This window comes from Aquila chrysaetos, chromosome W (assembly GCF_900496995.4).
Source record: "Aquila chrysaetos chrysaetos chromosome W, bAquChr1.4, whole genome shotgun sequence".
Taxonomy (NCBI): domain Eukaryota; kingdom Metazoa; phylum Chordata; class Aves; order Accipitriformes; family Accipitridae; genus Aquila; species Aquila chrysaetos.
Genome location: NC_054457.1, coordinates 1153857 through 1298035, shown reverse-complemented (window position 1 = coordinate 1298035; position 144179 = coordinate 1153857). Strand labels below are relative to the sequence as shown.

Here is a 144179-nt window from a genome sequence, read left to right as displayed (position 1 = left end):
TCAACACGACTCCATGGTCTGTCCAGTCCGGGTTGTGACAAATGGTAACAGTGTCCACTGGTTTAGATATCTATGTAAAAAAAGATAAAATCTGCAAAAGAGAGATTAAATACCCTTTGACTGTCTCTTGTCCTTTAATATGCATTCGATCCTCTTGTGTTGTGATTAAGTTAACAGGATATGGTTTTCCATATAGTATTTCAAAGGGACTCACTTTTTCTCTAATTCTTGGAGTTATCCTAATCCTTAATAAAGCTAGATGTAGGGCCTCTACCCATTTAAGGTGAGCTTCCTGACATAATTTTGAAATCTGTCTTTTAAGAGTCTGATTGTCATGGTTTAAACCCCAGCCAGCAACTAAGCACCACACAGCCACGCACTCACTGCCCCCCACACCCAGTGGGACGGGGGAGAAAATTGGGAAAAAAAGTAAAACTCGTGGGTTGAGATAAGAACGGTTTAATAAAACAGAAAAGAAAAAACTAATAATGGTAATGATAACACTAATAAAATGACAATAGTAATAATAAAAGGATTGGAATGTACAAATGATGCACAGTGCAATTGCTCACCACCCGCCGATCGACACCCAGTTAGTCCCCAAGCGGTGATCCCCTGCCCCCCAGTTTCTATACTAGACATGACGTCACATGGTATGGAATACCCCTTTGGCCACTTTGGGTCAGCTGCCCTGGCTGTGTCCCCTCCCAACTTCTTGTGCCCCTCCAGCCTTCTCGCTGGCTGGGCATGAGAAGCTGAAAAATCCTTGACTTCAGACTAAACATTACTTAGCAACAACTGAAAACATCAGTGTGTTATCAACATTCTTCCCATACTGAATCCAAAACATAGCACTATGCCAGCTACTAGGAAGACAATTAACTCTATCCCAGCTGAAACCAGGACACTGATTCATTGGTTCTACTTTACCACTGGACCGAGTTCTCCATGGAGTATGGAGATCCCATTTTATCTTTAAAAAATTTAGATATTCCTTGTCCTACTTCTGCTATGAAATGAGATCCATTATCTGAAGGTATTCCCTCTGGAATACCAAATCTTGGAATAATTTCTTTTAGCACTACCTTAACCCCTTCTCTAGCTTTATTGGTGCGACAGGGGAAAGCTTCAGGCTGTTACGGATGCACGACTAACCAAATCCAACAGATGTTAAAGCTCAGATTTATTCTTCAGCAAAGTTAGTTAGAAGTCCGGTAACATTTTATAAAAACCACAGGCTCAATGATGTAAAGAGAATTAATACTACACGGCCGACTTAAGAATCCCCAAGATTTAAAGTGATGGCTCAAAACGCGCGTATCCCTCACCTAAAAGCTGAGGGCTCTCTCCCTCGAGGAGTTACCTCGGGCGGTGCCCCGACCCGAGCGGGAGTCCCGAACTGCAAACCCGCTGCTCCGAGGAGGACTGCCAACGTGTCCTCCGGCGGGACCCCGTTTATACGCCTGTCGAATCTGACCTGTGGTCATTTAATTCTATTGGCTAAGAGGGTCACCTTGGTGTACCTGGCGCATCTCGATTGGCCAGTTCAAATTTCAACCTGCAGCCTCCAGGGTTTCCTTCCCCTTCTCCCTTCCTGGAGAAGTTTCGTTTCCTGCTGGCAGGATCGGGGGGCGTGTCCTGGTTTCAGCTGGGATAGAGTTAATTGTCTTCCTAGTAGCTGGTACGGTGCTATGTTTTGAGTTCAGTATGAGAAGAATGTTGATAACACTGATGTTTTCAGTTGCTGCTAGTAGTGTTTAGACTAATGTCAAGGATTTTTTCAGCTTCTCATGCCTAGCCAGCGAGAAAGCTGGAGGGGCACAAGAAGTTGGCACAGGACACAGCCAAGGCACCTGACCCAAACTGACCAACAGGGTATTCCATACCATATGACGTCCCATCTAGTATAGGAACTGGGAAGTGGGGGCGGGGAATCGCGGCTCGGGGACTAGCTGGGTGTCGGTCGGCGGGTGGTGAGCAATTGCACTGTGCATCATTTGTACATTCCAATCCTTTCATTATTGCTGTTGTCATTTTATTAGTGTTATCATTATCATCCGTTTCTTCTTTTCTGTTCTATTAAACTGTTCTTATCTCAACCCGTGGGTTTTGCTTCTTTTTCCCGCTTTTCTCCCCCATCCCACTGGGTGGGGGGGGAGTGAGTGAGCGGCTGCGTGGTGCTTAGTTGCTGGCTGGGGTTAAACCACGACAGGGCGGGATGTACTGCCACAATCCACCCTGTGACCACAGTCATGATTCAACTGGTTTCTTTGGAGTGGTGGTACAGTCACCTCTTGCCTCCAAAGTTAAAAGGGGGTGCAGTTTGGCGAGTTTGACGCTCATTGTGGGTCATCGTTCCCTTCTGGTCTAGAACCAAAGCGGAATATCGAACACAGGAATATTCAGTGTATGGACAGTTTAAAGGAGTATACTTAACCGTTAGTACAGGCTTTACTACCAAGCGTTTGATAGAACTTATTGCAATATAGATTACAGTAATCATAACTACAAGCATTATTAAAGATTAGAGAATGTTGGTCTCCCACCCCGTGGCAGAAACAATTGCCTCCATGTGAGATTTCAGAGTGTAGCGTAGTATCATTCCAACCCCACCCCGTGATCCCATGGGTTAGCTGGAGGATATAGTCACATCTGGTGATCCACTATAATTGTTATATTGCTCTCATGTGAGGTCAAGGACTCGCGATATTAATGTCCATCATTTTGCCACGACATTATTATCCAGATCTTCATCATCCACGTCTGTCGCAGTCATCACTGTCAGCAAACCGACTGGAATGACTCGTTCCTTCATGGTCCTGTAAAAAAGCACAACTAGGCCTCGGTTTTAAAACCGGGTCACAGGGTTAGAAGTCCGGTATTATCCAGCAGGCACTGATACGGTGAGTCTTTCCACTTCCATCCAAAGCTTCCCAGGCATGCAGGCCTCTGGGTTTTGCTAAGGTCATAGGAACAATACCAATGGAGGGCAGTTTCACCATGACAGGTTGGCCCACGTATGTCTCCCGTGGGAGCTGATGTTTCTGGTCGCCTGGAATAAAATCCTTGCCCTTTAATGGTTCCATAGGACCGAATGCTCGAATTTTTGGACTACCATAATTTCCCCATCGGTTGTTAACGGTAAAAACTGCCTGTGGTAATCGCGTGTCCCAGTTGTGGCGTGAGACATCAGCATGTTTTTTAATCAAGCCATTGGTTCGCTCAACTATACCATTGGCTTGGGGGTAATATGGGGTGTGAAACACCCATTTGATGCCCTCCCCTCGAGCCCAGTCTTGTACCACTGTGGCTGTGAAATGTGATCCGTTGTCACTTTGAATGCATTCAGGAGTAGGTAGAATACCAAACCACTCTCGCAAGACCTGAACTGTCTGGTTTCCAGTGGCTGTACCAACAGCCGTTGCCATAGACAATCCTGATACCACTTCCACTCCTGCCAAAATATACTTCTTCCCATGAGATGGTTTTAAAGGACCAATGTAATCAACCTGCCACGTGCTCCAAAAGAGCCTTGCCTTGTCTGATATGCTGGGCCGGAGCTTGGTTTGGGTGATTAGCTTTAAGCCTTATTCGGCATTGCGGGCAAGCTGTAAGAATTGCTTCACAGGCTTTCATAGACACTGGCCAACCCCGAGATCGGCATTCATAATAGAGATCTGCTTTCCCTGAGTGGCCTCGTTTGACATGCAACCATTCTGCTAGTCTATCCCAATCCTCCTTCTCACTGGTGACCATCCTGATTTGGGCCAGGTGGTCCACCTGCTGATTCCATTTCGCAGCTGGGGTTCCATCCCGAGCATGTCCCTTCACCCATCCCACCTTTAAAGGTCGGGATCTCCCTACTGCCAGGAGATGTTGCCAGTCCTCTGTCCTCCACACTTTCACGTGACCTACTTCCCACTTACTAGATTCCCACTGACATAGCCACTCTGTAGCACCCTTAAAGGTTGCGTAAGAGTCAGTATAGATGATGGTAGCACCATTCTCTACGGCTAGTAATAAAGCCCGTAGTTCTCCTACTTGTGCACTACCGTCACCCTCTTCCTTGACTGTCTTCCCAGTACCAATCTCCAATGCCACTGCTTTATATTGCCGTTTTGATCCCACTCGATGGGCAGATGCATCTGTGAACCACACTCCTTGCATATCTGAGCCTGCCACAAATTTGGGTGCCTCCTCAATCGGAGAAGGTTTATACGGTTGACCCAGCAAGGCTGGGTCAGGGTTTACAGGTTGCTGTAGTTTGAAAACCTTAGTCGGACCATCCTTTAGTGGGAGCAATTGGCTTATCCCTTCTAGGTATGCATACCATTTCCTTACTGTGGCCTTTTGGGCTACTCCCTCCGGAGGAGGTGACCCACTGAGGATTGAATTTAGGAGAGGGAAAGGACCCTGTACTATAACATCCTGTGAGGTACGCAGCTTTTCAGCCTCTTTAACTGCTCTAGTGAGGGAGAGGACCCCCTTTTCCCAATCTGAATATCGTTGCTCTGTTTCTTTGAATGCAGTGGAAGAAAATAATAAAGGCCTGGCTGGTCCCTGTGGCCCCTTTTGAAACACACCACAGTATGAGGCATGTTCGGCAAATCCCCATTCCACTCTCAATGGATCTTGTGGGTGCAATGGACCTAGTCTCTGATAAGCCTTAAGCTCATCTTTCAGAGTGGTGAGGGCTTCTGTATGTTGCAAAGTCAAATCCCATTTTCTGTTTTTTCAGAGCAAGTCATAAAGAGGGCGGCCAATCACCAAAAATCCTGGTATATGTTTTCTCCAATAGCCCAAGGTACCTAGCAGCTGTTGTAATTCTGTTTTATTACTTGGAGTCTGTCCCTTTTCAATAGCTGACAGAGTGTCATCAGGTACTGCAACTGCCCCAGCTATCCACCATGCCCCTAGGAATTTGACTTCTTGTCCTGGACCTTGGCATTTAGAAGATGGAATGTCTAGCCCGTTCTTGACCAACAGATTCCAGATGGCCTCAGCCACTTGCCCTACCTGTTCCTTGTTGTCCCCACCAACTAGGATATCATCTATATATTAACAGATGTGGACACCTGGTGGTACCTCCACAGCATCAAGGAGCTTGGCTAAAGCATTGTGAGCAATAGTAGGGGAGTGCTTATATCCCTGGGGAAGTCGATTAAAGGTGTATTGGGTCCCTTCCCAAGTGAAGGCAAACTGGGGTTTGTCCTCTTCCCTTAGGGGAATCATAAAAAACATATCTTTGACATCTAAAGCAGCCATCCATGGCTGGGCTGCAGCCTGTATTGCTGTTATCACTGAGGTGATACTTGGGACGGCAGAAGTTAATGGTGGGGTATTACTATTCAATCTTCTATAATCAATTGTTAGTCGCCACCTTCCATCTGATTTACGGACTGGCCAAACAGGGGAATTGTAAGGAGAATGTGTGCGACTGACGATCTCCCTTTTCTCCAGATCATTAATTACTTCCAAAATGCCCCGCTTGGCCGCGGCTGGAAGCGGGTATTGAGGGACACGGGTTACCTTAGATTGCGGTAGTGCAGGAGCAACCTGCAATGCTCTCACATGGGTAGCCTCTGCCTCCCTGCCCCCGAAGCTCCACACCCTGCCATTGGGTAGGTCCCATTGTCTGCCTGCCAGCACATCAAATCCCAGTATATTTCCCTCATAGGGGCTTAAAGCCACCTCCACAGCTGTCGTTCTTTTTTCCCCTGGTAGCCAAAGTTGGGTTCGGGCTATGGGGCATTTTTCTGTCACCCCTATTGCTCCCCTAATGTTTATAGCCTTTCTTGATGGCCTAATTCCCAGCTCGCTAGCTTGTTGCTCATTTAAAACACTAATCTGGGCTCCTGTATCGATTAAGAATTCTAAACTTACCCGTTTTGGGCCCACAGGAATGTGTATATAAGGCTCTTTATCGGCAGACCATTGGCAAGTATTTACCACGCGGATTGGGCGGCCTGAACCCCAAACCGCAGCTCCTAGTTTTTTTGCCTGTCCAGTTCCTCTCGCAGTGCCGCGAAAGGGCTCCGTTTCTCCTCCCGAGGGGGCGGGGTTGCTGGCGCTTCCCTCTGGTCTCTAGCTTTCCCCTCCAGCAATTCCACCAACTTCCGGATGTCGTCAGTGGACTGCCCGTCCAGCATGGCTCGGGGTGCCCCCAGCGCCGGTGCCTTCCGCCAGAGATCGTTCCTTTCGGGATCGTAATTCCGGTCCGCCCGCCCGCGAGATCGAGACCGCTCGAAGGGGCGGGGCTTACAACCGGCTGGGCGGACCTTCCTGCCGCCCTCCGCGCCACCGCTCGGCTCCGCCCATCCCATCTCGCGCCCGTAAACTACTATGCTGTGCTGTACTTCCGCCCAAGTCATCACATGCGCGGGCGGCCCCTGGGGGTTCTGTCGGTTACGATCAGTGGCCCCCTGGATTCTTTCTCTGAGGGACTGGACGTGTATTTTTAAAGCGTCCGGCAGACCTCTAATAAGGGGTCTGAGGTGGCGGGGATCCACCGGTGCAGTCATCGGTATCCCTTGCTGCCCTCTATCATACATAGCCTGAACGCAGGCGGCTTTTTGCACCCCCTCTGTTAACTCCGACAGTCCCTTTATCCGGATAGTAATAGGTTCTCCTCTCTCCTTGGGGTCCACACCCCCAGCCCAGTAAGCTACTCGGGACGTTATTGACCGATCCCCCGGTGGTCCATCATTCAGAAATACTCTTGCTTCATCATCACTCAACAGTATCCGGTCCCCCCCCCCCCCGTTAGAGAAACTCTCCACAAATACTCAGGTTCGGTTTCGCCCGGCTTGCGCAAAAACTTAGCTTGTAACTCACTGAGTTCGGGTCCTGACCAAGGGGTAGTGCGAACAGTGGTTCGGGGGTTCCCACCGTGTGGACCCGTGTGCCTTTCTGTTTTAATAAGTGGTCGCACTTCTCTTTCTTGAAATTCCTCTACCTCTTCAGAGCTGTTTCCATCAGAGTCTCCCCAAATATTCCCATCCCAATCCTCAGGGTCCATATCCGTGATTAACTTTCGAATTTGGGTAATGCTGGGGGGTTTTTTTGCTTGTGCCAGCATCTTTTCAATCTTTTTTTCCAAGAAACGCGTCCGCTCCTTCCCTTTTCTCAATTCCACCCTCAAACAATCTATTTCTCCTTGCTTTTTAACATTATCCCTTTTCAATTTATCCATTTCCCCCTGCTATTGAACAAAATCACTCTTTTGGTTTTGCGCTTGAATCAAGCAGGCGCCCAGGACGGCACACATAACACCTTTGCCTTTACCGTCCCGACAAAGTCCGCAGCAGAGTTCTACTCTCTCCACGACCGCGGCAGGGTCTGACCACTTCTCCTTTGCCCACTCTAGCTCGGGGGGGAAAGGGCTGCAGCCGTGCCTCCGTAATAATTCCTCTATTAACACCATCCTGCCGACTACGCCAATTTAAAATGTTACGGATGCACGACTAACCAAATCCAACAGATGTTAAAGCTCAGATTTATTCTTCAGCAAAGTTAGTTAGAAGTCCAGTAGCATTTTATAAAAACCACAGGCTCAATGATGTAAAGAGAATTAATACTACACGGCCGACTTAAGAATCCCCAAGATTTAAAGTGATGGCTCAAAATGCGCGTATCACTCACCTAAAAGCTGAGGGCTCTCTCCCTCGAGGAGTTACCTCGGGCAGTGCCCCGACCCAAGGGGGAGTCCCCGACTGCAGAGCCGCTGCTCCGAGGAGGACTGCCAACGTGTCCTCTGGCGGGACCCCGTTTATACCCCTGTTGAATCTGACCTGTGGTCATTTAATTCTATTGGCTAGGAGGGTCACCTTGGTGTACCTGGCGCATCTCGATTGGCCAGTTCAAATTTCAACCTGCAGCCTCCAGGGTTTCCTTCCCCTTCTCCCTTCCTGGAGAAGTTTCGTTTCCTGCTGGCAGGATGGGGGGGGCGGGATGTACTGCCACACAGGCCAACCAGAAAAGGTATCTACTAAAACTTGTCGATATTTATATTGATTACACCTAGGCAACACTGAGAAATCCATTTGCCAATACTCTCCAGATGTTATTCCTTGTTTTATATTTCCTCCTGGTGTCGTCTTTTCAATTTTTGGATTATTCGCACAACATACTGGACATTTCTTTACCACTATATCTGCAAGGCTTTGCATTTTTGGTCCTATGACATATTTTTTTTGCAGCAAGAACCAACGCATCAGAGCCCATATGTGTTTCCTGGTGTAATTTCTTCAATACAAATCCCATTGTCCTTTCAGGAATTAGGAGTTATTTTAAAGGTGTCATCCACCATCCTTGTTCAATTTTGGTACAGTCTAATTGTTCAGCCAGTTGATCTTCTTTTTCTGTGTACTGTGGAGGAGTTAAATCTAGGCGTCGGTCTGGAATTAGAGCTCCTTCTATCTTTGTTTTTTTTTAAAGCTGCCTCTTTGGCAGCTGCATCTGCTCTCCAATTTCCTCTGATTACTTCATTGTTTCCCTTCTGGTGTGCTTTACAATGAATTATTGCAACTTTTTCTGGCTTTAAAACAACTTGTAACAATTTTACAGTTTCAGCGCCATATTTAACAGGAGTTCCTTGTGAGTTTAGATGGCCCCTTTCCTTCCAAATTGCCCCATGAGCATTGTTACAGATGCATGCACACTCAAATCGAACAGGTGTTAAAGCTCAGATTTATTCTTCAGTAGAAAAGTTAGTTAGAACTCCGGTAACAGTAGTGAACTACAGGCTCAATGGTGTAAGGGGAATTAGTACTACACAGCCGAGTGAAGAATCCTTGAGATTCAAAAGTGATGACTCAAAATGCGCATATCACTCACCTAAAAGCTGAGGGCTCTCTCCCTTGAGGAGTTACCTCGGGCAGTGCCCCGACCCAAGGGGGAGTCCCCGACTGCAGACCCGCTGCTCCGAGGAGGACTGATTCCAACATGTCCTCCGGCGGGACCCCGTTTATACCCTTGTCGAATCTGATCTGTGGTCATTTTAATCCCTATTGGCCAGGAGGGTCACCTCAGTGTACGTGGCATGTCTCGATTGGCCAGTTCAAATTTCAACCTGCGGCCTCTAGGGTTTAGGTTTTTTTTCCTCTTCTCCCTGCCTGGCGAAGTTTCTTTTCTGGCTGGGGGGGGAGTGTACTGCCACAAGCGTGGACAACTCCAAAGGCATATTTTGAGTCGGGGTATATATATTAACTTTCTTTCCTTACTCATTTCTAAAACTTGAATCAGAGCTATCAATTCAGCTTTCTGGGCTGAAGTATTATGAGGTAAAGGCTCAGCTTCCAGAATACGGTCTCTAGTCATTATTGCATATCCAGCACATTGCTTTCCTTCAGACATAAAACTACTCCCATCTGTATATAATTCTAAATCAAAATCTGAAAGAGGAGTATCTTGTAAATCCGGTCTGCTAGAATAAACTTGTTCAATTGTTGTCAAGCAATCATGCTGTACTATAACAAAGTTATATGTTCATTGTCACTTTGCCATTGTTCCAGTTCTTTTGCCAATACGTTACCAAATAACATGGGGCTATTCTTAAAACCCTGTGGCAGTAGAGTCCAACATAATTGGGTTTTCTGTCCGGTAGTCGGGTTTTCCCATTCAAAAGCAAAAATGAGTTGACTCTGTTTATCCACTGGGATGCAAAAGCAAGCATCTTTCAAATCTAGAACTGTAAAATACACATTATTTTCAGGGATAGAAGCAAGCAATGTATATGGGTTTGGTACCACAGGATGGACATTGACTGTCCGAACGTTAGTTTCTCGCAACTCTTGCACTAATCTATATTCTTGAGAATTAGGGTTTCTTACCGGTAAGATGGGGGTAGTAAATTCTGATTGGCATTCTCGTAACAATCCATTTTCTAAGAAGGAGTTAATAAGTGGTTCCAGTTTTCTCCTCACCTCCAATTTTATAGGGTATTGTTTTTTTCTTGCCGGTTGAGCTCCAAGTTTCAATTCAATTTTAATTGGAGTTTTATTCTTTGCTCATCCTGATTTTCCCAATGCCCATGCCAATGGTATTACTGCATTCAATATTTTCTTCAGGAATATCTGCATCTTCATCATTCTCACATTGAGTCAGCAAACATATCTGTGCCTTCCAAGCATTTTCTGGGGGAATATGTAACTATACAGAATTTTCAGAGAAAGTAATTTGCGCATTCAATTTACATAATAAATCTTGCCCCAACAGTGGCAGGGGAACCTCTGGCATATGGAGAACGGAATGAGTTACTGTAGTAGTTCCAATTGTGCACTCCATTGGTTGCAAAAATGATTTTAGAGTCCTTTTCCCGGTGGCACCAATTATACTAGTTTTGATTTTACTTAATGGTCCCTTACAGTCTGTAAGTACGGAATGTGTTGCCCCACTATCTATTAAAAAAAATCTATTGTTTCATTCCCCAGCTTCACTGGAATGAGAGGACTGGCTAGGGAAACTTTGATAGATTCCACCAGTCCCCTTCAGTCCAACCCAATCTCGGTCATGACCCCAACGACTTCCCCTGTCCCTCTTTCCTGGCTATTTGAAAGGCGTGGACATTCCTTTCTCCAATGGCCTTCTTGCTTACAATATACACACTGATTAGGTCCTAAAGGGGTATCCCACCAATTCCCCCTCAAATTTCCATGGCCACCTCCTCAGCCCCTAAATCCACTTGGTGAATTTCTTCTGCCTCTTCCTCTACCTCTCTCTTGTGTGAGAGACTGAATTGTTATCTCGAGCCATTTGTCTCAAAGATAGTTAGGTGTGAGGGACTGGACTTTCATCTCAAGGCCCTTTGTCTCTGAGATGGTGTCCTGGTTTCAGCTGGGATAGAGTTAACTGTCTTCCTAGTAGCTGGTACAGTGCTATGTTTTGAGTTCAGTATGAGAAGAATGTTGATAACACACTGATGTTTTCAGTTGTTGCTAAGTAGTGTTTAGACTAATGTCAAGGATTTTTCAGCTTCTCATGCCCAGCCAGCGAGAAAGCTGGAGGGGCACAAGAAGTTGGCACAGGACACAGCCAAGGCACCTGACCCAAACTGGCCAACAGGGTATTCCATACCATATGACGTCCCATCTAGTATAGGAACTGGGAAGTGGGGGCGGGGAATCGCCGCTCGGGGACTAGCTGGGTGCCGGTCGGTGGGTGGTGAGCAATTGCACTGCGCATCATTTGTACATTCCAATCCTTTCATTATTGCTGTTGTCATTTTATTAGTGTTATCATTATCATTATTCGTTTCTTCTTTTCTGTTCTATTAAACTGTTCTTATCTCAACCCGTGGGTTTTGCTTCTTTTTCCCGATTTTCTCCCCCATCCCACTGGGTGGGGGGGGAGTGAGTGAGTGGCTGCGTGGTGCTTAGTTGCTGTCTTGGGTTAAACCATGACAGCTTTTTGCAGTTTTATTGTCAAAGTATTATCCTAGTATAAGCATACAAGAAACCTTAAGTTTTCACAAAAAGTAGTATTGGAAACATGGATTAAATTCTCTCTCATGTTATAACACTTGTAAGAAATTGTGAGCTTCTCTGAGCTTGAAATACAGTTTTGTTTGTTTATGTGAAGCTAGCAATACTTTGCTTTCTTACCCAAAGTTTTAGGAATGGCTTAGTAGACAATGTGGTTTCTGTTCTCTTCTGTAGAAGAAAGTGCTACTGATTTGTGCTGTGTAATCTCCAGTCTTGTTCAAGTGATGATGGCTTTGTACAGCAATACAATGTCAGGGTTTCAGAGCTTTATTCAGGAGTGGGTAATTGGAGGACATGGCTTTTTGGATTGTTGTAACCACTTACATAAAAGTGACAAGGAAGAAGTTTTTTTTTTTTTTGCTTTCCTTACATACTATTTAAAAGCTTACTCAGCATAAGGAGGAATTTAGATGTCAGTCCAGAAGTTCTAATTACTCTGAGGATCTTTAATTTTGTTTTCTTTTATGGGTTGATGTTTTGTAGTGTCCCTATTTTTGCTGTTTAGAGTTCAGCAATGTCTTTATAACTAAAAAGAATAAATGTAAAATTTCCCACTCAATCTTCGAGTCTTTTGAAAGACACGTATCTTTTATCCTTTTAAACTGTGTTAAATGGTAGTGTCCGTAGAAATAACTCAAGTGAATTGCATATTCTTGTCACATCTAGAGTTTAACTTTATACTGTCTTGCTAAATGTTGCAGTCTCACTTCTCCATTTTTGTTTGTATTTTGGGAATAGATCACATTGCTATACAGAATGGAAATCATAAGTGTAAACTGATTAGTTCTGATCAAGAATTGCTATAAACTAGTTTTGCTTTGCCAACTTTAAAAGGCTGCATAGCAGCAACTTTCATAGAAAGTTAATGTGTGCAAATTCAGGTTAGAAAGTGTCCATCTCTTCTGTCAACAATTGGCCAAGGGTAGCTCAGATGATACTTCAGAGTTCAGCCAAAGTTATATGCAGCAGTCCTGTAGTTCAGCAGATTTGCTGTCCTTAAGATTTGTATTTGGAGATGCTAATTACTATAAAATAAATAGTCAGCATTGCGGAACATATTTTTTCTGAAACTGATGCAATATTTTCTTTATTTAGGCTCCTGTTTTTCTGCTCTTGCTAAATTGTGTTTGGCAGTTGGTACAACAGTATCCTCCAGCATTTGAGTTCACAGAAACTTACTTAACTGTCTTGTCAGACAGCCTCTATGTGCCTATTTTTAGCACTTTCTTCTTCAACTCGCAACATCAAAAAGACACTAATATGGTAAGGGTTTGTTAATTTGTAGATGCAATGTGTTGGAGAACAGGTTTGACCAACAAGCAAGGAACACTCAAAAAAGCCCTAGAAGCATGTTTTTTCCATGCTTATTTGAAGGGCGATACCTTGAAGGGTGAATGAGTGCAACTTTGGGTATAAGGAGTCAAGTTCAGGTCTTTGGAGTTTATGATGACAAAAGGAAAATAATTCAGGAATATATTACTTCTAATGTGTGGCTATAGGTTCATGTTTATTGCTCTTCAATGAAAATGGAGCTCCTTAATTTAAGAATATCCTGCTGTCCTGCATAATAAGTTATCTACAAAATTCTTGTATAGTATATTCCGTTTATTCCAAAATCAACATTTCCTGAACGTTGATTTACATTTGGTTCATGCTTTTCTCTAGCCTAAGAAGCTGGAAGCAATGGGAGTATCCTCTGCAAGGCTGTGCAGTCTAAAAAAAATAGTGAAGATCAGTCTTGCATATAAAGTGCTGATCATAAAATTTAAACTGGTAGCACTGCATAACTGCATTAACTTTTGAAGTTTGGAGAGGTTTATTCTACAATCCTGCCCCCTGCGTTTGAAGAATTCAAGTGTCAATCTACTGCCTGATTTTCAAAACTTTGGGTTTTTTCCTCAGATTATTTAATCTCATTTTCAACTGTGAAAGGCATTTTTGGTGCTAATTGCACTGTTGAAATGAAATACTGTCTGAAGTTACAGAGAATACTATATAGATAGCCTTCATGTCTGTACTCACATCTAATAATGTTGTTCGACTATTGAATAAATAGAAATCATGAGTATCATTGCAACTCTGTGGCCTCTTCTATGAAAAACCAGTTTTTTAATTTTACCTTGACTGGGTCAGAATTCCTTTCTAGCAGTCTTAACTGTGACCTGTTTGTTTTGGCAGACTGGTGAAAGCCTCAAGACACAAAGCGGTCCTTTCAGATTTCTTACTGTGTGGGACTGGTCTGTGCAGTTTGACCCCAAGGCCCAGGATTTCCTGAACAGCCCTCTTTATGCAGAGAAGCCAAAACCAGATAAAAGTCAATGGAAAACTGCACGATTCAGAGTAAGATATATGCTGCTTAACTTGTATTTTTGAAATGATAAATATATTTTGCACAACTCAGTCATACTTCAAATGTACTTACAGTGGAATCATTGGTGCAAAGTTTTAACTGACAAAATACATGTACACCTCAGACTCACCTGGGTGTTAAGAATGCAATTTGCACCCACCTCAGTTATAAATCACTGTTTTACAGCTACTGTGCATAGCTGTGAACTTTTTTGAAGTTTTTTTTGTTTGCGTGGGGTTGTTTTTTTTTTCTTCGTACTTTTGTGCAAATGTAGTAACTTCCTCATGGGACTTACCATCCAGGTGAGTTCCACTGATGTGGGAACATATTTAGCTAACGGTCACAAGAGCATTCCAGATGCCTTTAGAAGACCTTGAACAGAATAAACAAGAAGACAAAAAAAGAAAGATACCAATTAGAAGAACACAGGTGCGCATTCCACGATAAAGGGAACTTGGCACAAAGAACCTCAATTCGGCAGTTTATCTTGACCAATTAGACTGAGACAAGTTTCGCGTGTTTTAATTGGTATAACCAATTATGTCCTATGTTTATGCGCGTGTACAGAGTTAGTCTAGCCAATTATATCTTATGTTTATGCGCGTGTACAGTGTTGATATAACCAATCATATTTTATGCTTGTGCACGTGTACAGTGACTTTGCAGAATATGTGACTATAAGTATGTGTGTGTTTTAGCAATAAAGGGTCGTCTGTTGTCTGCTCTCAAGATTACAGGCGTCCGTCTACTTCAATCTCCTCACACTGACATGTTTGAAGTGAGTTTATTTTGTTGTTCTATGGAGTACCTAACTGAAATACGTAGCAAGCTTATAATTGCTTCCCTAATTTTGTCTTGAGTGTAATTGGGGTGTGTGCATGCATTTTTAGAATCATAGAATGGTTTGGGTTGGAAGGGACCTTTAGAGGTCATCTAGTCCAACCCCCTTGCAATCAGCAGGGACATCTTCAACTAGGTCAGGTTGCTCAGAGCCCCGTCCAGCCTGACCTTGAATGTTTCCAGGGATGGGGCATCTACCACCTCTCTGGGCAACCTGTTCCAGTGTTTCACCACCCTCATCATAAAAAATTTCTTCCTTTATATCTAGTCTAAATCTACCCTCTTCTAGTTTATAACCATTACCCCTTGTCCTATCACTACAGGCCCTACTAAAAAGTTTGTCCCCATCTTTCTCATAAGCCCCCTTTAAGTACTGGAAGGCTGCAATAAGGTCTCCTCGGAGCCTTCTCTTCTCCAGGCTGAACAACCCCAACTCTCTCAGCCTTTCATCACAGGAGAGGTGTTCCATCCCTCTGATCATCTTCATGGCCCTCCTCTGGACCTGCTCCAACAGGTCCATGTCTTTCCTGTACTGAGGGGTGGGTGGAGGGGGAACCAACAACAAGAAAACCCCAACCTGTCCAGGGTATGGAGGATTATGAGTGGACCACCTCATTACTGGAAAGTAGCACAAATTCAGTAAGAAAAGTTTTGTTTGGGGTAGCCTTTTTTGATTATAATCTCCCTGTTTTGTTGGTTAAATTCTGTTCTGTACAAAGCATTCTCAGGTGAGACACTGTCAGTATGATCTACAGCATTAATCAGGGAACTCTTATGTGGTAGAAAGTAATGAGGAACCATTGGATAAAAACTTCTAAATCAAGTGCTCCTTCACTTGTGTGGCTAGCTTAAACTAAACATGGAAATCTGTAATACTTGAATGCGTGCAAAGAATTCTTCTTTTTCAAAGAAAAATACTTTATTCATCGTTACTTCATTGCTATAGTTACAGTGCAGGGAAGGTATCTTGGAATACTAATTATGCTGTGTGAAGTATTTGGTGTATTAGCTATTGAAGAGTAACAGTTTTAGACTATATAACAAAGCAGTGGCTGTGTTTAAGTGACTTTGTTGCTTGTAAGTATTTTCTGAATACAAGTTATGTTTTTCTTCTTTTAAGATGTTTTCTAAAGTCCCATCAATATTTATCTCAGTATATTTTTCTTTTCTTTCCTCTTAAAGCATCTATGGCAACTTTCTTTACCATTGACACAAACAAAATCTTCCCTGAAGAGAGGATTTTTCAGGTAGGAAACAGATCATTTAATTAAAAACATTCTGCGTAAAAGAATTGGCAAGTTCATAAATTCTTCAGATGAACCCCCTAATAGCTTCAGGGAATTTTATCATAGCTGGCATAGTAAACCTGTTGACTATCATGGTCTTTTGTTACCTTGCATCGATGGCCCTGAAATCAAAGTCTGGGCACAACGGTATTTACGATGGATTCCTGAGGCCCAGCTTCATGGTGGTGGTACAATAGCCACAGCTGCCAAGATTTTGGACTTGATGGAGAAAGTGCAAAGCTTGCAGGTGAAAATGAATGAAGAACATAGTCAAGCTATTTCCGGAGACATACATGCTGTTCCAATGCTGAGAAATTCTGCCTGTTTGTCATCCTTGTTTCCATTTGCTTTACTTCAGAGACAGTCTATCAAACCAGCTTTACACACTAGCACCTGGAAAGACTTGGAAGATGAAGATGACTTGGTCAAGAGGGATGATGAATTTGTTGATCTAAGTGGTGATATGTCATAAAGTGTATATAAATTAAAGTATGAATTGTATGTGGCTAAGCTGAGTTTTAAATGTTGTGCTGTATCCTAATATAAGGAACTCGATCAAGCATCTGCAGCCTGTTTAATGGGTTTGTTAGGTTAAAGAAAGAAACTTGGTTGGAAAGAACTATTTGCCATGATTAACTGAGCATATTTTGAACTTCCATTTCACTCTTAACAGTATTTATTGCAGAAACACATTTTTAGCATAGGTGTAATAAAAACAGAAGTCTAGGCTGGAGTAGCCATATGGAAACTTTGTTAAAAAAAAAACAAACACCACATTCTTTTCTAATGTAAAGGTGGAATACTAAATACATACAGCAACAATCACTATTTTAACATAAACTCTCTTCCCCTTATGTTAAGAATACTAAGATTGGAAGTACTGTGACTAGGAACTGTTAATGCATCTGCATTCTCCCCCCATGTAAAATAAACAGGGGAAGGTGCAACTAAATGTGCATTTAAAAATAAGCTTTTTACAGCTGAGGAATAAACTTGTGGTCACCAAGGGTTTTCTGTCTACTGTGGCATCAACTGAAGTCATGTGTTTGTCAACCTCATCTTTTCTGACAGTGTTAATCTTTTGGCTTGCAGAACTTCACCCTGCATGGTATCATAATAGCAGCTTGGCTGCTCTAAGCCTGTGCATGTGCTTATCTTAAGGATCAGATGCAAGAGCCTAACCACATATTTCAAGTCTTATTGTGTGGCTGCTGTGCTATATGCCCTTGCTGCCTTGGAATATTAAGTCCTAAATGTTTGCTGTTAATTGTAAGAAATGGCCTGACTGTGAGACTCTAATTTGCCATGAGTATTTTTTCTCCTTTTAATAGAGTGAGATTTTCATTCTGACTTCCCCATTTATGCCAGTTGCCTTTGAAGCTTTCTGTAGCTTGCACTGAAACCCTCCACATAGAAGGGAAGACTTTTTTCTGTAATCCTACAGTGAAGCTGGATTTGCAGTCTGTTGCCACTTGTCATGAGTTGGTGGTACAGCTTATGAATGTGGCATTCATACCATATGAACACTTGCATCCTGTTGCTGGATGTTATAACAGTACCTCAGTGAAAAAAGCCATCAAAAAATGCCTGTTGACTTCGATCTACTGTATGTATAAACATACACAAAGTATTTTTACTGCAAATAATCATCCTTTTTAAAGTTGAATATTATTTGACTGTCAAATCTATTTTGAACCCTTAAATTCTAGAATACCCCAAGAGTGGATGCAAGTCATAAGATCGGTTACAGTGAGAGGGTGGACACTGAATATTTTCTCTATTTTCATACCAATTTAGAAATCCATGCTGGAAAATTCAGATGGTGGAGAAACTGGTGCTTAAATTAGATCAGCTCAATGTAGTCAGGTATATTAAAATGGGTCACTTCACACTGAATTGTAGTTAATATGTATAGCAAAAATTTATCAGCAGACCTCAAAATAAATTAATATGTTAAAATAAATGTATTAATGGGGCAAAGGGGAGAGCTTAATGCAACTCTGCCAAACTGAAGCTTCTTGACTCTTGATTGCCTTAAGTCTTAGTAGTGTGAGGACAATACTTGAGTTTGTAGCATTTTATTTAAAAATGCACTGGTACTTACGCTTTCTTCTGTGATACATATGATCTTACAGCTAGCACTTGCTAGAATGGGCTGTCCATACATGTCCTTCAGAGTTTATTATTGTAATTCAAGTGACTCATGTATGCAATAATACTTTGCATGTTGAATGAGTGATGCATTTTTATGGGGAAGAGATGCCTATCATTCTATCATTCAAGGGTTTTTTAAACACTTCCATTAGAAAAAATATTAAAATATTAAATTGATTTCTCTATATTTTTGATCAAACTGTTGTGTTGTTTCAGTCATGAAGATTACATATTTATATTAAAGAACAGATGTTGGACATCTTATTTGTACCTAAGTTATCAGAAGTTTATATAGAGGAGAAACATATATATGGAATTGAACATGGGAACACTTCTAATGTAGAGTAAATACCATTGTTATTGGTTTTCTGCTCTGTGGGATTGGAAATGTACTTAAACAGAAGCTTGGAGTAAAAATATTATATCTCCGAGTTTTTACACTGAATGCAAGCTAGAAGCTTTACAGGTTGTTGGTTTGTTGGGTTTTTGTTGTTTTTTTTGTTAATACTGTTATTTCTCTCTAGTGGGCTGTTTGGAGAGTGTCAATAAAATATACTTTGACATATTTGTACTGAAATGAGAATGTATGTTTAAGCTCATATTTTGCAAATGATGCTTTAAATCATAGCAAACTTGATAATCTGTGGTGACAAGGCTTTTCTAGTTATACACTGGGTATTTACAGACTGTAATGGGGAGGAAACTGTGCAGTTTTGACCTGGCTATGCTTATTGGAGAGGTGCTATCAGTTCAGGAAAGAGGAAAGTTCAGTGTGATGTAGTAGGATGACTATGGGAAGTTACTAAGGTGGTCTAGAAAGTGTCTGCTGAATGTCAGTGTTTGGGGGTTTATTAAACACTGTTTATTTCAGTCTTAGCAATGTACTTGTCTTTCCCCCATTTCAAGGGGGAGCATTGTTCTTAAACTAATCAACTTCTTGAAATTACTGCAGCAGAGTATTTCTCAAACCAAATGTGTATTGAGCATGGATTGGGAGATTGTCACAGTAAACCGTAGAGTACAAATGAAAAACATAATTTTTTTTCCAGAGATTACAAGTTACTAGCATCTTCATGAAAACAGCACTAGCACAAATCACACCTTCAAAAATTATGCCACTTTGGATATTTCCGAAAGAGAATGTTACAAGACTGTGACAGACTTGGTCTTGAAGTCTCATATAGTAATAGCTTATGCAGCAGCTGTGAAGTGCCGGGTCATGTTGTAACACAAGGTGTGTCTCTGCCTCACCCACATCTTCTAAAGATCAGTGAGTGTACTTTGACCACTTAGCTTTGATTTAAGACTGCATTCACTGTAGTGAAAATGTTCAGCCATTGATGTATACCATATTGGAATGCAAACGTGTACTTTATAAAGGTACTTACAGCCAACTTGGCCTCCTGATCTCTCGCTCCAGCTAAAGCTTTTTCTATTCATGCTCAAAGCATGGAAGCATAACTTCTTCAGCAGGTAGTAGTATACTTTCTGTAGTGGATGTCTTATGATAGGTTACTTTTGTCACACCAGAGATTACCTTTATTCTAGTCTTTAGCTAGAAACTTCATATGCATTATTTACTGTGCAGTATGCACTTGAAAAGTTGAGCTGGAGAAACAATTTTCTGGGGAGGGCACCTCCACATTGAATACAAAGGGAGTAGAAATGAGGCTGTTCAGGCTGTGTTAGAAGAATGTGGTAGAGTCTGCAAACAGTTCTGAGTCCCAGAGAGGCTTGCTTGGGAGGTAAGTTTGACTTTAAAGAGTGTCAGTTTTAAACTTGTTACAGAAACTGAGAAGAGGTTAATAGAGGACTGCAAGTGTTTGTATGGGCAAGGGATGCTTGATGCTGCCATTTTTTTAACTACTGTGAAGCCTTGTCCTCATGTGGAAACCCTGTGGAACAGTAAAATGCTGTTGCTCGCTTGCGGCCTGTTACTCCACTTCCAGTGGGCATTTGGTTTCTCAGTTTTTTTTCATTCCAGTAAAATGAACTAGGTATTTCCCTTAATGTTTTGCCTGGATGCTTAAAGCAGGCAGATAACATTTACCTAGGAAGTGCATTTGTTAATTTATTTTGTGAACAGTAGAACTATGACAACTGATTTCCCATGATGATGTCTTGTCCAGCCATACCACAGTTCCCTCAACTTCGTCCTTTCTTCTGGCATTTCCTACCCTTGCTCATACCATAGCATCTTCGGTCTTCCCACCCTCCATCTCCTTTCTGTTCTTAAGTCATGTGCTGTATAATAGATTTGTCATTGCTACTAACTTGCTGGACAAGCCAAATTTAGTATCTTGGTTCCTGGGGGACCAAGTAAATGGACATGACTATGCTCAGCCAGGCCATATAGTCTCCAGACTGCCTGTTGGAATCTAATAACTTTTGAAATCTATTTCTGGCAAATATGATCAAAATCATCTACTGGTTACCAAAGCTTTAGTGCAGGTGGGTGGAGAGGAAACTGATTAGCTGTCCCATGTGGTTACTAAGGAAATAAGGGTGAGAGAATGAAACTAAAACCCCTGTACCTGCAGCTCAGGCATGATTCAAATCTGCAGTTTTCAGGCTAAAAGCAATGCATCTCCCAAATAGGAAAATCTGCTCATTTACAGTCAGATCAGGTATCCCAGTTTTCTCTTAATGCAAAAAAAAAAATTATTTTTCTTTATCTTGATTAATGTCTATTTTTGTGTTCTGAAATATACTTTTAATTATACTATAGGAGCCAAAATTCAGGCTTAGGAACTGTTGAGTTTCCTGGAAATCAGCTGGCATTTGTATGACTTCTGAAAGGTCACTTATAATCCTTATTGCTAATTTTATTTCCATTTTGAAGAAAAATTCCAATTAAGAACAGCTAACAGCTAGTATTAGTGTACAGTTTTGCTGATTAAGAATGTAAAGCTTCAAGTATTTCATAAATACTATTAAGCTTTTAAATGCCAGAGGGCTTTGTGGGCTAGTGAGCTAGCTCACTTTGCAGTCAGTGGGATTCACTTCCTTTTTGTGTTTCTACAGGCACTGATTTTAAAGTATGTTTACGCATGAATGCGATGATAGAGAAGCAAATTTTATGCAGAGAGTGTGAGTGCTCATTGCTTCATGTTTTGGTGATGATGCAAGAAGATATTTCAATTTTCACTATGACCCCACTTCACAAATCAAAACAGGATGCTTCTTACCAAGCTCCTTAAGTTCTTGATATAGATGAACCCAGTTTGTTTCCTATAAGCCAATTCCTGCGTTTTCCAGTTTCCTGGACTTTCCACTGCGGGCTCACTCTTAAAAAGTCTTTCTTGACGTGCTTTTCTGATGCCTGTTCGTTTAAGTTTGAAAAAGATTGGTTTTATACCTGCCATCTATACTTAGTTTTTCCTGTTGCATTCTCCTGAGGTGATGGGAATATCTGAAAGCCGGACAAGAAGTACTACAGATGACTTAACTGGTAACAATTAACATCCAGTTGTTTCAAAGTACAAGGTCCCTCACTTCCCTGTCAATATGGAGCATTGCAGCTCTGGTAGTTGTCATGTAATAATAAAATAAGTTATTTAGAATAAATAAAATCTTATTGTGCAGCATTTTTCATGAATGACACCTGCATCAAAGAAAAAGCAGGGTGATAATCCCAAACTGTGTTTTCTAATGCAACATATCTCCTGTAGCTTTCAGTACTCTGCTGTACTGATGCCTGCACTGAAGAGTCATGAGCAACTGAAGAATGATGGTCTGTTCTCCCAGCAGGGTTTGGGTTACACCCCATGTGGGGCAACTGCAGACAGCTGCCAAAGGGGGTCCTGCTGTACACTGCCCAGCAGTACACTCCCACCACCTTTGCTGTTAGTCTCATGTAGCTGCCAGCTGATTTTACGGAAATACATAATTTTGCTTTTGTGGATTAGTTTTCTATCAAATCAGCTTGTTGATCCAAATCACCCCATGGGGTGCAAGGGAAACAACAGGAGCAGATTGTTTGAGGATGCCCTTTTCAATAGGCAACCCCCAGTTACAGCAGACAAGGTGAAAGGTGGAACCATAACTCAGTAAATCTAGCTCTGGAGTTGCCGTGTTGTTGAAAAAAAGATAAATCCTGGGAACCACATCTAATGTGCGGCTAACTGAAATGTTGTAAATAACATGCACAGCTAATTCTAGCTATTTAACACTTTTAAGGAAAAAAAAACAAAAAACCCAGACAAAGAAAAAACCACAAACCAAAACAGCTTTAGTTTGAGGTTGCCTATAGAAGCCTTACAGGGTGATTAAAGAATAGTTGCATTGGAACTGACCTGTTTGCTACAGTAAGAAGGTAAGGTAAACAAAAAATAGCTAATCCAATCTATAGGCATCAAACACACTTTGATGCTCTTCAAGCCTGCTGTTTTTTAAGCTGTGCTTTAGTTTGGACTGGCAGAATTTTTAAATACCATCATGCTGCCTGGGCTGTGATTAAGCAGTGATTGAGTGTGGCTGTTGAAAAACAAAAATCATGTTCTGACTTGTAATCTGAAAACAACCATTGCTTGGAAAGTGATTTTTGGATTCCTGATGCATTCCTGCTTTTCTCTTCTATGCTTCAGCCACACATTGCAAAGCTGTTTGGTTACTTTTTTTTTTTCCTTTTTAACACATTCTACTTATTTACTACTCACTTTTATTTAGTTTTAATGTGGGTGATGTACTTTGTCCATATGCAGCCCATTATCTCTCAGGTGTAGGATGGAGCTCTCTCCATTCTGATTGAGACACCCTAATTTTCCTGGGATATTTATCTACCTAGTGCTGTTCCGAAGGCAGTGGCCCTTTTTATGATATAAATTGCAGCTGAATAGCTACCTGGCAGAGAGGATGAAAAAAAGGGCTAGTTACTGAAATGAAATACAGTAATGGTAAAACCATTACTTAATGTCTTGGTATTAAGTAGAGACTGCATGAATATGCAAAGCCTCTGGAGTTTTGCAGGTAATAATGGATGCTGGAAACAGCTGAAATACAATTACCAAGGACCCAGAATCACTTAGGCAGCAGGAAATGACCAAACATAAATGTTCCTTCATAATCTTTGGATTGTATTAAAGTAATAATAGCCCTACTGGTGGTTGGCTGTTGACATTAATATTCTGTCTAGGCTGGTAGACATCCTTCCCTTTTTGAATGTTTTCCCTCTCAGTTGTTAATACACAACCAGCTGCCTACCAGCTCTACCCTCACAAGGCAAATTTCTCTCCAGCTGAAATGTGCACTCAGAGGGAAAAGTTGACTTACGTCTTTGCATTTGTCGGAAGAGTGTTGTATATGGCTGTTCCCCCTGCCAAGAAATTTCTTTTGAGAAGTTATATTAAGCTAGTTAAATAACTTCTGAGCATACCAAACTGGAGTTGAAAAGATAAATTTAATCACAGAACTGAAAAGGAATTATTTTAATACACCTGAACTCTTTTAAGTGAAGAAAGGAGGATTAGCTCTTCTTTCCATGGACATGTGGGGGAAAAGAAACACTTAAATAGTTGCACCCTTTAACAGCATCTGTTCAGCTGTGTGAGTTTATGGAAAGCTTTTATGGTGGGATTTTCAATCCTTAGTGAAGGACTACAAACTGGTAGGAGAAGCCTCGCAAAAGGGCTTGTGGGTCAGGTGCTGGCAGAAAGAACTGTATTTAAAGAAACTGTCTCCAGCTGTTTGATTTATACCGTGCTCAAAGAAGCAGGACTGTATAATTTTGTAAATAAACCAAACTGCATCGAAGATGCTTTATTCCTAACTGGAGTAACCTATCAATCAGGCTCTGAGCCGGCCAACTGCCCAAATCAAGAACAATCCTGTGGAAGGGAAACTGGAAGATGGAGCAGAATTATGAATTTTGATTTTTTAAAAAATTTTTGTCAGCTGTGCTAAAGAGACATAGTAAAAAAAGTCTACTTTGAAGTAGTTTTATCTATCTATGCATTTTCAAATTTGAAAATTACCTCTGTGCTACAGTATTTTTCCAATATGGTCTTGCTAATGGAAGGTGGTAAAAATGGCATCTTTTTTCTTAGACTGTTTTGGTCCTCCTGTATATTCCATGCCATATTTCCTGATGTTAATGGAAAAATTAAGTCCCTGCTACTGTCAGCTGTGAGTACACCATCATAAAAATTATTTGCTGAAGTTTTTAGTTCAGTTGCAGTGGTATAGCTGAGAGCAATGTGGCCTTGTGAAGCATCAGAAATAGCTTCTGTCAGAAAACAGGATGTTAGAAACACTTTAGCACCTTGTATTAACCTTATATTAACAATGATTAGTGAACACATATTCAAACATGACATTTATAGTTGAGGCCAATTTATGAACCTGGGGTTGTGCAGATGTAAGTAACGCTTTGGTTTTGGCTGTAGGATGTTTATGACTGATGGTGAAGTGCCAAGTTGGTTCTCCAGTTCCAGGCTGAGTTTGCAGCTAGGAAAACAGAGCCCATTTGATTTAAAGAAGAGGGAAAGTCCTAAATTTGTTTTTTACAGAGCTGTGTTTCAGAATGGGACTATGCTTCCAGGATAGGGAGTGCTTTCTTTGCTTTGGCTTAGTGCCTGGTCCTGCTCTCCTACTGTAAGCAGTAAGAGATCACCTTGCTGGATTTCAGCTACACGTACATTTTGACGCTTAAGGCTAGTAAAAGCTTAAGCGTCATCTGCTCATGTTTGTTCTGCAAAAGCACAAGAGTTGTATTTGCTGCTCCACAATGTAGGATATGAACAATGAGACTAGTTTTAGTTTTGGGGGATTTATTTAAGGATTATTATTTTTTTTTTAATTTCTCTGTGAAGGAGTTACTATGTAGTAAATAGCTATTAAGTAAAATCATTGTTTTATCCTTTGGCAAAGAGAATTAAGCTGGTGCCTAAGTAAACATTAGGGAAAACATTTAGTGAGAAAAGATCATGCCTACCAAAGTAGGACACCCTGATACAGATGGCCAATTCATCAGTGTGACATATTCCGTGTTAAATACGGAAAGCTCAGATGTCATTTGTTGCATCTCAGCAAGAGCAGAAAGATATTTATTTTATCTTCCATAGATGACATAAACCAGACAGTTCTTGACTTACTGTCTATGCATGTGAAAATATTGATATGGTGTGCAGCTTCTCTCATTCCTTGCTGCAGCCAATGGCCTCCCTTGCAGATGCATCAGCGTTGTTTGGAGATTCCTGGACCACGCCAGGGCCACCCTCTTACACTGCTGGATGTATTTCTACTACCAGTCATCAGCTGGGTTTCTACACTAAGTTTTTATTTCTAACTTCCATTTTAATTTGCGAATGGCAATACTTTAGCTGCTAATCCCTTTTTCTCTCTCCTCCCTGGGGAAGTCATTGGAGTCCTGAAGGTCTAATCCTGGTTTCAGTGACATAGCTTATCACTGTGAGCATCAGACCACCTCTGGCAGCTGCAGGAGGCAGATTTTGGGGAGGCCCAAAAGGTAGGCTGTGTTTTGTAGCTAGTCCTGCAACTACCTGCATCAGCATGGGAAAGCAATCTGATGGTCATTTGCCACACGTTACTGTTAGTATACTAGCATGAGGCTTTGAGGTGGACAGGTATCAATGTCCTGGCTTGAAGTTATAGTTTAACTAACGGTAGATGGATTCAAGAGGAAAGGAAAGCTTCTTCTGCCCTATTCAAAGCTAACTTGCAACAATTTAGTACATTTAAAAAGAAAGATAATTATGCAAAAGTAAGTGGCCATCAGCAAGACAGCAGTTCATATAATTGAACAAGCAATACAAGCACTCTTTTACACTTTCTTTCCTTTTCCTCCCAGGTATAAAAAAGTATTTTGGGGAACTTTTCTCAAGCCAAGTTTTTCGATGCTATATTTATCAGGCTCACTGGCTCTCTCCTAGTGCTGCTGAGGTAATCCTGGTTACACATACAAATTGGGGGATGAGAGGCTGGAGAGCAGCCCTGTGGAAAGAGAGCTGGGGGTTTGGGTTGATGGCAAGTTGAACATGAGTCACCAGTGTGCCCTGGCAGCCACAAGGGCCAACTGTGTCCTGGGGTGCATCAAGCACAGCATAGCTAGCCAGTTGAGGGAGGTCATTGTCCCACTCCACACTGCACTGGTGTGGTCCCACCTCGAGTACTGTGTGCCGTTTTGGGCGGCTCAATATAAGGAGGACATCAAACTATTTAGAGTGTGTCCAGAGGAGGGCGACCAAGATGGTGAAAGGTCTCAAGGGCAAGACTTATGAAGACCGGCTGAGGTCACTTGATTTGTTCAGCTTGGAGAAGAGAAGGCTGAGGGGTGACCTCATCGCAGTCTATAACTTCCTCAAGGGGGGCAGTGGAGGAGGAGGTGCTGATCTCCTCTCTCTGGTGACCAGCGATAGGACACGAGGAAATGGAATGAAGCTGCATCAGGGGAAGTTCAGATTGGACCTTAGGAAAAGGTTCTTCACTGAGAGGGTGGTCAGTCACTGGAACAGGCTCCCCAGGAAAGTGGTCGTGGCACCAAGCCTGTCAGAGTTCAAGGAGTGTCTGGATGATGCTCTTAGTCATATGGTTTAGTGTTAGGTAGTCCTGTGAGGAGCAGGGAGTTGGGCTCGATGATCCTTATGGGTCCCTTCCAACTTGAGATATTCTATGATTCTATGTCTGAGCATGCAGAGAAATGTACTCAGCTGCCGGTTCACTCTGGAGTCAGTGAGGCTTTTGTCTAGTGAGTCCCCTATCCCCGTTCTAGGATCCCTAGGAAAAAAGCCATATAACCTTTCCAGCTATACTGTGTATTTATTTCTGGTGCTGTTTTTTAGCTTTTTTTGGCTTCATGAATGAAGCCCCAAATCCTCTTTCTTCTTCCTCAATCTAGTTTTCAGGGGAAAAAAAAAAGCCACTAAAAGGCAAAAACATGAGCACGCTGTAGATGTACAAGGCTGATTGTACAATTATTGCTTTACTGTGTTTTCAGATAGTTCCTGATTACTAGTCAGGTTTCTGCTCTGTTTGAATCCACTGTGACTGCTACAAATACTAGTATTAAAAAAACTGGAGACACTCTATAGTCATACATCTTTGTGTCTCATGGTTAGATATTGTACATCTTTACTTAGTCGTGTGCAGGTAGTCTTGTGCTTGGTGCTAAACAAGTACATAGCAGGAGTTCTTACATATTTATAGCTCATTAATGAACTCCTAACAATGCAATTGGTACTTATGAAAATATACTTATTCAACTGGACAGCAACATGTTTTTAAATAACTGGCTAGCCTCAGAGACTATGTTGTGTTTGATGCTCAAATGCTCGTCAATCTATACTATGCAGGTAACGTCCTAAGTGTCCTTTGTCCCAACAATTCAAATTATTACTTTAATTTGAACTAAGAATGTCACATGCAGTGTAGATTTCATTCAAAACTTCCTTGCAAATCCCCTGTGAAGAGATTTCTGTTTGAATAGCAGCTCTTTAGCATCAAATGTATTAATAAATGTTTGCATGGATGGTAAAGTGATAGCCAGTGAGATCTCTTTAAAAGCCCTCACATAGAAATGATTTAGTGATTATCATTTTACAATACTGAAGATAAATGGTGTTGCACAGACATAATCCAGTGCAGAATTAACCCAAAGAAAATCAGTCCACATTTGGCTTGTTTTAACCCTATGGGAAAATGTTCACAGGACAATATTCTCAAGCTTTCTGCTTTGCAGTCAACAGAGGCACCTGGAATACAGGTCAAAACAGAAAAATAGCAGTGCCTGGAGGAGTGCTCTGTTGCTGAGTAAGCATTCTGTGCTGGTTTTGGCTGGGATAGAGTTAATTTTCTTCATAGTAGCTAGTATGGGGCTATGTGTTGGATTTGTGCTGAAAACAGTGTTGATAATGCAGAGATGTTTTAGTTACTGCTGAGCAGTGCTTACACAGAGTCAAGGCCTTTTCTGCCTCTCACACCACCCCACCAGCGAGGAGGCTGGGGGTGCACAAGAAGTTGGGAGGGGACACAGCTGGGACAGCTGACCCCAACTGACCAAAGGGATATTTCAGACCATATGACGTCGTGCTCAGCATATAAAGCTGGGGGAAGAAGGAAGGGGGAGTGTCGTGGTTTCAGCCCAGCCGGTAACAAAGGACCACGCAGCTGCTCGCTCACTCCTCCCCGCCCCCCCTCCAGTGGGATGGGGAGGAGAATCAGAAAGGAGAAAAGAAAAAAAACCGGAACCTCGTGGGTTGAGATAAGGACAATTTACTGAGACAACACAAAAAGAGAATTTACAACAACAACAATGGTACTAATAAAAGAATATACAAAACGAGTGATGCACAGTGCAACTGCTCACCACCCGGAACCCGACGCTCCGCCACTTCCCCCACCAAAAGCTGAGCTATTCCCACCAGCCCGCTCCCCATTTATATACTGAACATGATGTCACATGGTATGGAATAGCTCCTTGGCTAGTTCACGTCAGCTGTCCTGGCTGTGCCCCCTCCCAGGCTCCTGTGAAAATTAACTCTATCCCAGCTGAACCCAGGACATTTTCCACCCCTTATTCTATACCATTTACATCATGCCCAGATCTTACATTTTCCAATTAATCACCACCACCTTCCTTGTCTTTGAGATATGTATATGTATATGGACACACCCCGCCACAAATAGCATTCCCTTAGTCTATGGGCCATCCCTCTAATGTGTCCATCAATTTTATTTAGTCCATGACTTTGGGGCTCCATCTGTTGTAACACTTCTTCAGGATAAGAGAGATGGTGTGAGGTGTTGGGTTGTTGTATGCTGTCTCTGGAGCTTGCGGCTGGTACATTTGGTGCAACCCACACCCTTGGTCTGCAGGCTGAAGATGTTGATCTTGAGGAAATTGCTGGGCGCCAGTTCAAGTTCCATCACTGTTGCACTTGGCTCGGTTTCAAAGTCCATCCTTCAGTCATTTGGGTAATTCTTACAGTAATACCCTTGATATGGCATATAGACACTATAGATACAATGACATACATTGGTAGGTTATTTAGCAGTTAACATTATACAGCCTAGTTCACTGGCTATTCTCTCCCAAAATCAAATCTCCCTGAGGTACACATCGAACTTCCCCATCCTTCTGCATCACCCACCAGGTGTATCCAGGTCCTTGAGCAAAAGCAATCCCTTGGATGGGTTTGTCTCTGCTTGAGGGAGGACTAACCCAGACTGTCTTTCCTAACATACTCTTCATGCACACTACAGGGACTTTATCTCCTTCTACAGTATGTGGAAGTCTTGGTTGGGCGGGGCCAGCCCGATTGGCAGATCCTCTAGTGTTAACCAACCAGGTGGCTTTTGCTAAATGTGTATCCCAATGTTTGAAGGTTCCACCCCCCATTGCTCTCAATGTAGTCTTTAACAGTCCATTGTATCGTTTGATTTTCCCGGAGGCTGGTGCGTGATAAGGGATGTGATACACCCACTCAATGCCATGCTCTTTGGCCCAGGTGTCTATGAGGTTGTTTCGGAAATGAGTCCCATTGTCCGACTCAATTATTTCTGGGGTGCCATGTCGCCATAAGACTTGCTTTTCAAGGCCCAGGAGAGTGTTCCAGGTGGTGGCATGGGACAGAGAATATGTTTCCAGACACCCAGTGGTTGCTTCCACCATTGTAAGCACATGGCACTTGCCTTGGTGGGTTCATGGGAGTGTGATATAGTCAGTCTGCCAGGCCTCCCCATATTTATATTTCAGCCATCGCCCTCCATACGACAGGGGCTTTAACCACTTGGCTTGCTTGATTGCAACACGTTTCACATTCATGGATAACCTGTGCAATAGTGTCCATGGTCAAGTCCACCCCTCGATCACGAGCCCATCTATATGTTGCATCTCTTCCCTGATGGCCTGAGGTGTCATGGGCCCACTGAGCCATAAATAGCTCACCCCTATGTTGCCAGTCCAGGTCCACCTGAGACACTTCAACCTTGGCAGCCTGATCCACCTGCTGGTTGTTTTGTTGTTCTTCTGTGGCCCGACCCTTGGGTACATGAGCATCTACGTGACATACTTTTACAACCAGATTCTCTAGCTGGGACGCAATATCTTGCCACAGTGCGGCAGCCCAGATGGGTTTACCTCTGCGCTGCCAGTTGCTCTGCTTCCATTGCTGTAGCCACCCCCACAGGGCATCTGCCATCATCCATTAGTCAGTATAGAGATAGAGCACTGGCATTTTTGTCAATCAGCAATATCTAAAGCTAGCTGGATGGCTTTCACCTCTGCTAACTGACTCGATACACCTTCTCCTTCAGCAGTTTCTGTGACTTGTCATGTAGGACTCCATACAGCAGCCTTCCACCTCCGATGCTTTCCCACAATGCGACAGGACCCATCAGTGAACAGGGCATATTGCCTCTCATTTTCTGACAGTTCATTATACAGTGGGGCCTCTTCAGCCCGTGTCACCTCCTCCTCTGGCGACATTCCAAAATCTTTGCCTTCTGGCCAGTCCGTGATCACTTCCAAAATTCCTGGGCGAATGGGGCGTCCTATGTGAGTCTGTTGTGTGATCAGTGCGACCCACCTACTCCACGTGGCATCAGTTGCATGATGTGTAGAAGGGACCTTCCCTTTGAACATCCAGCCCAGCACCGGCAGTTAGGGTGCTAAGAGGAGCTGTGTTTTAGTACCAACCACTTCCAAGGCAGCCCGAACTCACTGCCAATATCTCTTTTTCAGTTGGAGTATAGCGAGCCTCAGATCCTCAATATCCCCAACTCCAAAACCCCAGGGATCAGTCTCGGGTCTCCCCAGGTGGTTTTGGCCAGAGGCTCCAGGTAGGGCTATTCTCCACGGCTGTGTTGTAGAGCACATTTTTAACATCTTGTCCTTCCCCGGACTGGCCCAAGATCTACTGCATGAACCATCTCCTGTTTAATTTGTTCAAAGGCTTGTTGTTGCTCAGGGCCCCAAGTAAAATCATTCTTCTTCCAAGTCACTTGATAGAGAGGGCTTACAATCTGTGAGCTAATCCCTCTAACTCTGTGCCTCTGTCTAATCCGTGACGATTCACTTAATGATTTGGGAAAAAATACACATAGCTTGATGCAACGCTGTCGAGGAAAAGCTCTACAGCAAGGAGATACCATGTTTACTTTTCCTGTTGTATGCACACCTGCCTCAAGAAATGCAAGAACCTCAAGAGTTAGAGTTGTTAGGATCAGTCATCATGAATCCCTGTGTGATGTTTAATTACATCTATAACACCACTCGAAAGGGTCAGAATGTAAATGCTATTTTGCCTGTATATAGAAATGCTACAGCTTGGTGTAACTATATCTATTCCAGAATATCACACTCTTTTTTCTATTCCAGCTGCTTTACCTGTGGTGATGTTTTTTTTATTTGAGAGAATAGAGCGTGGGAGAGGAATTCCATCAAAACTTAACGGGAGGCCATGTAGCCTCGGACGACTTATGTTACTAACACCCGATATCAATATGATTCACAGTAAAAGGCTCACGATAACTGACACAGGGTTAAGTGGATGGCTAACAAGTTTGAGAATTACGGGATGGTTGAAAGATTTGCTTATGCATGGCTTAGTTATTTTAATTGTAATATTAGCAGTTGTAATGATTGTACCACATATCATAAAATAGTTGAACGTATGATTGCAAAAGCATTTTGTGTAACTTGGCTTGCTCATAAACAAAAAGGGGGAATTCTGGGAGATTTCATGGAAAATGGGGAACATTTCTTTGAGCCTGATTTTTTAGAGTTAGCATAAGTAGGCTGCAGTTAGCATGAGTGGGCCGGAGTACGTGACAGCTGCAGTGTGAAAGGACTTTTGAACCACCAGAAAAACAATGGACATGAGGAACTTGGACAGTGGAGCAATTAATAAACAAGATAACAGAACTGCAGAGGCAAGAAGGAGCTGCAAGAGTTTTATCGCAATTAAGAAAGCTGTCATTTCGGCTTAGATCATTTAGCTGCGGGATGGGGACTTAGGAGTTGGTTTGTATCTTTGTTAAAAATCGGGGTTTCTTTTATTCTTGTGTATTTTATTAGGTATAATGTTGCTTTTACTGTGTTTTAATTAATTGTATTCATAGATCTTTGCAAAGGGCTGAGTTCACGGGCCCACGATGGACTCCCGCTCGATTTGTACGACCGTCATCATCTGGAACACCCTAGATGGTGCGACAATGTGAATACCACCTCAGCCAAAAACTAACGTGTAGGTCACCTTGGCCAACATAACAGGCCAAGATTCTCTGTGCCTTGCAACCGCATCACAAAGCCCATGAACCAATAGACAGGATGGCTATGACTCGTGCAGCGCGCCTGGCCAGCGAGTGCATGCGTCATAGGCTCCCCATGTTTCAACCAAGGTGAATTTCGGCACCCGCTGGCCACGTGTGCTGAAATCTGTTCCTCTGCAAATGTACAAATACCGGGATTTTTCTGAAGAGCATCAGGCTGGTGTACGGCAAGGCCATCGTTGCCTCTGTGGGGACGCCCACGTAAAGCTGGCACCTACCGATTGCTGGGCTGAGTTGGCGGATGGTGGTGACTAGATCTGTTAATGCTCTTTTAATAGAAAAAGGGAGGGGGAATTGTTGTGGGAACATATTTAGCTAACGGTCACAAGAGCATTCCAGATGCCTTTAGAAGGCCTTGAACAGAATAAACAAGAAGACAAAAATAAGAAAGATACCAATTAGAAAAACACAGGTGCGCATTCCACGATAAAGAGAACTTGGCACAAACAACCTCAATTCAGCAGTTTATCTTGACCAATTAGACTGAGACAAGTCTCGCATGTTTTAGTTAGTATAACCAATTATGTCTTATGTTTATGCGCGTGTACAGCGTTGATATAACCAATCATTAAGTGTAACTGGACGCGTGGACAGTGCGTGAATAATGTGTGTAACCAATAGTAAAATAGCTAAACGCATGTACGGATGTAATCAATGTATAAAATGATGTCTGATGCTCCAGTAAAGTGGGCTTCACCTGATCACATTGATCTGTGTGTGATGTCCTGTGCCTCCGCAGACTTCCTATCTGTTGGGGCACCACAGAGGAAGTGGGAAAAACCGTGGACAGGTTGTTGACGAACGGTCCATCAGATCATCCTCTGGGAGTAGGTAATTCAACATATTTCCAATCACCACGGACACCTACTGGTTTGTTCGAAAATGGTGCATGAGCCTTAAAGGGTCACTATTGGGTGTGTGGCCAATGTGCCTACAAACTGCTACCAGCAAATTGGACTGGAGTGTGTTATGTGGGGGTAATTCACCCCTTGTTTTTTCTGCTCCTGGAGGATGAAGGGGATGGACTGGGTGTTAAGTTATATGATGATCTCAATCGATATCGACGATCCATTGATACCTCTATAGCAGGTGGGAGTGGTCAAACCTGGGGCAAAGACAAGTGGACCCCTCAACGTATCATACAACATTATGGACCTGCCACCTGGAATCCCAATGAGTGGGTTAGCGGTGCTCGAGAACCTATCTATAACCTAAATCGCATCATCTGGTTACAAGCTGTCCTAGAGATCATTACTAATGAGACAGCCCGTGCCCTTGATCTATTGGCAGATCAAGCCACACAAATGCGAACAGCAATATTACAACATCGCATGGTTCTCGATTACCTGCTAGCCGAGGAAGGAGGTGTTTCTGGTAAACTAAATGATTCTAAGTGTTGTTTAAAAATTGATGACAGCAGGAAAATTGTTAAGCAAATTACCACAGGAATATGAAAGCTGGCCCATGTTCCTGTCCAGACATGGAAAGGCTGGGACATTGATATGTTTTCCTGGCTCCCTGGTGGTCCATGGGTTAAGCGAATCCTATTTTGCTTGTTGTGTGGTTTTGCCATGTTGTTGTTCTTACCATGTATCATTCCATGTTTTATACAATTGATTCAGCGTGTTGTAACTAATATGCAATTTGCAACTACTGTTTCACCTGACAGTGTTAAACAAATCCCCGCTGTGCGTCGAACCACGCCATCAGTAGTACAGATTCTATGAAATGCTCTTTTCTGGCTTTTCTATATAGCTATCTTTTCTCAAAACCACCATGGGTCCCCGAGCAATCTTTGAGCCACGGGGTGGTGTGAGAGACTGAATTGTTATCTTGAGCTCTTTGTCTCAAAGATTGTTAGGTGTGAGAGATTGGGCTGTCATCACAAGCCATTCATCTCAAGAATTGTGAACTGTTTATCTCAAGCCCTTTGTCTCTGAGATGGCCTGTTTAAGCAGGACACTCCTCTGTCCATAAGGACGATTACCAGGCCACTGAGGCATCCAGGGGAGGAGACAGGCCGGAGCCAGCGAAGAATGTGGAGGCTACCATTCTCATGGAAACTGTAGTCTTTGAGATAAGGTACTGGTTTCTGGTGTTGATCACGCAAAGGTCGTGTGATAGACGAAACCTGCAGCGTGTGAACAGTGCATGAACAGTACGTATGTGCATACATCATCGAACTATGCCCTATAAAAAAACCGTGGAGACAAGCCGTGGTGTGCACCCACCACCGAAGAATTGAAGACTGAGGACCAACGGGATGCCGCTGGATCCATGGTGGTGACTATTCTTGCAACTCTATCCCGACTGCTTGCTTGATTTCTGCCTTTTCTTCCATTCTATCCTATCACTACTATTTTCTACTTTTGATACTTTTGATAATAAAAGCTCTTCTGGGTATACGGCATTTGACCTCGTTTGTGCCTTAATCTCGCTCTTGGGATCATATCGAAACCTTCCCCGACATTGGATCAGGACAACTGGACGCCCCTGCAAGTAAAAGCAAACTGTGGCCGGCACTCTGCTGCCAGATGGATTGAAAAAAATGCATTAGCGATGTCCATTGTGGCATACCACTTGGCTGCCTTTGACTCCAGTTCGTATTGAAGTTCTAGCATATCCGGCACAGCAGCACTCAGCGGCGGCGTGACTTCATTCAGGCCACGATAGTCAACTGTTAGTCTCCACTCTCCATTAGACTTTCGCACTGGCCATATGGGACTATTAAAGGGTGAGCGAGTCTTGCTGATCACTCCTTGGCTCTCCAGTTGACAAATCAGCTTATGGATGGGAATCAGGGAGTCTCGGTTGGTGCGATATTGCCGCCAGTGCACCGTTGTGGTAGCAATTGGCACTTGTTGTTCAACCCTCAGCAACCCCACAATCGAAGGGTCTTGAGAGAGACCAGGCAGGGTAGACAGCTGTTCAGTGCCCTCCGTCTCCAAGGCAGCTATACCAAAAGCCCACTGATACCCTTTTGGGTCCTTGAAATACCCCCTCCTGAGGTAGTCTATGCCAAGGATGCACGGAGCCTCTGGGCCAGTCACAATGGGGTGTTTCTGCCATTCCTTCCCAGTTAGGCTTACTTCAGCTTCCAATACAGTTAGCTCTTGGGATCCCCCTGTCACACCAGAAATACAGATGAGTTCTGCCCCTTTATAACTTGATGGCATTAGGGTACATTGTGCGCCGGTGTCTACTAGAGCCTTGTACTCCTGTGGGTCTAACGTGCCAGGCCATCGAATCCACACAGTCCAATAGACCCGGTTATCCCTTTTCCTCCACCTGGCTGGAGGCAGGGCCCCTCTAATTCTGGTCAGAGTATCCATTACTCACTTCTCGTAAAATTGACTTAGAAGTCCCTTCAAGAGGATCAGAAATGAGATCAGCCCTTCTACTCTGTTTGGAAACTGGAGTGGCATTTTTCCTGGTAGAATCCCCTTTTGTGGTTGTGGTGGGTTGACCCTGGCTGGGCGCCAGGTGCCCACCAAAGCCGCTCTGTCACTCCCCCTCCTCAGCTGGACGGGGGGGGAGAAAATATAACAAAAGGCTCGTGGGTCAAGATAAGGACAGTTTAATAAAGTGAAAGCAAAGGTCACGCGCGAAAGCAAAGAAAAACAAATGATGTTATTCTCTACTTCCCATCAGCAGGCGATGTCTAGCCACTTCCTGGGAAGCAGGGCTTCTGTACGCGTAGTGGTTGCTCCGGAAGACAAAAAATGCCCCCCTTCTGTCTCCCTTTACTTGGCTTTTATAGCTGAGCTGACGTCATATGGTATGGAATATCTGTTTGGTTAGTTTAGGTCAGCTGTCCTGGCTATGTCCCCTCCCAAGAGCTTGCCCAGCCCCAGCCTGCCGTTGAGGGGGGCAAAAATGTTGGAGAGACAGCCTTGATGCTGCGCCAGCACTGCTCAGCAGTAGCCAAAACACTGGTGTGTTATCAACACCTTTCTAGCTACCGATGCAGAGCACAGCACTACGAGGGCTGCTATGGGGAGAATTAACTCCATCTCAGCCAGACGCAATACAATCTCCACCCCTTATTCCATACCATTTGCGTCATGCTCATCTCCCACGTAATTTAATACAGATATCTTCTAACCACGCCATTGTATTTAATTCTCATTACTGAAATCCCTTCTTACCAACACTTACAACTGAAACTACATACTTAAACCACCTTTATACCCAACATACAGATTTATACATTCTTATTAATTACTATCCCCTGTCCTTTAAGAGAGAGATATTCCATGGGCTTCTTCCACTCCTCCAGATGTTCACACACAGGTTATGACTTGGGCCCCATCTGTCAAGATGAGTGGTCAGGACAGGAGAAGCAGTATGTTCGATCGTTGGGCACCAACACCGGCTTGCTTTGGGTCACCGATGCACTTGTCTGGTTCCTTGCGAAGTTCACTCCTCTGCAGTTCAGGTCATTCCTGCTACATTACTTCCTACAACATACAACTCACATGGCCTCCCGTTAAGTTTTGATGGAATTCCTCTCCCACGCTCTATTCTCTCAAATAAAAAAAACATCACCACAGGTAAAGCAGCTGGAATAGAAAAAAGAGTGTGATATTCTGGAATAGATATAGTTACACCAAGCTGTAGCATTTCTATATACAGGCAAAATAGCATTTACATTCTGACCCTTTCGAGTGGTGTTATAGATGTAATTAAACATCACACAGGGATTCATGATGACTGATCCTAACAACTCTAACTCTTGAGGTTCTTGCATTTCTTGAGGCAGGTGTGCATACAACAGGAAAAGTAAACATGGTATCTCCTTGCTGTAGAGCTTTTCCTCGACAGCGTTGCATCAAGCTATGTGTATTTTTTCCCAAATCATTAAGTGAATCGTCACGGATTAGACAGAGGCACAGAGTTAGAGGGATTAGCAGGAGAAGGAGATACAGGTAGTGTAGTAAAGTTAGGTTCTGTTTTAAGTTCTGCAAACCCTGGAGAGGGAGTACCAGGCGTTTGGGGGGGGGGGGGGGGGGGGCGGGCAGCGGCGGCACAGCAGCGGTCCCGGCCGCGCAGAGGCCTTGGGAGGCAGCGGCAGGACGGCCGTGGCAGGCAGCGGTGGAGGTAATGAGGGATATAAATGCGGCTCTTTTTCAGAGACCACCCTGCCTGATGCAAAAGAATTATTATCGGAATCAGAATCCTGCTCCTTAGCAGCCTCCTTACAAACTGCCTCCTCAGAAGCAGTATCAGGTTGTATTGATATGATTTTCTCTGCTGGCTGTAAATGCACCAGCACAGTATAAATAAATTTCCATGTCGACAACAAGGTTTTAGCAAGCATTTGCAAGTCATGTGGAGTTAAGATTGCCCCAGAAAATGTATGGGACAAAACTGCCTGTGTAAAAGGCGATTTTAAACCATACTGAGCAATTGCAATCTTTGCTTCTTTTATGATTTTCCAATCAAATGGAACCCATTGATTAGGTCTACCCCCAGCCCCAGCAATAACCAGAAACACTGTGGGAGCTGCTATGATTTCTCCCTCAATTAAGGCATCGCGAATAATTCCTCGCCATCTATTCCGGGGGTCTGTTGTTTCTGGAAAGGTGAGGATCGGTTCCCTGGGACAAGGAAGGGGCAGAGGTAGGAGGAAGAGGGTGGGGGGCGGGGAAAGGGGTGCATCAAATGATACGGCTGGAGGTTTTTCTCGCTTCACAGCAGCCTCCAGCTGTGCCAGCTTTTCTATTACTGACCGCAACTGCTGCGAAGTGAGCTCCGGCCCCTCTTCATGCTCTTGAGGCGACCCGGGCGTAGACGAAGGCAACGGAGGGTATATGCTGGCTGTAATTTGTTCATGTTGAGCGGCGACATCTGGGGGCTGTTTTTTCCTAGGCAGATTTTTACTCGCTTCCTGATTCTGTAGGGTTTCCTTTAAGCGTATGGTTAGGGAGGCTTGGGAACTGTCAGATGGCTGATTAATATCGGCAGTCCCAGGGAGTGGAGCAGAAGTCAAGGGCACAGGAGCAGGCGGACAAGCTCCGGGAAAGCCAAAAGTTTCTCTCGCTGCATTATGTTTTTCTCCCCGCGTTTCCCCTTCGCTTGCGGTTGGAGAGAGAGCAGCAAAAGCAGACACAGACGCTTTACGATCTGCTTTCATTTCTTGCAGAGTTGTCTTAATTAATTTCCATAAAGTTGCAAGACCTTTAACTTCTTTAGACACATCACTAATTTCATCCCATAGGGAGGTTCCGATAGCTTCCCAGGTACTAAGCTCAAAAGCTGTACCCACACTAATTAAAAAGGTTTCTGTCCTTGCTCCATTGTAAAAGCCGCTTTAAACAAGCTTCATCATATTTTATGCCTCTCTTAGAGAGAACATGTTGAAGGAGATTTAGGACCACTTCTTGCTCTTTGTCCAACCCCATCTCCTTCTCCGACCGCTCACCTGATTAGGGCGAGATTCCGCTTTTCTATTCACCTGCGTGCGCGCTTCCTTGTCTTCCCCAGCTCAGCTGGTCACCCTGCTGGGGCAGCAGGGATAATTTCGGCCGGCCTCTCCGCTCCCTCTCTCCGTCGGCTCCCATCGAAAAATTCAACACCGATCCGAGGGTCCCTGTTCGGGCGCCAATTGCAGAGGCACAGGACAACACACACAGACCAATGTGATCAGGTGAAGTCCACTTTACTAGAGCATCAGACATCATTTTATACATTAGTTACATCTGTACATGCGTTTAGCTATTTTACTATTGGCTACACACATTATTCATGCACTGTCCACGCGTCCAGTTACACTTAATGATTGGTTATATCAACGCTGTACACGCGCATAAACATAAGACATAATTGGTTATACTAACTAAAACATGCGAGACTTGTCTCAGTCTAATTGGTCAAGATAAACTGCTGAATTGAGGTTGTTTGTGCCAAGTTCTCTTTATCGTGGAATGCGCACCTGTGTTTTTCTAATTGGTATCTTTCTTATTTTTGTCTTCTTGTTTATTCTGTTCAAGGCCTTCTAAAGGCGTCTGGAATGCTCTTGTGACCGTTAGCTAAATATGTTCCCACAACAGAAGTCCATCCGGACCTATGCTCAAATGTCCCTGACAGCAGTCTTTATTATCACTTGACCACCAAATTTGAGTCTCATCAGGGAGACAAGAATATGTTTTATCAGTGAGTCTGCATTTCCTGGCACCAGAACTGCGGTGCCAAAAGCAGGTAACATTAAGACGGTTATTAGACTGATTAGTGGAAGACCAAAAATGGGAAAACTGTTTCCTGTGCCCTGTTTGATTCACCCAAGCCCATCTGTGCCAGCAAGGCACAAAATTTGGAGATCTGGAACTCAAGAGGCAACAATATGCCTGGTCGTCCCTTTCTGGCAGTGACATAGCTGCCCTATGGTTTGAACAATCAATTGGTCTACAACCATCAGTGAGGCAATGGTTGTCATAAGTATAGGTCCAGTTGCACTTGCTATTTCCCACGGGAATACCATCTTTCTGTGTTCGGTTCAGACAATATTCGCCTTGGACTGGGTATCATATTGTCCAGGGCTGTGTGTCTTCACCCCAGTAAGAATCATTTTTGACCTCACTGTAATTACTCACTAACCATTTCGGGGAAATAGGGACAGCAGCCCATGGCCAGCTTTCCAAACCTAAGGGCCCACCACATACCCAACAATTAGTCAGATTAAAAGTGTTGGCCACTTGCTGGCCTAGAGCCATAAATTCATTTAGCCACCCCGAGCCGAAGAGGGGGGTACAGGAGTTTCCCCAGATATTAAAGGCGGTGACAATGGTCAACCAAAACAACATCTGTATGCCAAACATCCTATAAATATTAACAAAGCAATCACTGATAAAACTACACAAACAATCAACAGCTTCATGTATTCCTTCAGGCAGGCTCCAGAGTCTTCACCTGAAAGAGAAAAGAAAAACAGACTTGGTTCGTTCTAAGGAACCAGAAGTAAATTGTTATTAGAAGGATGGAATAATCCACCTGGTATTGATTTTATGTTCTTTTCCATGAGCATCTTTTGCTTTCCAAGCATATTTATTCATTGGTGTTTCCAGTACCAGAGGTACGGTTCCTACCGTGGGGAGTTCAACTAAGACTGGTTGGCCTGGAAAATATGATGGATTTCTGGGATGATCTGGGCCATCTGGGGCTGGCATAATGGTTGGGGCCTTCGGGCAAAATGCTGTAATTTTTGGGCACCCATTCACTCCCCAACGACTGTTAACACTAGTCACTGCATCCCGTAGCCGTTCAGCCCATCCAGGCTTATGCGGTTTGAGGAAGCGTTTCAGTAGGCCATTTGTTCTTTCCACAATTCCGTTTGCCTGTGGATAATACGGAGTATGGTGTACCCACGAGATTCCTTCTTGGGTCGCCCAATCTTGGACTATGTTAGCAGTAAAGTGGGAACCATTATCCGACTGAATCGACTGAGGTTTGGGGAAAGTGCTAAACCACTCTTTCAAAGCTTTCACTGTGTTTTCCCCAGTAGCTCTGGCAAAGGCTTTGGCCTGGACTAACCCTGACACTATCTCTACTCCAACTAACACATAATGCTTTCCTTCTGATTTCCAGAAGGGGCCAATGTAGTCCACTTGCCAAGCCTCCCACAACCCTTTCCCCTCCCTTAGGTGTAGGGGGTCACCTTCCAGGGGGTGTCTTTCCAAGCGGGTACGACATTGTTCACAGGCAGACACACAAGTTTTACATTCTTCCCTGGTAACTGGCCAACCTCGAGCTTGGGCCTCACAATAGAGATCTTTGATCCCCGAATGTTTCCTCTTTACATGTAGCCATTCTAACAATCGCTCCCAGTCTTCTGCTATTGGGGTGTTCTGGAGGGGAGCTAATTGGGCCAATTCATCAGCTTTGCCATTCCACTGGCTAACAGGGGTGCTATTCTGTTGATGGGAAGCCACCCAGGCTACTGCAAATTTTCCTTGTCTAGCAATGGTTAGAATATCTTGCCACTTTTCTTTCTGCCATACAGGTATCCTATTGACCTCCCACCCATTTTGTTCCCAGAATGGAAGCCATTCAGTACAGCCTTTAAATACAGCATAGGAATCAGTATAGATATAGACAGGAGAGGTAGATTGAGCTTCATGCTGGAAAACACTCCATACTGCAACTAATTCCCCTACTTGAGCTCTACCTTCCCCTTCGGTGATTATTTGTTTGTCCGCATCTATGCGGAGCGCTACAGCTCGATATTTCCAAGTTTTTCCTTCTCGTTTAGAGGAAGCATCAGTAAACCAAACATTCTGCAATTGTTCAGAAAATGGGGGGGCCACTTGTATTACAGGAGGAAGTTCAGGTGCTTCTCTATCTGGCTTGTTTCCTCTTGAATGGTTAACATCTTTGCTGCCCCCTCAGACACTGTAAAAATGTCACAATAATGCTCTATCTGGGCATACCATTTCCGTACAGAGGCTCTCTGAGCCACCCCGTTAGGGGGCGGAGTTCCTGCTAAAACTGTTTTGGTTACTTTAAACGGGCCTCTAAGCACTATAGGCTGTTGTCGAATAGTCCGTTCAGCCTCTCTCAAGGCTAAACTGACTACAAACCAACCTTTCTCCCAAGCAGTATATCTTTTTTCCGCATCCTTAAAACTGCAAGAATAGAACCCAATAGGTCGAGTGGGTCCTTTGGGGCCCTTTTGCCATAAATGTATTGATAGCCCGCTCTTGGCAAATCCCCATTCAATATGGACAGGGTCTGTGGGATGAATAGGACCAAGAGCTTGATGGGCAGTCGCTTCAAAAACTAGCAACTGCAATGCCTCTTCATGGGGCTTAGTCCATTCCCACTGAGCCCCTTTTCGCAACAAGTCATACAGGGGTCTTGCAATAATTGAAAAATCAGGGATATGTTTCCTCCAAAACACAAGTAATCCTAGTACATGCTGCAAATCCTTTTTTGACTCTGGCATTTTAATCTGATCCAATGAGGAAAGGGTGTCGGGGGGGATACATGTCATCCCTCCCTTCCACCAAATTCCTAAAAACTTTACTTCGCTTGAGGGTGTTTGTATCTTCTCTGGTGGAATTTTCAGCCCCAAGCTTTCCAAGTGAGAAATTATATTATCCTGAGTTTTCTGAACCTTTTCTGTTTCATCCCCACCCACAAGAATGTCATCAATGTACTGATAAACACTGACCCCCTCCTCTGTCTGAATTAGTTCTAGCTCCTGCACTAGCGCATGATGAGCTAGAGTGGGGGAATGCTTATACGCTTGTGGGAGTGGGGCAAAAGTAAATTGCTGACCCTCCCAAGTAAATGCAAAGCGGTCTTGATCCTCTGTTTGTAGGGGGACCATAAAAAACATATCTTTAACATCCACTGTTGCCATAATCAGGTGGGCTCGTTCCTGGATTGTAGCTATAAACTCAGCAATATTTGGTACCGCAGCTGTCAATGGACCGGTATTTGCATTAAGTCTGCGATAATCTACAGTCAATCTCCACTTGCCATTAGGTTTTCGCACTGGCCACACCGGGGAGTTAAAAGGAGAATGGGTTGGAATCAGGATACCCTGTCCCTTTAAGTCCTCTAACACAGGCGCTATTCCCTCTCTGGCCCCCAGGGGTATCGGGTAGGGCTTAACATTTGTAAGCTTTGAAGGGGGAAGCAGTGCGCAGCTTGTAACAGCCAAATATCTATTGTGAGAGCGCCAAATGACCACCGTCTCCCTTTATTATCAATCCAGGTCTTTCCCCTTAAAACATCGAGTCCTAAAAGGTTAAGTGGAAACTCCCCCACAACCATTGTCACTGTGTTACTGATTTGCCATTGATTTGTTATTAGTTAGAATTAATCATATTTAGTTTTAACATTTTAGCAAAATCATATGTATGTTGTATTTTATACATTCAACCACCAACCAGTGTCTGCTATGAAATCCCCTGTATAGCCCCGTACCAAGGCCGGAGAAATTGGCTAAAATCATCTAGTAGAAACATTTAGAACTTAGATAACAAGATAAAGAAATTAAAATCTGATTATAAAAGAGTTTGGTTTGACTAAAAAGTAGAAAATTGTGAAGCATAAGTATGGGAGTGTTAAGTTTGAAATGTAGCCTTAGGAACTTAGGAGCTTAGAAGATGTATAATGTGTAACCATAAGAATTTAAGTATTGTTCAAAATCATTTAACCACAGAAGTTTTGACAAAGATTGGTAGTCTTGTAGTGTTTGTTTTAAACACTAAGGAAACCGTTATGGACACCAGTTTGTTGCTTGGAGACACCTGAGAGGTCAAGAAGCGGACGAGTGAGGAAGACTATGAAAGACCGCCAGAGGACTCCTGAGGACCACCAGAGACCTTCACTGCGCCTGCGTAAAGGACATTTACATATGCTAATGATTTCCCAGAAGTCTAATGAATATGTATAACTTTTCTTGGAAATTTAATGAATATGTATCAATAAGTCTTAATATAAGGTGTATTGTTTTGGTGACAGGTGTGCGTGGTTCGTGAGAGGACTCGCCCACGCACCCGGCCGTCAATAAAGAAGTGTCTGCTTATCTACACTAAATTGGTGTTGATAAGTTCTTCATTCCGAACTTTTCGGTAACAGTTTTGGCGACCCAGATGGGACCTCGCTGAGAGAGACCGGAGGAGTCGGGGACCCGATCGGTTCCTGCCGGCACCGAGGATTTCTTGGGGATACCCATCGATCCCCGATCCATAAGGCTCTTTGCGACGTCCCCTGGATTTTGGTAAGACACTTCTTTTAAATATTAAGGATAGTGGGTTAGAGTCCCACCGGTATTGTTTGGGGTTAGAGTCCCCCCGAGTGGGTTAGAGTCCCACCGGTATTGTTTGGGGTTAGAGTCTGCCTGTCAGACGCGGCGAAAGCTGCGCAAGGTTGGACTAAAGGATCCTGAAGGAAGTGGAAGCCTAGGCGTCTGCCTGTAAGACATACGCGAAAGCTATTGCTGGGTTGGACAATTTGGGAGTGGGTTAGAGTCCCACAACTTTTGAGGATTCTGGGTTAGAGTCCCAGCTTCAAAAGCATTTTGGAAATTTTGGGTTTGAGTCCCAAATTCTAAAAAAAAAAAAAAAAAAAAAAAATTGGTGAGATATATTGTGTATTTGGAAGTATCGTGAGTGTTGTAAGTGTGGGATGTGCAATTGAGCATGAAGTGAGTCTTGGCAACGATTGTAGTGTCTCTTATTGAGGTTGGAAGTTATAAAGTGTGAATACATTTGCTGGTTAATAATCTTGCCAGGGGATATTGGTTATGACTCTTGCTTAGTGAAGTCGGCTTTGTCCGTGCCCTAGGCAAGTAGGTGGACTCCATTACCTGGCAACAATTGTTATTTGTATTCATTTAATATCTGGTGTTTGATATATGCATTTGGTATTTGAAACTTTGTATTTGATACTTGGCATTTGATATTTGGTTTGGTATTTAACATCTGATAATTGATTATTGATTTTTGATATTTGTTATATATTTAATAGATATTTGGTATTGGGTATAAACATAATGGCATTTGCCAAATTATTTAAGAGTAAGAGTACGGGAAATTTGTCCATTGATGGAAAGATACCGAAAACATCTCCGTTGGGATGTTTGTTGGCACACTGGGGTGAATTGCATGATGATTTACGTAAAAATCAAATGATTGAATACTGTAATCATTGGTGGCCTCTGTATACATTGGAGGATCAGGAAAGGTGGCCCGTGAATGGGACCCTGAATTATAACACCATTCTGCAGTTAATGTTGTTTTGTAGAAGAGAAGGGAAATGAAGTACCTTATGTGGATTTATTCTTTTATTTAAGGCAGAGACGAGATTGGCAGAATGAGTGCAAGCTAGTTAGTAGGGACAATTTGATAATGGCTATAACTTCTGATAATAAGAAAGAGAAGAAATGTTGTCTGGCATGTGATATTGCCCCAAAGAGGATGAAGGGCCAGAGTTGGATATATCCCCTCCCAGGAGAGGAAGGAATTGGGGGCGAGAGCATAGGGAACAGATGGAAGAACCAGAAAGCAGTGGAATAGAGGATGCAGGGGAAGGACCGCCTGAAGTTGTGATTCATACCCCCATTTCTTGAAGGACCCGACAGCAGGCACAAACAATAGCTCCCTTGCAGCAGGGAGTTGGTAACGATGGACCAGTGTATGTAAAAGTGCCCTTTTCGGTTGTGGACTTGATGGCTTGGAAGCAGGCAGCTGGAGTATATAGAGAAGATCTTGAGAGAGTTGGCAGAGTAGTGGATACTATAATTAGAACGCAGAATCCAGATTGGAGTGATTTACAGGTGATCTTGGATAATTTGTTGGATGATACAGAAAAGCAGATGGTACTAAAAACTGGCAAAGCACAGGCAGAAGTGGCAGTATTGAGTGGGACAATAGGTGGAACATTAGAGCAGAATTTTCCATCTGGGGATCCGCAGTGGGATCCAAATAACGTGGAACATAGAGAAAGGCTGAGTCAGTATCAGAAATGGATTTTATATGGAGTTAAACATGCTATGCCTAAATCTTTGAATTGGTCTAAAGTATATGAGGTGAGGCAAGATAAGAATGAATCTCCCTCAGCGTTTCTGGGAAGATTGAAGGAAGCTGCCAGAAAATATACTGATTTAAGAGTAGAAACAGAGGCGGCTCAGATACAGTTGGCTTTGATTTTTATGGGACAGTCGGCACCAGACATAAGAAAGAAACTTCAGAAGCTGGAGGGAGAGGATTTAAGGAGCTTGAATAAAATGTTAGAGGCAGCATGGAAAGTATATAATAACAGGGAAAAAGAGGAAAGGAAAATCAGAGAAAATAGATTACTGGCCGTAATGACAGGAACAGCAGACAGAGGACGAGGTAGAGGAAGAGGACGAGGTGGCAGTGGACAGAGAGGATTTATGAATTTTAGCAATCGGAATTTTAACACCCCCTTAGGAGTGAATCAGTGTGCTTTGTGTCAGGAGGAAGGACATTGGAGAAAAGATTGTCCTAAAAATGTGCAGTGTTCAGGAGGAAATATTCAGAAGGAGGTAGCCAGAATGATGGTTTTGGATGAATGAAGAGGACCGGAGGGGAACCCAGCTGAGCCTCTGGTTATAATTAAGCTGGGAGAAAAAGAAGTCAAATTTTTAATAGATACAGGAGCGACATTTTCGGTATTAAATACTTGTAAAGGAAAAATTGGAACAAAAACAGCAAACATAGTAGGAGCAACAGGGAAAGAAGAAAACAGACCATTCCTGCAACCTCTGGATTTGAAATTTGGAAATAAAATAATTACACATGAATTTTTGTATGTACCAGAATGCCCGATACCCTTGTTAGGAAGGGATTTGTTATCTAAATTAAATGCACAAATTGTTTTTGAGGAAGGAGAACTCTTTTTGAAGATACCTGAGTCAAAAACAGGAGAAATCCTAATGATACAAGAAAAAGTGGAGGAGCAGGAAATTCCACCAGAGGTGGATTTTGCAGTGATCCCTACAGTGTGGGAAACAGATATTCCTGGTAAATCAAAATTAGCAGCACCTGTAAAAATAGATCTAAAAGAAGATGCAGGAACAGTAAAAATTAAACAATACCCAATTAAACCAGAAGTTAGGCAGGAGTTAAAGAAATTGATTGACAAATTTTTGAAGTATAAAATTTTGGAGGAATGAGAATCTGAATATAATACTCCTATTTTACCAGTTAGAAAACCCTCGGGAGAATACAGGTTAGTGCAAGATTTGAGAGCAGTGAATCAAATAGCCAAAGACATATATCCTGTGGTTGCAAATCCTTATACATTGTTAACAACGTTAAAGGAGACTCATCAGTGGTTTACAGTGCTTGATTTAAAAGATGCTTTCTTTTGCATACCCTTGGAGAAGGAAAGCAGAAAGTTGTTTGCTTTCCAATGGGAAAATCCACAAACTGGGCGAAAGATGCAGCTGACATGGACAAGACTACCCCAAGGATTTAAAAATAGCCTGACAATTTTTGGAAACCAGCTGGCAAAAGAGCTTGAAATCTGGAAACAGGACAAACCAAGACCTGAACATTTACTTCTACAATATGTGGATGACATATTGATTGCTACAGAAGAAAGATCTACCTGCATACAGGTAACCATTGATGTCTTGAATTTTCTGGGACTAAATGGGTACAAGGTATCCAGGAAGAAAGCCCAAATAGCATGTCAGACTGTGATATATCTGGGCTTTGAGATTTCAAAAGGGCAGAGACAATTGGGAAAAGATCGCAAAGAAACCATCTGTAGTATACCTGAGCCGAAAAATATCCATGAACTTAGAGCGTTCTTGGGAATGGCAGGGTGGTGTCGTCTTTGGATCATGGACTACGGTCTAATAGCTAAACCGTTATATGAGGCCCGAAAGAACTCTTCCTTTGTGTGGGGTCCAAAACAGCAAAGGGCCTTTACAGAGTTAAAACACGCACCCAGCCATTAATAAAGAAGTGTCTGCTTATCTACACTAAATTGGTGTTGATAAGTTCTTCATTCCGAGCTTTTCGGTAACAACTGTAGTGGCACTATCTTCTCCCGGCAAAGGCAGGCTGACCAAATGTATTGGTTTTGTGTGGCAAGGTTTTGGTAGCGGGGGGGGGTTGCAGGGGTGGCTTCTGTAAGAAGTTGCTGGAAGCTTCCCCTGTGTTCGAGAGAGAGCCGATACCAGCCGGCTCTAAGACGAACCCGCCGCCGGCCAAGGCCGAGCCAATCAGTGATAGTGGTAACGCCTCTGTGATAACATTTTTAAGAAGGAAAAAGTTGGGACAGGCTGGAAACTGCAGCCGGAGAGAGGAGTGAGAACATGTAAGAGAAACAACCCTGCGGACACCAAGGTCAGTGAAGAAGGAGGGGGAGGAGGTGCTCCAGGCGCCGGAGAAGAGATTCCCCTGCAGCCCGTGGTGAAGACCATGGTGAGGCAGGCTGTCCCCCTGCAGTCCATGGAGGTCCACGGTGGAGCAGATATCCACCTGTAGCCCGTGGAGGACCCCACGCCGGAGCAGGTGGGTTTCCCGAAGGAGGCTGTGACCCCGTGGGAACCCTGCGCTGGAGCAGGCTCCTGGCAGGACCTGCGGATCTGTGGAGAGAGGAGCCCACGGAGCAGGTTTTCTGGCAGGACTTGTGACCCCGTGGGGGACCCACACTGGAGCAGTGTGCTCCTGAAGGACTGCACACCGTGGAAAGGACCCATGCTGGAGCAGTTCGTGAAGAACTGCAGCCCGTGGGAAGGGCCCACATTGGAGAAGTTCGTGGAGGACTGTCTCCCGTGGGTGGGACCCCACGCTGGAGCAGGGAAGAGTGTGATGAGTCCTCCCCCTGAGGAGGATGAAGCGGCAGAAAATAACGTGTGATGAACTGACCGTAAACCCCATTCCCCGTCCCCCTGTGCCGCTGGGGGGGGTTGGTAGAGAAGCCGGGAGTGAAGTTGTGCCCGGGAAGAAGGGAGGGGTGGCGGGAAGGTGTTCTGAGATTTGGTTTTATTTCTCATTACTCTGCTCTGGTTGATTTGTAATAAAGTGAGTTAATTTTCCCCAAGTTGAGTCTGTTTTGCCCGTGACGGTAAGTGATGAGTGATCTCTCTCCTGTCCTTATCTCGACCCACAAGCTCTTTGTTATATTTTCTCTCCCCTGTCCAGTTGAGGAGGGGGAGTGATAGAACGGCTTTGGTGGGCACCTGGCAACCAGCCAGGGTCAACCCATCACAGTCTTTTTGGTGGAGCACCTCCTCCCCCTCAGCCTGTGGCTGAACAATGCCGAATGCATCTGCCACAAAAAGCTGCTGTTTGGAGGGTGTAATTCCGCAGTTAGCAGCGTCTTTGGTTTTAATAGCTGAAATCTGAGCTCCGGTATCTACCAAAAAGGTGACCGGGACTTGTCTTGGCCCCACAATGCCTGTAATTAGTAAATCACCCCGGCCATTTTCAGTGATCTGTCTAATATACATCCAACCTTCGCCCCCCCCCCCCCCACTCACCACCGAAAGGCGAAGGATCTAGTTTCCCACCGGCTTTTGGGTGGCATTTAGTTCTGATAAATCAATCAGGGAGGGTGCGCTGGGAGTAGTATTCTCAAAATCCACTTTTCTATTTGCTGATTTATCAGGCCACCCTGTTACCAATTTTTCCAATTTGTCTGTTGGCATCCCGTCCATTAAGTCACGCGGGATCCCCTTCTGGTATCCCCGCGCCCACAGTATATTACGTTTGTTCGGGATATCTCTCCCCCCCGGTGGTTTAGCAAGGGGTGTTCTCTTATCACTCCCAGGGAGTGGAACTATTTTTACTTCAGCCTGCCTCAAGCCCCTGGAGTCTGTTTTGGTGGCTGGAGGGTTAACAGGACCATACTTGCGCCCGTAATTAATTAATTCCTGGGCCATTTCTCCCCAAGTCCACATTTTCTTATCTGGGGGTCAGTGCTGATCAGGCATGAATCCTCCTGAAGCAGCCCCAACACTCTCGCCCTGGGGCATCGCCTGCATCTTTCCTTGTAATTGGATACCAACCGGTTTCAGAGAATCAGGGAGTCCCCTTATAAGGGGAGTCATTTGCTCAGGATCCACCAACATCATCATCGGGGACTCCTGTGTAGGCTCCAGTTTTTGATCATACATCATCTGCAGACAAGCTGCCTTTTGCACACTCTCCACTAATTAATCAACAGTCCCCGTAATCGCGAGGGGATCCCCCCTCTCCAAGGGGTTCAAACCCCCCGCCCAATAGGCCGCCCGTTGGGTTAAAGACCAGGGGGCACGGTAATCCCCAGTAGTTAAAAACACTCCTGGTCCCCAATACCCTTCCGCCTCCTTTTCACTTAACAGAATCTGGTCCCCCCCCGACAGCGACACTCTCCACACATACTCCGTTTCTGACTCCTTAGGGGTTCGGCCAAATTCCTTTTTTAGTTTTGCCAACTCAGTGGCAGTATAGGGGACCTCTTTAGTTGTAACTTGGGGGAACTGGTCCTGCTCATCATTGTAAATATATTCAGTTTTGACTAAGGGTCGCAATGAAGGCAGCTCCAACTTCTCCACTCTCTCTTTTGCTGCCTGCAGGTCCTTAAAGGGGTAGCCAATTTCTGATCTTGGAGGAATTTCCTCACGGACAGCATCCGCAAGGAGCTGCTCCTTAAGAGCAATTTGCAAATGTTTCACTTGGTTCTTTTCTGCTTCAAGTTGTGCTTTTAATCCCGCCACTTGTCCCAGAAGGGACTGAACAACGTTTTGGAGGGATTCAATAATTTGAGATTCTGCAGTGAGGTGGCAATCCCTATCCTCCACTGCTGCGGCTAGACTAGCACTGAGAACAGCACAGACAACTGCTTTTCCTTTCCCCGACCGTACTCCAGCGTCTTCCTGTAACGCGACCACCCGATCAACAACGCTCTGCAGATTATACCAATTTCCCTGAGCCCAGTCTACCCCGGGCGCAGAGGGTCACGCTTTATGTTTTTCTAAAAAATCAAACAAAACTTCTTTCCCCAAAGGGGCAATTTTACTATCATTCATCTTACACAAAGCGGGGAAGCAGTCGTCTCAGGAAGGCAGCACGTAAAGTTTCAAACACACACAATGCAAGCCTGCTCCCCTTACGTTCCTGAGAGGTCTTGACGTGCGGAAACGGACTCCACAATCAGTGAGATTGTAAAGTAGGTATGTTTATTCGGCGCTGGGCAGCACGGGGGTAGTCCCACCAAAGTCGTGCGCACCTGACGCGGCAGTTCGCTTCAAATTTATACAGTCAAGTGTTACATATACATGGAGTTTCACAATACGCCTATACATAGGCATGATCTATCCCCGCTTCATATTAAAATTAGTCCCAAAAGTCACAAGGCCGGTCTTGGCTGGTTTTTGAGGTGGACTGCTGCTTCTTATCAGGGACTATCTCCTGTCCCAGTCAGCCTCAACAATGCAAACGTTAAACATCACTTCTCATCCCCTTGGGCCATGTCTACCTCTATTGAAACTTCTTTAACTTCATTATAAGCTAGATAATTATTAAACAATTTTTATCTACATCCATATATCTACTATATCTACTAAGGTTCCTTTGGCTTCCCATTTCAGTCTCACGTATTTTGGAAACAGTACGGCACTCTCGTCTCAAGGGATCCTGTCCATGACGCCAATTTAAATGTCCCGATCCAATGTCGGGGAAGGTTTTGATATGGTCCCAAGAGCGAGATTAAGGCACAAACGAGGTCAAATACCGTATACCCAGAAGAGCTTTTATTATCAAAAGTAGAAAATAGTAGCGATAGGATAGAATGGAAGAAAAGGCAGAAATCAAGCAAGCAGTCGGAATAGAGTTGCAAGGATAGTAACCACCATGGATCCAGAGGTATCCCGTTGGTCCTCAGTCTTCAATTCTTCGGTGGTGGGTGCACACCACGGCTTGTCTCCATGGTTTTTTATAGGGCATAGTTCGATGATGTATGCACATACATATTGTTCATGCACTGTTCACGTGCTGCAGGTTTCGTCTATCACACAACCTTCACGTGATCAACACCAGAAACCAGTACCTTATCTCAAAGACTACAGTTTCCATGAGAATGGTAGCCTCCACATTCTTGCATGCTTGTCGGTTTCAGCCCATTTCCTCCCCTGGATGCCTCAGTGGCCTAGTAATTGTCCTTATGGATGGAGGAATGTCCTGCTTAGACAGGCCATCTCAGAGACAAAGGGCTCGAGATAAGCAGTTCACAATTCTTGAGATGAATGGCTTGTGATGACAGTCCAGTCTCTCATACCTAACAATCTTTGAGACAAACAGCTCAAGATAACAATTCATTCTCTCACACCAGTACACCTGGAATCGATTGCCCCAGGGGTGGAAACACAGCCCCACCATTTGCCATGGACTGATCCAGGCTGCAGTGGAGAAGGGTGAAGCTCTGGAACACCTGCAATACATTGATGACATCATTGTATGGGGCAACACAGCAGAAGAAGTCTTTGAGAAAGGGAAGAAAATAATCCAAATCCTTCTGAAAGCTGGTTTGGCCATAAAAGAAAGTAAGGTCAAGGGACCTGCACAGGAGATCCAGTTTTTAGGAATAAAATGGCAAGATGGATGTCGTCAGATCCCAATGGACGTGATCAACAAAATAGCAGCTATGTCTCCACCGACTAAGTAAAAAGAAAATGCAGGATTTCTTAGGTGTTGTGGCTTTTTGGAGAATGTATATTCCAAATTACAGTCTGATTGTAAGCCCTCTCTATCAAGTGACTTGGAAGAATGATTTTAAATGGAGCCCTGAGCAACAACAAGCCTTTGGACAAATTAAACAGGAGATTGTTGATGCAGTAGCCCTTGGGCCAGTCCGGGCAGGACAAGACGTTGAAAATGTGCTCTGTACTGCAGCCAGGGAGAATGGCCCTACCTGGAGCCTCTGGCAGAAAGCACCTGGTTTCAGCTGGGATAGAATTAATTTTCTTCCTAGTAGCTGGCATAGTGCTATGTTTTTTAGTTAGGTATGAGAAGAATGTTGATAACACTGATGTTTTCAGTTGTTGCTAACTTATGTTTAGTCTAAAGTCAAGGATTTTTCAGCTTCTCATGCCCAGCCAGCAAGAAGGCTGGAGGGGCACAAGAAGTTGGGAGGGGACACAGCCAGGACAGCTGACCCAAAGTGGCCAACGGGGTATTCTGTACCATGTGACATCACATCTAGTATATAAACCGGGGGTAGTTGCCCTGGGGGGAATCGCTGCTCAGGAACTAACTGGGCATCGGTTGGCAAGTGGTGAGCAATTGTATTGTGCATCACTGGTTTTGTATATTCCAATCCTTTTATTATTGTCATTTTAGTATTGTTATTATTATCATTATTAGTTTCTTCCTTCCTGTCCTATTAAACTGTTCTTATCTCAGCCCATGAGTTTTACTTGTTTTCTGATTCCCTCCCCCATCCCACTGGGTGGGGGGGAGTGAGTGAGCAGCTGTGTGGTGCTTAGTTGCTGCCTGGGGTGAAACCATGACATACCTGGAAACATATATGGGATTTAGCCTTGATAAGTAGTTTTGAGTATTTGATGTGCCACGCTCAAAAGGGCTAAAGGTTTGAAAATATGCCTCATGAACAGCAGAGCGGAGGGACTGCATTTACTCAGTTTAAAGTCAAGAATGTTGAGAGCTCTATGTACTCACCTGAGCTTAGTCGATGAGTATATATATATATATATGAAGATATATTCCTGGGGGGCTGCACTAACAATCAGACATGGTCTTGTGGCTAAAAATGAAATCAAGCAGACTTAAAGTTGTAAATAAGGCACTTCTTAAGAAAAAAATATTAATTTAAGAATGTGTACTACCCAGCCCCTGGGTTATGCCACGGCGGGCACTGGCCCGCCGGCCCCCCTCCCCTCTGCCCGGAGTGTTGGGTTAACCGTCCTCCACAGCCCCGGGTAACGGTTAGTAACAGTGAACCACAGCCGACACCGCCCGCACTCCCTAAGGACGAGGGGGCCACGTCCCCGGGGCGCCCCGTCCCCACCTCCTGTGTCGCGGGGAGCTCCTCCCGCTCGCGGCCCTTTCCGGTCGTCCCCGCCCCGCCTGCCGCTGCCACATCCTCCGCTGACATCAGCCCGCGCCGCCATATTAGAAGAGAAGCCGTATCTGTTAGCTTCGCCGCCTCAGGGCGGGCACGCCGGCTCCCACCGCCACTGATCTCCATCTCCCCTGCCGCGGCCGAGCCCCGCTCCCTATGACTCCTCCCGGCCGGCCCCTGCCCCGGTGCGGATAGGGTGGAGGTAGAGCGGCTCCCGTCCCTTCTCCTTCCCCCCCTCCCGAGCTGTCGCCAAGTCCCTCTCCCCGTGGCGGGCTTTTGCCCTCCCGCTGCCTCCAGCCATGACTTCCCTGACCCAGCGCAGCTCCGGCCTGGTGCAGCGCCGAACTGAGGCCTCCCGCAGCGCCGCCGCCGACAAGGAGCGGGGGGCAGGGGGCGGCCTGGAGGATGAAGGCCGCCGGGACGAGCCCGGGGACGAGGAGAAGGGCGATTCCAAGGAAACGCGTCTCACCCTCATGGAAGAAGTGCTGCTCCTGGGCCTCAAGGACCGTGAGGTGCGGCCGGGGCCGGGGCCGTGGTGGCGGGGCTGGGGCGGGCCTAGGTGAGGGGCACTGGGCAGGGGGTGGCTGAGGAGTCCCAGTGGTGCTGGGTGGCCCTGGGGAGGGGGTGCCTGAGGGGACACCGGTTATTCGGGGGCTTATGGAGGTCGTTGATGGGGAAGGAGAGCCTAAGTGGCGCTAGGGTGCGGGTGGGCTGGGTTGCAGGACGCTGCTGGGTGAGTGTTGCTGTGGGTTTAGGGCTTAGGCGTTGCTGGAGACGGGGACTGTGATGTTGCTAGGGGTAGGGGCATGTGCTGGAACAAGCTCGAGATTTTGGAGGAGGTGGGGAAGGTGCTTCGATGTTGGGCGAAAGGGAACCTGGTGGAGATTTCGGATCGCCCTTTGGATGCAAGGTTCGCAGAGGGGTTCTAATATTTGTAGCGTCTCAAGGAAGGCAGTGTAGGGCTTGGGGGAAGACGGGGATCTGGAGCCTCTGACAGCGTTGGTGGTTGACTTGGAGGCCCTGGTTAGACTTGTGATATTTATACTTCTATACTTACCCGTAGCTTTAACGTGGGAGACTTGTCTATTCCTATGTATTTTGTCAGACACAACTATATAGTACTTATGGGGTTCTCGGGTGCTTTAGGATGATTAGCAGCCCTTTTTAATAAGACTTTCCAGACTAATGCATGTTAAAAATGTCTTAAACTTCAGGGAGATACGCTTGACAAAAATGGGCCTTGAATAAAGAGACGTACATCAAAATGAGGAAATGGCATTATTATGTAATTCTATGTTTTTACTGAATTTATAACTTAATTGGGTGTCATGATACTATGAATAACAGTCACTGAGGAAGGTATACATCTACCAGTGTGCTGGATTTTTTGTTTCATTTGAAAGAGGTAATCAATATAAAAAGCACACACACTGCAGAAAGTCAGTCCTGTTAGTTTAATGTGGTGTATGGTGAAGCATAATATGTCTTTATTTTAGATATGAGATTATTTTAGATATGAGTTATAATATGAATTTAATTAACTAACCTGCTTTTTTTTTTTTTTTAGTGATAAGTGAACTAATGAAGCCAGTTCATTGATTTGGGTGGAAGTCTCTTAAAACTGTGTGTGTTCATGAGCACAGAATAATGGGGGGGGGGAAAGCTGCTAAGTTATATATGTTCTTTGGCTGTATGTTGCATATAAAATAAATTTGCTGGTTGATAATGAATAGATTAAAGAGTAGTTTTCTTAGTTAACTTTTTTAATGGGTGTGAGTATATCTGTATATATACCTGCCACAATAACGTATTTTATTTCTCTCTCAGATTGTGTATTTTGGGCCATATTCTTGTAATCTTCAGATAGACCTTGCCATGGCATCCTAATAAAGTCAGTAGATATTCAGTGTTGTGTTCTTCCACCTGTTGAATCTGAAGACTTGCGCATATGTGCGTTTCTCTTTCTACATACCTGAATAGTTGTAGGAAAGTAAGTTAGGCATGACGAGACAGGTATCTGGCAGGATTGCCTAGGAGGCCTTGCCTTGAGGAAGGTGGAATAGACTGGATGGTCTTTCAGCCCTTTTTTTTCCCCATGATTGTGTGCTAAAACTTCTGAATTTGTGGGCATTAGGCTGTAAAGATTTCAAGGCAGGGAACGTTCTGTCTGCCTAGAAAGAATATATGGTGCAAGTATTCCTATTATATCAAAAGTTAATAATTAACATTGGGCCTAAAAATCCAGCTTTGCACCAGTGTAAATCATCTAACTTTGCTAAGTGCAGCAGTGGCAAACACTGCAGATAAGCTAATATTTATTTGTATGGAAAAAGGAACTAAGTGATTACAGTGCACAGATATTCATGACTCCCTTGAGATTTTGCAGGTGAGATGTCAGACAAAAAGAATGATAATGTCATCTCTAGGGCAGGGGGCTTATGTGTGCAAACTGCAGCATACACCATTTCTGAGCTTTGTTAGACATGAATCACTAGGGTTTGTATTTTGGGTTTGTGTCTGCTTGTACCCTTCTGTCCTGGTTTCGGCTGGGATAGAGTTAATTGTCTTCCTAGTAGCTGGTATAGTGCCATGTTTTTGAGTTAGGTATGAGAAGAATGTTGATAACTCACTGATGTTTTCAGTTGTTGCTAAGTAATGTTTAGTCTGAAGTCAAGGATTTTTCAGCTTCTCATGCCCAGCCAGCAAGAAGGCTGGAGGGTCACAAGAGGTTGGGAGGGGATGCAGCCAGAGCAGCTGACCCAAAGTAGCCAAAGGGGTATTCCATACCCTGTGACATCATGCCTAGTATATAAACTGGGGGGGATCGCTGCTCGGGAACTAACTGGGCATCGGTCAGCAAGTGGTGAGCAATTGCACTGTGCATCACTGGTTTTGTATATTCCAATCCTTTTATTATTGCTGTTGTCATTTTATTATTGTTGTTATTATTAGTTTCTTCCTTTCTGTTCTATTAAACTGTTCTTATCTCAACCCACGAGTTTTACCTTTTTTCCTTCCGATTCTCTCCCCCATACCACTGGGTGGGGGGAGTGAGTGAGCGAGCAGCTGTGTGGTGCTTAGTTATGGGCTGGTGTTAAACCATGACACCTTCTCTCTTACGCTATGTAAACAGCTTTGTCTCCATGGTTTTTCCCCTTTTAAAACCGAAAATAAAACTATAGATTAATTTTCAAAAATTATTTTGGTTTTTTTTTTTTGTTCTCTGTTGTTCAAATGATAAGTAAGCAAAACTTAGGTACTTTATGCATCTGGAAATGCTTTTTATAAAGTTTTTCCTTCCAAAGAATTGATTTCCCATTACATTTGTCTGAGATTTTGTCGTGACAGCAAGCAGAATAAGCAATATAGGGTCTGTAAAGTGTAATTGTGACGCTACATGAAGTGTAAGGGAAAGGCAAAGGCAGCTATGTGAGCTATAAGCTCAATTGAAAGCCAGTAAATTTAAAGCTGATAATGTCCTTCCTTTTTATTGCAACAGGATAAAATGATTTAGTGTTGAGTTTAAAATAAAATGAAGGAGTCTGAAATGGCCTAAGAATGTTTCCCTAAAAATAGCTTCTTTCTCAGAAAAATCACTGATAACTGCATTGATAACTTAGCTTTGAGGGTTTTTTTGGGTAATTTTATTTCTAATATTAAACACTGATGAATATGGCTTAACACTATGTAAATTGTATTAAAAAAAAAAAGCCTCACATGTAAGGACCTACCACTTTTAATTTTTAAGTGTAGATGGCAGAACCTTTACTCGTAGGAGAGAGTTTTTCAGGAAGATTCAGACAGTGATGGATTGATGAGTTTAGTGTTTCTAGGAGATTTTTGGATATTTATGTGAATCCTGCTTTCAGGATAGTGCAATGATTGTAACAACCACAGTAAAACTTTTGAGTTGTTGCCTGATTGTTGCTGCAGTATGGGTTCAATGATGGGAATGTCCAGCTGCCCTAAACCAAACACAGCACACCTCAATCCCATTCTTAATGTTTGAACACAATTAACTGCATTTGCACATGCTTTCTGGACATGGTCTCTTTTTTTTTCCTGTTTGGCCTAATTAAAATGTAGTTTATGTATGTGGGCTGGTTGCTCTTTTTTCCACCAATGGTTCCTCTTCCATTTGTATCTTCTGTGTATACATAACTATTTCCGTATTCCAAGTTCAAGATAGGTTTTAAGGGGTATGCACTAAAATATGTGCATGCTTGCATAACATGACAGATGCAGTGTCCTTGGAGGAACAGGTAATATACTGGAACAAAAGAAGCATCACAAGAACACCTACAACTTATTTGGAAACCCTTCAGAAACATGACTGGGGAAGGGAATCATGTTCATCCATTTAGAATAGAGCAATAGCCTGTTGCTATAGGAATAAAAAATACCGAAATAAAATACTTTGTTGTATTAGGTTAAAAACAGTATTGCAGTGGGATAGGTCAAAGCCACAGCAAAAGGGAGGTTATTCTGTAGAACTACTGAAGCATCTGAGGTTATCACTCCCAAAAGAAGGGAGTGATAAATATTAAGTTAGCTTATTTAGCAATGACAGGTAAGAGATGAGTACAGGCCAGTTTGTTCATTACAGCTCTTCCAGACATCTTGTAACTCAGTCCCATAGAAAACTGAGAGGTTGCTAGGTGGCTGTGCTCTCTAACTGTCACTCCATTTAAGTTTTTTGTACATGTAGGGGTTTTTATGGTTGTGGGTTTTGTGTTGTGTGTTTTTTGGTTTTTGTTTTTTTTTTTTTTTTTCCTTTTTGGAGTTCTCTCTTGGTATGAGTTGGGAATCTGTTAAAATACAGCAATGCACACAGCTGCTCCTGTCCCCTCTGTACAGTGTGCCACAACTAAACAAATTGAAGCAGCTATAGAGACACAGCACCTACTTCTGTAGTTCAGATAAGTATTTTATCTTACTAAATATAATTATTTGATCTGTAACTAATTCCTTATTTGCTGAAAGAAAACTCACATAAAGTACGCTGAAATAATAGTCATGTACTGCAGTCTGCTGCAACAGTAAATATTTCTGGTTTTATTTATGCTTTTGTTGATGAAGACTAAAATCTCATTTGTGAGAGTGAAGTAATGTTGAATCACTTTGTTAGGTACAGAAATTCTCTTGGATCTTTGCTACTCATGTTTGCCTTTCAGAAACTTCATTTATTGCTGAAGATGTAGTGTTACAGCATAGCTTTTTGTCCAAATAGTTCATGTGAAGGTCTCCAGCTTATACTTTTTATTGTATTGAAATAAGTTATTAGGGAGCTAGTTTGCCTGCTTCAGGTGTGCTGTTTTGTGTTGATCAGATTAGTGCTAAAATGTAGTTTCTTTATTCTTCTTACAAATCTGAGTAGCTGGATTTGTTACTGAATTTTATATTTTAATCCTAAAGAGATTTTTCTGAAAGGTGAAATAGGAATTTTGAAAACATTCAAAATATGGATGGCATTTTCTCTGATCTTAAGATTTGGCCTTGTGAAATTCATATTATGATGCAGAAGTCTGGGATATTTTGCCTGTGTAACAAATGATTGAGTTTTCAAAAGCCATCTTTGTATCTTTTTAGTCTTTTTTTTTTTTTTTTTTCCCCATCCGTCTCCTCCCATTAAAAAAGTTTCAGCAACAGCCTGAATGTCAACTCAAAAGCTCCCAAGTTTTGCTGGAAAATTTCTGAGACAAATGAGCGAAACACAAAGAGGCATCTACTAGGAATTTGCATTTCAGTTGAATGATGTATGAATGTGTTGAAACTTTGACAAAGGTGTGCTTTTTCTCAAATCATAGAATCATTTAGGTTGGAAAAGACCTTTAAGATCATCGAGTCCAACCATAAACCTAACAGTGCCAAGTCCACCACTAAACCATGTCCCTAAGCGCCACGTCTACATGTCTGTTAAATACCTCCAGGGATGGTGAGTCAACCACTTCCCTGGGCAAAATGTTCAGGGCCTAATAACAGCAAAGTATGTAATGTCTGTGGTGAAAATTTTTTTCTTTAAGAGTTGCCTGCCTTTTTGGTCTTTTTTTAATTTCATGTCCATACATAAATTACAGGCTAGCAGAAGATAGGAGTACCCAAATTCTGCGTGCTATAAGATGCAGTAAAGTGCCTCTTTATTGTGCTGCTGAGTAAATCCTGCTTTTGGGCTCTTTGGAGGATGACGTGCTGATTTAGAAGTGGCACTTTGGATACAAGTTGACTTTGTGTTGAAATGGTGTTTATATTTCATGGTTCTGCATGCACCTAGTGTGGTTATCCCTGCTCTTACAGCATGGCTAATCTGTAATCTATATTTATTCCTGGATAACTTCAAGTGTAGCGTAGTCCCTTCTTTCATGTCAAGCTGTCTAATGTAGGACAAAGGCAAAAACATTGTTAAAGCCTTTCTAGTGATACTTCTTAATTTTTCTAAGCATGCTTAAAAAACAAAGCCGTAACTCTTTCATCTCCTGTAGCAAGCTGTTTTTAATAAAAATTTTGCATGAAGTATATCTGAGAAAGTATTGCTGTTAATTGCTAGAAGGGAATTAATCATGGAACTGAAAACTAGCATTTTATGTTTAAAAAAAAAGTGGTATTATTTCAGGTGTTCTTTGATACTAAAGTAGTTCAAGTACTGCAGCATTTATCTCAGTTAGTTAAGCTACATGTAATGGGCCTTCTTTGCAATGCTAAATTGACCAGGCTAAGTGTTACAGACAGTATATTCAAGAATGACTTTCCTACTCACAAAGCAAATAATTACTACAACACATATTCACTTCTGTGTTGCGTTACAGGGGGAATCATAGAATGGTTTAAGTTGGAAGGGACCTCCAAAAGTTTAGTCCAACCCCCCTGCAATGAGCAGGGATGTCTTCAACTAGATCAGGTTGCTCAAAGCCCTGTCCAGCCTGACCTTGAATGTTTCCATCTACAACCTTTCTGGGCAACCTGTTCCAGTGTTTCACCACCCTCATCGTAAAAAATGTCTTCCTTTATATCTAGTCTAAATCAACCCTCTTTTAGTTTAAAACCATTGCCCCTTGTCCTATTGCTGCAGGCCCTACTAAAAATTCTGTCCCCATCTTTCTTATAAGCCCCCTTTAAGTACTGGAAGGCCACAATAAGGTCTTCTCGGAGCCTTCTCTTCTCCAGGCTGAACAACCCCAACTCTCTCAGCCTTTCCTCACAGGAGAGGTGTTCCATCCCTCTGATCATCTTCGTGGCCCTCCTCTGGACTCACTCCAACAGGTCTGTGTCTTTCCTGTGTTGAGGACTCCAGAGCTGGACGCAGTACTCCAGGTGGGGTCTCGCCAGATTGGAGTAGAGGGGGAGAATCGCCTCCCTTGACCTGCTGGGCATGCTTCTTTTGATGCAGCCCAGGATGCAATTGGCTTTCTGGGCTGCAAGTGCATGTTGCCGGCTCACGTCCAGTTTTTCATCATCCACTGGAAGGATGGGAAGGGAAAGCTAGTCTGGAGTAAATGTGTGGCTCGGTTTCCTCTGCATAGACAACATTCTCAGTCTGTTTTCTCATAACTTTTAGTAAAGAAAGAAAAAAAAAAATAATAGTCAATTTATCATGCGCCACTTTTAATTGGGTTTTTCCCAGCTTGCAAACAGGTCTTAGATCAATTTCAGTAATTTATTTTCTTTCCGTTCAGGAATATTCATAAAATGTTACTGCAGAATGATTTCACATACATATTTCGGACATAAGAATTACACGGTTACACATAAAATAATGCACAACTGTTCTCTTCCTCTAAGTGCATCGTATGTAAGCCTGGATGAGTAGAAGCACATAGGTGTGTGGTACTATGACTAAGCTGTTAGTCTGAGTGCAGACCACTATTATGCATGTCAAGTCTTCCCCACCTCCCCCAGTATATTTTGTACTAAAATATGGCATTTCAACCCTTTTTTTTTCTCCTGTTTGTGATGGACCATTAAGATAATAAAATAGTATTCCTTGTAAGCTAGATCTTTGTAATTGGAGAGCTGTTAAACACTCATAGGTCTTTTACTATTTGTGGATGTTACAGGATTTATTCATCACTGGGAAATTAGGCTATCGGGCTTTTTGTATATCTTTCTGTTGCTTATATTCTTTTAAGCACTTGTAAGCTACTTATTGCTATACACTCTCAAGTCATCTGCCTTTATGGTCTTACTAGATAGCATTGTGGCTGCATTAGTTACAGAGTCCTTAACTGCCAGGCTAGATGTCTTTTGTACGTGGGCTGTACCATGAGTTTTCTATTTAGCAAATAATTTTTGCACAGCACATTGCACTTCCATTTTTTACTTCAGTAGACACTTGATTTTACTCCAGCACTTCCACATTTGACAGTCTATACCACGAGAGAAGCATTCCATACGTATTATGTTGCCATTTCAGTATGTATTTTGCATTGCACAGTGGAGAAGGTAGGTATAACGTTTATTGGCTAGGTTGAGGTAAATGCCAGATGGATGTTTGATCTATACTAATCACTTAGGAAGTGCTAATTACAACTGCTTTGCCTATGCTGGATGTTTAAATGGGACTTCTGCTTTAACAGCATCTGCAGTCTGTGCCTGAGACTTTCAATTTACAGTTAGTACATGTTAAGTACTAAATGGAAGAACTTGTGCCTTTTAATGTGAGAACAGTGAAATGAGTGGAATTTTTTTTATCTCGTAGTGAAAATGTTGATATGGCATTATGAGATAGTCTGTTTCTTGAAAATTGTTTGCACCTGGATAAGTGAAACCAGTGAGAGACCTGTTCACAAAAGAACAAACTGAAAGGAAACTAGGGGAAGTTTAGACAGAGAGGAATTTTTTTTTTTTTTTCTTTTTTAAACACCCAAAACATTACTCTGGAAATCCATCCACATTAATGATGTGATGCAAATCCCTCAAAATGAAACATTGTACAGCTACCCAGTTTGAAATAACACAGTGTTTTACATAGTGTTTTAAATTTTGACAACTGTAGAAGAAAAGGTAGAAGAGAAGGATAGTTGTATTTGGGGGCAGATACAGTTAGTTTATAAGCCCAGAGGAGGGAATTGTAGTTTTAATGTAGCCTAGTTAGTCAAAGTCGGTGAAGCTTCTACCTATTCTTTAGTCAGCCAATATTAGACCTGCTTTGTCTGCATTAGAAGGACCTGATTTAGGTTTTCTTACTGGTTTTTAAGAGGAATGTTCTGGGTGTGGCTGGGGTAGAGTTAATTTTCTTCATAGCAGCCAGTATGGTGCTAGGTTTTATATTTTTAGATATTTTTTTAATTATTTTTTTTTTTAACCAAAACAATGTTGATAACACAGTGTTGATAACACACCCATGTTTTAACTTGCTGAACAGTGTTTGCACAGTGTCAAGGCCATCTCTGTTTTTCACTCTGCCCACCCCCAGTGAGTAGGCTCGAGGTACGCAAGAAGCTGGGAGGGAGGACAGCCAGGACAGCTGACCCCAACTGACCGAAGGGATATATGCTGTATAGTGTCATGGTCAGCAATAAAAAGGGAGGGGAGGGGGGGTTAGTAGGTGGTCATTACTTGGGGACTGGCTGGGCATCAGTCTGTGTGTGGGAGGTGGTGAGTGAATGTCTTTGCATCACGTGGTTTTTTGTTTTGTTTTGACTTCTGTTCTTCCTATTCTTTCTCCCCATCTCACTGGGGGGGATTGGGGGAGCAGTTGCATGGGACTTGGCTGCCAGCCAGGGTCAACCCCCCACTAGGAGACACTAAATGTGTGCAAGGTTTGTGTTGTAAGCTTGTGGTTGTTGTATCTAGGCAGGATGTGAGCTATTTTTCTGATCCTGCTATATTTGCTTACTGCTGTGGGAAGCCTTGTTTGGTTTTGGTGGTTTGGTTTTTTTTGTTTGTGTGTGTTTTTGTTTGGGTTTGTTTTTTTTTTTTTTTTTTTTTTTTTTTAGTGAAATATCTGATGTGGAGGATTTAAGCACCAGTTCTAATTAAACGTTTCTTTCAAATAAATGTCAGATTTTATGCTCAGTGAAAATAGCTGGTAGTGTAGAAATAAATTTGCAGGTTATAGAACAAATTAACTACATCTTTTATTTTGCACAAAGTATGGAGAATAGAGATTGGACCCTGATGGAAGGTGTCTTTGCAAGAACCACACAAATATTTGAAGTTGTTATCTGCACGTGTATACACTTAATCATGGTGAAAGTTAGGCTTCTAAGTTTGTCTTTTCATTCCTAAATGAACAGTCAGGCTCTTAAGTGTTGATTTGTTCAGGGGTCTCTTAAGAGTTCAGCATTGTACATGTGTTAGATGCTGCCTCTTCAGCAAAGTTATGTTTTTTATTGACTTCATTTTAGTGATGTGTCTCTGTAATGTATGCCTGTGTACATGCTTGAAAAGCTAGACAATAGCATTTGGCTTGTGGTGGGTTGACCCTGGCTGGGCACCAGGTGCCCACCAAGCCACTCTATCACTCCCCCTCCTCAACTGGACAGGGGAGAGAAAATATAACAAAAGGCTCGTGGGTTGAGATAAGGACAGGGAGAGATCACTCAACCAATTACCATCATGGGCAAAACAGACTCAACATAGGGAAAATTAACTTAATGTATTACCAATCAAACCAGAGTAGGGTAATGAGAAATAAAACCAAATCTGAAAACACCTTCCCCCTGCCCCTCCCTTCTTCCTGGGCACAGCTTCACTCCCGAATTCTCTACCAACACCCCCCCGCGGCCCCCCAGCGGCACAGGGGGACGGGGAATGGGGGTTACAGTCAGTTCATCACACGTTATTTTCTGCCACTCCATCCTCTTCAGGGGCAGGACTCCTCACACTCTTCTCCTGCTCCAGCGTGGGGTCCCACCCACAGGAGACAGTCCTCCACGAACTTCTCCAACGTGGGTCCTTCACACGGGCTGCAGTTCTTCATGAACTGCTCCAGCGTGGGTCCCTTCCATGGGGAGGGAAGGAATGGACCTTCAGGCTTCAGGAATGGACTGCTCCAGCATGGGTCCCCCGCAGGGTCAACAAGCCCTGCCAGAAGACCTGCTCCAGTGTTTGCTCCTTTCTCCATGGGGTCACAGGTCCTGCCAGGAACCTGCTCCAGCATGGGGTCAGAGCCTCCTTCGGGTGCACCCACCTGCTCTGGCGTGGGGTCCTCCACAGGCTGCAGGTGGATATCTGCTCCACCGTGGACCTCCATGGGCTGCAGGGGGACAACGTGCTTCACCATGGTCTTTACCATGTGTCACAACCCAGACTGGACAGACCAGGGAGTCGTGTTTAATTTGAAATTCCCTCGGGCTAAATTAAGGTGAAATGACACCAAACGATCAGTTAAAGATTTTATTTATGACAGAAGCAAACTGAACTGGGGAGGCGTGGTAGTAGGTGGCAGGGTTTCTCACAACAGGAATTGGCATAAGACTACTTCTGTAAACTGTGTAACCTGTAGTAACCATATACATTGATTCAGGGAATAAGGAGATTCCTCCCATTGAGTCACGAGGTTCAGAGCAGACCCCCTTGCTTTCCAGACTCCTCCTCAGAGAAGGGCCCAGGGGTGGTTGGATCCACTCTTAGTCTCAGACTTGGTCAATGGTTTATGTCTTGAAACAGATGAGGTGTAGGGATTGTGGAAAAGGAAAGAGAGAAGACAGAGAGAGAGAAAGGAAGAGAGAAAGATTTCACCAGTCCTGGGTCCAGCATTGGTCCAGTCAGCCAACAGGTCCAGTCCCAGTGGGCTTGTGCACCTGGGGCTTCAGTTTGTGTCCTTTTATCATCCTTGCCCCTCCTTTGGGCGGGCACCCAAACTCGTCAGGCTAATGAGCAGTTTGTGAGCCTTTGGGCTTGGGGGTCATTTGTGGAGTAACTTCTCCTTCCCTGCAGACACTGCCATTGTTTGATCTTTGTATCAGAACAGCTTATCAGAACAGGGAGCTGTGCACCCTCCAGCATGCCCTCCCCCTCCTGTTGCTGATGTCTGAGCTGATGGGCTTTTCACCTTGGTTCCTTGCTGTGCAGGGTTTGTCTTTAAGCAGAACTTGCCCCACCACAATGTTTGAGGCATTAACTCTTTCAGTCTCTCACACCATGGACTGCAGGGGAATCTCTGCTCCAGTGCCTAGAGCACCTCCTCCCCCTCCTCCTTCAGTGACCTTGGTGTCTGCAGAGTTGTCTCTCACACATATTCTCACTCCTGTCTCCCCCAGCTTCTGTTGCTCAGCAGTTTTTACCCTTTCTTAAATATGTTATCACAGAGGCGCTACCACTGTCGCTGATTGGCTTGGACTTGTCCAGTGGTGGGTCTGTCTTGGAGCTGGCTGGCACTGGCTGTATCGGACATGGGGGAAGCTTCTAGCAGCTTCTCACAGAAGTCACCCCTGTAGCGCCTGCCCCCCGCCCGAACCTTGTCATGCAAATGCAATACAGTGCTTTCAGTAGTCAGCAGTTGTTGCTTGTTATTTATTCTTAAATGCAGTGGCAGGTTAATCAAATACTTGACAAGTTTCTTGTCAACAGTATTGAGCTTTGTAGAATATGTATGATTGCTTACCTAAAGTTTGTTTAACATTTGGCTGTCAGAACACTTCAGAGATTTTCCTCGCTAATTTGCCTTTTGTTTATAACTAGACTACAATTTATGTTCCAGTAAAATGGGTAATGATTTAAATTGCATCAAAAGAGGAAATCAAGAGGGACTGCAGTCAGCCATCAAAGTCCCCACATTGTAGTATTCCAATAATAAACATTTCTGTGCTCTGGCCTGCTTTTCTTTTTTAAACCAGGTTCTAATTTTCAGAAGTTCTGTAGGTCAGGATGTATCATTAGATGTTCCTGCAACCTTCTGGGTTGAGAAGGTGATGGCTTACTTGAAAGGTAAGTTTTGCTGCAAAGAGCTAGCTAGGTATAGGTTGATATAGACCCTTAATCTCATATGAAGAGGAATCCAGTTAATTTTAATTGCAAATGAAACATCCAGACTTGAAGTTTGAATATTTTTCCCTTTGATGTGAGAAAATCCAAAGTATTCCTCTAGCAGGTGTCTGTCTTGAATATTTTGAATATTCACAAATTCTGGGCATGTTGTTTTTATCTTTCTATTACTATTTTTTAGGGATGACTGCTAAGAGGGATGAATGTCTCCTTAAATTATTTTGTCTTCAGAAAAGCATTTTTGGTTTTTGCAATTATATAGATAGATAGAACTGTATTTCTTTTACTGGATCTGAAATACCTTTGTACCCATTTAAGAGCTACCTGAAAAATGAATCTCTAAGTTTGGGTTATTTTATTTGTACACACACATGCGCGTGTGCCTGCCTTCTATGAATGCATTCCTGACAGGTGATGCTGGGTCATGTCTTTCACCAAATATGTTTTAAAACAGATTGGTCCAGAGATGCAGTGAAATTCAAAATCCATCAGACAGTAGATGTGAGAACAATTCTATAAGAAAAATGGAGGGTTTGTCTTTTTCTAATCTTCTAGATAATAATAAATTTTATTGAATATTATTGCTGTCAAAACCAAAAAATCAGTTTTACATTTCAGGGTTGCTTGTTGTCTTAGAACCTAAACATGAGAAAAAAATTTTGAGTGTGTTTTCATCTTACCATTGTTCTTGTATTCCAGAATTGTGGAGGCTTTGGTTCTTCTCTCTTGTCCTATAGGTCCATAGAGGAGGGAAGGGATTGAAACTATTAATGAAATTATTTAAGCAAGACCCTAACACTGAACATTATATTTTCAGCTGAGTATGAATGCGTTGGGGTAAGACCACACAGTTCCTTGTCAAAGGAAATTGATTTGGGTCTTGTTAGAGAATACTGGCACAGAAGCTGAATTTGGTTTTGTGTTTTAATCTGTCTGGCATTGTACAGTACTGTAGTGTCTGGGAGTATAAGGATTTTCTTAGAGGTAATAAATCTATAGTTATTACTTATAGATTAATATACATGTATTGAATGTATATTGGAAAGTAACAGAGAATCTCTAGATCGTTAAAGCACATGCATAATTTGACAATGTCAGCTTTTCTTGTTTGAGACTTACTGTCAGCTGCAGCTTCTGTGCTGTGGTTATGCTCATTTTCAGGTAGATAAAATTACAATAACCTACATTGGAAAGAAAAGAACAGGTCTTTTTGATCCCCTGAAGGTGAAAATGGATCAGTTCATATAATAAGATACCTGTAGTGAGAGTGTTACTGAAATCCGGAATAAAAGTCCTTAACAGCAATGAGAAGTTAAGAAGCAGGCACTTCGTTTATTGCAGCGCTGGGGACACGGAGGACCGCTCCTCTAAAGGCGTGTCCGGCTTAGTATCAAAATCCATCAGTTTTTATAGACTTTTTCTGTCAGGTCATTGTTACATAAGCTCTTTACATAAAAATGCATACTATGCTTGCTCTTTAAATTTAACCTTTATAATGATTGGTCCTTTGATTATATAACCTTATCAATATTCTTATTTAAAAACAATCATTGGTCAGTTACACTTAGCTCTACTGATTGGAATCTTCAATACTCAAATCAAGATGGGAAGGGTCAGGGGGTTTCCAAGCAGCAAACTGGTGTCCATGACAGTTTCCTTAGTTTCTTGAAACAAAACATAGAAAAACCAGTAACTTCCTGGTGAGGTTTCTATGGTAAGTTATTTCAAACTTTAACAATATTAAGGTTCCTATAGTCACACATAACACAGTTCCTAAAGTTTCTATGGCTACATTTCAAACTTAACAATCCTATACGTTATGCTTCACAATTTTACTTCTTAATCAAACCTAACTCTTCTATATGATTAAATTTTGATTTCTTTACCAGAATATTTGCAACAAGAGCAGCCTAATTTTACCTTGAGGGTTCAAATAATTTTGGATGTTCCAACCTGTCGTCGATGAATGTTGCAATGAAGCTTTTCCTTTTTCTCCTCTTCCATCATTATTTTCTATTGTTTGCATTTTCCCCCAACTTCTTATGAGTATGTTTAGTTATGCTGGTAAAAAGACTTTTAATTGGTTCTCACTGGAGTTTAAGGTGCTTTATATGTTTATAGTCTCTTTAAGGTTACTTGAATAGCTGAATCAGAGCTTTATAGAAATCTGTATAAGGACCTAGTTAAGGAGGAACAAATGCTGGTTGGCTGTACAACAGGATCTAAGGGCTTCAAATTATTAGAATAAATATGCAGTTAGTTCTCCTAGTATTGACCAGCTTTTTTATTTGTCATTGAGAACTTGGAAAAGTTTGTGGGTTGTTTTTTTGTTTAGTTTTGGTTTGGGTTTTTTTGTTGTTTGTTTGTTTTTGGGGTGTGGTGGGTTTTTTGTTTTTTTTTATTTTGTGTTCATTTTCACAAGACCTGTTTGCTTATTTTTATGTTGAGAAGCTTCTTGCTGGAAGAATAAACTTAAGTAAACTTTTAAAAAGTGTACCTTGTTTCTAATATAAGAATTTCCTGCTCTGAAAAAGGATGTTTTTAGGATTGACTTGAAAGTCATGTATCAGATTTGTTGGACAAAGACTTCATAAAATATGCTCAATATTAAATTAAGCATATGTAGCATCAATCTCGCTGACTTCCACCCCCTTCAAGAGATTCAGAAATTGTATTAGTTATTCCTTATAAAATGATGATGATCCTAAATAAAATACTAGCTTTTAAGAGTTTTTCATATCTAAAGAATCCATAAACTTATTACAGTAACTCAGTTATTGACTTTGATTTCCCTGAGATATCTGCTTATAGTTACATTATCACAAAGAGATTTACTTACCTGCAACAATAGCAGGCAATTTTTCTTTCTTTCTAATCAGCAATTTTACTTTCAGCTAAAAGGATAGGAACCACAGAATTGTGTAAAGGTATTAGAAGCTGATGTTAACTTATTCTTCTTTGTCCTCTCCTACCCCTGTCTGCTAGCATCTCTGTTTAATTGTATGACTTGACATGAATATCCAAGAGGACGTAGTGTTTCTGTTGTAGAATACTGATGATAGATGAATTTGGAATTCATAAAATTAAACTTTTGGGTCAACAGAAAGGATTGAAATTCTATGCTAAAACATAATTTATAATAAACCAGGTACTTTCATTATCCTATATATATACATAATGCTTGTATTTTGTCTCTTTGGATTTGGGAACAGTTTTAAGGAGATGTGTTGTAGAAGTTCTTCAGATGATTCCAGCTGCTTTCAAAAAATCAAAATAATATTAGTAATTGTAGAGAGACTACGTAAAGGAAACAGTATATTAAGATGGTTCTCATCTTTTTGGGGAATATGATAGCCCTATGCTCCTCGGTCTGCTAGTACTCTTCATTAAAATCAAAATACTTAAAAACAGTGTTTTTCATCAGCAATCATAGCTGTGAAGCAGATTAAAGTTGTAAAGTTGCTTGCAACGGGTTCTTATGTTGGAGGTAGGATGCAAGGGGAAGGAAACAGCCATCCTTGATGTGAAAACTCTGGCAGATCAAAATTCCTATTAACTTTTAATCTGTTGCAATGCACCTGGACAGCGTATGCTGTTATTCCTTTCCCCTCTGCCCTCCCCAGCTGTCTTTCTGTAGATCCAAAAATTACTACTTCAGACAGGAACTCCTTGACTAAAAAAAGTGAGAGTTCTGTTACAATTGTGTTCAAGTCCATTATGAAATACAACTCGCCACAGCCTGTATTTTGAGATAAATTGTCTCTGTCTGTCTTTTGCAGTAGGTTTTAAATGGGTGACATGATGATTTTGGATTATTATGTTCAGTCTCTGCTTTGTGCTAGCTAACAATAGGGTAGTAGACACCTCTGAAAGAACTTGCTATTGCTTCAGAGAATCGGAAAGGGTTGCTATTGCTGTCCTGTCAGATTTAAATAATATAACTTCAAATTTATGATGATTAGGGTAATCATTGCTGAGGTCCAAAATGGGGAGCTCAAGGTAGTAATGAATAATAGTGCATGATACCTTAAGTCCTTTGTGTTTCCTGAGCAGATTACGCTCATGAATGGCTTCAGTCCAATAATGTATGACTTTTTTTTGTTGTTTTTTGGTTTTTTTTGAGCTCTTTATCCCAAAGACTAACTGAATAGTTCTAGCCGTAACTATTCAGGTTGTGAAAACTATTCAGGTTTTGAAATAAGTTTGTCCATTGAAGTGTGGGTTATCACTGAAGGGGATGCTCTTGCCTTTTGCTATCTGTCCCAACCATATTCCTTCCCTTTTCCATGCTGCCTCTGCAATTCGTTCATCTTCTCAGTGAATCAGGTGAAGAGACTGACCACTAGCTTTCAGACAGGCCATGTTCTCTGGTTGACTACACAAACACTACTGTGGCATCAAGAGAGATAGCAGCAATGTGCTGCGATGGGGTGAAAAAAAAAATACTTGGTCTTCAGCAGCAGTTCATGCTTTGCTGGACTGCATTCTTGGGTTTAGCCCTCAAATGGCTAAAAATGAAGACATGGGGGAGGGCATACCTTCTCAAGTTACATGGTTTTGCACAAGGTTAAAATGAGATGCTGTGACATTGATTTGAAAGGTCAATAAAACTGAGATGAGTCTCTCGAAGGAAGAATAGTTGAAATGGTGTGCAGAAAGTAGTGGTTCAAGAGATGCTTATGCTGGGAAAGTAATTAAACACTGGGATGTAATTTTGTTTTCAGTTTCTTTTCCTGCTCCCCCCCCCCCCCCCCCGTGTTTCTCTCTGCCGCTTTAAGTACCTCTAAGAAAAGATACCTGAATTTATGTATATACAAAACATGAGTCTCTTTCTCAGTATTGAGATAACTACTCAAAGCAAGCATTCAGGTATTCTCACTTCATGACATATGCTGTGTAAATGTTAGAAGTAAGCAGGCTCTTTGCCAGTTGTGCTATGCAACATAAAAATCAGTCTCACACGTATAATTCATACCGGCAGACTACTCAATTTGCTTTGCCTAATCCTACAAATGACCTAAACTGACTATTGTGGTTTAAGCCCAGCCGGTAACAAAGCACCACGAAGCCACTCGCTCACTCCTCCCCCCTCGCCGGTCCCGGTGGGATGAGGAGAAAATATAAAGAAAAGCTCATGGGTCGAGACAAGGACAGGGAGGGATCACTCACCAATTATGGTCACGGGCAAAAGACAGGCTCAACTTGGGGAAGAAATAAAATCAATTTACTTTACTACAAATCAAATCAAAACAAGGATATTAGGAAGTAAACCCAAACCTTAGAACACCTTCCCCCCACCCCTCCCTCCTTCCCGGCTCAACTCCACTCCCGGTTCTCTCCACCTCCTCCCCCCTGCGGCGCAGGGGAACAGGGAATGGGGGTTGGGGTCAGCTCGCCACACCTTGTCTCTGCTGCTCCTTCCTCCTCAGGGGGAGGACTCCTCACTCGTCCCCTGCTCCTCCACCGTGGGGTCCCTCCGATGGGAGACAGTCCTTCACAAACTTCTCCAATGTGAGTCCTTTCCACAGGCTGCAGTCCTTCACAAACTTCTCGGGCATGGGTCCTTTCTGCAGGCCGATCTTCAGTCACAGACTGCTCCAGCACAGGCTTTCCCATGGAGTCACGGCCATCTTCGGGGGCATCCACCTGCTCTGGCATGGGGTCCTCCACAGGCTGCAGGTGGGCATCTGCTCCACTGTGGACCTCCATGGGCTGCAGGGGGACAGCCTGCCATCTCACCACAGGCTGTAGGGGCATCACCTCCTCCGACGCACCTCCTCCCCCTCCTTCTTCACTGACCTTGGTATCTGCAGAGGTATTTCTCTCACATTCCAATCCCCTCCCCGGCTGCAGATTTCCCCTTCTTAAATATGTTATCCCAGAGGCGCTACCACCATTGCTGATTGGGTTGGCCTTGGTCAGAGGCGGGCCTGACTTGGAGCTGGGGAAGCTTCTAGCAGCTTCTCATAGGAGCTACCCCTGTAGCCCCCTCCCCTGTTACCAAAAACCCTGCCACACAAACCCAAAACACTGACTTTCAAAGTTCTTCCAAGTTCCATATTTGCTTTAGTTAGTCCATTTCAGGTTATATATCTGTTGATAACTATTTCTTCTCATTCTCATCTTAAAAGTAGAACTGAACCTTGTATGTTTTACAGGTCTCCAAGTTGTATTTTTATTATGCTGGCATGTAAATTTTGTGAGGATGATTAATGAGACCTGGAGATAATTGCCCTCAATATCTTCCCATGATGTCAGTAAGCACAGAATATTTTCCAGTATGTTTGTCATCTGTGATTTCTGAGAACATACCATAAAAATAGTCTGCCACATATCAGAAAGAATAGATGGCAAGGAAGAAACCATTGTTTGGGAAAGCTAGATAGTTGTTTATGTATAAACAAAACAATAGTTTTATGTCTCAGAGCTTTTCTATTGCTACCATCGACACAGTATTTGAATGCCATCCATGCAGAAGTAATAAAAGTAATAGCAAACTCCAGCAGAGTTCAGGAAGTCTAGTTTTTCAATCTTTCAGCATCCAAGTAGAGCTGGCTGAAATTTTGCTCTGAAATATTCTTCTAATGGAAAACAGGCTACCTGTAAATTCAGAATTTACTGTTTGCCAAAGTGAAAGCTTTCTTTAACCTAGATTGTGCCTCCTAGCTGAGAAACCCTGAAGTTAGGGGTTTCATGTCTTCTTAATAGACTGTCGGATATATTGTCTCAGAGCTAGGACTTTCAGACTCCTCAGGAGCTGTAATTGTTGTCTATCTTGGCTTTCTGTTACTTTCCAGGTTGGCCAGCTCCCCTTCTGATGGGGCTACCATGGCTAAAAAGGGTTAAAACATTTTATTTCTGCTGTCTCTAAATGAAGTTTCAGAAATTGCATTCTTTACTAAATTTTGAAGTCTTTTTGTTTGTGTCTTTCATAAAAGAATTTGGAATTTCCTGAGAACAGGAATTCAGGGTTTTGGGTAACTCTGGTGATATTTCTCCTTCAGAAGGTTCCCCTTTGGTTTGTTTCAGTTTGGTTACAATAGCTGTTTTGTTTTGCTTTTAAGTAGAGGGTGCTAGGTGAGGGTTTAAGAAGTACTATTGAGTCTGAATATAAAATGAAAAGGCATTTAGAAAGAGAAGTTTAGATTGGGCACTGTTACATGCATTATCCCAGAGAAGCTCTGCTGTTGTGGTTCTTCATAAATGTAAATTGAGTCTGAGTCAGGGCCAAGACTTTGACCTAAGACTGACCTCTAATACTGAATATGAGTCTGTGTGGATCTGAGGATGGGCCTGAGGGGCCTGTTGTTGCTAAAATAAATAAATATTTTATTTTATTTTATTGTGAGCAGGCTATTGTAATCCTCAGTTATCTTTACAGACTATTACATGGCTTTATGATGCTTTTTTTAAAAGACTTATAAAGCTGATTTCTATTTACCATGGCTCTGTGGTCTGCAAAGTAATCTATAATAGCTTGAGACTCGCTGGGTTAGATCAGGGAATGTGTTGGCAGCCACGGTCTATGTTGTGCTGTAGAAGGTTCTGTAAATGGGTGGCCTTAACCAAGTAAGTTAAACACTTTTTTTTTAATTTTTTATTACTATGTGTGTATCTTGAAGCCTCAGGGTTGGAACTCTCCAAGTGCTTCTTTTCTTTTCCTTTCTTTTGAATCAGAGATTTTCACGGATTTTTCACTCTTCCCCACCCTTTAATGGTCTGTGCCAGGTTTAGTAGAACTGCTGCTCTCCTATTAGGAGTTAACTGAAAATTAGAGAGAGAATGTATATTTCTGTAGTGGGAAGAGATTTTTACTCTTACGGGTAAAACAAAGAAAGTATATGAGACCATGTAATGTTTTACTTCATAATAAGTACTTTATCCTCATTTTTATGAAGGAAGTATTTTTCTTTTAAACCTTCACTCTGTAATCCATTGAAGAGACTTTCTCAGTTTTTTGAGGTGTGTAATGTGTATAAATGTGAAATGGCACCTGCAATTTAATTGTAGTTTTTGCACCGCTACTGCTGGGTGGCTTTAATTTGCACTTGGAATAGAGAAAATACTGAACTTTTTTTATAGAACTAGCTTGACAATTGCCTGGAAGCTGAGTAGAACAATGTAAGAGGTAACTGAATGACTGCTCCATGAAGGTTGGCTGTTTTGTGCTTAAGATTTTGAAGTTTCATGCAAGTTCTTAAAGCAGCATCGATTGTGTAGAAATTGCTAACACACTTGGCACTGATCTTTGCCAAATACCTTTGGGCGGTCTGGTCATGTTAGAATCTTATCATTCTGATTGTTTACGTATTTAGTAAATTATAGTGGTCATTACTGCAGTGCCTTTTGGGATCAGAGATGGAGAAAGTGTTGTCTTATCTGTCTTTTAAAAAACATTTTTACAAATAATCTTTGATTGATGCAATCTCTTGAGTAACTTTTGGATTTTAAATATCCAGAAATTTAAATTTTGAGTGTCTTGAAAAAATGGAAATCAATGTGTTCTGTAGAAGTGTGCTTTAATACTTCTGCAATAGCTCTTATTCTGTAATACTTAGTACTGAGTGCTTAAACAAAATATTTGAATAGCCACCAAATTCAGAATGCTATGGTGTTGTCAGAGCTAATGTGTATGTGTTTTCTCTATATATAGTTTACCCATCTTGCTATGGCTTTATTATAGCATAAACAGATGATCCCACTAGGTTTTTCACAGCTGGGGTGATAATGTTTGAGCTGTTGAACAACATTAGTTCTTTGTCTATGCAGGAGTTCTCATAATTTCTAGCAATCCTTATAAACACTTTTTGCAAGTCCTAGGACCCTATTCCATTTTAAGTATAGCATTGTGAAGTTTGAGAGTCAGGGATCTTGGAGGCAAACTGGGAAAGGACATTGTTAGGGAATAATGTAAGTTAAAGTTTTAAGGGACATTGGTAGGGCATTTCCATTCAGGGTCTCTTCCCTGTCCCTTCCTTTCCTGCGGGCTGTGTGTATGAACCCTGCCTCCTGTTGCACTCTGCATGACAGCATCTCTTTTGTATGCAGATTCGAGCTGGGGTGTTCCTACAGTAAGTAGGAAAAAGCTGCAAGAGCTTGCACTTTGCTCAGCGAAACTAGACCCAGCATATTGGTAAGGCTAACTTGCTTGTACGTATGCTAATATAATCATGTGGCTTTTCCCTCCCTTTTGGAGCAGAGACAAGAATAAGGTGGCCGCTCACCATATATAGCGTACATACTTTGCTATCTTGTCCACACCATTTGTGTGAACAGGTCTAAGGAAATCCATGAGGGTCACAGGGATTCAGATTTTTATAAACCTGGAAGTGAAAAGTTAATGTATTGCATGTCATGGTAAAATGAGGTGGGGAAGGGGGCTGCAGTAGGAGAGAGAATGTCACAGTTTGGTGGTGGGGAAGTGCAGCTGAAGAGGCAAGGTAAAAGCAGGGAGTGGAAGATAAGGTAGGTTAGGTAACACTGAGGCACAGGGCCATCGTTAGGACATGGACAATATTTAATAAGTGAGAGTTTCAAGTGATTAATGGATAACTGAACAGGAAGATGTGTGAGCTTGGGAACTGGGTAAGGGGCATGGGAAGAGGAGAAAGTGAATAAATACTACAAGAGGTGGTGAGAGAGAAATGGTCTAATGAACGTGGATTTTTGGATAACTTATTCTTTAAGCAGAAAGAGGATCTTAGTCTTGGCTCTGTGCCATACCTGAGTGGAAAGTCTGAGCTTTCAAAGTTAATATGGTAACAAGTTTCTGTTATAAAATTTATTTTCATTTCCCTTTATGCTTGTCTAGCAAAACTAGTTTTTACTTGAAAATTTCTAGGTCAGCTCTGACAAAAAAATGCTTTTGTGCTGTCTTTGTAAATAAACATGACAGTTGTAAACATTCTTTTGATCTTTGAATCAATGTAGATTTAAAATTCTGTCTTGCGAGCTATTCATACCTTAAAGTGCTATTCTAGTGTGATTGCTGTCAGATAAAAATAATTCCCTGCTTAGCAACTTTAATGAAATAAGTATTTCATTGAGTTAGGATGTTTATAAAATTATAAAAGACTTGTAGGAAGACAGATAAAGCAAAAATATTTGGTGGTATATTTGTGAGAATACTATTGCTATTTAAGAGCATTAAATAGTGGAATGACTTGCATCTATAAATAGTGATCTTTGATCTTCAATCTAAGTGTTTTGAGACTGTTATGTATTTGGAATATAATATGAGAACAGTGTTAAAATTTCAAACCAAATCCTTGTTTTGTAACCTGTAACCAGCAATGGTTGGGCCATGTTCAGGGAACATGGAATGACTATTCCTCCAGTGTACACTGACTTCAACTGGGTGGGGGCTTCCCAGGCTATGTGTGGCTTACAGATCCATTGCTGTCTGTCAAACTTCATTATCAATCTCCTATGAATTTAACTCATTTTTTAAAGTTTTTTTTTTTTTTAAACTTGTGTCTTCCTATAAAAACAGTTGAATAGAAACATAGAAAAGAAGTTGGCCTTTGACTTTTCCAACCTGTGAGCTAGCTTCATTTACCATCTTCTAGTTTTTGTCTGTGGAAAAAGAAAAAAATAATTGTTTCCTGTGCAAATATACATTATTCTATATTGCTATTCTCCCTCTATGTACATTAGTGTTCTCTCTACCCCTTTTCTTCACTGTCCATCTATAGCCTCTTTAATAGGCAGTAGTTCTATAATGCTGAATATTATTGTTTCTCTTTTGTGCACCTTTTTTCTGGTTATGCTGTAAGCCATTTAAAGTAGGTATCAAGGAACTGTTTACAATGTTGAAGATAAATGTCTGCTTCTACTCTGTTTCAGGTACACCAGGAAGTTTGAGTTAATTAAAAGGATGATTTAGTTAGACTGTTGTGTAGTATATTTTGATTTCTGTGGGTTTTTTGTGGGTAGACCCATTGATTGTCTGACACCCTATTTTTATTTCCTCTCCTGGTAAGGCCTGAAGCAATAGTATTTGTTGAATGTTGTTGCTATTGTGAGATATCCTAAATCCTTTTATGTATAATGTTTCCCATTTCCATGTATCTTTTAGAGATGCCTCATCTCCATGTATCACCAAGATAGCAAGGTTCAGGTTTGCCTTATTTTCTGGTGTCATTCCAATGCTTCCAGTATAATTTAGTAGGGCATGGTCCCAAGGGTCTCGTGTCTGGACCAAAGGGATTATACTTATCCCAATTAAGAGAAAAATTGAGATTAAACTGGGGATAAACTGCCATAGTTGTTGTTGCCATCGATACAGATCCATTTTCTCCTGAAAAAGAAAAGAAAGAAAAGTTTTGGTGGGGAAGGCTGAACGGGTTACCCCTTTATGATGTAGGATAAATCCACCTAGCACTGATTCTATGTCTTGCACCATTGCTATCAGTAGCTTCCCAAGCAAGTGGGCCACAAGGTTTAGTTAGAGTCATGGGCACAGTTCCAATTTGTGGCAGATACACCATAACAGGTTGTCCCTGGTGTATTTTCTCAACTTGTTTAACTGCTCGGGTTAGAGACAAAAGTCCTTTTTCCCACTCAGAGTCTCTCTGCTCTGTTTCTTTAAATGCAGTTGAGCTAAACAGTCAAGGTCTCTTTGGTCTGTTAAGGCCAGTTTGGAACAGATTACAATAAGTACCATGTTCTGCAAAACCCCATTCTGCTATAATAGGATCATGGGGGTGAATTGGTCCCAGTGATTGGTATGTTTTTAATTCCTGTATTAAGGTTTTAACTGCCTCTTCTTGTTCTGAGTTCCATTGCCATGATTTTCCCTTCCGTAAAAGTGAGTAAAGTGGGCAAGCAATGATAGAAAATCCAGGTACATGTTTTCTCCAGTACCCTAAAGTACCGATGAGTTGCTGTAGTTCTTTCCTAGATTGGGGCATTTGTAACTGTTCTGTTTTACTTAAGGTGTCTGGAATCGCTGTACTACTTGCAATCCACCAAGTACCTAAGAATTTTACCTCTCTGCCTGGTCCTTGACATTTCTCAGGAGGGATCTCAACTTCTGCTCTGTGTAGTGCCTGTCGCACTGCTGCTGTGGCTTCCCCCACTGTCTCAGGGGAAGTACCCCCAATCAGGATATCATCTATATATTGGTATAGTTTCACATCCTGGGGGAGTGAGACTGTTTGTAAAAGTTCTGCAAGCGCAGCATGAGCAATTGTGGGAGAATGTTTATACCCCGGGGGAGTCTGTTAAAAGTGTATTGTACACCTTCCCAAGTGAAAGCAAATTTCTCTTTGTCTTTTTCTTGTCAGGGGACCATGAAGAACATGTCTTTCGCGTCTAATGTCGCCATCCACAGGTGTACAGCTGCTTGCAGAGTAGCTGTTAAGTTTGCAATGTTTGGTACAGCAGCTGTTAACGGGGCTGTATTGGCATTCAAGCGCCGATAATCAATTGTTAAACGCCACCTCGCATCCCGTTTATGGACTGGCCAGATGGGTGAATTATATGGGGAATGAGTTGTAGAGATGATTTGTCTTTTCTCTAAATCTGTTATTACTTCTGAAATTCCCTTTTGTGCTGCAGCAGAAATCGGGTATTGTGGCACATTAGTGATCTTTGAATCAGGAAGTGCAGGGGCTGCACGGAGTACACACGCTGTAGCCTCCTGTTTTTTGTCAGGGTTGGGGTTTGAACCGAATGACCACATACTACCATCTGGCAGGTGCTAGGTTCGGCCATTCAAAACATCAAAGCCCAAAATATTTTCATTGTGATTCTTGATAGCAAAGTGAGTAGATAACATATGCTTCTCACCTGGGAGCCATAAATTTACTTTTGCGGTTTGACACAGAACACTGGCTCCGTTTACTCCAGTGATTTCTAACTCTTTGCCATCCAGGTCGTACACTCAGCTTCTCAGCATCATGTTGTGTTACGATTGAAATTTGCGCTCCCGTATCTATTAGGAATTTTACTAATTGTTGTCGAGGACCAATTAGAATCAAAATGTATGGGCCATTGTTATCAATCCATTGATAAGATTGCACTTGCCGGACTGACAGACCCAATCATCGTCTGGGCGTTACTAGTTTTTTGTTTCCGAATCTTTGGGAGGAAAAGGGTTATTACTCCCTCTTGGAGGAGTTGGTGTCTGAGTATTTGGAGCATTTACTTTCCGAGTGTCATCATTATATTTCTGAAATGTATGAACTAGACTCTGAATAGCACTGGCACTTTGTCTTTGAATTGCAATTCTAGGGATACTGAGTAACAATGCTTGACTGTATAATTCTCTACACTTCTGAGTTCTGGATTGGTGATCAGTGGGTTCCTGTACTGGGGGGTTATCTTGGGTTGATTGTTTAAGTTACCTAACATTACAACTTGTCTTTTTGGGTTCACCTGATAGATAGTCCCATCCCATTTCTCGCCCATGATTTATGATGTTGTGCATTAATGTAGCCCAGGTAGGGAGATTTCTTTGCACTAGGGCCTCTTCCTTGTTGTCAGCAGCTTCTCTTATGGCCAAAAGGGCATTAAAGTTTGCATCTCTCCTGATTTCATCTCTTTTTGCAATGAGGTAGGGTTTAAGCATAGCAGGGGCTCCCTTGATTAAAGGCTTTAGCATGTCAGGATCCACAATTGCTGATATGGGAACGTTAAGAGGGTCACGTTCATGCATGGCCTGGATACAGGCAGCTTTTGTAATAACTGTAGAGAGCTCGTTCAAGGATTTGATGGGTATTAATAGAGGCTCTCCTCTCTCTAAAACATCTATTCCACCAGCCCAATATGCCACTCTACTTGTTATCGAGTGGGGATCATTTGGGGGTGTGGGTCCAGCATTTAAAAAGACACCAGGTCCCCAAAATCCGTTGGCTTCATCTCCATTAAGTAAGATTCTATCTCCCCCAGTTAGACACACTCGCCATAGGTATTTGGTTTCAGTTGCACCTGGCTTACAGTCATAGCATTCTTGTAAATTGGCCATTTGAATTGGATCAAATGGGGTTGTTTTTCGAGTACGATCCCCTGCTCCACCCCAAGGTCCAGTGGTTTCCTGTTTTTATGATGGGCCTGGCCTCGTATTCAGGGGGGTTTAAAGGTAATGGAGGATTATTTTGTTTTGCATAGTTAGCATCAGGGTTGCCCCATATGTTTCCATCCCATTTTTCAGGGGATACAATTAGTTTTCTAATTTGTACGATGTCAAGGGGATGGGGAGCTTCCATAAGCATCATTTCAACCTTTTCCTCTAACTTCTGTTTTTTTCTCTTTTTCTTCCTGTAACTGTTTCTGCAGCTGCTTAATTTTCAAGGACAGTATTAATTCAGATGCTTTTCTGCCTTCCATTTCTTCCTTTAGGTCTTTTTCACTTTTATTCCTAAACTGATAGGCTGCTTCTAAGCAGGTGCCTAACATTTTGCAAATGATTCCCTTTCCTTTTCCATCCTTTACATTGCCCCTGGCTGACTTCAGCTCTTCTTCCATGGATTTCCAGTCATGGCAGTTATCATGAACCCATTCATCAGAAAATTTGGGACTCAGACTAATTCCTTGTTTTAGTAAGCAATCAGTGATACTACTTGCCATCCTGCCAACTATGCCAATTTGTCGCGGGGGAGGAGAGAGGGGTTCGGATTGCTTAAAGAATCACCTCCAATTGTCTTAGCAATAGGAAAATTATTTAATAGAAACTTATATAAAAGTGCGACTTCACAGAATTCGTTGGCAAGGTTCACTCTACTTAGTACATGGATGAAATGCACTCGGGAAAATTAAGTTAGAATCAGACTAAACTTATGTATATAGGGACTGAAAACGTAATAAGTTAAAAAAAGAGGAATATACAAAGAAAAATTGAGTTAGAGTTAATTTCTTGTGATTTGTGCAAAGATCGGGAATGTGGAAAAGTAGGGGAGACCCTCCTGTTGAGTCACGAGGTTCAGAGAAGACCCCCTTGCTTTCTAAACTTCTGTCAGAGTCTAGGTGTGGCTGGATCGACTCCTAGTCTCAGGCTTGGGTAACGGTTTATGTCTAATAGAGTAAAAGGGTAGGGGAAACCCTCCTGTTGAGTCACGAGGTTCAGAGAAGGCCCCCTTGCTTTCTAAACTCCTGTCGGAGTCTAGGTGCGGCTGGATCGACTCCTAGTCCCAGACTTGGTCAATGGTTTATATCTAAAGGGATTATGAGTATAATAGCAGCCTAAAATTCATTCACAGTTGAATAAAATTCATGACCGTAATTTAAGTATAAATTTGAAAGTAATAACTTACAATATACTTGCTATAAACTATTCAGGTTAGTACACACGCATGCATAAAGACACTAAGAGGTATACATATAAGAGAGTAAAAGAGAGAGAAAAAGAGATATAGTTGTTAAAAATTCCCCTTGAAGTCAGTGAAAAGATTCACTTCGAACACTTCGGCATCTTTCTCAATGAGCAAAGGGCCAAGCCTCAAGGAGCGGAGAGTATCAGCCCAGGTCATGTCAGCTTTCAGCGACAGACCTCTGATTTTCGCAAACAGGAAAGTTTTGCGAGCTCCGAGAGGCGTCCCACTCAGAGGGAGATGCTAGTCACAGCCTGCTGCAGTCCAGGAGAGCTCAAAGGGCATCACTTAGTACCACTGTTTATAGGTTCGGGAGATGATTGACTTTAGTCATCAACAAATTGCTGGAATCCCAGATGCACTGGTACCATTTCATGTGCAGATAAGGAAAGGTCTGAGGCTGTCTGAGAATAACTTAAAACACAGATGCGGGATGCTCCAAGATTGTCAGGGGAGAACTAATGTCTCAAGGTTGTTATGAGAGAGAGCTGGCTATCTCTACTCCTGTCCCCCGCCTCTGCTGGGCAGAAGGAGTCCTTGAGACACACAGCATATCTCCCTGTCTTAGCTGTGTAAGAGTTCCTGGCACGGTCAAGGGTCACTTAACTGCCCGACTCATTTCACTTATGCTAAGGCCTAGTGAGACTTCCTGAGTTAGTGAATCAGCCTGGAGAGGGGGAAGAAATGCACCAGCACACCATGACAGTCCATTTTGGCGCCCAACGCAGGGCACGAAGGGTTGAGATAATGACAGACCTGACCAGAGCTTGTTAAAACAAATTTGTTACAAGCATTCGTTATATTGGTTTAATAGTCGCTGGTCACAATGTTGATTTATGTGCTCTTAGAGTTGTGGCGCTCGTTTTTAGAGTTCTGTTATGTATCACCTCACTTGCTTGTAGTCCCTGTGCTGCTGCTTATCATCCGTGGGAGGTGGATTTACGTTTTCGCTTTGATGTACTGCGTAATGCTGGCTTATGGTATGATAAAGTTATCGGTCGTGGGACTAATCTGGTATTTGCACTCAGCATTGTCGTCACCTCTTTACTTTGGGTGCCATCTGTGGGAAACTATTAATAATTACACCCTTTACCTTTCCTCCTCGGATAGCCAATCTATGGGCAAGACACCTTTCTTCCCCTTTCCCTTCTCCTCCAGTCTGATTACAATGGCATTTGAGAATACGCTTGCAATGTTGAAACCAGCATGGTCCTATTGCTAGGAACTAGCATGTTCCTGAATGTGGTTCAGGTCTTGTTTAGGGTTAAACAACTATTTAAGAAGATCACCCCGAGGCTGGATAATGATGAGTGGCAGGGTGTGTGGGGTAGCATGGGCAAATGCCTAGGGCAGTGGGCACCTCCAGTGTTTTGGAACTTCACCCTTGAACAAGTGCAGAATCCTGAAAAACTAGTACAACATTTGGAAAAAGTATGCTGTCACCCCGACAATTCCAGGGAGACGCAAATCACTGCAATGTGCTGGGGCCTGGCCCATGCCTATTGAGCCCTGTTCAACACTACTCAGTACCCTCAAGGGGAAGAGAAGGTCCCTGCGTTTAAGAACAAGGAGACAGGCACTGCGGCCACTCCGACCCCGGCAACAGGCACTGCGGCCACTCCGACCCCGGCGACAGGCACTGCAGCTGAACCAGCGAACCAACCTGTGCCAGTATCAGTTGCCCCATACAGAAGAAGAAATATAAATAAAACCAGTTTGCTTAGCGAAGGATGAAAATGAACCAGGGCCATCACGGGAACAGGAGGAAGAGGCAGAACCAGAGGTAATCACCCAATCCCTATCCCTGAGTGACCTGAGGGATATACGAAAAGATTCCGTCTGGCTGCTGATTATCACCTGGCTGCTCCGATGCTGGGACAATGGGGCTAATAGCTTGGAATTAGAAGGTAGGGAAGCCAAGCAGCTGGGATCGCTTTCCAGGGAAGGTGGCATTGACAAGGCAATTGGAAAAGGGACATAAGCCCTCAGCCTCTGGAGGCGACTCCTGTCAAGCGTGAAGGAAAGGTACCCCTTTAGGGAAGATGTTATATGTCAATCAAGCAAGTGGACCACCATGGAGAGAGGTATCCAATATCTGAGGAAATTAGCCATGCTAGAGACAATTTATTATGACCCGGACAATGCACAATTACCCAAAGATCCAGACGAAGTCCAGTGCGCACGACCCATGTGGCGGAAGTTTGTACAGAGCGCACCATCGTCCTATGCCAACCCACTGGCGGTACTGACCTGGAAAGACGAAGAGGCGCCGACGGTGGATGAAATGGCTTGCCAACTCTGGCTGTACAAAGAAAATCTCTCTTCCTCCCTGCAAGCCTGCATCTCGGCTGTGGAGAAGCTGTCCCGGATCTCCAACAATTCAAAGAGGATATGCCCCACTCCCCGCTTGTAAGGACCAATGTCTCGGCTATTAGGAGTGAGCGTTCCTCTGCCCAAGAGAGAGGATATAGAAGGTACACACCACGAGGTGCCCTGTGGTTTTACCTGCGTGACCGTGGCGATGACACGAGGAAGTTTAGATGGAAAACCTACCTTAGCCCTAGATACACGGGTACATGAGTTGCAAGGAAAAACCACCACAAAAGGGGATTCTTCCAGGAAAAATGCCACTCCAGTTTCCAAACAGAGTAGAAAGGCTGATCTTACTCCTGATCCTCTTGAAGGGACTTCTAAGTCGATTTTACAAGAAGTGAGTAATGGATACTCTGACCAGAATTAGAGGGGCCCTGCCTCCAGCCAGGTAGAGGAAAAGGGATAACCGGGTCTTTTGGACTGTGTGGATTCGATGGCCTGGCACGTTAGACCCACAGGAGTACAAGGCTCTAGTAGACACCGGCACATAGTGTACCCTAATGCCATCAAGTGATAAAGGGGCAGAACTCATCTGTATCTCTGGTGTGACAGGGGGATCCCAAGAGCTAACTGTATTGGAAGCTGAAGTAAGCCTAACTGGGAATGAATGGCAGAAACACCCCATTGTGACTGGTCCGGAGGCTCTGTGCATCCTTGGCATAGACTAGCTCAGGAGGGGGTATTTCAAGGACCTAAACGGGTACCGTTGGGCCTTTGGTATAGCTGCCTTGGAGGAAATTGAACAGCTGTCCGCCTTGCCCGGTCTCTCTGAGGACCCTTCGGTTGTGGGGTTGCTGAGGGTTGAAGAACAACAAGTGCCAATTGCTACCACAACGGTGCACAGGCAGCAATATCGCACCAACCGAGACTCCCTGATTCCCATCCATAAGCTGATTCATCGACTGGAGAGCCAAGGAGTGATCAGCAAGACTCGCTCACCCTTTCATAGTCCCATATGGCCAGCGCAAATGTGAAATGGAGAGTGGAGACTAACAGTTGACTATCGTGGCCTGAATGAAGTCACGCCGCCGCTGAGTGCTGCTGTGCCGGATATGCTAGAACTTCAATACGAACTGGAGTCAAAGGCAGCCAAGTGGTGCACCAAGATTGACGTTGCTAATGCATTTTTCTAAATCCCTCTAGCAGCAGAGTGCTGGCCACAGTTTGCTTTTACTTGGAGAGGTGTCCAGTACACCTTTAAATTGACTGCCGCAGAGGTGGAAACACAGCCCCACCATTTGCCATGGACTGATCCAGGCTGCAGTGGAGAAGGGTGAAGCTCTGGAACACCTGCAATACATTGATGACATCATCGTATGGGGCAACACAGCAGAAGTTTTTGAGAAAGGGAAAAAAATAATCCAAATGCTTCTGAAAGCTGGTTTTGGCCATAAAAGAAAGTAAGGTCAAGGGACCTGCACGGGAGATCCAGTTTTTAGGAATAAAATGGCAAGATGGATGTCGTCAGATCCCAATGGACGTGATCAACAAAATAGCAGCTATGTCTCCACCGACTAATAAAAAGGAAACACAGGCCTTCTTATGTGTTGTGGCTTTTTGAAGAGTGCATATTCCAAATTACAGTCTGATTGTAAGCCCTCTCTATCAAGTGACTTGGAAGAAGAATGATTTTAAATGGGGCGCTGAGCAACAACAAGCCTTTGGACAAATTAAATGGGAGATTGTTCATGCAGTAGCCCATTGGTCAGTCTGGGCAGGACAAGATATTAAAAATGTTCTCTACAACGTAGCGGGGGAGAATGGCCTTACCTGGAGCCTCTGGCAGAAAGCACCTGGGGAGACCCGAGGCCGACCCCTGGGGTTTTGGAGTTGGGGATACAGAGGATCTGAGGCTCGCTATACTCCAACTGAAAAAGAGATATTGGCAGTGAGTTCGGGCTGCCTTGGAAGTGGTTGGTACTAAAACACAGCTCCTCTTAGCACCCTAACTGCCGGTGCTGGGCTGGATGTTCAAAGGGAAGGTCCCTTCTACACATCATGCAACTGATGCCACGTGGAGTAGGTGGGTCGCACTGATCACACAACAGACTCACATAGGACGCCCCATTCGCCCAGGAATTTTGGAAGTGATCACGGACTGGCCAGAAGGCAAAGATTTTGGAATGTCGCCAGAGGAGGAGGTGACACGGGCTGAAGAGGCCCCACTGTATAATGAACTGTCAGAAAATGAGAGGCAATATGCCCTGTTCACTGATGGGTCCTGTCGCATTGTGGGAAAGCATCGGAGGTGGAAGGCTGCTGTATGGAGTCCTACATGACTAGTCGCAGAAACTGCTGAAGGAGAAGGTGTATCGAGTCAGTTAGCAGAAGTGAAAGCCATCCAGCTAGCTTTAGATATTGCTGATTGACAAAAATGCCAGTGCTCTATCTCTATACTGACTAATGGATGATGGCAGATGCCCTGTGGGGGTGGTTACAGCAATGGAAGCAGAGCAACTGGCAGCGCAGAGGTAAACCCATCTGGGCTGCCGCACTGTGGCAAGATATTGCATCCCTGCTAGAGAATCTGGTTGTAAAAGTATGTCATGTAGATGCTCATGTACCCAAGAGTCGGGCCACAGAAGAACAACAAAACAACCAGCAGGTGGATCAGGCTGCCAAGGTTGAAGTGTCTCAGGTGGACCTGGACTGGCAACATAAGGGTGAGAGCTATTTATGGCTCAGTGGGCCCATGATACTTCAGGCCATCAGGGAAGAGATGCAACATATAGATGGGCTCGTGATCGAGGGCTGGACATGACAATGGTGGAAGCAACCACTGGGTGGCTGGAAACATATCCTGTGCCCCATGCTACCACCCGGAACACTATCCTGGGCCCTGAAAAGCAAGTCTTATGGCGACACAGTACCCCGGAAAGAATTGAGTCAGACAACGGGACTCATTTCTGAAACAACCTCGTAGACACCTGGGCCAAAGAACATGGCATTGAGTGGGTGTATCATATCCCCTATCATGCACCAGCCTCTGGGAAAATTGAACGGTACAATGGACTGTTAAAGACTACATTGAGAGCAATGGGTGGTGGAACCTTCAAACACTGGGATACACATTTCGCAAAGACCACCTGGTTAGTCAACACCAGAGGATCTGTCAGGGTGGCCCTGCCCAGTCAAAACTTTTACATACTGTAGAAGGGGATAAAGTCCCTGTAATGTGCATGAAGAGTATGTTAGGGAAGACAGTCTGGGTTAGTCCTGCCTCAGGCAAAGGCAAACCCATTCATGGGATTGTTTTTGGTCAAGGACCTGGGTGCGCTTGGTGGGTGATGTGAAAGGATGGGGAAGTCCGATGTGTGCCTCAAGGGGGTTTGATTTTACGTGAGAATAGCCAATGAATTAAATTGTATGATGTTAGTTGCTATATAACCCTGCCGCTGTATGTTATCATTACTGGAATTGTAACATGTTATATCCATGTTGTTTCAGTAAGAATTACTTGGGCCAAGCAAGAATGAGCTTTGATAAAACTAAGCAAAGCACAGTAGCGATGGAACCAGAACTGACTTCAGCACTGTCGCGTCCCAAATTTGGAGCGACTCAGGTTCGTGGATTTCCTTTGTCAGAATTAAGGTGAAACGACACCAGGGGAGTTCAAACAACAATCAACATTTATTCAACCTAGATAACCTTGCCCAAGTACAAGTGAACTTATCAATATGAACCTTGCAACATGTCGTTAAGCCACTGTTTGAAAAGAGAAGGGAGGTGTAGAAAAAGAAATGGAAAAAGGAACATGAAATTTATCAGAAGGAGAGCCCTCCCGTTGAGTCACGAGGTTCAGAGCAGCCCCCCTTGCTTTCTGGACTCCTTCTCAAAGAGGAGCCCAGGGGCGGCTAGATCCACTCCTAGTCTCAGACTTGGTCAATGGTTTATGTTTAAAAGGATGAGGTGTAGGGACTGTGGAAAAGAGAGAAGGAAAAGAGGGAGAGAAAGAAAGAAAGAAAGAGAGAAGGAAAGGGTTTCACCAGTCCTGGGTCCAGCGTTGGTCCAGCCAGCGTAGAGATCCAGTTCCAGAGGGCGCGCACTGAGAACTCGTTCTCCCTTCTTTTATAGTGTGTTAGTTGATGGTCTTGACATGCGCAGTCCCATTCCTGGGGTTCTCTGGAATCGGTCGGTGAGCTTTGGGGGGGGTTCATTGCGGAGTTGCCTCTCTTTTTCTGCTGGCATGACCGCTTAAGATAGAAGCACAGTCCCATCTTCCGTGGGGCCTTCTCCTGCAGGCACATATACTGTGCTCTTTCTCCTGGTCACTTAAGATAAGGGATTGTGGCTTTGGAGAAGCGCGGTCCCACCCTCTGGGGGGCCCTCTCCTCCGGCCACGTTGTCCTGTTCACAAAACTCCAGCATTTTTACAGAGGCCGTTTTCTCCACCAAAGTTCTTTAACGAATGTTTGAGACATTGACTATAATTTGTCAGACCGTCACACCACCCCGTAGCTCAAACAGTTGCTGGACTTTGATTCTCATTCATATCATCTTCTTCTGTGGTGATTGTAATATAGCAGACAGTAGGAGAAGAGAGAGAGACAGCTGAGGATAGCAAGCGGCTAATCATACATCTTACTATGGCAAGGCCTGCTATTAAACATGTAAATCCAATTAATATCATAAGTCCAATATTTACAAGCTATTTTCCCCATCCCGTCAGTCCCAAGGATCCCAAAATGGAATGTAGCCATGAGTTTGGACTCCAGCCATCAAACCAGTCAGCTGGCTACATTGATTGAAATAATTTAGCTGTTTGATCAGCAATCTCTTTCGTCTTTGCCCGGGCTTCTTCAATGGGGGTCGTGGCATTATGAATGTGAGGAGACTGAAGTAGACGGACGCCTGTAATCTTGAGAGCAGACAACAGACGACACTTTATTGCTAAAACACACTCATACTTATAGTCACATATTCTGTAAAGTCACTGTACACGTGCACAAGCATAAAATATGATTGGTTATATCAACACTGTACACGCGCATAAACATAGGACATAATTGGTTATACCAATTAAAACACGCGAAACTTGTCTCAGTCTAATTGGTCAAGATAAACTGCCGAATTGAGGTTCTTTGTGCCAAGTTCCCTTTATCGTGGAATGCGCACCTGTGTTCTTCTAATTGGCATCTTTCTTTTTTAGTCTTGTTTATTCTGTTCAAGGTCTTCTAAAGGCCTCTGGAATGCTCTTGCGGCCGATGTTAGCTAAATATGTGTCCACAATTCCCCCTTTTTTGTTTTTTTGTTAATCAACACAGCCTTACTTGATCCATCAATTAATTCCTAAACACATTGCAACACACAACGCACACAAATTAAAATACAAAAAACCCACTACGAGATAAATCAAAACTATCTTAACCTATGATTTAAGACTACACCAATCTGTCTTGTTCCGCGAACTCAGCCCAGTAGTCGGTAGGTGCCAGCTTTATGTGGGCGTCCCCACAGAGGCAACGATGGCCTTGCCGTACACCAACCCGATGCTCTTCGGAAAATCCCGGTATTTGTACATTTGCAGAGGAACGGATTTCAGCACACGTGGCCAGCGGGTGTCAAAATTCGCCTCGGTTGAACATGGGGAGCCTATGACGCATACGCTCGCTGGCCAGGCGTGCTGCACGAGTCATAGGCATCCTGTCTAATTGGTTCATGGGCTTTGCGATGCGGTTATAATAATTAAACACAGTAAAAGCAACATTATACCTAATAAAATACATAAGAGTAAAAGACACACAAAAAGAGGTTTGATTAATAGCTTTAGCCAGTGTCACCCAAACATTCTTACTGTCCCACGGTGTTAAACGATGTGGATCAATCACCGGTGTCACTGTCATGCTGCTTACTACAGTCAGTGTGTTCCATATCAATCTCAGCATAAGGTTTCGTCCATTTAGTTGGAATCCACTTTGGCCCATTTTCTGTAATGACACAAGCATAACCTCAACCCCACGTTATTACTTTAAAAGGTCCTTCCCATTGCTGGCGCTCAATATTTTTAACCCAGACTTTCCACCCATTATCAATATTTTGAATCCCACTATTCATTGTTTGAAAATGCCGAACTAGAGGGGGAACAACTGACTCTCCACGCAGGGTCAAAAAATTCATCACATATACTGCTTTCATGAGTCTATTTGAAGGAGGTTCCCCCAATTCCCCTGTTTTTTGTTTTTCCAAAAAATCTTTTAATACTTTATGAGTACGTTCAATTATAGTTTGACCTGTGGGAGAATGAGGAATGTTGGTAATATGAGTAACTTCCTATTGCTGAAAAAATTCCTGAGTCTGTTGTGTTATAAAACATGGTCCGTTATCTGTTTTTATCTGGGCCGGGACACCCATTACTGCAAATGCTTGTCATAAGTGTGTTTGTAAATGTTGACTTGTTTCACCCGCAAGTATTGTGGCCCATATCATCAAGGAATATGTATCAACAGAAACATGAACAAAACGCAATTTTCCAAAAGCTGGTACATGAGTCACATCAGTCTGCTATAATTGCAAGGATTGCAGACCCCTAGGATTTACAGCGCCATCTCCGTGTCCAGATAATTTCTGGCACTCAGCACAGGATTGAATGATGGCTTTGGCATCTGTTATAGAAATTTGAAACTGTTTGGTTAATACTTTTGTTGGTTGGTGGAAAAAACTATGAGCTCCACATGCCTGTAGAAGTTTATTGGGGGGTGGCCCAGTCCATACAGGATTAGTTAGTAAATCAGCTCGTTTATTCCTTTCTGTGATCTATCCAGGCAAACTGGTGTGACTTCGTACATGTATTATATAATAACACTTTGTCCGTTGGTTTAACAGAAATAGCAACATCTTAAATTTTTTAAACAATGTAATGTTATCAATTTCTTTCAAATAAGCCCGTCTTAAGCGTTTTACTACACTTACCACATATAAAGAATCAGCAATAATATTGACCTTAACATTTTGCCACTTTTTAAATACTTCTATTATAGCTTGAAGTTCCACCACTTGGGGGGAGTCTTCACATGTGACAATGTGATTTTTCCATACCTGACCTTCTTTCTAAACTACTACTGCCTTTCCTGTTTTTCCACTGCCATCCGTAAATACTGTAGGACCATCAGTAGGTAACTCTGCACACAATTCTTTTTCTTCTAGTTGTATATTTTGTAGCAAGGTAAACATTTTGTGTGCAGGAAGATGAATATCTATCTTTCTTTTGAAATCTGCAAAAGCAATTTGTAAAGTTAGACTATTCTGTAGACACCATTGTAAATATCCTTGAGTCAAAGGAACAACAATCGTGTGTGGTTCTTGTCCACAAATCTCAATAATCCGATGTCTCCCCTTTATAATTAATTCTGAAATCATTTCAATTCGAGAAAATATGGTTTTTCGGGCTTGATGAGCTAAAAAGATCTATTCTATTATTAACAAGTCTTTGTGACTCCCCTCCCATTGATATATGATCTCAAGGGGTTGTTTTTCTTGGTTTAAAATGCTAAGATTAATGTCAAGATTTTCTTTAATCCTAAAAGCCTGACTCTGGGATATTATATCTGCTATCTGTTGTAATGCTTGTTTACCTTGAGGGGTTAATTGTCGAGGTGCCGTTAAGGTAGTGTTGCCCCGTAACATTTCAAATAAAGGGGTCAAAAGCTCATTATCTATTCCCAACAGCGTTCGAACCCAATTGATTGTCCCTAGTAATTTTTGCACATCATTCAATGTTTCAATCTTGTCTGTAATTTGCAGTTTTTGTGGAACTATAGTTTTTTCTAAAATCTTCCAGCCTAAATATTTCCATGGTTGCATTTTTTGTACCTTTTCTGGTGTTATTTTTAAACCAAAATCAGACAATTGTGTAGTCAATTCTTTGAGCTTTTCACATAACTCTCTTTTCCCTGCTATCAAGATATCATCCATATAGTGATAAATAATCAAGTCTGGATTTTGTTGTCTAAACCCTTTTAGAGCTTGGGATACATAGGATTGGCATATGGTTGGAGAATTTTTCATTCCTTGTGGCAGAACTACCCAATGATAATGTTCCATGGGTTCCTGTTTGTTTATGGTGGGGATAGAAAAGGCAAATTTTTCTGCATCTTTTGGGTCTAGATATATTGTAAAAAAACAGTCCTTTAAATCAATAATCAAAATGTTCCATCTTTGTGGAATCATAGTAGGCGTGGGTAACCTTAATTGAAGGGCTCCCATATTTTCCATTACTTCATTTATTTTTCTTAAATCATGCAACAGTCTTCATTTCCCAGATTTTTTTGGAATGACAAAAACTGGTGTATTCCAAGGGCTCGTGGTATTCACCAAGTGCCCCTGTTCCAATTGCTCCTGTACTAACTGTTTCAGGATGGCGACCTTAGATTCAGTCAGCGGCCACTGATCTACCCAAATCGGTTCCTCTGTTTTCCATTTTAGTTTTAGGCATGGTCGCCTGTCAATGGCCGCGCCACAAAATTGTCTCCTGTACTAAGCACACATCCCATTTGACTTAATGCATCCCTACCTATCAGGTTCATAGGGATATTGGTTACATAAGGTTTGATATAAGAAACTGAATTTTGACAAATCAATTGAATCATATATTTGCTTTGTCGAGTTTTTGATAATCCTCCCACACCGAACAGTTTCGAATCCATCTCAGAAAGCTCCCAAGTAACAGGCCAGTCCTCCCATGACAGAACTGTTACATCTGCTCCAGTATCTACTAATGCTTGTAATTTTATTTTTTCTGGCCTGTTTTTTGCATTTTGTAACTCTACTGATATACTAGGTTTTGTTTTATTGATCTCCATTGACCACATAATTTGAGCTTCTAATCCCGTAGATCCAAACCCTGCATTGCCACGCTGCTTATTAACCTTACATGGTACATTTGATTTAAAAGGGACTAGCTGTGCAATTCTGCTTCCTTCCTGTATCGATACTGGTGGAGACGGCGTCCAAATCATAGCATAAATGCGACCTGTGTAGTCCGCATCAATCACCCCGGGAAGCACAAAAATTCCTTGTAATGTTATACTAGACCGTCCCAACAACAGGGCACTAAGCCCATTACCTAATGGTCCTTGTGCGTTTACTGGCACACAGTGTACCTGAGAGTTCCATAGGGAGATGGTTTCTATTGTTGAGACATCCACTCCGGCACTTCCAGCTGTTCGGGCTGGCAATTCTGCCAGACATCCTTCTTGGCGCCGTTCCAGGATCCTTTCGGAGCTGTTGGGGTCATCGCACCGCTCCTCGCACTCTTCTTGTAGTTTCCCGGCGATTGAGTACCTCGGGGTGGCAGAGCTACACCTTCACTTGTAAAACGAGATCTACATTTGTTAGCATAATGTCTCCCTTTATGACAACGAGGGCATATATTAGGCTCAACTTCCAGTTTGTTTCGCCCCTCTTTACACTGAAATTGTAAATGTCTCGGTTGTCCATATTTATAGCATTTCTTAACATTTTTTGTATCCATTCACATGGCTACAGCAAAAGCATTGGCCATTAATGTAGTTTTATGCTCCAAAGACCCAACTTTGTTACAGGCCTCTATCATATCTACTAGCGTCACTCTTCCTGGCATTGATTGTAGTATTTTTTTACAGTCTGCATTTGCATTTTCCACGGCCAATTTTATTATCAATGCTTCTTTGGCATCAACATTATCTATTTGCTTTTCAATAGCATCTCGTAGACGATCAATAAAGGACATATAAGGCTCCGTATTACCCTGCCTTACACTTGTAAATGATTGTTGTGGCTTTCCGGCTTCAGGCAAGGTTAACATTGCCTTCAGAGCTAAGGAAGCTGATTCTTGTAATACTTCCACCGGTAGCCTTGTTTGCCTATTAACATCTGCAAAGTCACCAGTCCCCATCATTTGTGCAGAAGTGATCATATATCGTGGATCTCCTTCTGGGCGGTCCAAATTTTTTAGTGTTGCTAAATCACATAATTCTGTCCATTTCACCTTCCATAATAGACGCTGAGTCGGGGTTAAAATCATAGTAGCCAATTGTGTACAGTCAAAGTCCGTTAAAATTTGACCAGAAAATATATTTTCCAATAATGCCTGACTAAACGGAGCAGACAGTCTATTAGTCATTACTGTTTTCCGTACTTCTTTTATTAAATTCCAATTGAAAGGTTGCCACACGTTTGGGGCATTCTGCCTGACTGTAACTGGAAAAGCTACAGGATTTAGACCTTCAGTTAACATTTTATCATTTATGTCCTTCCATCGTTTTTTTATAGCCTCTCCTGGGGATGTAGCTGCCTCATAGGGAGGTGCAGAGGGGATAGGTCTCTGCTCGAGAGACAGGTTACTTAAAGGTTCATCGTTGTCTCCATTAATGACATCTCCCTCGGTGTTTAATTGCTCATCACTGTCCGAATTATTTACCACCTCGCCACACACACTTTTCTCTTTTTCCGGGGTATTTTCAATTGAAATTTTTACAGTAGCAGCCACCTCCTTTTCTGCCTTAAGGGCTTTCAACGTTTCCAGCACCAGTCTCCACGTAGCGGAGATTTTCTGAGCCTTCACGTCCCCACGCGATACCAAGTCCCAAATTACTTTTCTCATTTCTTCCCAATTTTTAATTTCAAAGACTTCTATATTCGAAGTGGGGGCACCATGGTCCTTAAGCCATTTCAGCATCATACGTAAAGTATTTGAATCATATTTAACTCCTCTCATGGAGAGGATATGCGAAAGCATTTGTACAATTGCCCCTTCTTCCACAGATATCTGGGCACCCATTTTAATCTTTCTAGCCGCTCACCTTACTTCCAAACGAGCAGGTGATTGATCTCCCGGGAGAAAGTTGTCCGCTCAGTCCAGCTGGCTAGACGATCGTTTGGCTAGAGTCTCCTCCGGACGCACTTCCAGCAATTCCAGTGTTTTCTCGGCCCGCAATCACGTCGGGGTCACCATTTGAGGAGATTGAAGTAGACGGACGCCTGTAATCTTGAGAGCAGACAACAGACGACACTTTATTGCTAAAACACACTCATACTTATAGTCACATATTCTGCAAAGTCACTGTACACGCGCACAAGCATAAAATATGATTGGTTATATCAACACTGTACACGCGCATAAACATAAGATATAATTGGTTATACTAACTCTGTACACGCGCATAAACATAGGACATAATTGGTTATACCAATTAAAACACGCGAAACTTGTCTCAGTCTAATTGGTCAAGATAAACTGCCGAATTGAGGTTCTTTGTGCCAAGTTCCCTTTATCGTGGAATGCGCACCTGTGTTCTTCTAATTGGCATCTTTTTTAGTCTTGTTTATTCTGTTCAAGGTCTTCTAAAGGCCTCTGGAATGCTCTTTTGACCGATGTTAGCTAAATATGTGTCCACATGAATGGTAATACAACACTTGGATTCATTCAAGTTTAACATACCACACACACCTTGTTCTTTTAACAATAACATATCTAAGGCTAAACGATTCTGCAATGTCATTTTTGATACCTGTTGCACTTGCAGATTTAGTTCCCCAAAGGCATATCGAGTCCAATTACTTAATACATGTACTTGCCAAGTTAGGTTTTCTAGCACCCATTGGTGCCGAACAATAAACCCAGATGGTGCAAAGAATGCTTCTAGCTCTAATGATACCTTCTGTCCCCAGGTATAATAATTGGGTTTTAGAATGCTTTGAATCCACTTCTGGGTGCTACTTGGGTCATCAAGTTCTCATTTTTTCCTGTGACTAGGTGGTGTGATATATTCAAAGATTCGCCTGGGACACATAGTAGGAATTCCCAAACCACACCGCAATCCAGCCTGTTTGATAACATTCAAGTGCGAGTACATTTTCCCATCTGAGCACCCCCAGACGGTCCCCTTAGGGGCAGCATACAAAGCGTTTTGACAAGTAGCTGCGTCTCCCCGAGGTATTTGATTATCCTCTCCCACCTTATGTCTTGGGAAGTGGTTAATGGGAATTCCACATTTTAGCCAGATATTAACATTATTGGTGATCTGATTACATTGGCTATCTTGGTTTCGGTATCCAAAATTAGGATATCCCCAACAGGTGCACATATCTTGAATTAAGGTTCTAACTTCCAAACTGATCCATGTTTCGATGGGATTGCCAGCGCCTGTGGTACAATCTATAATGTGGGTACAGTTTAACAAATGGGCATCATTGGGGTTGGGCGTGCCCACAAATTCTTTCTTTAATAAGTGAAGAGGTTGGTTTTTTAACATGTGTTTCACTGACCATCCCCAAGCAGTGTGGGCGCTATTCATTAAAAGATATTGTCCCTTCCTGTCAGGTATGTGAACACACCAAGCTGAATCCCATCTTACATTATATTGTAATGCAAAAGGGGTAATTTCCAGGGAAGCAGGCCAAAAGGGCACTAGATTACAAGATATATTGTGATAGGAAGGGCAGCCTGTTATTCTCCACCAGGATGGAGAAGGTGGGAATCGTTTGGAATAGACTTCCTTGAATCCTGGAGGACATGGCGGGCTATGACTAATACCAATTTCGTGACTGACCTCCAATCTCCATCGCTTACAAGTTTTGTTTATTAAGTCAGGCCACCCTGTGTTCCAAGGGATCTCATAGAAGGCTGCTTCATCTCACCACCATCTGCCAGAAGAGGTATAATCACTTCGATATTGATACTCAAACGGAGCATCTACTAACCCTATAATGCCATTGCTCATATTATATTTTCCAATATTGAGCCTCATGGATATCAAACTGAATCTAATCCCCTGCTCGGCAGAAGTAGGAATCTGAATACAGATCCCCTGATCCGTTCTATTCCAGACATGTATGAATCCTTGTATCACTTCCCAAGCTAAATTGGAGGTCCTTTCTCCTTGTCCGGATGCCCCAAAGGTAAGAAAGGCAAGGAGGAAGGAGTTCCAAACCATCTTTCCCTGTTGTACCATAAAAATATCACAAACAAAATCAAACAAACAATACAGGTAATGGCCCACTCATCAAGTGAACATAAGTCCTGCCGTGGGCTTCTGATAACCTGCAAAATATATACAAAAATAAACAGTCATTAGAGGGATGGTATTGGAGGAGATGTCAAGCAGTGCTGCTAGTGGTTGGGATCCATCCGAGAGGCTGAGGTGCACTCTCCAAGGTGCTCGTGCAGCTTCTGTAAAACAACCTCATACAGGCCATGTGCAGGATGTATTACTTATTATAGATGCATACAAACTAGCCTTAAACTTCAAGCTCTCTTGACTGGAATTGCTCTGATTAAAGCATCCATAGATCAGCAGAATGTGTTCATTGTGCATAAAAAGGCTAATAAGTTTATAGCAACCTCTTGCTCTTGCGTGGCATAGGTGCCACTGCAAGAACTCCAATGCGGTCTGCTGCAAAGCTCCCCATGTCCTCCCCCCAACTCAGGAATCCTGAGAAGTCAACACAGCATCACTAGTCAGAAATACAAAAGTAACAAAAACATAAGCAAGCAATCAAACAGCTATGGTCTTAGCACTATAGTAGAGGGTTGGGGTTATATTGTGCATCTTAACTGATATGCTTGTTAGAATCCAGCCAGTGGGATACAGAAAAAAACATATTCCCATCAGCCATTTAACATCGGAACAACTTTAATTCAGGACATGAAGGCCCACTTAGAAGGATGGGACAATCCATCAGGTATTGATATGATGCTCCTTCACATGGGCATCTGTGGCCACCCGGGAATAAAGGTTAAAGGGCGTCTTTAGGGTTAGGGGCACTTGCCCCACAGTGGGCAGTACCACTAATACTGGTTGTCCAGCGTAGTGGAGTAAGTGTGCAGGGTCTTTGCCACCTTTTGTCCCTGGAACAATAGAAGGAGGTATGGGACAGAACGCTAGGAGTCGGGGGGGCAGCCATTTGCCCCCCACCAGCTATTGATTCGGTATACTGCTTCTGGTACTCGCGAGGCCCACCCTGGGTCATGGGGCCTCAGAGCTCGTTTTAGAAGTCCATTTGTTCTCTCCACAATACCATTAGCTTGAGGGTAGTAAGGGGTGTGAAAAACCCACTGGATTTCCTCACCCTTAGCCCATTCTTGCACCACTCCAGCAGTGAAATGGCTCCCATTATCAGATTGAATTGATTGAGGCTTGGGTAAGCAGCTAAACCATACTTTAAGACTTTTCACTGTATTTTCTCCTGTGGCTCTGGATACAGCTTCAGCTTGTGTTAGTCCAGATACTACCTCAACTCCTACTAACACATATCGTTTTCCCTCTGATACCCAAAAGGGGCCGATATAGTCAATTTGCCACGTTTGCCATAAACCTTTGTTTGTCCTTAAATGTAGGGGTTGCTCTTTTAAAGGGTTATATTTTTCCAAACGAACTTGACATTGACCACATGTAGAAATAACAGTGTTACATAATTCTCGTGTAACGGCCCATCCTCTACTAATAGCCTCTTTGTACAGGTCTTTACTCCCTGAATGGCCACGCTTCACTCCAGAAGGTGTTCCCATTTTTCTGCTTCACCATCGATGGCAAGACTGGCTAGACGTGTTAAAGAATCGACTTGGTTATTTAGGAGGTGAGCCGGGTTATCTCCTGCTTGGTGTGCAGCAACCCAGCCTATCAAGAAAGATCTCTGCTTGGCAATATTCAGTATTTCTTCCCATTTGTCTCGTTGCCAGACTGGCACTTGATTTACTTCCCATTGGTTTTGTTCCCAAAACGGTAACCATTCAGTACATCCCTTAAACACCGCATAGGAGTCAGTATAAATGTGTATTGGTTCTGTTGTCTCAGCTTCCTTAACGACTACGCTCTACACAGCAACTAACTCTCCTACTTGGGCACTACCCTCTCCCTCAGTTATCACATGCTCCCCTGAATCAATATGTAATGCTACTGCTCGATACTTCCACGTCTTTCCTTCCCTTTTTGCGGAAGCATCAGTGAACCACATGTTTTTTAAATGGGGTTTGAAATCAGGAGCCACTTTGATGTACGATGGGGGGGGTTCTGTATCTGGGTGATCAGAAGGGGGATCCTGTATTTGGAGCATTTTGGGTGTTCCCTCCTCTGTCTGTCTAGTGTGACAGTAGTGGTCTAACTGGGCATACCACTTCCTTACTGTTTCTTGTTGAGCTACTCCTACAGGGGGAGGAGTTCCAGCCAATATTGGTTTCAGGATCTTAAAGGGCCCTCGCAAGATGATGGGTTGCTGCCGTATAATTCTCTCAGCCTCCTGTAAGACTAGGTTAACCACAAAGAGTCCCTTCTCCCAGACTAAATACCGTTTTTCAGCATCCTTAAAGCTACATGAGAAAAACCCTATAAGACGAGTAGGACCTTCAGGTCCACGTTGCCACATATGTATAGATAACCCATGAACTGCAAAACCCCATTCCATGTGGAGTGGGTCTGTTGGCTGTATCAGCCCTAGGGCCTGGTAAATCCCTGCTTCAAAAATTAATAATTTCAGAGCCTCTTTATGGACAGATGTCCAGTCCCAAACAGTTCTTTTACGGGTTAAATCATATAAAGGGCAAGCTATGATAGAAAAGTCAGGGATGTGTTTTCTCCAAAACACTAGCAAGCCTAGGGCATGCTGTAATTCTTAATTATCTTCAGGCATTTTTACTTGTTCGAGGGTGGACAAGGTTTCGGGAGGTATACACACAGTCCCTCCTTTCCACCAGATACCTAAAAATCTTACTTCAGGTGATGGGAGTTGCACCTTTGTGGTGGGTTGACCCTGGCTGGGTGCTAGGTGCCCACCAAAGCCGCTCTATCACTCCCCCTTCTTAGCTGGACAGGGGGGAGAAAATATAACAAAAGGCTCGTGGGTCAAGATAAGGACAGTTTAATAAAGTGAAAGCAAAGGTCGCGTGCGAAAGCAAAGAAAAACAAATGATATTATTCTCTACTTCCCATCAGCAGGCGATGTCTGGCCACTTCCTGGGAAGCAGGGCTTCAGTACGCGTGGTGGTTGCTCCGGAAGACAAAAATGCCTTCCCTTCTGCCTCCCTTTACTTAGCTTTTATATCTGAGCTGACGTCATATGGTATGGAATATCTGTTTGGTTAGTTTAGGTCAGCTGTCCTGGTTATGTCCCCTCCCAAGATCTTGCCCTGCCCCAGCCTGCCATTGAGGGAGGGGGCAAAAATGTTGGGGAGACAGCCTTGATGCTGTGCCAGCGCTGCTCAGCAGTAGCCAAAACACTGGTGTGTTATCAACACCTCTCTAGCTACTAATGCAGAGCACAGTTCTATGAGGGCTGCTATGGGGACTATTAACTCCATCTCAGCCAGACCCAATACAACCTTTTTGGCAGGAATTTGGAGCCCTAAATTCTCTAAGTGACTAATGATTTCTCTCTGGGTTTGCCCCACCACAGTGGTATCTGGTCCTCCAATTAGCACATCATCAATATATTGATATACTTTTACTCCATCTTTAGGAGTGATCTGATTTAGTTCCTGGGCCAATGCATAGTGAGCAATGGCTGGTGAGTGGCAATAGCCTTGGGGAAGTCGTGTAAATGTATATTGTACACCTTCCCAGGTAAAGGCAAAGCAGTCCCTATCTGCTTCTTGCAAGGGAACCATAAAGAACATGTCTTTCACATCAATGGTTGCTAAAATCTGGTGACCCTGTTCTTGTATGGTTGCAATTAATTCTGCTATATTGGGGACTGCAGATGTTAATGGGCCACTATTGGCGTTCAAGTGTCGATAGTCAATTGTCAGTCGCCACTTTCTATTTGGCTTCCGGAACGGCCATACCGGGGAATTATAGGATGAGTGCGTAGGAGTAACTATCCCCTGTTCCCATAACTCAGTTATCACTGAAGTGATCCCTTCCCTTGCTCCCAAAGGCAAAGCATAAGGCTTGACATTAACTATCTTTGAAGGGGGGAGAGTTGGTGCAGACTGCAAAAGCCTCACAGAGATTGCGGGACACCCAAATTTCCATTCTCTTCCCTTAGAGTCTACCCACGGCTGGCCCTTTAAGAGGTTGAGTCCTAGAATATTGGTGGATAGAGGACTTAGTATCATAGTAACCTCAACGGGGGACGAATCCCCTGGCAGCCAGCATTTAACTTTAGCTGTCGGCTGTGGTTGGGAGCTTCCGAAAACATCTGTGACCCATATCTGCTTCTTATCTGCAATTATTCCATTGCGGGAAGCAACATCTGCCCGGAGTGCTGACATCTGAGCACCCATGTCAACTAAAAAAGTTACTGGGGTCTTTAAAGGGACCAAGGGGAAAAGTAATCAACAGGTCTCCTGTCTTATTTTCAGTGAGCCTCCTTAAATAAACCCACTGGCCGTCCCCCGGCTCACTTACTGGGGACGGCCTGTCTAGTTTCCCGTCCTGCAGATAGTAATACCTTCCTCTGGGGCAGTAGGCGTTTGGGGAGTGGGAGTTGCCAGCAACTGTGGATTCGCCCCTTTATAGCCTCGAATGTGTAACTCAGTATGGGGAGGCTCCTTGTTCTTGTCTTTCCACCCTAGGACCAACTTTTCTAGGACAGAGGTGGGCAAGCCATCCATCACATCCCGGGGAATTCCCTTTTCTATCCCTTCTGCCCACAACAAGTTCCGCTGACCCCCATACGGCTTTTTGGTGTTTACAGTCTTAGATGGGGGAGGTCGGCCAGGTCCTTCTATTCGGCAGATAGCAGCCTTAGCCCTGCTTTCTTCCCTTATGAGACCCATTCTCCAGCCATACTTAATCAATTCCTGTGCCACTTCTCCCCAGGTCAGGGTCTCTCCTGCATTCCGCCTGCCTCCTCTAGGTGCTATCGCATTGCATAATCTATCCTGCAGCTGGACAGCATATGATTTCAAAGAATCTGGTAAACCTCGGATTAGAGGAGTCATTCTATCGGGATTGGCATTTAACATCGGAGAGGGCTGTTGTGGCACTAATTGCCTATCATGCATTAATTGGAGACAAACAGTTTTCTGTAAGCTCTCAGTTAACTGATTTATAGAAGGGGTGTCTATCCGTGTTGGTTCTCCTCGTTCCATTTGGTCTATTCCCCCTGCCCAGTAAGCTGCCTGCTGCGTCAGAGACCATGGTTCCCTAGGATCATCGGTAGTTAGGAACACTCCAGGCCCCCAATATCCTTGGGCTTCATCTTCTGACAATAAAATCCGGTCGCCACCGGTTAATGACACCCTCCACACATATCCTGTTTCGGTCTCCTTTGCTAGTTGGATATACTTTTCCTGAATTTTAGATAATTCAGTGGCGGAATATGGTATCGTCTTAATGGTCACATGTGGTGCTCCGCCATTTTGGCCATTGTCTATGGTTTCTGTTTTAATTAATGGCCTCATTGCTATCCCTTCATCCTCAGGGTAAAAAACTTTTCTGGTACCTTCTAACTCTTGATTTGGGTATAAAGATTTTTGCTGTTTCACCTGAACTACCTCTAGACCTTGCAGGTCTAAGTCCGGGTCAGATTGTTCGTCTGCCTCGGCTCGCAAAATTCTTTCCCAATCTAATGCATCAGACAAGGCAGCATGAAGCCGCTGTGTTGTATTACGCTCAGCAGTTAATTGCTCTTGCAGGACTTTAAATCCTGCAGGGACTGAATCTTCTCCTTATCTGCCTGCTCAGCTCTCATTGTTTCCTGTCTGTCTTCCTGAGCTGCTACAAGTGCGGCCCCTAACACTGCACATGCAACAGCCTTCCCTTTTCCCAGGCGAAACCTGCCTTCTTTTGCTAGCTTCTGAATTCTTCCTACAATGGCTTTTGGGTCATGCCAGTGGTCTCGTGCCCAGGCTACTCCTTGTGGGGAAGGGTGGGCTTTATAGGCAATTAGCTTCTCTAAAACAGGGGAACAGTCAGACACAGATGTTTCCCAGGTCACCATGCCTGCCACTGCTCAGATCCCTCCCGACTTCTTGTTGAGAGATCCTTCCCAGATCCTCCCCGCCCGTTCTCTGGGTGGAGGTCCGGTATCCTGTTAGAATCTCCCTTCCAACAAGGGAAATCCCGTATAGGCAGTTAGCCTCTCTAAAACAGGGGAACAGTCAGACACAGATATTTCCCGGGCCCCTGTGTCTGCCGCTGCTCGGATCTCTCCCGACTTGTTGAGAGATCCTTCCCAGATCCTCCCCGCTCGTTCTCTGAGTGGAGGTCCGGTATCCCATTAGAAACTCCCTTCCAACAAGGGAAATCCTGTCCATGATGCCAATTAAGATGTCGCGTCCCAAAGTTGGAGCGACTCAGGTTCATGGATTTCCTTTGTCAGAATTAAGGTGAAACGACACCAGGGGAGTTCAAACAACAATCAACATTTATTCAACCTAGCTAACCTTGCCCAAGTACAAGTGAACTTATTAATATGAACCTTGCAACATGTCGTTAAGCCACTGTTTGAAAAGAGAAGGGAGGTGTAGAAAAAGAAATGGAAAAAGGAACATGAAATTTATCAGAAGGAGAGCCCTCCTGTTGAGTCACGAGGTTCAGAGCAGACCCCCTTGCTTTCTGGATTCCTTCTCAAAGAGGAGCCCAGGGGCGGCTAGATCCACTCCTAGTCTCAGACTTGGTCAATGGTTTATGTTTAAAAGGATGAGGTGTAGGGACTGTGGAAAAGAGAGAAGGAAAAGAGGGAGAGAGAGAAAGAGAAAGAAAGAAAGAGAGAAGAAAAGGGTTTCACCAGTCCTGGGTCCAGCGTTGGTCCAGCCAGCGTAGAGATCCAGTTCCAGAGGGCGCGCACTGAGAACTTGTTCTCCCTTCTTTTATAGTGTGTTAGTTGATGGTCTTGACATGCGCAGTCCCATTCCTGGGGTTCTCTGGAATCGGTCGGTGAGCTTTGGGGGGGGGTTCATTGCGGAGTTGCCTCTCTTTTTCTGCTGGCATGACCGCTTAAGATAGAAGCACAGTCCCATCTTCCGTGGGGCCTCCTCCTGCAGGCACATATACTGTGCTCCTTCTCCTGGTCACTTAAGATAAAGGATTGTGGCTTTGGAGAAGCGCGGTCCCACCCTCTGGGGGGCCCTCTCCTCCGGCCACGTTGTCCTGTTCACAAAACTCCAGCATTTTTACAGAGGCCGTTTTCTCCACCAAAGTTCTTTAACGAATGTTTGAGACATTGACTATAATTTGTCAGACCATCACAAGCATGCAACAATCCAACACTACACACCATCCTCCTGCTGCGTCCAATGTCACCCACTTGCCACACGGTACCGAAGCCCGATCCTGCTCTGCTGACTGAGAGGGCTTCACACCATTCCTCCTGCCCAGAAAGACTGGTATGACAGATGGAGCCCAACGTCACGGACGAAATGAACTCAATGGGCGTTTTATAGGGATGGCCATAGACTAAGGGAATGATATCCCTCTGCATCTGTGTGTTTGTGTATATGTATATGTGTGTGTATATATATATCTATATGTATCTCAAAGGACAGGAAAGGTGATGGTGATTAATTGGTATGTATTGGAAAGTATGGGACCTGAGCATGATGTAAATGGTATGGAATAAGGGGAGGACACTATCCTGGTTTCGGCTGTGATAGAGTTAATTGTCTTCCTAGTAGCTGGTACAGTGCTATGTTTTTGAGTTAGGTATGAGAAGAATGTTGATAACACACTGATGTTTTCAGTTGTTGCTAAGTAATGTTTAGACTAAGTCAAGGATTTTTCAGCTTCTCATGGCCAGCCAGCAAGAAGACTGGAGGGGCACAAGAAGTTGGGAGGGGACACAGCCAGGACAGCTGACCCAAACTGGCCAAAGGGGTATTCCGTACCATGTGATGTCATGCCTAATATATAAATTGGTGGAGTTGGCCTGGGGGGGATCGCTGCTCGGGAACTAACTGGGCATCGGTCGTGAAGTGGTGAGCAATTGCATTGTGCATCGCTTGTTTTGTTTATTGCAATTATTTTATTATTATTATTGTAATTTTATTATTATTATTATCATTATTAGTTTCTTCCTTTCTGTTCTTTTAAGCCGTTCTTATCTCAACCCACGAGTTTTACCTTTTTCCTTCTGATTCTCTCCCCCATCCCGCTGAGTAGGGGGGAAGTGAGTGAGCGGCTGCGTGGTGCTTAGTTGCTGGCTGGGGTTAAACCACGATACAAGGTTTGTGAAGGAGGGGGAGGAGGTGCTCCAAGCACTGGAGCAGAGATTCCCCTGCAGCCTGTGGCGAAGACCATGGTGAGGCAGGCTGTCCCCCTGCAGCCCATGGAGGTCCATGGTGGAGCAGATATCCACCTGCAGCCCGTGGAGGACCCTATGCTGGAGACAGGTGGATGCCTGAAGAAGGCTGTGACCCCGTGGGAAGCCCATGCTGGAGCAGGTTTTCTGGTGGTCCTTTTGACCCTGTGGAGGAACCATGCTTGACCAGTTTGCTCCTGAAGGACTGCACCCTGTGGAAGGGACCCGTGCTAGGTCAGTTCATGGAGAACTGTAGCCCGTGGAAAGGACTCATGTTGGAGAAGTCTGTGCAGGATTGTCTCTAGTGGGAGGGACCCCATGCTGGAGCAGGGGAAGAGTGTGAGGAGTCCTTCTCCTGAGGAGGAAGGAGCAGCAAGAGACAACGTGTGATGAACTGACCGTAACCCCCATTCCCCTGTCCCGTCCCCCTGTGCCCCTATGGGGGAGGAGGTAGAGAAAATCAGGAGTAAAGTTAAGCCTGGGAAGAAGGGAGGGGTGGGAGGAAGGTGTTTTTAAGATCTGTTTTTTTTTATTTCTCATTACCCTTCTCTGATTTGATTGGTAATAAATTAAATTAATTTTTTTTCTCCCAAGTTGAGTGTGTTTTGCCTGTGATGGTAACTGGCGAGTGATCTCTCCTTGTCCTTATCTTGACCCATGAGCCTTTTGTTATATTTTCTCTCCCCTGTCAAGCTGAGAAGGAGGAGTGATAGAGCGGCTTTGGTGGGCACCTGGCATCCAGCCACGGTCAACCCATCACAATAACATGCATCAAGTTTTAGAAATATATGTTTTCAAAGGATTTAAATGACATAATAGTAGCTGTTCCAAATATTTGCTTGAAAACTTTTGCCTTTTGTTTTACTATATTCAAGCTGAAAAATCTGTGCTGTAGTTTGTGCTGATTGCCACATTTGTGTTGATTTGTAATTTCCACTATACTCCATATTTTATGTAATAGGCATTTTTCAAGTTATCATTATTTCATTGGTGCCATATTGTTAATGGATGTAAAATCATGTTAATATTTCTCAGGAAACTCAAATAAGCCCGTGTGATGTCGGTAATGCCAAATACTTGATGTCTTAAAAATGTAAGAAGTTTTTTTTGACTACATATTAACTGCACTTTATATCCTGCAGTTCTTGATATCTTGCTGTTTTGTTTTGTATCACTTTCCTGAAGTTTCCCTGCTCTTCAAAGAGCAGAGACTAAGTGTCAAAACTAATGGAGGATGAGTCTGTTTTCTCTTTCATGTTTTCAATACAGGAATTGTAATTGACTAGTGATGCTACTTCAAAAGCGTATGAGGGCCGGAGAACTGCTTAGAGAACATAGTAAGCCTCTTCTATTTGCTTTCAGGTGGAGATGGAAACATCTTACTGTCTTTCATTCTTCACAGGGTTACACATCATTCTGGAATGATTGCATCTCTTCAGGATTGCGTGGCTGTATGTTAATCGAATTGGCATTGCGAGGGCGTCTTCAGTTAGAGGCTTGTGGAATGAGGCGCAAAAGTCTATTGACAAGAAAGGTAAGAGGAGGAAAATTATAACAATTCCTTTTGCGTCATGCTACAGGCAATACAGTAGCTATAAATTACAACTGGTTGTAAGAAAAAGACATTTTGTTTTCTTTATATGGGGATATGGATTCTGAATAGTGACCTAAGTTAGATGCAGAGAGTTATTACCTAAAGAGTTTAAACTGTTGTCGTGGTTTAACCCCAGGCAGCAACTAAGCATCACGCAGCTGCTCGCTCACTTCCCCCACAACCAGTGGGATGGGGGAGAGAATCGGGAGAAAAAAAAACCTAAAACACGTGGGTTGAGATAAGAATGGTTTAATAGGACAGGAAGAAACTAATTATTATAATAACAAAAATAATAAAATGACATTAATAATAATAGAAGGATTGGAATATACAAAACCACTGATGCACAATACAATTGCTCACCACTCGCTGACCGATGTCCTGTTAGTTCCTGAGCAGCGATCCGCCGCCCCCCCCCCCCCCCCCCCCCATCCCAGCCAACTCCCAACAGTTTATATACTGGGCATGACTTCACATGGAATGGAATATCCCTTTGACCACTTTGGGTCAGCTGTCCTGGCTGTGTCCCCTCCCAACTTCTTGTGCCCCTCCAGCCTTCTTGCTGGCTGGCCATGAGAAGCTGAAAAATCCTTGACTTGGTAGAAACATTACTTAGCAACAACTGAAAACATCAGTGTGTTATCAACATTCTTCTCATACCTAACTCAAAAACATAGCACTGTACCAGCTACTAGGAAGACAGTTAACTATCCCAGCCGAAACCAGGATAGTGTCCTCCCCTTATTCCATACCATTTACATCATGCTCAGGTCCCATACTTTCCAATACATACCAATTAATCACCATCACCTTTCCTGTCCTTTGATAAATATACCATTCCCTTAGTCTATGGGCCATCCCTATAAAATGTCCGTTGAGTTCATTTAGTCCATGACGATGGGCTCCACCTGTCATACCAGTCTTTCTGAGCAGGAGGAATGGTGCAAAGTCCTCTCAGTCAGCAGAGCAGGATCAGGCTTCGGTACCGTGTGGCAAGCGGGTGACATTGGACGCAGCAGGAGGATGGTGTGTAGTGTTGGATTGTTGCGTGCTGAAGTCAGTTCTGGTTCCATCACTACTGTGCTTTGCTCAGTTTTATCAAAGCTCATTCTTGCTTGGCCCAAGTGATTCTTACTGAAATAACATGGATATAACATGTTACAATTCCAGTAATGATAACATACAGCGGCAGGGTTATATAGCAACTAACATCATACAATTTAATTCATTGGCTATTCTCACGTAAAATCAAACCCCCTTGAGGCACACATCGGACTTCCCCATCCTTTCACATCACCCACCAAGCACACCCAGGTCCTTGACCAAAAACAATCCCATGAATGGGTTTGCCTTTGCCTGAGGCAGGACTAACCCAGACTGTCTTCCCTAACATACTCTTCATGCACATTACAGGGACTTTATCCCCTTCTACAGTATGTAAAAGTTTTGACTGGGCAGGGCCACCCTGATTGGCAGATCCTCTGGTGTTGACTAACCAGGTGGTCTTTGCGAAATGTGTATCCCAGTGTTTGAAGGTTCCACCACCCATTGCTCTCAATGTAGTCTTTTACAGTCCATTGTACCGTTCAATTTTCCCAGAGGCTGGTGCGTGATAGGGGATATGATACACCCACTCAATGCCATGCTCTTTGGCCCAGGTGTCTACGAGGTTGTTTCAGAAATGAGTCCCGTTGTCTGACTCAATTCTTTCCGGGGTACTGTGTCGCCATAAGACTTGCTTTTCAAGGCCCAGGATAATGTTCTGGACAGTGGCATGGGGCACAGGATATGTTTCCAGCCACCCAGTGGTTGCTTCCACCATTGTAAGCACATGGCACTTGCCTTGGTGGGTTTCTGGGAGTGTGATATAGTCAATCTGCCAGGCCTCCCACTGTTTATATTTCAGCCATCGCCCTCCATACCACAGGGGCGTTAACCACTTGGCCCCTGTTACTCCTCTAATGTTTATAGCCTTTCTTGATGGCCTAATTCCCAGCTCACTAGCTTGTAGATCATTTAAAACACTAATTTGGGCTCCTATATCGATTAAGAATTCCAAACTTATCTGTTTTGGGCCCACAGGAATGTGTATATAAGGCTCTTTATCAGCAGACCACTGGCAGGTATTCACCATGCAGATTGGGCAGCCTGAACCCCAAACCGCAGCTCCTAGTTTTTTAGCCCTTCCAGTTCCTCTCGCAGTGCCGCGAAAGGGTCCCGTGTCTCTTCCCGAGGGGGCGGGATTGCTGGCGCTTCCCTTTGGTCTCCAGCTTTCCCCTCCAGCAATCCCACTCCCGGATGCCGCCGGCGGACTGCCCGTGCAGCACGGCTGGGGCTGCCCCCAGTGCCGGTGCCTTCCGCCAGAGAGCGTTCCTTTCCTTTCGGGATCGTAATTCCGGTCCGCCCGCCCGCGAGATCGAGACCGCTCGAAGGGGCGGGGCTTACAACCGGCTGGGCGGACCTTCCTGCTGCCCTCCGTTAACTCCGACAGTCCCTTTGCCCAGATAGTAACAGATTCTCCTCTCTCCTTGGGGTCCACACCCCCAGCCCAGTAAGCTACTCGGGACGTTATTGACCGATCCCCCGTCGGTCCATCATTCAGAAATACTCCCTGTCCCCAGTAGTTTCTTGCTTCGTCATCACTCAACAGTATCCGATCCTCCCCCGTTAGAGAAACTCTCCACAAATACTCAGGTTCGGTTTCGCCCACCTTGCGCGAAAACTTAGCTTGCAACTCGCCGAGCTCGGGTCCCTACCGAGGGGCCGTGCAAACAGCGCTCCGGGGGCTCCCACCGTGCGGACCCACGTGCCCTTCTGTTTCAATAAGGGGCCGCACATCCCTTTCCTCCAATTCCACCTTCAGACAATCTATTTCCCCTTGCCTTTTAGCAGAATCACTCTTTCAGTTCTGTGCTTGAATCCAGCAGGCGCCCAGGAGGGCCCACACGCTGCCTTTGCTGTCTCGCGGACTACTTCCGCGGCACAGTTCTACTCTCTCCACGACCGCTGCCGGGTCGGACCACTTCTCCTTCGCCCAGTCCAGACCTGGGGGAGAAGGGCTGCAGCCGTGCCTCCGTAATAATTCCTCCATTAACACCATCCTGCCGACTACACCAATTTAAAACTTTACGGATGCACGACTAACCAAATCCAACAGGTGTTAAGACTCAGATTTATTCTTCAGCAAAGTTAGTTAGAAGTCCGGTAACATTTTATAAAACCACAGGCTCAATGATGTAAAGAGAATTAATACTACACGGCCGACTTAAGAATCCCCAAGATTTAAAGTGATGGCTCAAAATGCGCGTATCACTCACCTAAAAGCTGAGGGCTCTCTCCCTCGAGGAGTTACCTCGGGCAGTGCCCCGACCCGAGGGGGAGTCCCCGACTGCAGACCCGCTGCTCCAAGGAGGACTGCCAACATGTCCTCCAGCAGGACCCCGTTTATACCCCTGTCGAATCTGACCTGTGGTCATTTAATTCTATTGGCTAGGAGGGTCACCTCGGTGTACCTGGCGCATCTCGATTGGCCAGTTCAAATTTCAACCTGCAGCCTCCAGGGTTTCCTTCCCCTTCTCCCTGCCTGGAGAAGTTTTGTTTCCTCCTGGCAGGATGGGGGGGCGGAATGTACTGCCACATAGGGATCGGGTGATTACCTCTGGTTCTGCCTCTTTCTCCTGTTCCCTTGATGGCCCTGGTTCATTTTCATCCTTTGCTAAGCAAACTGGTTTTATTTATATTTCTTCTTCTGTATGGGGCAACTGATACTGGCACAGGTTGGTTCGCTGGTTCAGCTGCAGTGCCTGTCGCGGGGGTTGGAGTGGCCGCAGTGCCTGTCGCCGGGGTCGGAGTGGCCGCAGTGCCTGTCTCCTTGTTCTTAAACGCAGGGACCTTCTCTTCCCCTTGAGGGTACTGAGTAGTGTTGAACAGGGCTCAATAGGCATGGGCCAGGCCCCAGCACATTGCAGTGATTTGTGTCTCCCTGGAATTGTCGGGGTGACAGCATACTTTTTCCAAATGTTTGTACTAGTTTTTCAGGATTCTGCACTTGTTCAAGGGTGAAGTTCCAAAACACTGGAGGTGCCCACTGCCCTAGGCATTTGCCCATGCTACCCCACACACCCTGCCACTCATCATTATCCAGCCTCGAGCCAGATCTCTGGGTGATCTTCTTAAATAGTTGTTTAACCCTAAACAAGACCTGAACCACATTCAGGAACATGCTAGTTCCTAGCAATAGGACCATGCTGGTTTCAACATTGCAAGCATATTCAAATTTTTCATTTTTCTCAAATGCCATTGTAATCAGACTGGAGGAGAAGGGAAAGGGGAAGAAAGGTGCCTCACCCATAAATTGGCTCATAAAGAGCCTATAAATCGACATTGTGACCAGCGACTATTAAACCAATATAATGAATGCTTGTAAGAATTGTTTTAACATGCTCTGGTCAGGTCTGTAATTATTTCAACCCTTCGTGCCCTACGTTGGGTGCCAAAATGGACTGTCGTGGTTTAACCCCAGCCAGCAACTAAGCACCACGCAGCTGCTTGCTCACTTCCCCCACAACCAGTGGGATGGGGGAGAGAATCAGGGGGAAAAAAAAGTAAAACTCGTTGGTTGAGATAAGAACAGTTTAATAGGACAGGAAGAAACTAATTATTATAATAATAATAATAATAAAATGACAATAATAATAATAAAAGTATTGGAATATACAAAACAAGTGCTGCACAATGCAATTGCTCACCACTTGCCGACCGATGCCCAGTTCCTAAGCAGTGATCCACACAGCTCCCCCCCCCCCCCCCCCCGACCAACTCCCCCCAGTTTATATACTAGGCATGACATCACATGGTATGGAATATTCCTTTGGCCAGTTTGGGTCAGCTGCCCTGGCTGTGTCCCCTCCCAACTTCTTGTGCCCCTCCAGCCTTCTTGATGGCTGGGCATCAGTAGCTGAAAAATCCTTGACTTGTTGCTAAGTAGTGTTTATACTAACTGAAAACATCAGTGTGTTAACAACATTCTTCTCATACTGAACCCAAAACATAACAGTATACCAGCTACTAGAAAGAAAATTAACTCTATGCCAGCTGAAAGCAGGACAGCTAGCTACAGTGATTTCCACTTCAAGCGTTAAATTCCGTGGATCTTTGCTGATTATTTTTTTGCAGTTTCTAAGACACAACTTCAGAAGTGATTAAGATGCATTAAATCCATTCTTGAATGCCATAGAGAGAAAAATGAGACTGAGAAACTGTTAGACAAGGACTTGAACATTAGTGAGACTTCTGAAAGTTAATATGATGGGTTTTATATTGCAGCATCCTTGTAAATTTGGCTTCAGATTATGTAATCATTGCATAATTTTGGATTTCTGTCTCCTGGTATCGCTTTTAGGAACAAATAAATGAATATTGAGCTTTATGTATAAATGAAGTAATTTCTAAGAGTAGTGGTTATTGAAGATAGAAAATGGTACTCTACGCTGCCTTAAGGTTTCAGAAAGCAAAGCCAATAATTACAGTTTTTAAATCCCAACAAATCCTTAGGACATTAACTTCAGTATTTTATAGCTGACAGTTCTGAGGGATTAATGCATGAGTGAATTTTTTTATTAAAACTACATAATGATGTTTACTTAACAATCAACACAAGCAGTGCTTCATCTTTAGCATTGCTTAATTGTAAAGCTGCATTTTGGAAAATTAAAATTAAATATGATGTATAATTGAAATGTCCTCAGCAGTTGGATACAAGGCAATTCTAGTACATGATAAATCACTGAAAAATTGGAATCAAGAAATATTCTGTGCAGTAAGGCTAAGGACCATCATTTCTGAAGAACAAGGATCTTAGCTTTGTTCTCTGCCTTAGCTCATCTATTAGAGAGAGAGAAAAAATTCCCCCTTGCAGATGCTTAATCTTCTGTGATGATTCAATTCACAAGATTTCCAACCCACTCGATTTCCCACTCTTCTTGGAATCATAGAATCATTTAGGTTGGAAAAGACCCTTAAGATCATAGAGTCCAACTGTCAACCTAACACTGCCAAGTCCAGCACTCAACCATGTCCCTAAGCGCAATGTCTACAAGTCTTTTAAGTACCTCCAGGGATGGTGACTCAACCACTTCCCTGGGCAGCCTGTTCCAATGCTTGACAACCCTTTCGGTGAAGAAATTTTTCCTAATATCCAATCTAAACCTCCCCTGGTGCAACTTGAGGCTGTTTCCTCTTGTCCTATTGCTTGTTACTTGGGAGAAGAGACTGACACCCACCTTGCTACAACCTCCTTTCAGGTAGTTGTAGAGAGCCATAAGGTCTCCCCTCAGCCTCCTTTTCTCCAGAATAAACACCCCCAGGTCCCTCAGCTGCTCCTCATAAGACTTGTTCTCTAGACCCTTCACCAGCTTCGTTGCTCTTCTTTGGACACACTCTAGCACCTCAGTGTCTGTCTTGTTCAGTTTTGGGCCCCTCACTACATAGTATTCGAGGTGCGGCCTCACCAGGGCCGAGTACAGGGGGATAATCACTTCCCTAGTCCTGCTGGCCACACTATTTCTGATACAGGTCAGGATGCTATTGGCCTTCTTGGCCACCTGGGCACACTGCTGGCTCAGATTCAGCTGGCTGTCGACCAACACACCAGGTCCTTTCCCACCATGCAGTTTTCCAGCCACTCTTCCCCAAGCCTGTAGTGTTGCGTGGGGTTGTTGTGAACCAAGTGCAGGACCCGGCACTTGGCCTTGTTGAACCTCATACAATTGGCCTCGGCCCATCGATCCAGCCTGTCCAGATCCCTCTGTAGAGCCTTCCTTCCCTCAAGCAGATCAACACTCCCACCCAACTTGGTGTCATCCACAAACTTAATGAGGGTGCACTCAATCCCCTCATCCAGATCATTGATAAAGTTATTAAACAGAACTGGCCCCAATACTGAGCCCTGGGGAACACCACTTGTGACTGGCCGCCAACTGGATTTAACTCCATTCACCACAACTCTTTGGGCCCGGCCATCCAGCCAGTTTTTTACTCAGCAAAGAGTACGCCCGTCCAAGCCATGAGCAGCCAGTTTCTTCAGGAGAATGTTGGGGGAAACGGTGTCAAAGGCTTTACTAAAGTCTAGGTAGACAACATCCACAGCCTTTCCTTCGTCCCTAAATTGGGTCACCTTGTCGTAGAAGGAGATCAGGTTAGCCAAGCAGGACCTGCCTTTCATAAACCCATGCCGACTGGGCCTGATCACCTGGTTGTCCTGTACATGCTGTGTGATGGTGCTCAAGATGATCTGCTCCATAACCTTCCCCGGCACCGAGGTCAGACTGACAGGCCTGTAGTTCCCTGGATCCTCCTTCTGGCCCTTCTTGTAGATGGGAGTCACACTGGCAAACCTCCAGTCAACTGGGACCTCCCTGGTTAGCCAGGACTGCTGATAAATTCAGTCAGCGGTGAGGCCAGCAGAAGCAACGGTAAGTCAGCGGCTAAGCACTAGATTGAGGCAGACTGGGAGGTTCCTGAGGCCCAGGAGCCCCGGGGAAGAGCGGAGGGACCCGCTCTCGTGAGAGAGGCTGATGCAGTGTGGGCGTTGCCAGGGGCAACCACGGGAGATTTAAATGGCCCTGAGGAGCACCAGCGACCAGGAGTGTGGTGAACAGGGCGGGCAATCAGGGCGTGGCGCGTCAGAAAGGGCGTGGCACAGCAGTTTGTGCAGGCAGGGAGTGCAGGTAGGGCGCAGCCCCCCTCTTCCTCTTCCAAGCTCAGAAGACTACTCAAGTGGTGGGCGTCGGCCCAGAGGGAGACCCAGGTATGGTTGCCACTCAGGTGAAAGCCATTGTTAGGAAAAATGTGGCAACGCAGACAGAGCTCCCATGTAAACATGCAGCTGTCCAGGTCTCTGGCTGCAGGGAGTGCCTGAGTCTATCACTGATTACGGAGGGCAGCGGGGGCATCTCTTGTGTGAGGTGTGACCAGGTGAATGATCTGCTCAGCCTGGTGGCAGAGCTGAAGGAGGAAGTGGAAAGGTTGAGGAGTATCAGGGAGTGTGAGAGGGAGATAGATTGGTGGGCCCACACCCTACCGTCCCTGAGGCAGAGGCAGCAGATGGAGGCTCCGCAAGAAGTGGAGGTTCCCCTGCCCTCTTGCCACCAGGCAGGAGGGGACCTAAGAGATGGAGGGGAATGGAGACAGGTCCCTGCTCGGGGAGGCAGGCGAATCCGCTCCCGGTCTCCCTCACCTTCCCAGTTGCCCCTACGCAATAGGTATGGGGCTCTGGAACTTGAGGACCAGGCCAGTAAAGATCAGGTTGTAGGTGAAGTCCTATCTAGGGAGGTGCCTAGGCTCAGTCGGGCAGCCCCCCGCATTCTCACATCCTCTGAAAAAAGAAAAAGGAGGGTAATTGTTGTAGGCGACTCCCTTCTGAGGGGGACAGAGGGCCCAATATGCAGACCTGACCCATCCCACAGGGAAGTCTGCTGCCTCCCTGGGGCCCGGGTAAAAGACATTACCAGGGAACTCCCTGGTCTGGTTCAGACCTCTGATTATTACCCATTGCTGGTTGTGCAGGTTGGCAGTGATGAGATTGCAGAGAGAAATCCAAAGGCAATCAAAAGGGACTTCAGGGCACTGGGACAATTACTGGAAGGATCGGGAGCACAGGTAGTGTTTTCCTCAATCCCTTCAGTGGCATGGAAATACACTGAAAGGAACAGGAAAACACACCTGGTTAATACGTGGCTCAGAGGCTGGTGCCACAGGTGGAATTTTGGGTTTTGTGATCATGGGGAGGTTTACACAGCACTGGGCTTGCTAGCGACAGATGGTGTCCAGCTATCTCAAAGGGGTAAGAGAATCCTTGCTCATGAGATGGCGGGGCTCAGAGAGAGGGCTTTAAACTAGGTTTGAAGGGGGTAAGGGATAAAACTAGGTGCACCAGAGATGAGCCTGTGGGGGCAGCATGCTGATGTTAGAGGTGGATTCGATAGCCCAGCTCAAATGCATCTATGCCAATGCACGCAGCATGGGCAATAAACAGGAGGAGCTGGAAGCCATCGTGCAGCAGGATAGATATGACGTAGTTGCCATCACGGAAACATGGTGGGATGACTCCCATGACTGGAGTGCTGCAATGGATGGCTACAAGCTCTTCAGAAGGGATAGGCAAGGTAGAAGAGGTGGTGGGGTGGCTCTCTATGTTAGGGAATGTTTTGACTGTACAGAGCTACACGATTGTGATGACAAGGTGGAGTGCTTATGGGTGAGGATGAGAGGGAAGGCCAATAAGACAGATATTGTGCTGGGAGTCTGTTATAGACCACCCAACCAGGTTGAAGAGACGGATGAATTGTTCTACAAGCGGCTGGCAGTAGTCTCAGAATCGTGTGCCCTTGTTGTTGTGGGGGACTTCAACTTTCCAGACATCTGCTGGAAATACAACACAGCAGTGAGTAAACAATCTAGGAGGTTCCTGGAGTGTGTGGAAGATAACTTCCTGACACAGCTGGTAGGTGAGCCAACCAGGGGAGGAGCCTTGCTAGACCTACTGTTTACGAACAGGGAAGGACTGGTGGGAGGTATGGTGGTCGGAGGCTGTCTTGGGTTTAGCGACCATGAAATGATAGAATTCTCAATTCTTGGTGAGGCAAGGAAGGTGGTCAGCAAAACCACCGCTATGGACTTCCGGGGGGCAAACTTTGGCCTCTTTGAGGCACTGGTTGAGAGAGTGCCTTGGGAGATGGTCCTGAAGGGCAAAGGGGTCCAGGAGGGATGGACATTCTTTAAGAAGGAAATCTTAATGGCTCAGGACCAGGCTATTCCCATGTGCCGCAAGTTGAACCACCGAAGAAAACGACCGGCCTGGCTGAACAGGGAGCTTTTGTTAGGGCTCAAGAAAAAAAGGAGAGTTTATCATCTCTGGAAGAAAGGGTGGGCAACTCGGGAGGAGTACAGGGATCTTGTTAGATCATACATAGAGGAAATTAGAAAGGCAAATGCTCAGCTAGAACTAAATCTGGCCATTATTGTAAGGGACAACAAAAAATGTTTTTACAAATATGTTAACAGTAAAAAGAATTCCAAGGAGAATATCTATCCTTTAATGGATACAGAAGGGAACGTAGCCACCAGAGATGAGGAAAAGGCTGAGGTACTTAATGCCTTCTTTGCCTCAGTCTTTAATAGGGAGACCAGTTATCCTCAGGGTGCTCCACTCCCTGAGCTGGAAGGTAAGGATGAAGAGCACAACATACCCCCCTTAATCCAGGAGGAAATAGTTAGCGACCTACTACGCCACCTGGACACTCACAAATCTATGGGACCTGATGGGATCCATCCAAGAGTACTGAGGGAACTGGCAGAGGTCCTTGCCAAGCCACTCTCCACCATCTATCAGCAATCCTGGTCAACAGGGGAGGTCCCAGAGGACTGGAGGCTTGCCAACGTGACTCCCATTTACAAGAAGGGTCGGAAGGAGGATCTGGGGAACTACAGGCCTGTCAGCCTGACCTCGGTACCGGGAAAGATTATGGAACGGTTTGTCTTGAGAGCACTCACATGGCAAGTCCAGGACAAGCAGGGGATCGGGCCCAGCCAGCATGGGTTTACGAAAGGCAGGTCCTGCTTGACCAACCTGATCTCCTTCTATGACCAGGTGACCCACCTAGTGGATGAGGGAAAGGCTGTGGATGTTATCTTCCTTGACTTCAGCAAGGCCTTTGACACTGTCTCTCATGGCATACTCCTTGAGAAGCTGGCATCTCATGGCTTGGACAAGTGTACTCTTCGCTGGGTGAAAAACTGGCTGGATGGACGAGCCCAGAGGGTTGTGGTGAATGGGGTTAAATCCAGTTGGCAGCGGGTCACAAGTGGTGTTCCCCAGGGCTCGGTGTTGGGCCCCGTTCTGTTTAATATCTTTATTGATGGTTTGGATGAGGGAATTGAGTGTACCCTCAGCAAGTTTGCAGACGACACCAAGTTGGGAGGCAGGGTCAATCTGCTTGAGGGTAGGAAGGCTCTACAAAGAGATCTGGACAGGCTGGATTGATGGGCTGAGGCCAATCATATGAAGTTCAACAAGGCCAAGTGCCGGGTCCTGTGCTTGGGTCACAGCAACCCCATGCAGCGCTACAGGCTTGGGGAAGAGTGGCTGGAAAGCTGCCCGGCAGAGAAAGACCTGGGGGTGCTGGTTGACAGCCAGCTGAATGTGAGCCAGGAGTGTGCCCAGGTGGCCAAGAAGGCCAACAGCATCCTAGCCTGTATCAGAAAAAGTGTGGCCAGCAGGAGCAGGGAGGTGATTTTCCCCTGTATTCGGCCCTGGTGAGGCTGCACCTCGAGTACCGTGTTCAGTTTTGGGCCCCTCACTACAGGAAAGACATTGGGGTGCTGGAACATGTCCAGAGAAGGGCAACCAAGTTAGTGAGGGGCCTGGAGCACAAGTCTTATGAGGAATGGCTGAGGGAGCTGGGGCTGTTTAGTCTAGAGAAGAGGAGGCTGAGGGGAGACCTTATCGCTCTCTACAACTACCTGAAAGGGGGGTTGTAGTGAGGTGGGTGCTGGTCTCTTCTGTCAGGTGGCTGGAGATAGGACAAGAGGAAATGGCCTCAAGTTGCAGCAAGGGAGATTTAGGTTAGATATTAGGAAAAATTTCTTTACTGAGAGGGTTGTCAGACATTGGAATAGGCTGCCCAGGGAAGTGGTTGAGTCACCATCCCTGGAGGTATTCAAAAAGCGCGTAGATGGGGTACTCCAGAACATGGTTTAGTGGGCATGGATGATGGTTGGACTCGATGATCTTGAAGGTCTTTTCAAACCTAAATGATTCTATGATTCTATTCTATGATTCTAAATGATTGAAAGTGGCTTGGTGAGCACTTCTGCTAGCTCCCTCATGTCACGACCCAGACTGGACAGACCAGGGAGTCGTGTTTAATTCGAAATTCCCTCGGGCTAAATTAAGGTGAAATGACACCAAACGATCAGTTAAAGATTTTATTCATGACAGAAGCAAACTGAACTGGGGAGGCGTGGTAGTAGGTGGCAGGGTTTCTCACAACAGGAATTGGCATAAGACTACTTCTGTAAACCGTGTAACCATATACATTGATTCAGGGAATAAGGAGATCCCTCCCATTGAGTCACGAGGTTCAGAGCAGACCCCCTTGCTTTCTAGACTCCTCCTCAGAGAAGGGCCCAGGGGTGGCTGGATCTACTCTTAGTCTCAGACTTGGTCAACGGTTTATATCTTGAAACGGATGAGGTGTAGGGATTGTGGAAAAGGAAAGAGAGAAGACAGAGAGAGAGAAAGGAAGAGAGAAAGATTTCACCAGTCCTGGGTCCAGCATTGGTCCAGTCAGCCAACAGGTCCAGTCCCAGTGGGCTTGCACACCTGGGGCTTCAGTTTGTGTCCTTTTATCATCCTTGCCCCTCCTTTGGGCGGGCACCCAAACTCGTCAGGTTAATGAGCAGTTTGTGAGCCTTTGGGCTTGGGGGTTGTTTGGGGAGTAACTTCTCCTTCCCTGCAGATGTGGCCATTGTTTGATCTTTGTATCAGAACAGCTTATCAGAACAGGGAGCTGTGCACCCTCCAGCACGTCCTCCCCCTCCTGTTGCTGATGTCTGAGCTGATGGGCTTTTCACCTTGGTTCCTTGCTGTGCAGGGTTTGTCTTTAAGCAGAACTTGCCCCACCACAATGTTTGAGGCATTAACTCTTTCAGTCTCTCACATCTCAGTACCTTTGGGTGGATCCCATCCGGCCCCATAGTCTAAGTGGCGTAGCAGGTCGCTAACCATTTCCCCTTGGATTATGGGGGCTTCATTCTGTTCCCCTTCCCTGTCTTCCAGCTCAGGGGGCTGGGTACCTGGAGAACAACTGGTCTTATTATTAAAGACTGAGGCAAAGGCGGCATTAAGTACCTCAGCCTTTTCCTCATCCTTTGTGACTATGTTTCCCCCCACATCCAATAAAGGATGGAGATTCTCTTTAGTCCTCCTTTTGTTGTTAATGTATTTATAGAAACATTTTTTATTGTCTTTTATGGCAGTAGCCAGATTAAGTTCTAGTTTGTCTTTGGCCCTTCTAATTTTCTCCCTGAATAACCTCACAACATCCTTGTAGTCCTCCTGAATTGCCTGGATGTCATGGTTTAACCCCAGCCAGCAACTGGAAGAGAAAATATAACAAAAGGCTCGTGGGTCGACATAAGGACAGGGAGAGATCACTCAACCAATTACCGTCACGGGCAAAACAGACTCGACATAGGGAAAATTAACTTAATTTATTGCCAATCAAACCAGAGTAGGGTAATGAGAAATAAAACCAAATCTCAAAACATCTTCCCCCCACCCCTCCCTTCTTCCCGGGCACAGCTTCACTCCCAAATTCTCTGCCTATCCCGCCCCCCCACCGGCGCAGGGGGACGGGGAATGGGGGTTACAGTCAGTTCATCACATATTGTCTCTGCCGCTCCATCCTCTTCAGGGGCAGGACTCCTCCCACTCTTCCCCTGCTCCAGCATGGGGTCCCTCCCACGGGAGACAGTCCTCCACGGTCTTCTCCAGCATGGGTCCCTTCCACAGGGTGCAGTCCTTCAGGAGCACACTGCTCCAGCATGGGTCCCCCGCGGGGTCACAAGTCCTGCCAGAAAACCTGCTCCAGCGTGGGCTCCTCTCTCCACGGGTCCGCAGGTCCAGCCAGGAGCCTGCTCCAGCATGGGCTTCCCATGGGGTCAGAGCCTCCTTCGGGCACATGCACCTGCTCTGGCGTGGCATCCTCCACAGGCTGCAGGTGGATATCTGCTCCACCGTGGACCTCCATGGGCTGCAGGGGGACAGCCTGCCTCACCATGGTCTTCACCACGGGCTGCAGGGGAATCTCTGCTCTGGCGCCTGGAGCACCTCCTCCCCCTCCTTCTTCACTGACCTTGGTGTCTGCAGGATTGTTTCTCACATGTTCTCACTCTGACTGCAGTTTCTGTGCCCCAGCAACTTTTTTTTTCCCTTCTTAAATATGTTATCACAGAGGCACTACCACTGTCACTGATTGGCTCGGCCTTAGCCAGTGGTGTGTCCGTCTTGGAGCCGGCTGGCATTGGCTCTATCGGACATAGGGGAAGCTTCTAGCAGCTTTTCACAGAAGCCACCCCTGTAACACCCCTGCTACCAAAAGCTTGCCATGCAAACCCAATACACTCAGTCAGGGCTCCATAAGCTCTTGGGAAGCTACAATACACAGCAATTTTGTTTCTAAGTTTATCATTCTCTGCAGCCAGGCATACAGCACTGTTTCTTGTCACTTCTCTGCTGCATTGCATATTCAATGCACATATTCTTCTGATTAGCCTTCCTCTCAAACAAAAGTATTTTGGTTCACACTTCCACTGTATTTCTCTTCCCTTCCCTTTCCCAGCACATGCTGACAGGTAACAGGGGAAGCCCAGCCACCTCTGTCCTATGCTCATGGATCTGCTCGTTCTTGAAGAAGGATTTACTGAGGAATGCTTCTTGGTTAACTCTCTCCAGAGTCATAACAGCACAAAAACTGTTAGCAGAACTGCTACCTTGGACTTCTGGAGGGCAGACTTTGGCCTGTTTAGGGGCCTGGTTGACAGAGTCCCTTGGGAGGTAGTCCTGAAGGGCAAAGGAGTCCAGGAAGCCTGGACATTCTTCAAGAAGAAAATCTTAAAGGTGCAGGAGCAGGCCGTCCCCATATGCCAAAAGATGAGACAGTGGGGAAGACTGACCTGGCTGAACAGAGCTTTTGCTGGAACTCAGGAGAAAAAAAGAGAGTTTAAGACCTTTGGAAGAAGGGGCGGTGTATTGGGTTTGCGTTGCAAGGTGTTGGTAGCGGGCAGGGCAGCAGGGGTGGCTTCTGTGAGAAGCTGCTAGAAATTCCCCTGTGTCCAATACAGCCAATGCCAGCTGGCTCCAAGATGGACCTGCCACTGGCCAAGGCCGAGCCCCAGTGAGGGACCCACGCTGGAGCAGTGTGCTCCTGAAGGACTGCACGCCATGGAAGGGACCCATGCTGGAGCAGTTTGTGAAGAACTGCAGCCCGTGGGAAGGACCCACGTTGGAGAAGACCGTGGAGGACTGTCTCCCGTGGGTGGGACCCCATGCTGGAGCAGGGGAAGAGTGGGAGGAGTCCTGCCCCTGAAGAGGATGGAGCGGCAGAGACAATATGTGATGAACTGACTGTAACCCCCATTCCCCGTCCCCCTGCGCCGGTGGGGGGGCGGGATAGGTAGAGAATTCCGGAGTGAAGCTGTGTCCAGGAAGAAGGGAGGGGTGGGGGGAAGATGTTTTGAGATTTGGTTTTATTTCTCATTACCCTACTCTGGTTTGATTGGCAATAAATTAAGTTAATTTTCCCTATGTCGAGTCTGTTTTGCCCGTGACGGTAATTGGTTGAGTGATCTCTCCCTGTCCTTATCTTGACCCACAAGCCCTTTGTTATATTTTCTCTCCCCTGTCCAGCTGAGGAGGGGGAGTGATAGAGCAGCTTTGGTGGGCACCTGGCATCCAGCCAGGGTCAACCTATCACACTGAGTTGAATGGGATAGTCTATGCTCCTTACAGGTCTTTTCCCCAAATGTCTGTATATTTAGGCTCATACTGTCATGGTGGATTATATTCAGAGTAGCTTCTTAAACTTCTTTGCAGTGGTAGAAAAAAGTATCTTAACCTGAAATAAGCAAGAAAAGCTGTTTTCTAAACTTTTTTTAAAAATCTTACTTTAAAAAAATGCTTTTAAGTCTGGGATATATCTCTTCAGTGAGGTGTTTGTTTGTTTGCTTGCTTGTTTTTTTAATAAAACAGGTCAAAAAGACAACTTCACATCTTTCATGTTAAAGTGAGATGGTGAGTGTCGTGGTTTCAGCCCAGCAAAGCACCACCCAACCGCTCGCTCACTCCTCCCCACCCCCCTCCAGTGGGATGGGGAGGAGAATCAGAAAGGAGAAAAGAAAAAAAAAAAAACAACAGAACCTCGAGGGTTGAGATAAGGACAATTTACTGGGACAACACAAAAAGATAAGCTACAACAACAACGGTACTAATAAAAGAATATACAAAACAAGTTATGCACAGTGCAACTGCTCACCACCCAGAACCCAACACTCCACCACTTCCCCCACCAAAAGCCAAGCACTCCCCCCCCAGCCCGCTCCCCATTTATATACTGAGCATGATGTCACATGGTATGGAATAGTTCCTTGGCTAGTTCAGGTCAGCTGTCCTGGCTGTGCCCCCTCCCAGGTTCCTGTGAAAATTAACTCTATCCCAGCTGAACTCAGGACAGTGAGTAATTGGTTCTCAACTGCAGCAGGCTGGAGTGATCCAGTGTAACTAAGGTTGCTGTGAAAAAAAATCATATGGGACACATGAAAGAAACTAAAATACTGCTGGAACATCATTTTTAGAAAGAAGTAAAGATAAATAAGTTGGGTGGTTTTAGGCTAATTATTAAAGGAATATCTGAAGGGTGGCTATTAATAGCCACAATCTAGCTGCTTAAAAAGCCAACTTAAAGTATGCTCCTGTATAATTAAAGAGAAACTTCCAAAAATTCAGAGTCTTGACATAAAACTGGAAGATATGTAATATCATTATATGTGGTTAATAAAGGTTTTGAGTGATGCTCTGGTGCAAGCTTGTAAATCAGAAAGATAAATATGCGTTTTTGTGTGTTTAGTTTCAAATAGGGATTGTCTGGATTAAAACATAGTTGTGTTCTTAAAACCAAATATCTGAGATTTATGGTTGCAGTGATCTCCAGCTTCCAAAAGTGGAGATCTGGACAGTATCTCAAGAGACCATTTAATCTTGATGCAGTAACAGAAAATCAGGTTTCTCTGGTCCCTCCCTGGCAGATGTTTAGTTTTAAAATTCTCCACTGAATGCAATTCAGTAACCTCCCTGGATGTTTAATTTGCCTGTTCAAGTTTTTGACAATACATCCTGCATCTTCCATATATCCAGAATAAGCTGATATCTTTTATTTTTCCCAAAGTAGACACCCTAAACTACTGTTTGATACCCTCTTTGTAAAAATATCTTACATGCTTCTTTTTAGATCTAAACAAACGTCGTTCTTTTTAGCCTGGCATTGCAGACTGGTTCATTCTTGCTGATTTTTATTAAAATCTTAGTTTCTGTGCTTTATAGACACCATCTAAATTGGACATAGTATTCCAGCTATGACCTGTTAGGTATTCACAAAGATCTCTCTAGCAATTTCCTGTTAATACAGCTTAGAATGAAACTCTTGCTTTGTCAAAAAGAGTTGGCTTTTGTTGATTCATTTGGTTCGTAGTCTACTGCTAGAATTACTAGATGTTTTTTCTGCCATTCTGAACTATGTAGTCATTCATTATATCTTTTATATTTGTCATCTGTTTTCTCATCCTGACTATACTACTTTGCATTTCTTTTTAATTTCATCTCATTGACTTTGTACACATCTCCAGTTTGAGATCATCTTGCCAGTATTGAAGCTGTCTTACCATTGCAACTCATTTCAGTGTCATCTACAGACCCTATGAAAATGTATTGTACCCCTCTATTGTTTGTAGTAAGGATTATTAGAACTACAGAACAGAACTGAACATGGGATATATTTCAATAGGACACTTAAAGCTTTTCCAGGACACCTTTCCGACTACTGTGAAGCTTTAATAAAAATAAGATCTTTCACCTGCTGCTTCTCTTGTATATGTGGAACTGTTTTGTTGTGTTAGTTTTTCTGTCAATTGCCTGTTATCTTTTAAACTGATGCTTATAAAGTGCTAACTTGTAAAACTATTTAAATTGCCAGATTTAATCATTATTTTCATAAATAGCTTTGAAACAGTAGTAATTCTTCTTTTCCAAAAGAAAGAGAGAATTTTCTTGTTTTGTTTTTATTCAAACATACTGACTTGGGCTAGTTAAATCTTTATGTTTTAGTTTGGTGCTCTTGTTTTTCTAACCAGAAAAAATGGTATTTGTACATGGTTTATATAACTATTTATACTGGTAATCAGCAGTTACTCACATTCTTAAATTTTAATATGTTACTGTGAATTGTAGGGTACAGCGTTCGGAAGATCTCGCGATGTCACGGAAAGGTAGAAGGCTAGTCATCGCCTCCCTATGACATATCAGTAATCCCACCTACCGTTGTTAGTATAAAAGGAATTAACTGCGCAATAAAGGACGGAGTTGGCACTCACACCATGTGTGTTATCTGTCTCTTCCCTGGTCCAGGCCGACCAGTGATCTAATCGCGGCACCTTGATATGTAGCACTGCTACAGTGACTGATTTTCTTTTTTCTCTCTCCTTTGCTCTCTTGGGGGAAGAACTCAATTTCAGATGTTATTAAATAACAAACTTTGCATTTATTATTGCATATTAAGGGATTTATTGGTACATACATATTTTGCCTAATATGTGTATTTCTATTGGGTTTGTGTGGCAAGGTTTTGGTAGCAGGGGGGTTACAGGGGTGGCTTCTGTGAAAAGCTGCTAGAAGCTTCCCCTATGTCCAATAAGAGCCAATGCCAGCCAGCTCAAAGACAGACACGCCACTGGCCAAGGCCGAGCCAATCAGCGACAGTGGTAGTGCCTCTGTGATAACATATTTAAGAAGGGAAAAAAAGTTGCTGTGGCACAGAAACTGCAGCCGGAGAGAGGAGTGAGAACATGTAAGAGAAACAGCCCTGCAGACACCAAGGTCAGTGAAGAAGGAGGGGGAGGAGATGCTCCAGGCGCCGGAGCAGAGATTCCCCTGCAGCCTGTGGTGAAGACCATGGTGAGGCAGGCTGTCCCCCTGCAGCCCATGGAGGTCCACGGTGGAGCAGATATCCACCTGCAGCCTGTGGAGGATGCCACGCCAGAGCAGGTGCATGTGCCCGAAGGAGGCTCTGACCCCATGGGAAGCCCATGCTGGAGCAGGCTCCTGGCTGGACCTGCAGACCCGTGGAGAGAGGAGCCCACGCTGGAGCAGGTTTTCTGGCAGGACTTGTGACCCCGTGGGGGACCCATGCTAGAGCAGTGTGCTCCTGAAGGACTGCACCCTGTGGAAGGGACCCATGCTGGAGCAGTTTGTGAAGAACTGCAGCCCGTGGGAAGGACCCACGTTGGAGAAGACCGTGGAGGACTGTCTCCCGTGGGAGGGACCCCATGCTGGAGCAGGGGAAGAGTGGGAGGAGTCCTGCCCCTGAAGAGGATGGAGCGGCAGAGACAATATGTGATGAACTGACTGTAACCCCCATTCCCCGTCCCCCTGCGCCGGTGGGGGGGCGGGATAGGTAGAGAATTCCGGAGTGAAGCTGTGTCCAGGAAGAAGGGAGGGGTGGGGGGAAGATGTTTTGAGATTTGGTTTTATTTCTCATTACCCTACTCTGGTTTGATTGGCAATAAATTAAGTTAATTTTCCCTATGTCGAGTCTGTTTTGCCCGTGACGGTAATTGGTTGAGTGATCTGTCCTTATCTTGACCCACAAGCCCTTTGTTATATTTTCTGTCCCCTGTCCAGCTGAGGAGGGGGAGTGATAGAGAGGCTTTGGTGGGCACCTGGCATCCAGCCAGGGTCAACCCACCACAGTGTTTTAACTTAGTGAATGGAACATAGTGTTGCTGGTCAGCATGTTCTTCAGAACTGTAAAACTTATAGATGTTGTCTTGAGCCTATTTTTATCCATCCATATATGGAAGAAGAAAACCAGTTTTCCTTCTTTTTCACTTTCTAATTGATTTCTCAATTTCATGTGGCCTAATTGTTTAACTGCAGTATTCTGAATAAATTGACTTGAAGCAGTAAAATTGACTGCCATCAGAGAGCAATTTAACACTGTAGTATACTTTGTTTTGGGGAGGAAGCGAGGGACCTGGCCAGGTTAGTGGACTATCTTCCTTAAAAAATTAGGTATTAAGCATTTTATTAATACTACAGTTTTAGTCAGTTAAGGTTAATTTAGGTTATAGATAACTTAAGACTTAACGTAGCTTCGTAATTAAAATCCTAAATAGTTTTTTTAACAACTAGGTATTTTTTAAACTTGCATATTCTTAGAGAATATTCCTCACTCCTTAAAATTTTCCTTGGTTCTGATAACAGGTAGATTTTTCCGGTTTTTATTGTTGGATGTTTATGGTATATGAATTAAGTCAAAATACTGACTTTGTTTTATTCTGTCCTAGGTGATTTGCAAGTCAGATGCTCCTACAGGGGATGTTCTACTTGATGAAGCTCTGAAACACATAAAAGAGACCCAACCTCCTGAAACAGTACAAAATTGGATTGAACTGCTTAGTGGTAAGCCTTGAACATAATGTATTTGCTTTTTTTCCCCCCCCCAATAAAGCTAATTGTCTGGCATCACTAGAGATTATACTGTAAGAGTTTTGGGGAGATAGTATGCAGAAAAGTTAATTAGTCTGTCCTCTAGAGTAGTCTCTTTTTGATTGTAGCTTTTAATCAAATATAAGTAACTGTTGCTTTTGACTTAACTTGGTACAGAAAGGATCTAGATGGAAGTGTCAGAGGACATCTCTGCTCTGTGGAAGAGGTGTCTTCCACTGACTGAAGTAAATCAGGACTGCACCCTGGAAATGTAACTGCCTTTCTCTGTAATTGGAAATGAGGGTTAGTGGAAGTTTGGAGTATAGCCATATGGATTCAGTATTCAGATCTTTTGATAAAGAAAGGAGATAAGGAGCCCACCGTTCAGATGTAAAAATTGAGGGTGATTTGGCCATTAATCGTAAAGAAGCAATAAAGAGTCAGTTCTTTCTATTTTTCCATTAACTGGAGAAATGTAACAAATATTTTCAAATATTAGATACTTTAGTTGTTCAAAACAAAGTCTTCAAGATGAGTGCTTTGCACACAGCTCTTCCTGTAAAGCTAATAAATGGTTGCCAAAAAAATGAAATGTCAATTAGATTTCATCTTTACAATTGTAGTTAACACTTTTCATATACCTCGCCAACGTTTGTATTCTCAGGCTGCATAAATTAAACTGAAATTAACAATGACCATCTTTTAACATGTAGTGCTTTTATTGGGGTTTTTTTGTTTGGTTTTTTTTTTTTAGTTTTTTCTGTAGCCAAAATTCATCACTAAGGTTTTTCTGTTTTTACAAAACACACAAAATGCAGCTTCCCTGGAGTAGATCAGAGCTGTACTTAGTTGTGGAAACAGTGCAGGAAAAACCCCCACTGTTTTGTCAACAAGATGACTGGGAGGTAGGGGGTAATGAGACTTGAAGTTGTCTGTCTAAATCTATTTGTTACTTGTAACAACAGATAAGTAAGAGTTTCAAAAATGAGCAAAACCTCTCCAGCTTTCTCTGCCTTCTTGTTTTCATTATGTTCTTCCCATTTGTCCTGTACCACCTGAAGCAGCCTTCCTTGCATACTTGCATACAGTTCATGCCATCTGTCCTAGTTTCAGCTGGGATAGAGTTAACTGTCTTCCTAGTAGCTGGTACGGTGCTATGTTTTGAGTTCAGTATGAGAAGAATGTTGATAACACTGATGTTTTCAGTTGCTGCTAGTAGTGTTTAGACTAATGTCAAGGATTTTTCAGCTTCTCATGCCTAGCCAGCGAGAAAGCTGGAGGGGCACAAGAAGTTGGCACAGGACACAGCCAGGGCACCTGACCCAAACTGGCCAACAGGGTATTCCATACCATATGACGTCCCATCTAGTATAGGAACTGGGAAGTGGGGGGCGGGGAATCGCCGCTCGGGGGACTAGCTGGGTGCCGGTCGGCGGGTGGTGAGCAATTGCACTGCGCATCATTTGTACATTCCAATCCTTTCATTATTGCTGTTGTCATTTTATTAGTGTTATCATTATCATTATTAGTTTCTTCTTTTCTGTTCTATTAAACTGTTCTTATCTCAACCCGTGGGTTTTGCTTCTTTTTCCCGATTTTCTCCCCCATCCCACTGGGTGGGGGGGGAGTGAGTGAGCGGCTGCGTGGTGCTTAGTTGCTGGCTGGGGTTAAACCACGACAGTCCATTTTGGCGCCCAACGTGGGGCACGAAGGGTTGAGATAACGACAAACCTGACAAGAGCTCGTTAAAACAAATTTGTTATAAGCATTCATTATATTGGTCTAATAGTCGCTGGTCGTTATGTTGATTTATGTGTTCTTAGAGTTGTTGCTCTGGTTTTTAAAGTTCTGTTATGCATCACCTCGCTTGCTGTATGTAGTCCCTCTTCTGCTGCTTATCATCCATGGGAGGTGGATTAAGGTTTTTGCTTTGATGTATTGTATAACACTGGTTTATGGTATGATAAAGTCATCGGTTGTGGGATTAATCCGGTATTTGCACTCAGCATTGTCACCTTTATACTGCGGGAGCCATCTGTGGGAAACTATTAATAATTATACCATTTACCTTTCCTCCTTGGAAAACCAGTCTATGAGTGGGATACCTTTTTTCCCCTCTCCATTCTCCTTCAGTCCAGTTACAATGGTGTTTGGGAATTTTGAAAAATTTGAATACTCTTGGGATGTTGATACCAGCACGGTCCTAGCCCTACTGCTGGGAATTAGCATGCTCCTGAATGTGGTTCAGCTCTTGTTTAAGGTTAAACAACTATTTAAGAAGATCACCCAGAGGTCTGCCCCGAGGCTGGATAATTATGAGTGGCAGGGTGTGTGGGGTAGTATGGGCAAGTACCTAGAAAAGTGGGCACCTCCAGTGTTTGGAAATTCACCCCTGAACAAATGCAGAATCCAGAAGAACTAGTAAAATATTTGGAAAAGGTATGCTGTCACCCCGGCAGCTCCAGAGAGATACAAATCACTGCAACGTGCTGGGGCCTGGCCCATGCCTATCGAGCCCTGTTCGACACAACTCAGCACCCCCAAGGGGAAGAGAAGGTCTCTGGACCTAACAACAAAGCAATGAGCACTGCGGTCACCCAAACCCCGGCAATGGGCGCTGCGGCCCCTCCAGCCCCGGCGACGAGCATTGCGGCCACCCAGACCTTGGTGACAGGTACCGTGACCCCTCCAGCCCCGGCAAAGAGAACTGTGGCTACCCAAACCTCAGCAACAGGCACTGCAGCCCCTCCAGCCGCGGCAACGAGCACAGCAGCTACCCAAACCCTGGCAACAGGCACTGCGGTCCCTCCAGCCCCAGCGACGAGCACTGCTGCTACCCAAACCTTGGCGACAGACGCTGCTACCCAAACCTTGGCGACAGACGCTGCGGATATCCAAAACCCGGCGAGTGATACTGCAACTGAACCAGCGGATCAACCTGCACCAGTATCAGTTGCCCCCCGTACAGAAAAAGAAATATAAAAAATCAGCTCGCTTAGCAAAGGATGAAGGTGAACCAGGGCCATCACGGGAACAGGAGGAAGAGGCAGAACCAGAGGTAATAACCCGGTCCCTATCCTTGAGTGAGCTGCGGGATATGCGAAAAGATTTTGGCCGCCGTATAGGTGAGCATATTATCACCTGGCTTCTCCGATGCTGGGACAATGGGGCTAATAGCTTGGAATTAGAAGGTAGGGAAGCCAAGCAGCTGGGATCGCTTGCCAGGGAAGGTGGCATTGACAAGGCAATTGGAAGAGGAACACAAGCCATCAGCCTCTGGAGGCGACTCTTGTCAAGTGTGAAGGAAAGGTACCCCTTTAAGGAAGATGTTATATGTCAATCAAGCAAGTGGACCACCATGGAAAAAGGTATCCAATATCTGAGGGAATTAGCTGTGCTAGAGACGATTCATCATGACCCGGACAACCCACAATTACCCAAAGATCCAGACGAAGTCCAATGCACACGACCCATGTGGCGGAAATTTGTACGTAGCGCACCATCGTCCTATGCCAACTCACTGGCAATAATGACCTGGAAAGACGAAGAGGCACCGACAGTGGATGAAGTGGCTCGCCAACTCCGTCAATACGAAGAAAATCTCTCCTCCTCCCTACAAGCCTGCATTTCGGCTGTGGAGAAGCTGTCCGAGGATTTCCAGCAATTCAAAGAGGATATGTCCTATTGCCCACCTGTAAGGACCAATGTCTCAGCTATTAGGAGTGAGCGCTCCTCTGCCCAAGAGAGAGAATATAGAAGGTACACACCGCGAGGTGCCCTGTGGTTTTACCTAGGTGATCATGGAGAGGACATGAGGAAATGGGATGGAAAACCTACCTCGGTCCTAAATGCACGGGTACGTGAGCTGCGAGGAAAAACCACCACAAAAGGGGATTCTACTAGGAAAAATGCCGCCCCAGTTTCCAAACAGAGCAGAAGGGCTGATCTTATTTCTGATCCTCTTGAAGGGACTTCTGAGCCAATTTTACGAGAAGTGAATACCGGATACTCTGGCCAGAATTAGAGGGGCCCTGCCTCCAGCCAGGTGGAGGAAAAGGGATAACCGGGTCTATTGGACTGTGTGGATTCGATGGCCTGGCACGTTAGACCCACAGGAGTATAAGGCTCTAGTAGACACCGGCGCACAGTGCACTCTAATGCCATCAAGTTATAAAGGGGCAGAACCCATCTGTATTTCTGGTGTGACAGGGGGATCCCAAGAGTTAACTGTATTGGAAGCTGAAGTAAGCCTAACTGGGAATGAATGGCAGAAACACCCCATTGTGACTGGTCCGGAGGCTCCGTGTATCCTTGGCATAGACTATCTCAGGAGAGGGTATTTTAAGGACCCAAAGGGGTATCGATGGGCTTTTGGTATAGCTGCCTTGGAGACGGAGGGCACTGAACAGCTGTCTACCCTGCCTGGTCTCTCTCAAGACCCTTCGACTGTGGGGTTGCTGAGGGTTGAAGAACAACAAGTGCCAATTGCTACCACGACGGTGCACCGGCGGCAATATCACACCAACCGAGACTCTCTGATTCCCATCCACAAGTTGATTCGCCAACTGGAGAGCCAAGGAGTGATCAGCAAAACTCGCTCACCCTTTAATAGTCCCATATGGCCCGTGCGAAAGTCTAACGGGGAGTGGAGACTAACAGTTGACTATCGTGGCCTGAATGAAGTCACGCCACCGCTGAGTGCTGCCATTCCAGATATGCTAGAACTTCAGTACAAACTAGAGTCAAAGGCAGCCAAGTGGTATGCTACAATTGACATTGCTAATGCGTTTTTCTCAATCCCTCTGGCAGCAGAGTGTCGTCCACAGTTTGCCTTTACTTGGAGGGGTGTCCAGTACACTTGGAATCGATTGCCCCAGGGGTGGAAACACAGCCCCACCATTTGCCATGGACTAATCCAGACTGCACTGGAAAAAGGTGAAGCTCCGGAACACCTGCAATACATTGATGACATCATTGTATGGGGCAACACGGCAGAAGAAGTCTTTGAGAAAGGGAAGAAGATAATCCAAATCCTTCTGAAAGCCGGTTTTGCCATAAAAGAAAGTAAGGTCAAGGGACCTGCACAGGAGATCCAGTTTTTAGGAATAAAATGGCAAGATGGACATCGTCAGATCCCAATGGATGTGATCAACAAAATAGCAGCTATGTCTCCACCGACTAATAAAAAGGAAACACAGGCTTTCTTAGGTGTTGTGGGTTTTTGGAGAATGCATATTCCAAATTACAGTCTGATTGTAAGCCCTCTCTATCAAGTGACCCGGAAGAAGAATGATTTTAAATGGGGCCCTGAGCAACAGCAAGCCTTTGAACAAATTAAACGGGAGATTGTTCATGCAGTAGCCCTTGGACCAGTCCGGGCAGGACAAGATGTTAAAAATGTGCTTTATACTGCAGCCGGGGAGAATGGCCCGACCTGGAGCCTCTGGCAGAAAGCACCCGGGGAGACCCGAGGTCGACCCCTGGGGTTTTGGAGTTGGGGATATCGAGGATCCGAGGCTCGCTATACTCCAACTGAAAAAGAGATATTGGCAGCATATGAAGGAGTTCGAGCCGCCTCAGAAGTGGTTGGTACTGAAACACAGCTCCTCTTAGCACCCCGACTGCCAGTGCTGGGCTGGATGTTCAAAGGGAGGGTCTCCTCTACACATCACGCGACTGATGCCACGTGGAGTAAGTGGATTGCACTGATCACACAACGGGCTCGCATAGGAAACCCCAGTCGCCCAGGAATTTTAGAAGTGATCACGGACTGGCCAGAAGGCAAAGATTTTGGAATGTTGCCAGAGGAGGAGGTAGCACGTGCTGAAGAAGCCCCGCTGTATAATAAACTGCCAGAAAATGAGAAGCAATATGCTCTGTTCACTGATGGGTCCTGTCGCATTGTGGGAAAGCATCGGAGGTGGAAGGCTGCTGTATGGAGTCCTACACGACAAGTCGCAGAAACTGCTGAAGGAGAAGGTGAATCGAGTCAGTTTGCAGAGGTGAAAGCCATCCAGCTAGCGTTAGACATTGCTGAAAGAGAAAAGTGGCCAGTGCTCTATCTCTATACTGACTCATGGATGGTGGCAAATGCCCTGTGGGGGTGGTTACAGCAGTGGAAGCAGAGCAACTGGCAGCGCAGAGGTAAAACCCATTTGGGCTGCCGCACTGTGGCAAGATATCGCATCCCGGCTAGAGAATCTGGTTGTAAAAGTACGTCATGTAGATGCTCATGTACCCAAGAGTTGGGCCACTGAAGAACATCAAAATAACCAACAGGTGGATCAGGCTGCCAAGATTGAAGTGGCTCAGGTGGACTTGGACTGGCAACATAAGGGTGAGCTATTTATGGCTCGATGGGCCCATGATGCTTCAGGCCATCAGGGAAGAGATGCAACATATAGATGGGCTCGTGACCGAGGGGTGGACTTGAGCATGGACACTATTGCACAGGTTATCCATGAATGTGAAACATGTGCTGCAATTAAGCAAGCCAAACGGTTAAAACCCCTGTGGTATGGAGGACGATGGCTGAAATATAAATTTGGGGAAGCCTGGCAGATTGATTATATCACACTCCCACAAACTCGCCAAGGCAAGCGCTATGTGCTCACAATGGTGGAAACAACCACCGGATGGCTGGAAACATATTCTGTACCCCATGCCACCACCTGGAACACTATCCTGGGCCTTGAAAAGCAGGTCTTGTGGCGACATGGCACCCCAGAGAGAATTGAGTCAGACAACGGGACTCATTTCCGAAACAACCTCATAGACACCTGGGCCAAAGAGCATGGCATTGAGTGGATGTATCATATCCCCTATCATGCACCAGCCTCTGGGAAAATTGAGCGATACAATGGACTGTTAAAGACTACATTGAGAGCAATGGGGGGTGGAACTTTCAAACATTGGGATACACATTTCGCAAAAGCCACCTGGTTAGTCAACACCAGAGGATCTGCCAATCGGGGTGGCCCTGCCCAGTCAGAATTTTTACGTACTGTAGAAGGGGATAAAGTCCCTGTAGTGCACACAAAAAATATGTTAGGGAAGACAGTCTGGGTTACTCCTGCCTCAGGCAAAGGTAAACCCATTTGTGGGATTGCTTTTGCTCAAGGGCCTGGGTGCACTTGGTGGGTGATGCGAAAAGATGGGGAAGTCCGATGTGTGCCTCAAGGGGATTTAATTTTCGGTGAGAATAGCCAGAATTGAACTGTATGATATTAGTTGCTATATAACCCTGCTACTGTATGTTATCATTACTATAATTGTTATATGCTATATCCATAGTACTATAGTAAGAATCACTTAGATCAAGCAAGAAAAACTGTGATAAAACTGAGCGAAGCGCAGTAGTGATGGAACCAGAACTGACTCCAGCATGCAACAATCCAACGGTGCACACCATCCTCCTGCTGCGTCCAATGTCAACTGCTCGTCATACTGCACTGAAGCCCAACTCTGCTCTACCGACTGAGAGGACTTTGCACCATCCCTCCTGCCCAGAAAGACTGGTATGACGGATGGAGCCCAGAGTCAGGAACTAAATGAACTCAATGAACATTTAATGAACATAACCCATAAACTAAAAGAATGATATCTCTGTGTATGTATATATATATATATATCATTGTTCATATGTCTCAAAGTGATAGATAAGGTGTTGATGATTGACCAGGATGTAACTAAAGGTATGGGAACTGAGCATGACGTCAATGGTATAGAATAAGGGGTGGATACTGTCCTAGTTTCAGCTGGGATAGAGTTAACTGTCTCCCTAGTAGCTGGTACGGTGCTATGTTTTGAGTTCAGTATGAGAAGAATGTTGATAACACTGATGTTTTCAGTTGCTGCTAGTAGTGTTTAGACTAATGTCAAGGATTTTTTCAGCTTCTCATGCCCAGCCAGCGAGAAAGCTGGAGGGGCACAAGAAGTTGGCACAGGACACAGCCAGGGCACCTGACCCAAACTGGCCAACAGGGTATTCCATACCATATGACGTCCCATCTAGTATAGGAACTGGGAAGTGGGGGCGGGGAATCGCCGCTCGGGGGACTAGCTGGGTGCCGGTCGGCGGGTGGTGAGCAATTGCACTGCGCATCATTTGTACATTCCAATCCTTTCATTATTGCTGTTGTCATTTTATTAGTGTTATCATTATCATTATTAGTTTCTTCTTTTCTGTTCTATTAAACTGTTCTTATCTCAACCCGTGGGTTTTGCTTCTTTTTCCCGATTTTCTCCCCCATCCCACTGGGTGGGGGGGGAGTGAGTGAGCGGCTGCGTGGTGCTTAGTTGCTGGCTGGGGTTAAACCAGGACACCATCCCTCCCCTCTTGCTCCTTGACTGTTCAGGCAGAGGGGGGAGAAAGGAGAACAAAGCAGCTCTTGTCAGTAGGGGGCATGGCTGCTGCATAGCCTTGCAGTTTAGTTCTTGCTCAGCTCTCCTTCACTTTTACAGCCTGCAAAACCAATTAATTTTTCTTTTCCCAAATACATAGTTTGTGCTAACATTTCACCTTCTCTCACAGTGCGGAGCACATCAAGTGCTGATTCAAAAAGGTCAACTAATGAATGAACAATGTTGTAGATTTTCCTTGAGCAAAGCTAAGGTTTTCCTGGCCCTGCTAAGCTTTGGCTCTGGGAAGATAGTTATTGTCAGTGCTGTGGCTGAGACTTAGATCAATCATTTTTACTTACACATGGGTATTTAATTACTAGTTCTTGGATGGCATTAGGATTCTTTGTGTTTCCCATGGTTTAGAGAACTGCCCTTTGAAGAAAAATATTTTTGTGTTTTGTTTTGCGTTTTTGATAAACTCTTTTAGAATTTTGCTTTAGGGACTGATCCTGGAAAATAGCTACTCTATCCTTAATTATCAGTGATGTGAAGAATGCTGCTTGAAGTTAGTGTTCAAAGCCATCATGGAAATATTTATATGGACATTTAAGGCAATGTTTTCCAGGCTGATCTTGTTTATAAGATAGCCTCTAAGGGAAGCAAGTATAGGGAATACAGAAGTTTGGATCAAAATGTCAGGTCTTCCTGTAGATGTAACAAACGTGTCTGTGTTTGAAGAAGCAAGTGCCTGTGTAATTGAGGAGATTGATCACAAGGTGTCGCCACAGTACTGATTTTTATTATCGTATAGCCACATCCACCTAACAAATTTAGAAACATCTAAGAAATTACCTTTGCCCTGTGAAACACTGTAAGGAGATGACTTTTTTTTTTTTTTTTTTGGTGTGTGATAGGCTTCATTCATGGTCAAGCTGGGGAATCACATTCAACGAGAATGTGATTCCTACAGGGACTTCTGGAGTTCAGGCCTGGGTGGGTTCTCTACCTTTCACTGTGCAGTTGGTGTCACCTCATTTGTTTACTTGTCTGTTACTTGGATACAGTGTACATCACCTTCCATCACAATGGGAGAAACCTTAAAGTAATCTGTGTATTATTATTATTATTATTGTTGTTGTTGTTGTTGTTATTATTATTATTTAACTAATGATTTCTTTTAAAGCTTTCTGATATAGAAATTCTCACATCATTTATGGGAAAACCCCATCTATGTAAGAAATACTTTATGCTGTTTCTTCCCTCGTCTCTTAAAATGCATAGGCTCTTTTATATCAGGAGGGGATTTTAATACTTACAATAAATAGTTAGGTAGGCTGGACCTAAAATTTTAGCTTAAGTAAGCTCTTAAGCAAAGATAGATTTCTCAGTGCTTAGCAACTTTAGCTTTCTCAGTAGCTGTTGATGCTGATTTTGTGCTTTTAAAATTCCCTCCTCTAAGTGCACACACTCTGAAGTGCCCAGTTCTCCTGCCTTAACAAAAAATCATTAGAAATAATTTTTATAGAAACATCAAAGCCCCTGCCCAACATGTGTCCGTGTGAATCATAGAATGAATCATAGAATGGTTTGGGTTGGAAGGGACCGTAAAGATCATCTAGTTCCAACCCCTCTGCCGTGGACAGGGACACCTTCCACTAGACCAGGTTGCTCAAAGCCCCATCCAACCTGGCCTTGAACACTGCCAGGGATGGGGCATCCACAACTTCTCTGGGCAACCTGTTCCAGTGCCTCACCACCCTCACAGTAAAGAACTTCTTCCTTACATCTAATCTAAATCTACCCTCTTTCAGTTTAAAACAGTTACCCCTCGTCCTATCACTATACTCCCTGATAAAGAGTCCCTCCCCACCTTTCCTGTAGGCCCCCTTTAAGTACTGGAAGGCTGCTATAATAAGGTCTCCCTGGAGCCTTCTCTTCTCCAGGCTGAACAACCCCAACTCTCTCAACCTGTCCTCATACCGGAGGTGCTCCAGCCCCCTGATCATCTTTGTGGCCCTCCTCTGGACCTGCTCAAGCAGGTCCATGTCTTTCTTATTCTGGGGGCCCCGGAGCTGAATGCAGTGTGTAATGTGCACACCCACACTCACACAGTGCATGTCAGTTTCACCTGGTGGAGGCAGGAAGAGAGAGAAGAATGTAAACCTGAAGAAACAGAGAAATGAGAAGGACTTATAGGGTAGGTGTGCATTAGCTTGTCTCTGTGGCAGAAAGAATGGCAATGACACTTCTTCCAGCTTCTGAATTGATAAAAGGCTGGAAGTAGACAAATGGAAAAGATTGGAGAAGATGCTTATTTGTGTTTTTATTAACTCTCTTCATGACTCTCTGTGGTGTTTTGTTTGGTGTTTTGTTTTGGGGGTTTTTTTGGGGGTGGTGGTTTTTTGTTGTTTTTTTCTTTTCTCTTTTTCTTCAGTATAAGAGTGCTTATTTGTCATATCCCTAATCAAGACATGGCTTAGCTAGCATTGAGTCCAAACTTTAAATGTACACTGAAACTCCTCAAAGAGGCTCTCGTGGTCTCTGTCTCTGTGCATATATCTGGGTAGGTCAGAGATCAGAGAAATGCTGACATGAGCACAATATCTTAGTGTAACAGTCAGCTATATGAATTTGACAGCTCTGCAGTGGGGGCGGGGGGGAGAATCACTGTAATAGTACAGCTTAAACTTTGCCTGACTCTTGGCTTTTTTGCTTGTTTTTTTAGGTGAAACATGGAACCCATTGAAGTTGCACTACCAATTGCGAAACGTCCGTGAACGGTTAGCTAAAAATCTAGTGGAAAAAGGTGTACTGACAACAGAGAAACAGAACTTCCTTCTTTTTGACATGACTACGCACCCTCTCACCAACAACAATATCAAACAGCGTCTCATCAAGAAGGTTCAAGAAGCAGTTCTTGACAAATGGGTGAATGACCCTCACCGCATGGACAAGCGCTTGCTAGCACTTGTTTATTTAGCCCATGCTTCAGATGTTCTGGAGAACGCTTTTGCCCCCCTTTTGGATGAGCAGTATGATTTAGCCACAAAGAGAGTGCGGCAGCTTCTGGATTTAGACCCTGAGGTTGAATGTATGAAAGCCAACACAAATGAGGTTCTGTGGGCTGTTGTAGCAGCTTTCACAAAATAACTGCATTCAGACTGAAGTGTTCTCTCTTCTTTCATGTAAACCAGTTGTTTCTCTTTTACTGACTATTCATGTTTTCTGTAATTTGTACCTTCTTACATGATGAATCAGCTCTTGTTTAATGGGAATTATAAGTGGTGTATTCCCTCCTTCTCTGTGTATCTGTATACAGGATTCTGCTGGTACAAGAGACGTTCCTGTTTAAAAACAACAGAAAAGGGTTTTACTGCCATATTGGCATTCCATTTCCTATTCAGTTTGAGTTATCTGAAATACTGTCACGACCCAGACTGGACAGACCAGGGAGTCGTGTTTAATTCGAAATTCCCTCGGGCTAAATTAAGGTGAAACGACACCAAACGATCAGTTAAAGATTTTATTTATGACAGAAGCAAACTGAACTGGGGAGGTGTGGTAGTAGGTGGCAGGGTTTCTCACAACAGGAATTGGCATAAGACTACTTCTGTAAACTGTGTAACCATATACATTGATTCAGGGAATAAGGAGATCCCTCCCGTTGAGTCACGAGGTTCAGAGCAGACCCCCTTGCTTTCTAGACTCCTCTTCAGAGAAGGGCCCAGGGGTGGCTGGATCCACTCTTAGTCTCAGACTTGGTCAACGGTTTATATCTTGAAACGGATGAGGTGTAGGGATTGTGGAAAAGGAAAGAGAGAAGACAGAGAGAGAGAAAGGAAGAGAGAAAGATTTCACCAGTCCTGGGTCCAGCATTGGTCCAGTCAGCCAACAGGCCCAGTTCCGGTGGGCTTGCGCACCTGGGGCTTCAGTTTGTGTCCTTTTAGCAGTTTGTGAGCCTTTGGGCTTGGGGGTCATTTGTGGAGTAACTTCTCCTTCCCTGCAGACACTGCCATTGTTTGATCTTTGTATCAGAACAGGGAGCTGTGCACCCTCCAGCACGTCCTCCCCCTCCTGTTGCTGATGTCTGAGCTGATGGGCTTTTCACCTTGGTTCCTTGCTGTGCAGGGTTTGTCTTTAAGCAGAACTTGCCCCACCACAATGTTTGAGGCATTAACTCTTTCAGTCTCTCACAAATACTTTGTTTAATCTATTTTTCATCTTACTGTTATTGAAGTGGTTTAACATGGAAATTACCTCAAGGAGGAAATGTGCATGCAGTTGGATCACTAGTCTCAGCTGACACAGATGTGTGCATGCATCAATACTTCTGCAGTACAATTCATAACAGATCGAAAAAGGGCCTTTTAAAATCACCAAAGCTCCATGTTGAAGTGTCTGTCAGGACATTTTATACATAGACATTGTTTCAATTATATCTAAGAAAATTACTTTAAAAGCAGAAATGCTATTAAGCAGCTTTGTCAATAGTTTCTGTAAAATGCCCCATAAATTTTACTTTTCATGCAAGTCTCTTGTGTACTTATGTTTTCATTAGAACAATAGCTGAGTCGTAAGGCTAGTGTAGAAAGGTCCAATTGTTTCATAAACCAGTTTTGGGATGGGATACATTCTATTATATTGTATATATAGTTCAAATTGTATATTAGCAACTGTCCCATCTTAGTATTTTGCAAGATCTACTTAGTTGTACACCTGGTGCCCCTTATTTGCTATCAGCCATTGCCATTTGATGGAAAGAAAGGCCTCCTATAAAGAGCATGTATGTGAAAGCTGTTTCCAGTGTCTACAGAGTTTGCCATCCAGGTATTCTCAGTCTATGCGTTGCCTTTGATAATTAGTGTATAGAAAGAGACCACTTTCTATCATCGTTTGTACTTTTTTTTTTTCTTCTTTTTTTTTCTCCCTCCTGTATGGAAGAGGCTTGTGACCAGTACAATTCTTGAGTGCAGTTTTTAATTTTGTTTGTACACAAATTAATGTTTGTCTCTTAAACCTCATAATCTATTTTACACTTTAAAAACAAAAAGTCAGTCCTAGCAGGTGTTGCATGTAAATGGTTAGCAAGTAATGACTGCAGTTCAGATGATTAAAATTTCTGTAATGGGATGGTCTGCTATATTTTAATTTTTTATATACAATTATGCTGATTAGCACACTATTATAAAAAATATATAAAACTGTGGCTTTTTAAAATTTATTGCCTCTTTGCCACTGCTTGTTATCTCCCATTGGTTTCACAGTGTAAATATTATGCATTGACTAAATTAAGCATTGATTTATTTTTTTTTTCCTCATAACAATGAAGACTTATAGTGGGGCTCACAGGTGTTTAGAAATTTTTTTGGTTAATATTCAGAGCAAGAATACTAGATGGTATATAACTGTAGAGTTGAAATTTAAGGGATCCCTTAATCTGTATACTAGCTTTTTACCTACAGTAAATAAACTATGATCTTAAAAGTGCCTGAAACAGAGTAAGCATGGTATTTTTTGTTGTTGCTAATTAGAAAGGTTTTATTACTTAACTGAAAGCTTTAGTTAATATCCTTCTTAGTAGAAAGGGAGAGTTTATATTAAGTAGATCAAACTGACCTAATCAGCTGTGTCACTCAGATCTGCAGGATTCATGGCTAAGACAGACTGAGTTAGCTTATGAGTGTGCAGCTGTGCCTGCCATTGGTAGACCTCTTCTATCTTGAGCACAACTCTACAGCCTCATCTGTGACTGGACTTCCAATTTTGCACTTAATTTTAAATCATTTAGATGCTTAAGTAGTTGACTTTAAAATACAACTTAAATTCATCATACCTATATAACCTTTTTTTAATAAATATTTTTAAAATATGGTCCTTAACATTTAGTGGCACACTGTTCTTTCAGTTCTTAAATGATGTTTCTTCAGAAAAATTAAATAAAAAGTATATTGTAAGGTATTTCAAACTTTGGTTTACAAATAAAAAGATAAACTATGTTCTCCCAGTTGTAAGATGCTGTGTTTAAAACTTTGAGGAGCTTGGGCATGAACTTTGGACATTTAAACATTTTCAAAACGTGATTTTTTTAAGTGGAGGAAAAATTAAAGTTGCTGTGTTGCTCTTATATTTGACAGCTTACAGAATACTTTCTGTACTTGATAGTACATGCTAACTTGCTGCTTTCATTGTCTCTCCTGTGATCTGTTTTCTCATTTTCTGTTGCTCTTTGAGAGAAGAGAAAAGTAATTAGGTGGAAAAGTCAGAAAAAATAGTGGAGTATTCAGGAGCAAGTTGAGTGCACAAAACTTTTTAAATGGCTTTGAAAATCTAAGCTACTTGAAACATGCTTCAGACTGAAAGTATCTTTCATAGTCCCTTTTCTGTCCTCTCATCTTCATTCTGTCATTATTTTTCATGTTCCTGCTGGTTTCATGTTACATTGTGGAGGATATTGGGTTTTTGTCACCCCTACAGCCAACATGGGTTAAAAAAAAAGTCACCCTTCTTTAATCCCTTCCAGAGAGAGGGTTTGTTGTTTTTGTTTTTGTTGTGGTTTTTTTTTCGTGTAGAAGATAACTGCCTACAGTATTTATCAGCTTTATTTTGCTTAAAGATAGAACTTCTGTCTGTGATGGGGAGAGTTTGTATTGGGTGTATCAAAGAACTTTGACGTAAGTAACAAAGGGTTTGTGAAGAGTGACAGTATCTTTTGCTAGACCACCTGGCATAAGCCTGGATGTGCGGGGGAAATAGATGAGTTTTTGGAGTCTTGAGTCCTATGTTGTGCTTTAAAAACCCCAAAGCCTCATGAGTGCTACCAGACCTTATATCTAACAATGAAAGTAAGTTTGGTAGGTTAACAGGGACTGATTTAGCAAACATCCTTGCCTTTGTTGCCATTCCAGGTTTGTCCTGGTTTCAGCTGGGATAGAGTTAATTGTCTTTCTAGTAGCTGGTACAGTACTATGTTTTTGAGTTTGGTATGAGAAGAATGTTGATAACACTGATGTTTTCAGTTGTTGCTAAGTAATGTTTAGTCTAAAGTCAAGGATTGTTCAGCTTCTCATGCCCAGCCAGCAAGAAGGCTGGAGGGGCACAAGAAGTTGGGAAGGGACACAGCCAGGGCAGCTGACCCAAACTGGCCAATGGGGTATTCCATTCCATGTGACATCATGCCTAGTATATAAACTGGGGGGAGTGGGGGGGGGGGGATCGCTGCTTGGGGACTAACTGGGTGTCAGTTGGTGAGCAATTGCATTGTGCATCATTTGTATATTCTAATCCTTTTATTATTACTATTGTCATTTGATTAGTATTATCATTATTAGTTTCTTCTTTTCTGTTCTATTAAACCGTTCTTATCTCAACCCACAAGTTTTACTTCTTTTCCCGATTTTGTCCCCCATCCCACTGGGTGTGGGGGGAAGTGAGCGAGCGGCTGTGTGGTGCTTAGTTGCTGGGTGGGGTTAAACCACGACAAAGTTCTAATAAAATGATTAAACATGGGAGACTACTTTGTTCTGCTGAGATTCAGGTACCCTTCTTCCTTTTAGCTGCTACTGCAGCTCACAGAGACCTGGTTTTAAGAGTTTTGGCTGCTCCGAGTCCTCAGCTCTCAATGGCTGCTTGAAGTGAAGATTGCTATCGTAGCCTGAACTTGAACCTGTGCCTCAAGGAAGAACATATATTATTCAGGGACTCATTCTTTTAAAACAAACTTTCAAGTTAATGTCAAAAACATGATTCCAAAAGGTAAATCCGCAAGCAGTATATATATATAATTTTACAGTCCTTGAGATTTACATCCTCCTCTCCTGTGTTTCTAGAAATGATGTTACAGTGCTCCTATATGGGATGTTAGTGAAACCTGTGTGCCATACATGATGCTTTAGAGGCAAAAGTTGCATAAATTAGCTATAAAAGGCTGGTGACTGAGTGCTCATGTTCATGCCCATTTCTCCTACAAAGTGAAGATATGTATTAACTAACGTGTTCTCTGTGAACTGGACTGAATCTGTATCAAAACAAAATAAAGCACCCTTTCAAGCTATGAGCTGCAAATGGTTACTCTGTATAACAGGCATGCAATACTTAAAGGAATTTTTTTTTCATTTTCTAAGTAATTTCAAATATTTCCTGAGGCTCTGGTCTTCACCAGTTTGGGAAGCAGAACTTTAAGTTCAAAGCCTCAGTTCTGCCTAAACTGGGCTTCAGGCACT

General features: G+C 43.8%; 2 protein-coding genes, 1 long non-coding RNA gene and 1 pseudogene across 3 annotated transcripts; 3 read left to right on the top strand and 1 right to left on the bottom strand.

Annotated features, from left to right (window-relative positions):
- Window positions 1–11629: 11629 nt before the first annotated feature.
- LOC121232731 (myotubularin-related protein 12-like) lies at window positions 11630–16457 on the top strand. The gene is given in 4 exon segments (XM_041121134.1): window positions 11630–11824; window positions 12576–12743; window positions 13659–13820; window positions 15853–16457. Coding segments are annotated over 4 exon segments (1101 nt in total). The 3' UTR covers window positions 16429–16457.
- Window positions 16458–49383: 32926 nt separating this feature from the next.
- Window positions 49384–50895, bottom strand: LOC121232730 (annotated as a pseudogene).
- A 3053-nt stretch (window positions 50896–53948) lies between these two features.
- Window positions 53949–139469, top strand: LOC121232787 (Golgi phosphoprotein 3). The gene is made up of 5 exons (XM_041121246.1): window positions 53949–54147; window positions 54243–54457; window positions 107109–107240; window positions 127476–127590; window positions 138686–139469. Exons 2-5 carry the CDS (start codon window positions 54245–54247, stop codon window positions 139108–139110), a joined length of 885 nt encoding a protein of 294 aa, XP_040977180.1. The 5' UTR covers window positions 53949–54147; window positions 54243–54244; the 3' UTR covers window positions 139111–139469.
- On the top strand, window positions 90268–106172 carry LOC121232804. The gene is made up of 4 exons (XR_005931694.1): window positions 90268–90446; window positions 96832–96836; window positions 98566–98571; window positions 106163–106172. It is a non-coding gene; the product is annotated as an uncharacterized LOC121232804 (long non-coding RNA).
- Window positions 139470–144179: the final 4710 nt, after the last annotated feature.

Excerpts from the sequence above, each read along its gene's own strand:
- LOC121232787 (XM_041121246.1), top strand. The coding sequence starts at position 54,245 with ATGACTTCCCTGACCCAGCGCAGCTCCGGCCTGGTGCAGCGCCGAACT. Across the intron at positions 54,458-107,108 it reads TGGGCCTCAAGGACCGTGAG|GGTTACACATCATTCTGGAA; the intron begins GTGCGGCCGGGG and ends CATTCTTCACAG. Across the intron at positions 107,241-127,475 it reads AAAGTCTATTGACAAGAAAG|GTGATTTGCAAGTCAGATGC; the intron begins GTAAGAGGAGGA and ends ATTCTGTCCTAG.